At 36.6% G+C, this 144,179-nt stretch overlaps 2 protein-coding genes across 3 annotated transcripts; both read left to right on the top strand.

The window, feature by feature from the left end:
• Positions 1–5,551: 5,551 nt before the first annotated feature.
• LOC147410750 (uncharacterized) lies at positions 5,552–11,607 on the top strand. The gene is made up of 2 exons (XM_086439792.1): positions 5,552–5,764; positions 10,343–11,607. Exon 2 carries the CDS (start codon positions 10,469–10,471, stop codon positions 10,886–10,888), a length of 420 nt encoding a protein of 139 aa, XP_086295918.1. The 5' UTR covers positions 5,552–5,764; positions 10,343–10,468; the 3' UTR covers positions 10,889–11,607.
• A 45,268-nt stretch (positions 11,608–56,875) lies between these two features.
• LOC147410749 (3'-5' exonuclease domain-containing protein / K homology domain-containing protein / KH domain-containing protein) lies at positions 56,876–112,962 on the top strand. 2 transcript variants are annotated; one of them, XM_086439775.1, is made up of 10 exons: positions 56,876–57,085; positions 58,805–58,980; positions 73,599–73,730; positions 73,823–73,873; positions 74,515–74,611; positions 92,383–92,429; positions 99,851–100,067; positions 112,210–112,339; positions 112,410–112,452; positions 112,547–112,962. In XM_086439775.1, the coding sequence occupies exons 1-10, from the start codon at positions 57,034–57,036 to the stop codon at positions 112,622–112,624; spliced, it is 1,023 nt and encodes a 340-aa protein (XP_086295901.1). In that variant the 5' UTR covers positions 56,876–57,033; the 3' UTR covers positions 112,625–112,962. The 2 variants fall into 2 exon arrangements, with proteins under 2 accessions (XP_086295901.1, XP_086295909.1); XM_086439783.1 differs by having other exon boundaries at positions 56,877–57,079.
• The last annotated feature ends 31,217 nt before the right edge of the window (positions 112,963–144,179 follow it).

Raw genomic sequence — 144,179 nt, 5'->3', positions numbered from 1 at the left:
TCCATCGAAATCGAGTCCACGACCCATGTCTACTCAAACTGGGTCCACGACCCGTGTCCACTCAAACAGGGACCACGACCTGTATCCATTCAATATGGGTCCACGACCTATATCCATTCAAAATGGGTCCATGACCCATATCCATCTTAGATTGGGTCCACGACCCATATCCGATTTCGAATCAATTCTATAATCCATCAGTGATCTAACAAAGATGACAACCAATAAAACAACTAAAATGAATTCAATCTTTTTCCAATAAAATATTATTTCTAAAAAAAAGACTTAAAAGCACTAATTTCAGTCATTGATCAAAGTTGGTGCCTAGAACGATCATGCCCTATTGATACGAGGGAGATAGACTACGTTTATTCAAGAAAATGATGTGATTTATGAGTATCCCGTGTTCCACCTCTTCCTTAGGGATATAACTGGTCGGACTTGATTTCAGATAACTGAATTGGGGACTAACAAAAAATGATGTATTTCCAACTCAACTTGTTTCAGTTAATCTACTTTTACAAAATATCATACTGACTCCGTGTCGATGCCAGCTCCGTACTGATGTAATCTTATTTTTTCAAAATGTTTTACCAACTCCATGCCGATGCCAGCTCTGTGCTGATGAAATTACTTTTTCAAAATATTTTACCGACTCCGTGCTAATGTAATTACATTTTCAAAATGTTTTATCGACTCCATGTCAATGCTAGCTCCGCGCTGATTTAATCTTTTTTTTTTCAAAATGACTTACTGACTACACATCAATACTAGCTCCATATTGATGAAATTACTTTTCCAAAATATTTTACCGACTTCGTGCTGATGTAATTCTTTTTTCCAAAATATTTTACCAACTCCATGTCGATGCCAACTCCGTATTGGGGTAATTCTTTTTTCAAAATATTTTACCGACTCCGTGTCTAAGCCAGATCCATGTTGATGAATCTACTTTTTCAAAACCTTTTTACCGACTCTGTGTTGATAACATCTCCGCGCTGATGCAACTCTCTCTTCAAAATATTTTATCGACTTCATGTCGATGCCAGCTCGTGCTGATGAAATTACTTTTTCAAAATGTTTTACCGACTCCGGGTCGATGCCAGTTTCATGCTAATGAAATTTTCTTTTCAAAATGTTTTACCGACTCTGTATCGATGCTAACTCCGTGCTGATGTAATTACTTTTTCAAAATGTTTTTACCGACTCTATGTCGATGCCAGCTCCGTGCTGATGAAATTCCCTTTTCAAAATATTTTGCCAACTCCGTGTTGATACCAGTTCTGTGCTGATGAAATTCTTTTCAAAACCCAGTTCCGTGCTGATGTAATCATTTTCAAAAACACACAATCCAGCTCCGTGCTGATGCCAACTCTGTGTTGATGCCGGCTCTGCGTTGAGAAAATCATTTTCCTTTAAAATTCGTTTACTTATAATAAATAACTTGATTCGCCCTAATAAAAATATCATGCATTTTATTTGTGTAAACAAGATAGTAACGCTTAGTCTTCTGTACCCACAGGTGGCCAAACAAAAGAAATACCAACAGTCAAAGGTACCTTCATACTTCCTTAGATCATCAATCGTTACCATGAGTACTTCAGAAGTAGCTGCCTACAGCGGCCAAAACATCAGAGGTTGATACAAGGATAGCAGTAGTATTGAAAACAATTGACAGGCAAGAAAAGATATTGAGTGTCATGTTTGCCAACGCTAGTATCATACAGGCCCAGACAATACAGCACCATGCATCAGGATCAAATCAGGACTTACCTGAACAACCTCCACAAAGGCCACTGACCACACTGCGCCCACAATGCCGGAATGCCAACGTCTCCCACTCTATATTCTACAGAATCGACCACCCCCTGTGGTCATTCCTGATGACGAGTGCGAGTATAAGACCACGGAGGCCAAAAGTGCAACAGACGAAAATATGGCCCAATAAATTGAGTCCCTTCAGGAGGAAATGAGGATAATGAAAGGCCTCAACATCATGAGTGGAACTCGGTTCAAGGACCTCTGTTTCTACCCCAACACTCAACTACCGGTCAAGTTCAAATATCTGGAATTCGAAAAGTACAATGGAGTGGGGTGTCTGCTGTCGCATCTGAAACTATATTATGGGTCTATGTGCCAATATGGCGAAGATGGCAGGCTACTAGTGCAGTTGTTTCAGAGAAGCTTAACGAGGCCGGCCCTCAAATGGTTATCTGGGTTGGACCATATGTTCATTAAGAATTGGCAGGACTTAGCTTAAATGTTCTGACACAATTATCGGTTCAATACAGATGTGGGGCTAGGTCGAAATGATATGGCTAAAATGATGAGAAAATAGAAAGAAACGGTAAAAGAGTACGTCTAGAGGTGGCAAGAGTCTACTTTACAAGTAAGCCCTGCGATGATTGAATAAGAGATGAACACCACGTTTATCTCAACATTAGGGCACACCTTTTATACTCATTTGGTGGGACACACTACAGGCACCTTCTCAAACCTTGTACAAGTAGCAGATCGGATCGAGGATGGGATCCGAATCGATCTGATATTTGACTTCACAAGCCTAGGGGCAACAGTAGAGATTCCTTCATAGAGAAAGCTAGTGCTTGTAGGAAAGAAAAGAAAAGAAACACAGGTTAACAATGTACAACCAAACCGACCCTTATCCCGGCACCAGCACCGAGACCTCAGGCTCCGTCAACTTCTTAGGCTCCGGCATCTCTACCAGTCTGGACCCTTGCACCTTAGATCCCATTTCGAGCAAACCTTCCACCAGTTGCACAACAGGCACCACAGTATGGATAGGGCCAACAAACACGGCCTAACAGGGTTAACAGGGTATTCACCAAGTTGTTAATGGCACTATCAAAGTTATTCCCAATCTTACTTAGGGGAGAATATCGCACAAAATGGCCATCGAACCCAAAAGCCGCAAAGGGATCAGGGTACAACCCTAATTTGTTCTTTGATTTCCATATGGGTACACCAGAGCACTCTACGGACTAGTGCTAGAACCTCAAGCATCAAGTACAAAACTTGATAAACAAGAAAACTCTCATATGGGATGGACCGACAAATCCAACTCAACAACAAAACATCAACCAGAATCCCCTACCTACCCATAATGGAAGGGAAAGCGGGCATGTTGTAAACGCCATTCTAAGATAGGAACATAAATTTAGTCCATCAGCCTTAATAACTCTCGCTGGATCAAAAATCAGGATCTATCTAGCAAAAGAAATAGAGATACCAACAGTTCACACCATCAACCAGTACACAACCAATTCACCTCGAAACTTGCAATCGCCACTTAGAATGGCTGACCTCACCATCCATCCCACTCATCAAGATATTACTACCCGACCACCTCTCATCATACCCTATACATCGCCAAGTCCCTAGAATACAACTCGACCCCCCTTCATATACCTTACACTTCATCCTTACGACCATTACTCATCATTCCCTACACTTTCCCAATCCCTCAAGTACCTCCTCCCACCATTATGTAGACACCCCATTTTTGCATCCGCCTGACTTGGCGATCCGTCACCCGGTTGCTGTGGATTCCTAATGATGAGCGCAAAGAACTCGAAAGTTTGTGAGAAGTTTCCTTCCAATTCCTTCTGCCTTCTAATTTTATTCTATTCTTTTTCTTTGCCACGCGACATAGAATTACGCACGCTTAGGATCGCTACACCATACGCTCAACTTAGCAAGCACGTACACTTAGGCTCGCTACACATTTGGACAACTTAGAGACCTCGCTACGCTAGGAAAACATGACCTCGAAACTTAGAAATAATCACGTTGCGATTGAAAGAAACTTCACGCCAAAATTCACCCAAATGGATAAAAATTGAAAAAATGACGAAAATACCCCTCATGAATTTCGGACCTCCAAAAAGTCTCGAAAGTACCTTCATTGTACTCAGAATAGGATTTTGAGTCTAACGGTACCCAAATCGATGAAATTGGAGAAATTTATGAAAAAATTGAAAAATGGCCAAAATGCCCCTCGACCTCCAAACCCAACTTAGAGATCTCGATCCTTAGAAAAATATAATAAAAATTAAAATTAAACAATTAAAACTTAAATTTTAATTCAAAATTAAACAATTAAAATCTAAGTCACAATTTAAACAATTAATTTGAAAACTTTAAACCGAAATTTAATCAACCCATTACGTTTAAATAAAAATCCAAGCAATCGATAATACTTAAATCAACTCTAATTGGCCAATCAACATGTAAATTAAAAGCGATCAACCAACCAAAGATAAAATTGACTAATCGACATTCAAATCAACTAATCAACTTGAAATTAAAATCCAAATCAACAATTCAAATTTGAACAATTAAAAAGTAAAACTCAAATTAAAATTAAACAATTAAGATTAAATATTTAAAATTAAACAATTAAAATTTAAATCAACATTCAATCCAGAAGTTAATTAACCCATCAAATTAATTAAAATCAAACCAAAATTAAAAATTAACCCAAACCATCAACCAAAATTAAAAATCGAAATTTAATCTACCAATGTGCCACGTGTTGTGAAGCGTGGGATCATGATCCCATTCCTTCTAAACTTTAAAAGAGAGATATTCTCTATTGGTTCGATCAAAGAAAGAAGCAAATAAAATAAAAAAAGAAAAGAAAAGAAAAGAAATTGGATACAAGCATAAAAAAGGAAAGAAAGAGAAAGTTGAAAAGAAAAAAAGAAAAATAGAAAGTTAATTCTATAAAAAGAGAATCCAATGTTCTCTTGAGAGGAGGCTGATATTTTGAAAGGAAGAAGAGGGCTGACGTTTTTTTGGACAGCAATCAAGGAAATAATAGAGAGAAAAAAGTAAAGAAAAAGGAGAAATAAAAAAGAGAGGAAAGGGATTCCACTGACTTCCTCTTCTCCAATCACCATAGCCCATTGCTACCCTTTCTTCTTCCCAAAAAATCTGCATACCATAGTCCATTGCTGCCCCCTTCTTCTTCCCAAAAAATCTGCAACACTACAGCCCCCAAAGTCCCTCCAACAGCACCCCCTTTGCTGTCCCATTCACGACCTTCCTTTCTTGGACTGTTGGCAGCCCCATTACAGCCCCCATCTCAACCTTCTTCCACGTTTTCCATTAACCTTGCTGCCCCAAAAACCAGCAACCTCACCACCATTAAAAACGCCCCATCATCACCTTCTCCAACAGCCCCAACGGCAGCCCCAAACACCCCCTCTCTCAGCCCTCTTCTTCTTCGTCATAACAGTCCCCATTAACGCCCAGCTACCTCCATTAACAGCCTCCATTAACAGTCCCCATTAACGCCCAGCTACCTCCATTAACAGCCTCCATTAACAGTCCCCATTAACGCCCAGCTACCTCCATTAACAGCCTCCATTACAGCCATTAACAGCCACCTCATTCTCCTCTTGATTTCCTAGCCAAGACACCACCTCCGTTTCCTCTCACAGTCCAATCGTCACCTGTACTCGAAGCAGCCATCTCCACCTCTCGATTCAGTTGTGAGGGACTTCATCTCTCTTTTCGAACTTGATCCTCCACTGTCTTCATCTCTTCCTTGCATCTCAGCACGTGCATCAACTTCGTACAACCATGCATTCATAGGTCGAATGAATCGCACATTATTCTAAGGAGAACCCATAGCAGTCCCAACTATCGTCCATCACAACCTCATCTTGAATTCTTTGGCATCTCACGATATTTCAAGGCTTTTGAAGGGATCCAAGCCTCCAACGTTATTCGATTGCAGGTAAGTTTTTTATTTATTCTCAATTTCATAGTTTTTTTATTCATTATTAAATCGACTCACTGTTTTTTTTTTATGTGCATAGAAGTTTAATATCGATTTTTGAATAATGTGCATGTGAGTCAACTCACTGATTTATATGTGTGTGGGATTTCCTAAAATCATTTTTTTTTATAAAGTTGTCACGTGAGTCAACTCACTGATTTGTAGGTGTGTGGGAGTTTCAAAAATCATTTTTTTTAAGTGGCCACATTGAATTAACCCACTGATTTCTATATACATTGGAATGTGAAATTTTGAGTTTTAATAAAGTTGTCATGTGAGTCAACTCACTGATTTGTATGTGTGTGGAAATTTCAAAAATCATTTTGTTGAATAAAGTTGTCATGTGAGTCGACCCACTGATTTGCATGTACATTGGAATTCTAAAATCACCTTTTTTAATAAAATTGGCATTGAGTTGACTCACAGATTTTTATGTACATGAAAACTTAAAATTGTTTTTTTTAACAAAACAAGCACGAGTCAACTCATTGATCTCTATGTATATGGGAATTACTTCATCAATCAATGATTAACATTTTCCACGTGTCCCTTTTTTAAAGGAAAATTTAGGTATATGTGTGAGCGGTTGATTCACTAATTTACCCCATGTCCCTAATGTTTTGATTGTTGAAGCGCCGACTTGTTGATCCACCATGTGTTCTAATTTGAAAACTTGCTTGTTCACAATTCCCATTTTTGGTAAGATTCATTTTTGGAATATTCTAATTTTGGAAATTTTGTCATTTTCTAATTTGGGAAATCCAGTATTGATATTTCTCTAATTTGGAAACCTTTGTATAAATTTCTAATTAGAAACTCATTATTTGGGAAATTCCTAATTTGGGAAATTTATTTCTAATTTGAGAAATTCTCATATCTTCATAAACTCCCAATTTAGAAAATTTCGAATTTTAATCTAGATATTCTATGAGTTACCAAATTAGAAATTTCATGTTCTCGATTTCCTAATTTAGAAAATTTTCATAAATTCCTATTTTAGTTTAATCAGAAAATCGTTGTATATTGGGATTTGAGATGGAAATGTTGCCACGTGGACTTTGGAGCATAGATCAGGATCAAGGCTTTTTCAAATATTGCCATTTTATACGAAATTCGAGAAATCACGTGAGATTTGGTACAATATTGGCTTTGAGATTCGTTTAGCACACTCAATATAATTTGATGATGATGGTGATGATGATTGGACCATAATCTTGACTTTAGTCTCTACCCGTTGACCGTAGGATAGTTTGGATCGTAGTAGAGACCGATCACTTCGATCGGGCGGGTTCGGTGCCTAACACCTTCCGAAACCCGTAATCTGACCCCTTACCCATTTATCTGATCCGTGGACCGACCCGATCCGTTTTGGAGTTATTCTTGGTTCCTAGACCTAAACTAGGTGGCGACTCCTTATTCCCTAAAAGTCCCCAATTTACCAATCGGACCCCTATCCCCAATTTGGTGGAAAACGGGTCGAGGCGATTTCAGTGGCGACTCCGCTGGGGATTTTAGGGTCAACTTGACCCGATCCAAGACTATCATTAGGTTGACCTTTTGCTCGAGTCAACCCAGTTGACTCAATGAGACTCTCAGATTAGGTTAGTGTAGACACCCCAATTTGCACGAACCCATAGGAAAATCCAAATTTTCTCGAATTAATTTCGATTTAGAACTCAAGTTCTTCGACGGACCCACATTGCTATTTTGCATCATTTTCATGCATACATGCATCATCTCATATCATTGCATGCCCATGCCTTGTCCCTAATCCACTTAAACCTATGCCCATCACCCAAATCCAAATCCATATCCCAAATCCAAATCCAAGTCCATGTCCTAACCCAAAACCAAGTCCATCCTAAGCCCAAACCAAAGTCCACATCCCTAACCAAAAATCAAGTCCATCCTAAGCCCAAATCCAAGTCCATATCCCAAACCCAAACCCAAGTCCATTCTCTCACCCCTTATATGATGACACATGTTGATACCTCATAAGCCCCCAATACCCAATGCATCATCTAATTGGAGGGTCAACTTTCCCTTTGTGAAAACTCAAGAATGCCCTTATCAAAAGGTTTAGTCAAACCAAAAAGGTTGTTTGGTCTTTGGTAATAATCCATAAAGGTGAGGGAACTTCCCATTATACCCTCAAAAGGTGGAAATCTTCAAGTACATACATGGAGTTCTCCCATTGGTCCATTTCAAAATTATACTTCTACCCTTACTTTATTTGTTATTTACAAATGAACCAAAGTCTACTTTTCACCTACCACTTCACCTTTACACATGCCATCCTCCTATTCACCCTCCTAAATGTGCTTTTGTTTTCCCATTGGTCCATTTCAAAACTACACTTCCACCCTTGCTTTATGAGTTATTTACAAATAAACCAAGATCTACTTTTTACCTACCACTCCACCTTTACACATGTCACTCCCCCATTCATCCTCCCAAAAGTACTTTTGTTCTCTCACCTCTATTTATCAAAAAACCAAGGATCAAAGCATGCTTTTAGGGTTTCTTCACAAATGTCATCTTTACCCTCATACAAATGGAAAATCCAAAAAGAAATAACCTAAATCTCATGTCCATGTTCTTTATTTTTAGGGTTGGACCACTTTATCCCCAAAAGTTCTCCAAAAACTCTATAAATACCCTCATTTCCTATAAACAACTCATGCTCTCAAGCCCCCCATCTCTCAACCTAAAACTCTACTCAAATTTCTACTCACTCTCTCATCTTCTAAACTTCAACTCAACCCTCAACCATCTCATTCATCTCTCAAGTCTACTCTTCAAGGTTCAAGTTCATTAAGGGACAAGGTAGGGTTTAACATGTAGTCTATCTATTTCAAAGCTTGCATCTTCTTCTTCTAACCTTCTACTTTATTTTATCTTTTAGAAATCCTTTAGGATGTAATGCACACCCTCTCCCATCCCCGGTAGATTGGACTAATGTTCGATCGAAAGGATGGGGGTTGAAGCCCTTTTCATCACAATCTCATGCATCATCTTGTACACAATGCACACACTCACTTATGCATGGCAATGATGAAGAAATGTGTCACCCTCTTGATGGGGTGAAACACTAAGTTTCTAGCCATGCATACATACATCATGGTTTGTGACTTCAAGGGAACTCCATTATGGAGTCTCTCTAAGAGTTCAAACCAACATTCATTTCATAAATTTAATGTGATTATATGGGTCATTCTCTTCCATAGAATGTCCCTAATGTCACATTGAAATCAAAATCCTTTTTTTAGGGAACATTCCACTTAATGCACACACCACTCTTACCATACATTCTCATGCATTTTAATATTTGTTTTCTTAAGTTTTTTACAAAATAAAATGGCCAAGCAGGTAACCACCTTTGGTGGAGAGGATGGGGTGCCTAACACCTTCCCCATCCTCTAACCGGACCTCCTTACCTAGATCTTAGGTAGACTGTGCCATTTCCAACATATGAGAGTCACTACAATGTCATGAAAAAAATGGTTTTCAAAAGAATCAATCCGGGTGCCCATTCACACCCATTTCAAAAAAGAATGGTGGCGACTCCAAACAATGTAGTATTGAAGTTCATTGTGAACATTTCATGTCTACAGTTAGATTTTGTCCTTTTTTTCATTGGGATGTAATTGGATGTAATCAATTATTATATCTGTTGTGATTGGTTTGATGATGGGATGAATGTGATTTGTATGATTGGATATTCGCGAAAACGCCCCGGGCGCACCTTGTCCCTTCGCACCCACTCACGAGCATGCATATACATATTTGCATCACGACATACCCCTATAAATCCCGTAGCCGGATCCAAGCTAACCCTGTCCTTCGGGACACGGGGGATGACAGTGAACGCTACAACTTCAGTACAGTACCTTCGGGTATATTAAACTGGAGCACCACGTACTGCTTGACCAAGTGAAACTGGGATAGTATATCGGTGCTCTGGGCTGAAGTAACCTAAGCTTTGTCCTAACCTAGCCTCAATCATATAGTGAGCTTAGAACCTTCAACTTAAGTGCGGTCCTATTAGGCCACGACTCGAATCGACCATGAGTGCTCCCGGGTTGCTCCATTTAATCTAACTAAAAGGTAAGTGGGCGGATCGATCCACACCGTTCAAATTAAACCCGCAATATCGATCCAACCCAATTGATAAAATGTACCAATCAATTTGAACCAATTAAACCAGTTGGCCCAGTTGGCAAATGGATCTAACCGAACAACTTCAAACCGGTTGGACCAATTGGTTTTCTTTAGGTTTAAACATCCAACCTAACTCATACCGAAGATATGCAATCAGGAGGTCAAACTAACTAGCCTGACCCAAGGTTCAACCCCAACCAGGGGTAGACCCATAATTAACTTCTTTCACCCTTATGGTCTTTATAGACTTATAATGCATTTGGACTTAATGTTTACAACCGGACTTGGGCTAATTTATGTCAAATTCCTTTTTATCATGTGGTTAAGAATCCAACCTTTCGAGTCAATAGTTGATCCTGATTTACTTCTAATTAGGTGATAATTGCTCCTAGGCGTTCTAAACCAACTGTGCCACTTTGGGTCCGTGAAAAAAGTCGTCTCACCAGAGTACCTTTGTCAAGCCCAGATAGTCAATACTCTCCACAGGAAGAAACAAGTACAATGGATGAAGCAACACTCCGTCAGATTTTGGACTCCTTTCAAGCACAAATTATTGCTTCTGTCCAGACACAAATTGAGGCCCTGAAGACTGAAAAGAAAAAAGATAAAGTTGTAGAACCTCAAGCCGTGTTTGACCTGGTTGAAGATTTTGAAGATGATCAAGTACCCTTTGACCCTGTGTTAGCTCATCGAATAACTCAGGTGGAAGCCGCATTGAAGAATATCAAGGACCCTGACGACCTCGCGCTTGGATTAGGGGCAATGACATTATTCCCTACAGTCCGTCTGCCAGAAAAGTTCACAATGCCAGATATGGATAAATTTGATGGGACTGGATGCCCTAGAACCCACTTGAAAATATATGTCGGTATCATGCAGTCTCAGGGTCTGAGTGAAGAACAGATGGCCCAACTTTTTTAGAGAACCCTTACAGGTCCTGCCTTACGCTGGTTAATGTCACTGGACTCGTCTAGGGTAAGAACATGGCACCAATTGATGAAAGAGTTCATTGGTCGATATTATTTTAACACGGATATTGAACTCACAAGAAGAGATCTAGAAACGACTAAGCAGAAGCCTGGGGAAACCTTCACAGAATTCATTGCTCGATGGAGAGCTAAAGCCGCTCAGTTATGGGACCGACCTCAAGAAAAAGAGCAAGTTAAGATCATCCTCAGGAATCTTACCCCCAGTTACGCCAAGTACTTGATGCCTCAATACTTGCCTACCTTTCAATCTCTCCTTGAAGCCGGAAACCAAGTTGAGGATGCCTATTCTTCGGGACTCTTTGGCAACTCGTCTGAGTCAAAATCGAAACACTTCAAACCTAGTACAAATTCCTTGCAAGTGGCCCACACCTCTTTTGCTCTAGCTCCTCAAGCCAGTCAATCCTCACAAGCCAAGCCTAGGAGACAATTCTCCAATCTCGGGATGTCCCTTAGTGTTGCCTATCAAAAATTAATGAAAAGGGGACTGTTGACACCGTTACACAACCCAAGCCGTTGCCTAACCCTCTCCCTCCAAACTTGGACAATGGGCAATTCTGTGAATTCCATCAGATGCCTGGCCACGTTCTTGATAGGTGCATTACCCTCCGCCATGCTATCCAAGACCTTATCGAACAAGGGAAAGTTACCATACCTGCTCCCTACCACCTACGCACCCTAATGTCAAAACTAACCTTGCCTACTTTTCAAAATCAACCTCCTCCTGCTCTGAACCTAATATCCATATCCAAACCTGAATCAGTTGACCCAGTTTCTTTTATCTGCTTGATTGATCTTGATAGTGCATCTTTATCATGCCAAAATGGGTCCATCTGCCCTGAGACAGTGACAGAATTGAAAAGTAAAGAGAGTATGGAAGCAATGGGTTACCCAACATCAAAAAAGCTTAAATCAGAACGTGAAGGTATGGCAAAAATGGACGAGCCTGAATCATCCCTTGTGAAGATATCCAAAGTGGCATAGACCCCAGCGTTGTACCTTTCCATTGAGAGTTATATCCCTTTTTGAGTTTTTGCTTAAGTGTTAGTTGCGTCAGTCTTTAAATTCAATTGGTCAGTTCTATCGTATTAGGATTTATTATTTTGTCAAGTTTGTTGGTCCACGTTTTTCTTTTCCAATAAGTAAATAAGCTTTTGATTATCATGCGTGCAATAATAATGTGAACATAAAATCTAACAAGAAGAATGACTCAGAGCTCACTAATTGAACTTGATAAATATTGGAATAGGAGAGTACACTCAAGAAGTGCAAACTGATACTACATTATCCTCAAAAGAATAGGAGAAAATGATGAACTCATTTAAGAAATTCTACAGTATTCTCACAGATGCCTTATGAGGATATGTTAAATGCGAACACCATTTTACCTTTCATCAGAACGGATTGCACCAAAATGGATCAGCATCAAAACCAAAGATCATCAAGAATGATGTAATTGAAATCGTCGACAAAGATGCTAAGATTTGCAAGAAGGAATCCCTCATAAAAGATAAAGGATTTTCTCGGAGTTCTAGAAGAAGTGAACAGTCGAATGCGGAAAACTTAATCATATTTTACAAAAGAAGATTGAAAGCGGTTTATTCTCAAAAGAAGATCTCGCTCGACAAAGTAATCAAGTCATTGAGTTCCTAGAACTTTGACCAGATCAAGTAACTTTCACTAAAGGAGGCCTTCGTTGGCCGAACCATTTTCTTATCTTACCAAGAAAAATGTAACCTTCTTTAGCCCCTTGCAACCTTAAAAAAAGAATTCAGTAGCCTCTTCTTTCTAAACCACACCAACTAACCTTAGGAGGGAAATCTTGTATGAACTACGCTTTGACCTGATCCCAAGAGAGAAAAGAAATATTTGGGGTACGTAGGCAACCTGAGAAGTTACTTCAGGCCCGGTCACAACAAAAAAATATATAATATACATTCTCTTAAGGAAAATGTCATCGAAAGGGAAAACCCCCTATTGAAATGTGCAAAAGAAAATAATACCAACAAGGGGCATTAGAAAAAAGAATTGAAGGAAAAGAAAAGAAATCCAAACTAGGGGCATTGAAAAAAAGAAAAAGAAAAAATGATGACAAAAAATGCCTAACTAGGGGCATCAGAAAGAGAGAGCTTCAAAAGAATTGATGAAAGAAGAAGAATGTCATACTAGGGGCATTTTGGGAAGTTGAGCCTTATACCTTTTCTTTCTAAACCATGTCCTAAGCCCACCTACTAAGTCCTCCTGAATGCTAATTGATTTGGTTAAGGTCCAGGGAATCATAGGTTGTCAAGTTGAGTATCTGAGATCATCAAAAAGAAAGAAGCTCACTAAGTTGAAAACCCGAAAGGGCGACTTAGGCAAAAGTTAGGGCATAACAAAAAAAAAGCAAGCCTACTAGGTTGAAAACCTGAACATGCGACCTAGGCAAAAATCAAGGCATCTTCAGAAAAAGAAAAAATAAAGCCCGCTAGATTGAAAACCTGAAGAGGCGACTTAGGCAAAAATTAGGGCATCATCAAATGGAAGGGAAGATTCTATCGAGAAAGAAAATTCAGAAGAAAAGCTTACCCAGAAGCTGGAGAATGTAGAAAATCGTTTAAGCCAGAACATCCATTTTTCAGTTGAGAGCTCACATTTGACGAGGACAATGTTGAAGTTGAAGAAACTCAGAAGCCTTTCTTTTGAACATTGCAAGATCGTTAGTAGTGTCTGCTAATGGAAAATGTAGAATCATTGATCACTTTAAAGAGGAAGATCTTATATTCCAATATTTATCAAAGTCCAGCTCAAGCATTTTTTTAAAAAGAAATTCGAAAGAGAATGATCATTTTCTTATTACACATATGATAATCTCAAGAGTCTTGAATTTAAAGAAATGTCGATTCTTCTGTCTGTCATTTATTGGAGTCCGTAGTTCCTTTTCCATACTTTTCAAATGTAATCCAGTCCATCAGTTTCACAGTCAAGTTTCAGATGTAAGCCAACCTGGAAACTAGGGGCATTTTTTAGAATAACTTCGATTCTAAAATTTGTATTCTTGATCCCATGATCAAAAGGAAAAATCTTATTCAAAAGCTTAAAAGTCCGGCGAAGCCCAATCACAATTATGAATCCAGATGCATAATAAGCCAATAAAAGGTCAATCTCTCAATCGTTGAGCTCGATAATACCGAATCTTTAATTGATCCAAGCCCGAGAAGCGTGGCTCCATTGAGTTCGAGTCCGAGAAACGAGACTCCAACTTCTTTGAATCGTAGAATGAGTTAACAGGATTGTTTAAGTTCCTGCGAACCTCAGCCCGAGAAGCGTGGCTCCAACCAGTTTGAGTCCGAGAAACGAGACTCTAATCGTTTTTGAATCATAAAATGATTTAACAGGATTGTTTAAGCTCCTACAAACCTTGGCCCGAGAAGCATGGCTCCAACAATTTGAGTCCGATAAGCGAGGCTCCAATTGTGACAGGATTGTTTAAGTTCCTGTGAACCTTAGCCAGAGTCCGAAAAACGAGACTCTAGCTTTGTTTGAATCATAGAATGAATTAACAGGATTGTTTAAGTTCCTGAAAACCAATCTTTTTGAATCATAGAATGAGTAGGATTTTTTAAGCTCCTACAAACCTTTGCCCGAGAAGCGTGGCTTCAGTAGTTTCGAGTCCGAGAAACGAGATTTCAACTTTGACAGGATTGTTTAAGTTCTTGTAAACCTTAGCCAAAGTTCGAGAAACAGGACTCCAGCTTTATTTGAATCATAGAATAAATTAACGGGATTGTTTAAGTTCCTGTAAACCTCAGTGCGAGTCCGAGAAACGAGACTCCAACCATTTGAAATAGGATTTGTTTTCCTCCAAACCTCAACTCGAAAAGCGTGACTCCAATAAGCTTGAGTCTGATGAGTGAGACTCAAATTTTTTCAAACTCTGAAAAAGAATCTCGATAGGATTTAATGAAGTTCCTAGATCACTTGATTCTGATTTTAATTATCTCGTTGTTCAGATTTGCCATAATTTAATATCATACGAGTGTTTTCATTGCATATGTGCATTTCAATCTGAATCATTGTCGTCAGCGAGAGAAGATCTACAGGACCTGACATTTGTTGTTATCGATGAGAGATTAATCTCAATGATCCGATAGACTATTCTGTGAGCATCACAACATTGCACACACGTGCACTTTTGCATAAGTCAAGGAGAATTTTTCACAATTCGAGGATTTGACATTTTCAATCCAGGGAGAACTTACCTTCAAGGATCTGGACACCCCGACGAACCACCAAATCAAGCTGCAAAAATGAAATGTCATTGACTTTGGCATTCGGATGTCGCACTATCTACCAAAATAGATTTGCCATCTAGTTTGCTTCTACCCTCTGCCAAAGAGGGGCATCTGTAGACACCCCATTTTTGCATCCGCCTGACTTGGCGATCCGTCACCCGGTTGCTGTGGATTCCTAATGATGAGCGCAAAGAACTCGAAAGTTTGTGAGAAGTTTCCTTCCAATTCCTTCTGCTTCTTCTAATTTATTCTATTCTTTTTCTTTGCCACGCGACATAGAATTACGCACGCTTAGGATCGCTACACCATACGCTCAACTTAGCAAGCACGTACACTTAGGCTCGCTACACATTTGGACAACTTAGAGACCTCGCTACGCTAGGAAAACATGACCTCGAAACTTAGAAATAATCACGTTGCGATTGAAAGAAACTTCACGCCAAAATTCACCCAAATGGATAAAAATTGAAAAAATGACGAAAATACCCCTCATGAATTTCGGACCTCCAAAAAGTCTCGAAAGTACCTTCATTGTACTCAGAATAGGATTTTGAGTCTAACGGTACCCAAATCGATGAAATTGGAGAAATTTATGAAAAAATTGAAAAATGGCCAAAATGCCCCTCTCGACCCCAAACCCAACTTAGAGATCTCGATCCTTAGAAAATATAATAAAAATTAAAAATTAAACAATTAAAACTTAAATTTTAATTCAAAATTAAACAATTAAAATCTAAGTCACAATTTAAACAATTAATTTGAAAACTTTAAACCGAAATTTAATCAACCCATTAACGTTTAAATAAAAATCCAAGCAATCGATAATACTTAAATCAAACTCTAATTGGCCAATCAACATGTAAATTAAAAGCGATCAACCAACCAAAGATAAAATTGACTAATCGACATTCAAATCAACTAATCAACTTGAAATTAAAATCCAAATCAACAATTCAAATTTGAACAATTAAAAAAGTAAAACTCAAATTAAAAATTAAACAATTAAGATTAAATATTTAAAATTAAACAATTAAAATTTAAATCAACATTCAATCCAGAAGTTAATTAACCCATCAAATTAATTAAAATCAAACAAAATTAAAAATTAACCCAAACCATCAACCAAAATTAAAAATCGAAATTTAATCTACCAATGTGCCACGTGTTGTGAAGCGTGGGATCATGATCCCATTCCTTCTAAACTTTAAAAGAGAGATATTCTCTATTGGTTCGATCAAAGAAAGAAGCAAATAAAATAAAATAAAGAAAAGAAAAGAAAAGAAATTGGATACAAGCATCAAAAAGGAAAGAAAGAGAAAGTTGAAAAGAAAAAAGAAAAATAGAAAGTTAATTCTATAAAAAGAGAATCCAATGTTCTCTTGAGAGGAGGCTGATATTTTGAAAGGAAGAAGAGGGCTGACGTTTTTTTGGACAGCAATCAAGGAAATAATAGAGAGAAAAAAGTAAAGAAAAAGGAGAAATAAAAAAGAGAGGAAAGGGATTCCACTGACTTCATCTTCTCCAATCACCATAGCCCATTGCTACCCTTTCTTCTTCCCAAAAAAATCTGCATACCATAGTCCATTGCTGCCCCCTTCTTCTTCCCAAAAAATCTGCAACACTACAGCCCCCAAAGTCCCTCCAACAGCACCCCCTTTGCTGTCCCATTCACGACCTTCCTTTCTTGGACTGTTGGCAGCCCCATTACAGCCCCCATCTCAAACCTTCTTCCACGTTTTCCATTAACCTTGCTGCCCCAAAAACCAGCAACCTCACCACCATTAAAAACGCCCCATCATCACCTTCTCCAACAGCCCCAACGGCAGCCCCAAACACCCCCTCTCTCAGCCCTCTTCTTCTTCGTCATAACAGTCCCCATTAACAGCCTCCATTAACAGTCCCCATTAACGCCCAGCTACCTCCATTAACAGCCTCCATTAACAGTCCCCATTAACGCCCAGCTACCTCCATTAACAGCCACCTCATTCTCCTCTTGATTTCCTAGCCAAGACACCACCTCCGTTTCCTCTCACAGTCCAATCGTCACCTGTACTCGAAGCAGCCATCTCCACCTCTCGATTCAGTTGTGAGGGACTTCATCTCTCTTTTCGAACTTGATCCTCCACTGTCTTCATCTCTTCCTTGCATCTCAGCACGTGCATCAACTTCGTACAACCATGCATTCATAGGTCGAATGAATCGCACATTATTCTAAGGAGAACCCATAGCAGTCCCAACTATCGTCCATCACAACCTCATCTTGAATTCTTTGGCATCTCACGATATTTCAAGGCTTTTGAAGGGATCCAAGCCTCCAACGTTATTCGATTGAAGGTAAGTTTTTTATTTATTCTCAATTTCATAGTTTTTTTATTCATTATTAAATCGACTCACTGTTTTTTTTTTATGTGCATAGAAGTTTAATATCGATTTTTGAATAATGTGCATGTGAGTCAACTCACTGATTTATATGTGTGTGGGATTTCCTAAAATCATTTTTTTTATAAAGTTGTCACGTGAGTCAACTCACTGATTTGTAGGTGTGTGGGAGTTTCAAAAATCATTTTTTTTAAGTGGCCACATTGAATTAACCCACTGATTTCTATATACATTGGAATGTGAAATTTTGAGTTTTAATAAAGTTGTCATGTGAGTCAACTCACTGATTTGTATGTGTGGAAATTTCAAAAATCATTTTGTTGAATAAAGTTGTCATGTGAGTCGACCCACTGATTTGCATGTACATTGGAATTCTAAAATCACCTTTTTTAATAAAATTGGCATTGAGTTGACTCACAGATTTTTATGTACATGAAAACTTAAAATTGTTTTTTTTAACAAAACAAGCACGAGTCAACTCATTGATCTCTATGTATATGGGAATTACTTCATCAATCATGATTAACATTTTCCACGTGTCCCTTTTTTAAAGGAAAATTTAGGTATATGTGTGAGCGGTTGATTCACTAATTTACCCCATGTCCCTAATGTTTTGATTGTTGAAGAGCCGACTTGTTGATCCACCATGTGTTCTAATTTGAAAACTTGCTTGTTCACAATTCCCATTTTTGGTAAGATTCATTTTTGGAATATTCTAATTTTGGAAATTTTGTCATTTTCTAATTTGGGAAATCCAGTATTGATATTTCTCTAATTTGGAAACCTTTGTATAAATTTCTAATTAGAAACTCATTATTTGGGAAATTCCTAATTTGGGAAATTTATTTCTAATTTGAGAAATTCTCATATCTTCATAAACTCCCAATTTAGAAAATTTCGAATTTTAATCTAGATATTCTATGAGTTACCAAATTAGAAATTTCATGTTCTCGATTTCCTAATTTAGAAAATTTTCATAAATTCCTATTTTAGTTTAATCAGAAAATCGTTGTATATTGGGATTTGAGATGGAAATGTTGCCACGTGGACTTTGGAGCATAGATCAGGATCAAGGCTTTTTCAAATATTGCCATTTTATACGAAATTCGAGAAATCACGTGAGATTTGGTACAATATTGGCTTTGAGATTCGTTTAGCACACTCAATATAATTTGATGATGATGGTGATGATGATTGGACCATAATCTTGACTTTAGTCTCTACCCGTTGACCGTAGGATAGTTTGGATCGTAGTAGAGACCGATCACTTCGATCGGGCGGGTTCGGTGCCTAACACCTTCCGAAACCCGTAATCTGACCCCTTACCCATTTATCTGATCCGTGGACCGACCCGATCCGTTTTGGAGTTATTCTTGGTTCCTAGACCTAAACTAGGTGGCGACTCCTTATTCCCTAAAAGTCCCCAATTTACCAATCGGACCCCTATCCCCAATTTGGTGGAAAACGGGTCGAGGCGATTTCACATTACCACCTCCAAATTACCGCCACCACCCTTCACCCTCAATATAAAATCAGATCCACCTCCAATAATCATATGTTCACCAAAACCACTTCCATATAACTCTAACCAAGAGGTCCCATGAAGCTACGAGACAATCATCACCATATCCGTAGGGGTCGATACAATGAAAAAGGCAATGGTGACCGACATTAGTCACATGACAATGACAGAAAAATATCAAAGAATGCCAATAAAAGGGGTTAACATTAGGGAAGAGACGAAAAATAGAAAAAGGAACGACAGATGATGAAGAGAAAAGGAAAGTAAAAGGGAAAAATAAGGTAGATGACAAAGAAGGGAAGAAAGGGGAAGTGATAGATAAGGAAGCAGCAGACTTCATTAAGCTCATTCGCAAGAGTGAGCATCAAGAAGTATTATTGAAATTCTTGGGAAAGTCACATGTACCTGCAACTACCTCACCAACACAATTAGAGTAGACAGTTGTTCAGATCATGGCCCATAATCCTATCATCTTCACAGAAAATGATTTCATACCAGAAGGACAGGGACACGTGGAACCGTTAAATATGATGGTCATGTGCAAGGGTATGATGGTTGCTAGAGTACTGATTGATAATGGTTCAACCCTCAATGTCTGTCCTCTTGAAACTTTTTGAAAGCTCAATGCTGATTGATCGCATGTCAAACCTAACAATAAAGTTGTCTAAGGCTTTAATAGTTCAAGAAATGACGCTTTGGGAGAGGTAGATTTACCGATCACTATAGGAACCTACACCTTCGAGGTAACATTTGAGGTCATGAAGATACCGACAACCTTTAACTTAGTGCTAGGCAAGCCATGAATCCATATCACTGGAGCAGTGCCTTCCTTTTTGCACTAGAGAGTCAAGTTTATCATGGGGTAGAGGATGATTTTCGTCTTAGCAAAAAACCTGATACCGACTAGGAGAGCTCTGAACGTGTCATTTATTGATATAAAAATGACCAAGGACAAGGTACTATACCACTCCTATCAATTTGTTATCGTTAATCATGTTGAAAAGGGGAAGGAAAAGGTAAAAGTAGAGTTATCAAAAGCAAATATGATGGTTGGCCAGATTATGAAGAAGGCAGGTTACCATCCCGGGCAAGGGCTAGGATTGGGAAGAAAAAGGAAAATCACATCAATCGAAGCAAAGAAGCACACTCCTTATTTCGATTTGGGGTTCAAGCCTACGAAAAAGGATATATCAGATATGAACAACAAAAAGAGAGAACTTCGACTAGCAAGAAAACAAAACCGTGAATCAAATGTTTGGAATCTAGGCAAGGTTCCTCACATTAGCATCAACTTTCCAAAATCTCAAGTCAAACCCGACAGTCTATCAGAACAATTGCCGACAAAGCTAGCTAGAAAGTAGAAAACAATAAGTATCAAACCCAAACACATTCAAGAAGACTCAGTTGTTGAGTCTCGACCATCCTTCATGAAAGGCATTAATACCCTATTCAATAGGGATTCCAACGAAAGTCTATCAGAAATAACCCAAGAGCCTGTAGAAGTATAATTCACTATGAACAAGGGAAAAGAATCACCTTTCCCTATCAACATCGACTGGGCATCAGTCGTCATCCCACAAGCTTAGGGGGACTATGCCCAACTCTAACAAAAATCAACCGAAGGTAATGACCATCTCCAAACCATCAAAAAACCCACTCTTATCTCACCCGCCCCCTCAGAAAAGGATAAGTCTTAAACAACTGGGAAGAATTCTCTCTAACCCTTGAGGTTGTTGAGGCCTCCAAAAAAATGCCATTAGACAAATCCAATTTGCCCGAGGATCATAACGAGCCCTCGTCCTCGGGTAGAAACTATTTTGAGGACTCCCTATCTTTACTAATGATTTTGCATGATTGTTCTTCTTATTTCAAATATCGAGAAAACAAAAAAAAATGAATATTTCTCAAAAATAAAAAAAATCTCAAAAGACAAAAAATCAAAAATATTTCAAAATTACAAAAAGTAGATATTTTCTAAAAATCAAAAAATGAGTTTTCAAAGTATTTGTCTCGATCAAATGAGTACCCAGATAAAATGGAATTTGAAAGGGACAACTATGATTTTGATCTTGACCTCGACTTTAACCTCATGGGGATCAAAGAAGAGTCTGAGGACGAAATGAAGTACCTACCCAAAGAAATCAAAGACTTGGTAGAATGTTACGTGAAAAGTGTTTAGTCAAACATTGAGGATACAGATTCAATCAATCTCAGTACCAAAAAAGACCCATAAATCGTCAAGATCGGAACCTTACTAATACAACAGCAAAAGAAGAAATGGTCGGACTCTTATATAACTATTAAGACGTCTTTACATGGTCATACAGAGATATGACTAGGTTAGATACTGATTTTATTATCCACAAACTACCAATTACTCCGCGAAGCAAGCAGATCAAGCAGAAGTTGAGAAGACTAACCAAAATGAACCCTCAAGGTCTAAAATAAGGTCATGAAATAGTTCAAAGTAAGGTTCCTCGCAGTTTCTACGTACCCCGAATGGCTAGCTAACGACGTCCTAGTGCCTAAGAAAGATGGAAAGGTACGGATGCATGTTGATTACCGAGACTTGAACAACACCAGTCATAAGGATGATTTCCCACTACCACACATCGACACTCTAATCGATAGTACAGCAGGACACGGCATTTTTTCGTTTATGGACGGCTTCTTAGGTTATAATCAAATAAAAATGGAAGAAGAAGACCAGGAAAAAACCGCATTCATCATACCATGGGGCACTTTCCATTGCAAAGTCATGCCATTCAGGTTAAAGAACGTAGGGGCAACCTATCAACAGGCAATGACCACATTATTCCACGACATGATTCATAACGAAATGAAGGTATATGTGGACAACATGATCGCTAAGTATGGTATAGAAGAAGTCCATCTGGTAAATCTAAAAAAAATGTTCGACAGGCTAAAAAAGTACAGTTTAAGGCTCAACCCGACAAAGTGTGTATTCCGGGCAACTTCGAGCAAACTACTGGGATTCATCGTTAACAAAAGAAGTATCAAGATAGATCCGATAAAGACAAAATATATCCTCGAAATGAAAGCACCTATTTAGAAAAATATGTTCGAGTATTCTTGAGGAAAATACAATATATCAGCCGGTTCATTGCTCAACTTACGCCTATTTGTGAGCCAGTCTTCAAGTTACTCAGAAAGGATGCGCCAAATAAATGGAATAAAGACTATCAGGAGGCATTTGACAAGATCAAGCAATATCTACTCAATCCACCGATCTTGGTCCCTCCTACGTTGGGGCAACCTCTACTTATGTATAGGATGTGTGCTAAGACAACACAATGAATCAGGACGAAAGAAACAGACTATCTTTTATCTCAATAAGAAATTTAGTAATTATGAAACGAAATATTCGACGGTGGAGAAGACTTGCTGTTGTAGACACCGCATTTTCGCACTTGCCTAATTAATCAACTCGTCAACCTGATTGCGACGATTCCCAATGATAGATGTTTATTCCAATGCTTTATTTGTTACTAGATATGTTACAGAAATTCAGATGAGGTATCTCAAACTAATAAAACTATAAAAACCACACTACACTAGAAAAATATAATCCCAAAAACATAGAAATCATCATTTCACAGATAAAAAGAAGTTTTATGACAAAAATCACTAAAAATGATCAAATTATCAAAATACCCCTAACATCAAAACATCCTTAGAACCCCCTTACACTTAGGAAAATCCATTCGAATACATAAAATAATAAAATCAAATCAAATAATCATTTTGTCAATTTTTACCAAATTCGATAAAATTATGAAAATACCCCTCTAAGGGTTGACAATCATTTCACGTCAAAAAATTTCATAAATAACACAAATCAATAATCCTATTGAATTCCTTATGAAAAATCAATTCCAAAATATCCCGGAACATCGAAAACTGACTTGAAACGCAAAAGTTCTCTTCGGGGGCAAAACGATAATTTTTTAATTTTTAAAATTTTTAATTTTAAAATTAATAAATAAAATATTAATTAACGTAAAATAAAATCTTAATAAAATTAATTTAAAAATCTAAACCAAGTCAATCTCATAAAACTTAAGTCAAAACCTTAATCTAAAGAAACCAAGTCAATCTTATAAAACTTAAGTCAAAACCCTAATCTAAATAAACCAAATCAATCTCATAAGACTTAAGTCAAAACCCTAATTAAAATCTTAACCAAGTCAATTTCATAAGACTTAACTCAAAATCCTAATTAAAATCCTAAAGGAACCAAGTCAATCTCATAAGATTTAAGTCAAAACCCTAATCTAAAAAGACCAAGTCAATCTCATAAAACTGAAGTCAAAACTCTAATTAAAATCTTAAAAGAAATCTGATCAAACACTAACTCTACCCAAAAAACTTTATAAATAGAGAGCCTTCACAACCTAATTTGGTAGGTCAAAGAAAACCCTAGAAAAAGTAGGTCAAAAAGTCACCCTATCATTCCCAAAATCCTGATTTTGAAGTCCTCACCCCTTACCTATCATCCAAACCCTAACTTTTATAAAAAAGACTCAAAACTCCCCAAAAACCACCTAGAAACCCATCACAATACTAGAAAAAACTCATATCTAAGGAGGAGATACTTCATTTTGGATATCCGAAGCAGATCTGGTGATAGAACAAAGCAAGGAGAATTTATATGAGAAGTTGTTCTACCATATCTGAGGGAACAAGTCGTTGTGATCGTCACATGTATAATTTCTTTGTCTTTTTATTTATTTTAAATCTTTAGTAATGTAATATTCTTGAGAATCAGTAGAGACCCGCGTTTGCCGGACGAGGTTGGTGCCTAACACCTTCTAACCCCATAACGTGATCCCCGGACTTAGTATCATTTGTAGATTAGTTGTTTTACTTGTTTTGAGTCAATGCTCAGTTCTTATACCGTAATAACTAAGTGGCGACTCCCAAACCTCAATCATGAGTTCCTGTTTGAGTTCAAGGCTGAGACTAGAAAGTTAGGAGATCTTCTAAGACAGCTACAATAGTTTGAGTTCCTGTTGTTGCACTTTCTCTTGGAGCTCCGTTAGCTTTGCTTCTCTCATTTGCATTCTCTCTTTGTAATTGGCCAACTCTAGTTGAAGAACGCTTTGTAGATTTGTCAGCTTCCTGTTAGAGGCCTTCAAGACTAAGTTGGCCTAGGAGAATTAGGCCAGATTAGTCTACATCTCCTTTTTAGCCTTCCAGGAAAATAGATTAGAAGATGTCAACTCAGTTTGAAGTGTAATTATTTTTTCTTCCTGTTCCCTGGACAGGGTGGCCGCCTGGTTCTCAACCTCACGCCACTTTAGGAAGGCCAAGGCCCCATAAACGTGAGCTTACTAGACAAAAAGAGTAATATGAGTATGCGGAAATTGTGAGATGGATAACAGAATAGAAGGGGCAGTAGATACCTTATAAAGGCCATAGGCGAAGCGACCGAATCCCAGGTCAGCAATATCCCAGTTCATGGGAAAGATAGACTAGGAGAGTAGGAAAGTAGCAGTTACTAGGTTTTTTACCCCGCAACCTTTATTGTAGACGTGACAGGGGGCCAAAAAATGTTGCCCTCGTTCCAATCCCGGAAGAAGACCCCGCGTTCCATCCAAACATGAGCAACCTCCTCTAGAGGAGTCTTGCGAAGAGGAGGGTCGTCATGCTTGGACTCCTCAAACTCTTCCTAACTAGTCAGTACTTCTTCCATGGTTGAAAATCAGGAATAAGATTGTCCACCCTAGTAGTGGCAAAACTCTGCCCTGCTTGCATCTAGATCTCTCCAGAAACAACAACAGCACTAGTAGTAGCATCAGTAGCAACTGTAGTAAAAACAAAATTAGAAATAGTAGTAGGGGCAGCAAGCTTCCCAAGCACCACAGCCAACTAGCCAACCTCTCTAGAAAGATTGGAACCACAAGAAGTCTGGCTCCTCTTCTTTCTCCATTTTTTGGCTAGGAAAATGGGATGAGTAGCATTAATGGCAAAGGAACGTGAAAGTGAGAACTCCGAAAGGTTGATATCCATCACGTCGAAGGAGCTTAGCAGAATCCCAGGAGGAGGAGAGCGCCACTCAGAATGGATAAAATGTCACGAGTGCTCAACAAAGGGAGGAATCAGATGATTGGGATCTCGTCGTCGTGGAGGGGGCCAAATAGAAATAGAGTCAAGGCAAGAGGGTTTAAGGTCGTCCACGGCACGTCCAGCTCAGTTAAAAGGAGATCTTCATGAAAGTGGCTACAAAACGTAACCTAGGAGATCTTCCACTACCGCCTTCTTCACAACCCTGGTTCAGAGATCCACTGCCACTAGCCTCCGATCTTCGGATGCTTTGCGTTGTTCCTTCTTAGCCCCCGCAGCCACCAAAATAGAGGAATATGTTAAAGAAACAAAAAAGTCGTTAAGAAAGCAAAACAAACTCTAGGCAGGATAAGAAGTAGAACACAACCAACAGCCTCTAGATAGTATTACCTTGGAAGGTCTGATGGACTCTGAATCCCATATAAGGAGTGTTAGGAGCAAACTACCAGTCTCTAGAAACGTAAAAGGGGTTCTTGTGCCACCCCTTGTCAGAACTAGGGAGAGAGGGAATCAGGGCCACCACTGTACTCTTAGAGGACAACGAGTAGTATCCTAACCGTTGGGGGATGGCCTTTAGATTTTACCGAGAAATAAAGGTATTGGAGGTAATGTCCATCTTCTCCGCAGCTTCCACCAGACAATAGAAGTTCCCAGACATTTGGCCAAGAACCTAGTTTATCTTACTTTAGTGCATCTCTGAGGAAAACTAAGGCCAGCCTTAATTTAGTCGGCATAAACAAAGATTTTCCCTTGGCGAGGGGTATCAGAGTCCCCACCCATGCGGATGTCCACAGAGGTGGGAATGTACAGACTCCGCCAAAGTTGGGATACATTAACAGCCATAACGAAAACAAAAATGTAGAAGAAAATAGACCAAGGAAGAGAAGATTACTTCGGTGTGAAGGAAGTAACGGTAGCAACAAAGTAGAAAAGAAAACAGAAAAATTCTTCATAGAAAGTACAGTGACAAGTGTGCAGGATTCCAGCACAGTAGCAAACGAAGAATGCACTAAGTTCTCAATTTATAGAAAAAAGGAAGATGAGCACATACGCCCGAAGAGACATCTTGAGTCCAGTTAAAACATCACAAGATTGGGGGTAGTGCGAAAGGCATCAGGACACGTGGACAGGCACAGATGAAATCAAAAGGCCAATCAGAGAGCAGACTTGTGTCTCGAGGAGATGAAGAGACCTCGCGCCTGCTCGAAAGGGGATAATTATATAGGAAAATAACTATGCATTAATCTAAGTCGTACACATGTCATAATTGACTAAGTGGTACCAGGCGCAGAACAATTTACGGGGCGCAGCCCTGCCAGTAGGGCAGGTCAAAGTCAAAACCTTCCTAGCTTGGCTGGCAGAGCAGCACAGGAATAAGCCTGACCAAGCCTGCCAAGTAGGGTAGGCCAGGTCGTAATGAGCCCAATTAGATCTATCAAGCAAGGTAGGTCAGGTCATACTATAACCGTAAAACTGTTGTGTACATGCCAATCCCGAAGATCCCGGAGTGGATCTTTGTAGATAAGCATTTTCGAACCAGAGGATCTTGATTAGATAAACACACAAAATTAGCAAGGATTCCATGATTATAGCCTATAGAGGGGGAAACCCTAGAAAGGGCTAGGGAGGATAAATAGCACAGTAAGTATTATTGGAGGGGATCCGGTTAGGGAAATTAAAGTCTAACACGTGAAGGAGACTAATGGACTATTGATCTGCTTCTCTAACTTAAGTGTCGTAGTGGTTTTGGCAGGTATCATGCCACCACGAAGAGGGAGGTGTTAGGAACGACTTCAAATCAGTGCGGTTGGGTCCATCGTAGTCGTACATCGGATTCCAACTACACAGTTTCTATGATTAAACGTATTTTTCTAAGAAAATATTATATAACTAGGGGGTAGAAGGGAAGGCATCCTACCTTGGGCTATTTTCAACGGTTAATCGAAGATAAAGATCACCTCTGATAGATCACAAAGATTTTCCTCCGATGAAAATCAAAGTTTTTAGTGTCTACGCGAAACCTTCGACAAGATCAACAATTCCTTGCGGCAAAGCTCGGATCGTTCTCGATTGGTGTAGATTTGAGTTGCAAAGATTGAGGAAAAATAAGGCTAAATTTTTTTTTGGAGAGAAGAATAAGAAAAGTCATATTTTTCTTTAGTTTTCTAATATTTATACTTAAGTGGGGACGTAAATGTCATTTCGGGAATTATTTTTCCTGAATGCCGATTCAAACATTTTTATACTCTATTTCGGATGATTTTTTGACATGAACCTAATAGTGAGATCGATTTCCTCAAATTATGTCTCTAAATTAATATTTTACCTATTAGGTAAAAGTTGACATAAAACTCGAGGATTAGATAACTTTTTCGTTCGACTTATAATTAATACATGCTTATAGGCTAGAGATATTTTTCAATCATTCTAAATCTATTGGTGAAGTTAATTTACCTCAAATATTTAAAATTAAAGATCCATACTTTTAAATCAATGTAAAAATCTAAAATAATTTTCTCGAGATACGTATTGAAAATTTCAGGTCATTACAGTGATCCCACACATCCCCCTTATATCTTGTAATGGACTTCCCTTACTTTTGATTGGTTAAAGAAATTAGTTAAGACAATTAGTAATTCGATTTGTGATGGGTTTAATTGATCCAAAATTACTTAAGTGGTTGACTCATTAGTCGAATTAACAAAATTTGCATTTTGATGATTTAAAAAAAAAATCAATCAAATAGTATTTTAAAAATTGACCGAATAATGGATTCATTCGTTCAACAATTTAAATTCATTCTTGATTGATGATATGATCGATTGGCTTTTATTAGTCGTTAGTGAATGATTTAAGATGATGATTTTAATTTGATTAAAAGAATCTATGATTGATTTTCAAAATCGGTTGGTTGATTTAGTAGTTTCGATGGAATTAATCCAAGTTTTAATTTTGATTTAATATTTCAACCTTCGGATTGCGGCATTGAACTCGATCATTTCATGTGATAATTGATGTTATTCTATAGGATGGAATTTGTTATTTTATGTTAAAATTTATTGTGATTCAAGGGGTATCATTCCACATAGTAGAAATTGTCATTTTATGTGAGAAAATTCGTTAGTTTATGTAGAAAAAATTATTATTTTATATGAGAAATTTTGTCATGTCATGTGAAAAAAGTTAGTTTTCCTAAGCGTGAGATTTTTAAATTTTCTCGATATATGTGAAGATTGTTGAAATTTTATTTTTAGTCACGTTTTCTTAGGAATCGAGATTTCTAAGTAAAAGTCGAACGTATTTTGCTCATTTTTACAATTCTTCGTAGATTTTTCTGTTTTCATCAATTTTAGTCTCGTTAGACTCAAAATCATATTCCGATAGTAATAACACTAGTTTCAAGGCATTCCGGGGGTCGTGTATTTTTGTTATTTTGTTAATTTTCTAAATTTTGACGAACGATTTCATTTGATCGCAATATAACTTTTTCTAAGTTCAAATGTTGCATTTCCTAGTGTTGCAAGGTCTCTAGGTTATTGTATGCTTAATTTCTAAAGTGACTATAAATATACGATCTTAAACGTGCATAATTGATATGTTATTCGTTTTAATGAGAGAATGGAGTAGGACTAAGAAAGAGTTTCTTATAAGCTTTCGGCTCTTTTCACATATTATGTATTCATCATTAGGGATCATAACAATTGGGTGACAAGTTGTTGAATCAGGCAATAACAAAAATGGGGTGTCTACAACAAGATACTCATTTTATAACCCGGCTACATAATCCTTCTAAAAGTCACAACATGAAAACTCGATTAGAAGTTTGTACTTATAAACTCAACTTTATCTTGCAACTAAACTACATCTTCCTATCTCACCTCCTATCGATTATGAACCAACTTGTTTATCTCAAGTCTTCAAATTACCTCAATGACAAAATGCAATGGTTATCGAGTTTAATGTACTTATTCATAATGGTTCTTGGATATTCTCACCTCCACCTACCCATTGTAACCATTGAGCATCATAAAGCTTGTTTAGTGGCCAAAGGTTACAATCAAGAAGAAGGCGTGTGTCAATTACACTAACTCATTTAGTCTGGTTGTCAAAGCTACCATGATTAGTACAATCATTTTTTTTTTAAGTTTCAAAAGGTTGGCCTATGCACCAATTGGATGTCCACAATGCGTTCCTTCATGGTTATCTAATGGAAGAAGTTCATATGGCTTAACCTTCGAGCTTTGTTGACGACCACTAGTTGAGCACATTTCTTCTTGAGATTGGCTTTATAGGATCCAAAATGGACACCTCCCTCTCATCTACAACAATATAAGATTATTATTTATTTTCTAATTTATGTAGATGACATTTTTGTCACTAGCAATCAGCCATTAATGCTCTCTCATCTTCTCTCACGCCTTAGCCAAGAATTTGCTATAAAAGATTTGGGACAATTATACTTTTTCTTGGGTATTGATCCTTCATCTTTCACAACAAAAGTATATTACTGATATTCTCAAACATACCAAGATGGATGGTGCGAAACTTGTACCCATGCATGTTTTTTCAACTTTAAAATTATCACGACACACTAACAAAATCATGGTAAATCCAATACTCTATCAAATCACAATCGGCGTTCTCCAATATGCCACGCTTACAAGTCCTGATATTTACTTTGTGATCAACAAGGCTTGTCAATTTATGCAACACCCTAATGAGGACCATTGAACTCTTGTTAAACGAATTCTTTATTACCTCAAACATATTATCACTCACGGCCTTCATGTTAATCGTTCATCATTTCTTCACCTTGAGGCTTTCTCTGATGTTGATTGGGCTGGTTGCTCTAATGATTGCAAATGATAAGGAGGATATGTTATTTATTTGGGCAACAATCTCATCTCTTGGCAATATTGCAAGCAATCAATGAAAGCGCCCTCGATCCGCGGGGTGCGCGGATTCGCTTTTGACCTTTGAGGTTTGGGAGTCGCCACCTAGTTATTACGGTCTAGGAATCGAATACTGACTTTAAAAAGGAAAATACTACTAATCTACAAAAGAAAAATATGGGTCCAGGGATCACGTTACAAGGTTGGAAGGTGTTAGGCACCAACCCCGCCCGACAAACACCGGTCTCTACTAATTCCTAAATAAAACTACATTGCTAACAAGACCTAAATAATAATAAATAAAATAAAATCCGAATGCAACGGTTTTGTTCCCTCAGATCTGATAGAACAACTCCTTGTACAGTATTCCTCGTTTCGTTCTGTTATCGGATCTAATTTCTGATCTACAAGTTGAGGTATCTTCTTCTTGAATCTGTGAGTTTTCTGATTTTTTTTTATGGATTCTAAGGTATTTTAGAAGGGTTTTTGGGTGCTTTTTGGGTGCTTTTTGAGCTTAAAGTTAGGGTATGGATATTAGGTAAGAAGTTAAGGCTTCAAAATTAAGGTTTTGGGGAAGTTGGGGAGGCTTCCTACCTAATTTTTGTAGGGTTTCTTTTTTGATACGAAAATAGGTTGTATGGACCCCTATTTATAGATTTTTTTTAATGCTTGTTTTTATAGAATTAGTGTTTAATTAGAATTGTTTTAGGTAGAGTTATATTTTAATTAGAATTGTTTAAAATAGAGTTATTATTTAATTAGAATTCTATTAGGGTTTTGAATTTTAGTCTCACTTAATTGACTTTAAGATTTTGACTTTAGTCTTACTTGATTAAATATAAGATTTTGACTTTAGTCTTACTTGATTAACTTTAAGATTTTGACTTTAGTCTTACTTGATTGACTTTAATTTTAATTTTAATTAGGATTTTCAATTTACATTAATTAATATTTTAATTATTAATTTCAGAATTTTTAATTATTAAAATTGTAAAATTACCGTTTTACCCTCGGAGATGACTTTTTGCGTTTTAAGTCATTTTTTAATGTTCCAGGATGTTTTGGAATTGATTTTTCGTAAGGAATTCAATGAGAATATTGGTTTTTGTCATTTATGAAATTTTTTGTGCGAAATGGTCTTGAACTTTATGAGGGGCATTTTAGTAATTTTATTGAATTTTGTGAAAATTGACAAAATGGTTTATTTGATTTCGATTTGTTGTTTTATGTGTTTGAAAGGGTTTTCCTAAGCGTGATGTAGGCTCTAGGGATGTTTTGAAATTAGGGGTATTTTGATAATTTGGTAATTTTTTAGTGATTTTTATCGTAAAGCTTCTTTTTGTTTGAAAAAATAATGATTTCTATGTTTTTAGAATTATATTTTCCTAGCGTAGTGTGGTTTCTACAGTTTTGTTAGTTTGAGATACCTCATCTGAATTTTTGAAACATATCTAGTAACAAATAAAGTATTGAAATAATCATCTATCATTGGGAACCATTGCAATCGGGTTGACGAGTTGATTAATCAGGCAAGTGCAAAAATGGGGTGTCTACAACCAACAATCGCTCATCCAATATCGAAAGTAAATATCGTGTTCTTGCATGGATTGCCATTGAACGCACCTTGCCACAGTCCCTTTTTCGAGAACTTGGTATTTTCCTTTCACGTTCACCAACTATGTCAGGGCCACCTACTTATCAACAAACCCAATCTTCCATGCTCGAACTAAACATGTTGAAGTAGATTTCCATTTTTTTCGGGACAAAGTAGTGAAAGGCGATCTCTAAGTTCATTTTATTTCTACAAAATATCAACTCGATGACATCTTAGCTAAGGGCTTCTCATCGTCCAAATCTTATCTTCTTCATAACAAACTCACCATCACAGTAATGCCATTGAGTTTGAAGGAGCATTATAGGGGAAAGTGACAGATTCAATCACTACAAGATTTAGTCAACAACAAATCACCCCATTGTTAGGAAATCCTTAGCATATGAAATCTATTTGATTTCAAATCTTTGTAATTATGGAAAGTTTCTTATTATTAGCTAAATTGTAACTGAACACAATATTATGAGTAGATTCACTCCAGACTAGCAAAGTGTACAAAAGAATACTTTCAAATAAAGATTTGGCGCATCTTCAATTTCTAAGTCTTGAAGTCTTATTATCCTAGCATTGTGAAGTTTGTAGGTTATCAAAACGTGTAGCGATCCTAAGCATGTATAGTTGCTAATTGAGTGTAAAATGACGATGATCCTAAGCATACATAATTTCTAAGTCGAGCTTGCCGAGAAAAGTAAATAGAATTATAGAAAATACTAGAGACTCTAAGGACTAAGAAGGAATTGGTAAAATTAAAAAAAGGCCTCTCACAAGCTTTCAGCTCTTCGCATGTATTATACGTTCATCATTAGGGATCCACAACTAGGGGACGGGTTGTAAAACCAAGCGGACATAAAATGGGGTGTCTATAACCCCTTATGTTTTCCCATGTAACGCCTTTAAAATACTAACACAAATCCCAACGTCAAATCTCGAGGTGTTGGTGGCGTCTCGAAATTTTGACATGATTCCTCTATTTATTTTAGCATTCCAATGCACTCAAAAACCTAATGAAAATAAATATAATATCTGCATATAAATATACCTAAACAAAATAAGATAACAACAGAAGCCAAATGTACATAGAGCAATAGAATGCAGATCAGAGTGTGGAGATGTAACAATATACAAGATTTACAAAATAATACACTCCCTCTAACATGAACCTAACACTCTAACTCAAAATCTATATACATCTTGAATGAATTGACTTCTAGTGAGTGTATCCCTAATGCTCATCAGGTAACAAACTCTGGTCATCTATATGACTAATCAGATGCTCCTTACTTGCCAGCTATACACCCGTCACGACAACTACAGGCTTTGAAAATTAAAAAAATGGAAAAGAAAGGGTGAGTAACCATGGTTACCTAGTAGGTAAATAAACAATTCTGACTAATAACCTCTCCTAGCATGAATAAGCAAGTATTCTCAATCATTTTAATACATGCACAATTTTATAGGATAAACTACGATTAACTAGTACATATAGCCCGGGGTAAGTAACTAAACATTTTAAAAGATTTACATTACATTAATCATCAGTACTCTATAACATTTTCTTTTTATATAATTTTAATTTACAACATTGAAACAGTAAACATGTTTTTCATTTTATAATTCAAAATAAAGCAACAGATACATAATACATAATGGTGGAGTAATGAAATTAGAGAGTTGGGATTCTACGACTAAATTACTCTCAGTCGGGACATAATGTTCTAATAATAAAGTATTAGTTCCTGATTTTGTAGTTGGTCGATGCATAACCACATTTGCGAGACCATTTTTCTAGTTCAAACTAGTTGTTTGATGTGACTATAAGCAATGGGTCTCTTTTCGATATGTCAAAACGTTCGACTTCTCTAGATTGTTAATGATCACTAACTAATCATCTCCATTTATGCCTATCAGGCGTGCATGTGATTCCCATTATACAACTACATTCATGTACGATCAGTTTTACATTACAAGTTCACTAGTAAATATAGAGAGGAATGAATTCGAATTCCAGTTGTGAGTCCACTCTCATGCGTGTCCCATATCACATATGAACTTAGTTGTCCCTATCGTACAGCTTAGGAATATATGTATATATATCATTTTTGTTTGAAAACAAATAAGAAATTAATATTATAAGATTGAAAATGGATATCCAGTTTCCTACCATGCAACAGTGGCCCACCAACCTAAAATAAATAACAGAATAGAAAATAAATTGTGCTTTGCGCTGTAGAAAGGAAATAAACGTGCAACCACAATTAATTACCCTAGATATTCGTTCATCAACCCACACACAATACAACAATGTAAAATGTAGACATCACCTATCGGATGTGATTATGAAATTTTATCGTTTCATCCATTTTTCCCTTCTTTCATATATTTTCATTTCTTTATTTTTTTAACATAATATTTATTTTTCAAACTTTCAAATTCATTTTAATCATTCAACCGAAAAATTATTAAAATTTAGTCAAAATGAGGTCCCAACAATTGCATAGGATCAACTTGTTAAAATTGTGAAAAATTGATCAAAATTTGGCTAAGTATCAAAAATGTGATTTTTCAAAGTTCTTTAAATTAAAAATGGATTTTTGAAAATGAAATTCTTGAATACAATATTTGATATCATGTAATTTTTATGGTTTATTTAAAACCACGAGTTTTCAATTCGTATCTCGAGAAAAAATAAATAATGAAATTTTGAGAAAATCTTGAAAGTAGAACTTAGGATAAAATTGTAGGATTTTGTTCTGGTCATTTTTAATAAAATCTGACCTCACCATTGGATTCAAAATGGTCAGAAAACATACTTTAACCTGTAAGTACGCTCAAATGCAAGTTCGAACAAAAAAGTTACAAAATCCTCGATTACCGAGTCAGACTAGCTAAAATAATGACTCTTTGCTAGAGCAAGAATTGTTAAAATTTGATCATACTATTTAAATTTTTGTTAGAGATATAATATATAGAAATTGACTACACCATTAGATCCGAAATGAAAAATTAAATAAAATAGAATATTCATTCATCACTTTTGGAGTCCGGACGATCAAGTTATCGTCAAACGAAACAATAGGCAAAATACCGAAATTGTCCCAAAATTTTATGTAAACAAATTTTTTAAATTTTTTTACTATTCATCTTCATTTTAAACAACCAAAAACCAGCCAATGTTTTAAAAAAAATATATTTTTTCTTTGACTTTCAAACCCAGATCCGTCGTAAATGGGGCGTCGTTGACTTCTACTGTAAAAGGGAAAAAGGTCCGCAGCCTCGACATTTACAAAACTCATCCAACTTCTTCACATTTCCTCTTCTCTTTCGCCTTATATCATCAAAAATCAGTCGTATATCTATAGATATATAAATACGAGTGTTTCGTAACTTCAACTTCGGATTTCGCCTGTTTCGGGGTCAAACCGTCCTCCATCGCAGAAGGGAGAAGGACGACAGTGTCGAGATCTTCGAAACCACCTAGTCAAATAAAAAAATCAACTGCCTCGAAGTTTGATCCACCTCTATTTTCATGTTGATCGTCTAGATTTTCATGCACATACTTCAATCCTTTCGCACAGAGATAGTAAGGAACTCTCAATTTCTATTAGTAATGTGTTTCCAAAAATATAGAATTTGTAATACCCCGAGTTTCTAATTCATATATCGAGAAAATCAAGTATTCAAATCTCAAGAAAATCTTTTGATAGAAGAAGATAAAATACCCATATTCTATTCAGTTCATTTTTAATGAAATCTAAATTCATCATTGAACTTAAAATGGTCGAAAAACATATTTTAACCTTTGAATACGTTCGAATTCGAGTTCGGACGAAAAAGTTATAAAATTCTCGAATTTCATATTAAGTAGGATCCAAAATAGTAAATTTGTGCTAGAGAGAGAATTTGTAAAATCTGAGTACACCATTAGATCCATAACGAATAATTATAGAGAATGGATTATTTATTCGTCAAATTTCAAGTTTGGGAAGTCAAGTTATCGTCGAAAGTAGAAACAATGTGAAAATACCAAATTTGCCCTCAAGTTTAAAATCAAAAGAAAATCTTGATTTCTTATTCTTCACTTTTTTTTCTCTTTAATAACCCCAAGCCCTAGCTCTTAGAGAACCAAGGGTTTCCACCCTTTTTTCCTTCTAGATTCTTCGACATTGAGTGACCATTGGACCTCGACAACAAAGAAGGAGTTGAAGACGACGTCGAGCTCTACAAGCTCACGGTCTTTGAACCTAACTTCTTTTTCGTTCTCTTCGTTTCTCACTAAAAATTAGCAAGTGGGTTTTGACTCATCCTACTCGAGGGTTCATTTACTTGGGAAAGGATTGTTCTTCATCATAAGAAGGAGATGAGTGTTGTCTCTAAAAATAACGCAACCACCCGAACATCTCGCATTCAAGCTCACCAATTTCGACCTTCGCGCCATTTTTTGCATCCGATCAACCGTCAAAAAGTATATAGGTAGGATGCCTTCCCTTCTATCCTCAAGTTTTATGATATTTTCCATAAAACATAGATTTAACCATTGATGTTATTCTCCTTTAAGGATGTATTAAAGAATCGACAAAGTTCACACAGTTTCAATTGAGTTAAGCACGATTTTATATTTTTATCGAGTTGATTTCCATGTTAAAAATAGGGATTTGACATATTTTTATCATCCTTTAACATTAGATTCATGGGTGGGCTGAAGGTGTTGAAGATGGAAGAAAAATCCAAATTTCGCGAATGTGTTAAGTACTGTCGGTAGGAACTGTCGGTTCCACCAATACTTGTCAAAGGCCATTCTATCGGTTTCACCGACAGCCACCAACGAAACAGTTTGATCAAAACTGTTCTGGTTTTTAGGTTGTCTTCCTCATGCCTTACACATGTTTCTCCACCCTTCATTTCATTAAAAACATTTAAGTAAATGTCCTCTTTAATTTTTTACTTTCCATTTACTTTAAGTTTTTTAATGAAATTAAAGTTTTACCCCCCATTTTGGAATAATGGGAATGGTTTCAAGATCCAAAACTCAAAAGATCAAAATTCGATCTTTAGTTTCAAGAAAAAATGTAAATTTTGACATTTTCATCCGATTTTGAAAATGCGATATCTTTAATTTTACTTCGAATCAAGTAATAAAAATTATATGTTATCGAGGGTTTTCACATGCAAAAATCCATTTTAAATTTCGACAACTTTGAAAAAACACTTTTTCCAACACTTAGCCAATTTTTGACAGCTTTTTCAGCTTTCTCGTCGTATGATTTATCGCGTTTTCTGAACTTTTCTACTCAACGAAAATCATCGAATGGAATTGGTTGGTGGTCTATGGTTTTCAAACAACTTTAGAAACGAAGATACATTGATAGATATGTAGGAAGTTAAACGTTTGATTTACCGATTGATTGATTGATGGATGGAGAGAACGTATGTTCTCGACTGATTGTTGGGACAGTGCCTCCAGTCTACGTAGTGGCTACACCATGTAAACCATGATAGATAGATAGATGGATGAAATTGTTGATGGATAAAAATGACAAATGGTTATCATCGGAGAATACTACCAGACTTTGTTTGTACTTTCGATAGAAAGAAACTGGTATACTATATACAAAACAAACTAGTTTGTTTACCAGAAAAGAGTCGTGGAAAAACCTACAAAGAGTGATTCGTTGTTGTATATCTGGAAATGGCGGGTCAATCTAGGATTAACACTAGATGTCTTATGCTCTATGGTAGTATGGGATACCTTAGAACATATCACAGCTTCTGAGATCCGGGAATTTCTCCTACTTCTTTCCTGAAAAATGTTGTGTGTAAAGGCGGTATCTGTATAGTGTAGAGGTAGGCGAAGTTCACATGCATTGCCTCTTGATAGGCTTCGACGCGAGGGGTCTCCTAGGCTAGTTAGTAATCACTATTAGTCTATAATCATCAATCGGTCGACCTTACCGTTAGTTGAACTTAGTATTAGGTTCTTAGTCAACGACTAATCTAAGCTGGATAAATGGTCAACCAATCGTGGTATGTTAGACCAGCCACATAATCAGATTATAACGATGAGATTCCACGTCGGATTTAAAGTTTGGAATATCGATTTTGCCATAGCCGAAGCGATTATATCGGCGTGATCCTTTGCTCTCTTAGTGACTACATCGTCGTGTTCGTATTATGTATTTTTCTTTCTTTTGTGATGTTGATAGATGTTTTTCACTTGAAAAAGGTATATGTTACTTCAAACGATAGAAATGATAAATTGAAATTATTATAACTATTTACTAAGTATGCTTAGACATTTCTCGTATATTACATTGTGAAATAAAATCTGCATTATTTAACTATTTAGATAATTACTCGTGCATGTATGACTCGTTGTTAGAACGGCGTTCATCCTGTTGAGTAACATTCCCTTATTACTCACCTTATCCTTCACCCCTTTCAGATTATCCAACTTCTGAGAAGCCTACTTATGAGGAACCATTCGAGGAGATTCTCGTAGAAGGTTATGTCGATAATCTGCAACCTTCCTCAATTTGAAGATTATTTTAGGGACTCAGATACAATGTGTTACTTTTACATTGTGGGAAATGATGTATTTATTTTTGGAAAGTTGTATTTTGGGATATGGTGGATGTTGAAGATATTTTTGGATGATGATTTTGACTTTTAGTTCTGCTACTCTGATTTGTAGTATTTTAGTATAGTTTCCGCTGCATTTATCTTTATCTATTAGTATCATTATTCTTGTTTGATTATCAGGTTGTGTGTATGTCTATCTCACAACTCGAGATTATGACTAAGGAATCCTCGAGATTCATGTTTAGATTTCGGGGTGTGACAGATTTCAATTGGTTATTTCAAATTCACGTCAGAACTTGCATATTTGATATGTTTAATTGTATTTTATAATAAATTATACGTGAGTAGGATATTTCACTAAGTTATTTCCATCACTTGGGTCCTATGCATCGCTCGGACCCCGTTTTGATCTAAGTTTTGTATTTTTTCAATGTTATTGAAAAAATATAAATTTCATTGTTGAAAAAATGATTTAATATTCAGTGAACTCACATTGAGTTGATGAATATCATAAATTGAATATATTTTTTTAAAGATTGAGAACTACAAAAATTAAAAAAAAAATTGGATGAAATTGTAAAATGTCAAAATCACACCCGAGGGGTGATATCTGCATTTTACATTCGAAAAGATGGGATGTCACACCCTGTGCACGTGCCAAACTAGGCAAGTGATCAGTTGGGATAGCGGTGTGGTAGTAGTACTACACATGGCAGGCTCCATAAGCTGACACGTGGTTGCGGGTAGGAAATACTGCTAAGGAATGAAGTCTGCATTTTACATTGTAATGTTGTGTGTAGGTTGGTGAAGGGATATTTAGGGATAATGTTACTGGTTGCATGTTTATTTACTTTTTGTTAGCGCGAGGCGCTATTTACTTTTTGTTAGCGCGAGGCGCTATTTACTTTTCCGTTCTGTTATTTATTTTAGGCCGGATGACCACAATTGCATGGTAGGAAACTGGATATCTATTATCAACCTTGTATTGTTAATTTCTCTTTAGTTTTCAAATGAAAATAATATATATATATTGTGGGTTGTTAAATAGTCTGTGAATGCCTGAAGGGATAGTGCGTCATATCATCCGGAGTGGTGTACTATCATGAGATGGTCGGTAGGGACCACCAAGCTCATACGTGGTATGAGACGCGTATGAGACTAGAGTCACAACTGGAATCCGGGTTTATTCTTCTCTATCTTTACTAGTGAACTTGTAATGTATAGGTGATCGTATATGAATGAATTACATATTTGTGAATCACATGCACGCCTAATAGGCATAGATGAAGATGATTAGTCAGTGATCACTAACAATCTATATTAGTCAAACGTTCTAACACATCGAAAAGAGACCCATTACTTACGGTCACGTCAAATGGCCAGCCTGAGCTGGATAAATGGTCAACCAAGCGTGGTAAGTGCAGCGACCGGCCACAAAATCAGAACTAAAAGCTAGTAAGGAATTGTAACATCATGTCCTGACTGGGAGCGATCTAGTCGTGAATCCCAACTCTCTAATTCCACTACTCCACCATTGTGTATTATGTATTTGTTGCCTTATTTTGATATATAAAATGAAATGCATATTTAATGTTTTCATTTAGTCAATTAGATTTGTATAAAAAGAAAATGTTATAGTGAGTACTACTGATTAATGTAATGTGAGTTTTAAAATGTTTAATTGCTCATCCCTATCTATATGTACTAGTTAATCGTAGTTTTTTCTGTAAAACTTTGCATATATTAAAATGATTTAGTATAGTTATTCGTTCATGTTAGGAGAGATTATTGGTAGAAATTGTTTATTTCCCTACTGGGTAACCATTGTTACTCACCCTTTCCTTTATCATTTTTTTTAGTTTCAGATCCGGAGCTTGGCGTGACAGGTGTAGAACACTAGTGAGGACTATCTGGTAGGTTAGATAGACGACCAGAGTCCGTTACCTGGTGAATACTAGGGTTATATCCCCTAGTGGTGTCAGTTCGTCTAGAAGTATTATGGATTCTATATTGAGTGTTAGTGTAGACACCCCATTTTTGCACTCGCCTGATTAATCAACTCGTCAATCCGATTGCAATGATTTCCAATGATGGATGTGTATTCCATTGCTTTATTTTGTTACCAGATGTGTTTCAGAAATCCGGATGAGGTATCTCGAACTGACAAAACCTTAGAAACCACGCTACGCTAGGAAAATACGACCCTAGAAACATAGAAATCATCATCTTGCAGACCAAAAAGAAACTTCACGATAAAAATCACTAAAAAATTATCAAATTACCAAATTACCAAAATACCCCTAACCTCAAAACAACCCTAGAGCCTACGTTACGCTTAGGAAAACTCTTTCGAACACATAAAATAACAAATCGGAACCAAATAAATCATTTCACCAATTTTAACAGAATTTGACAAAATTACAAAAATGCCCCTCATAAAGTTCACAATCATTTCACATAAAAATTTTCATAAATGACACAAACCAACATTCTCATTGAATTCCTTACAAAAAATCGATTCTAAAACATCCTAGAACATTAAAAATCGACTTGAAACGTGAAAAGTCCTCTCCGGGGGCAAAATGGTAATTTCACAATTTTCATAATTAAAAAATTCGAAATTAATAAATAAAATATTAAATAATTAAATTGAAACATTGATGAAATTAATTTAAAATTTTGAACCTAAAAAATCGATCAATCGGACTTTCGGGTAAAATTGTTGAGGGTTCGTGTGATATTTCTTTAAGGACCCCTCCATTTGAGGGTCCAAAGAATTAAAGAAATAATGGAAGGGGGTTCTCCAAAATTTAAATTCAATCAAGCAAGACTGTAGTCAAAGTATTAAAGTCAATCAAGTGAGACTAAAGTCAAAATTAAAGTCAATTAAGCAAGACTGAAGTCAAAATATTAAAACTCAATCAATTAAGACTAAAGTCAAAACATTAAAAGTCAATCAAATAAGACCAAAAGTCATAATAGAATTCTAATTAAATAATAACTCTATCTAATAGAGTTCTAACTTAAAAATAATTCTACCTAAAACAATTCTAATTAAAACACAATTCTACCTAAAACAATTTTAACTAAAACACAACTCTAATTAAAAGATCTCTAATTAAACACTAACTCTATCCAAATCAACCTTAAAAAAATTCTATAAATAGAGGTGCTCACACCCTATTTTCGTATCAAATGATAAATCCTAAGAGAAGTAGGTCTAGAAGCTCCCCTAGCCCCCCATAAACCCTAGTTTTGGAGCCCCAACTCCTTACCTAACATCCCTCCTTCAATTTTAGTCTAGAAAACACCTAAAATCCCTCCAAAAACACCCCCAAATCCGCAACAAACTTGAAGAGTTCAGATCCAAAAACAAGGAGATACCTTGATCTAGGAGATCCGAAGTCAAATCCGGAGACATAACGAAGCAAGGGAGTACAGTACAAGGAGCTATTTTTGTCAGATCTGAGGGAACAAAATCCTTGCTATCGGAAAAGTATGTAATTTTTTTATTTTTATCTAGGTTTTTAACAATGTGATATATTTGGGAAGTTAGTAGAGACCGGCTTTGGCCGAGCGGGGTTGGTGCCTAACACCTTCCAACCCCGTAACATGATCCCCGAATTCAGATTTTTTGTGGTAGATTACTTCTTTTTATCCATGTTAGAGTCAGTTTGGTTCCTAGACCACAATAACTAGGTGGCGACTCCCAAACCTCAAGGGTCAAAAGTGGATCCACGCACCCCGCGGGTTGAGGGTGCTTTCAGTGGCGACTCCGCTGGGGACTATTGAGGATCAAACTTGAAAAACCCCAAGTATGGGAGCATTGCCAAGATGACCTAGATTTTTTTATTATTTAGTTGAATTTATTTTATTTATTTTTTTTATTTATTTATTTTTTGTCTTGATTGTAGATGATTTTGGGTATTGCATTTTTTTTTCAATTAAGATCACTTTTTGATGACCCCTAAATAATGAAAGATTCAAATTGACCTATGAAAATGATGGAATGATGAAGGTTGGATAGAAATATTAAAATATTTTTAGGGAATATTCTAGTGAGAATTAAGTCTGGGAGCTGCTTAATAAAACATAGATCTCGTCGAGTAGATTAATTTAGAATCTAAGTTCACTCAATTTCGTTATCGGAAGCCTCAGATATCATCGATGCAAGTTCAATCTGTAAATCTGGAATTATTTCTGAATGAAAGTTGGGACAGTAATGTTAAAACTTTTTTACAGAATATTTTAGTGAGAATTAAGTTTGGGAACCTGTTAATAAAACGTAGATCTCATCGAATAGATTAATTTAGAACTTGAGTTCACTCAATTTCGTTATCGGAAGCCTTAGATATCATCGATGCAAGTTCAATCTGTAAATCTGGAATTATTTCTGAATGAAATTGGGACAGCAACGTTAAAACGTTTTTACAGAACATTCTGATGAGAACTAAGTCTGGACACCTATTAATAAAATGTAGATCTCATCGAGTAGATTAATTTAGAACTTGAGTTCACTCGATTTCGTTATCGGAAGCCTTAGATATCATCGATGCAAGTTCAGATTGTATTTTCCTAATTCACAGAAAATCTGAATTTATCTAATGTTGGCACAATTAATGTTCTTAAGAGTGAGCTCATCTCAACCATTGTCATTCTATCATCAATGTAACACCTATTGGAATCTCGATTTATTTTGGATCACCCAAAAGTGATCATTGATTGGACCTTAAAAATTATAAAAATTATGCCTATTGATATGTTTGTTTGATCATTATCATATGCCATATTTATTGATTAATTTACCATGATCTTGCTTGAAATACATGATTGATGTTGATCGTAATGTTAATGTGCTTTTGTGATGGGAATAATGTGATCTTAATTGAATATTCATATGATTTGAATGATTTTGATTTTGATTAAATGTATGATTGGTTTGATTGGATCCATGGGCCCATTTGTTTGAAAAAGGTCCCGGGCACACCCCACCCTGTTTTGCACACACCACATGCACGTTTACTGTTTTACTCACTTACACGTCCCATTTAGCCAACGTGGCACTAGTGCGTGGTCTGGTCTCTTCGGAGATGTGACGTCATTCATGAAACCCACAACTCCAGTCACGTACCTTAGGGTATATCAAACTGGGGGCATCAATACCATCTGATCAGGTGATTCTGAGAAGTATGTTGATGCACCCAGGCTGGAGCGACCTGAGCCTTTGACCTATTGTAAGTCACACAGTCACATGTCCCGATTGCCAACGTAGTACTAGTACATGGTCGGTCCCCTCATGGGATGCCAAACCATTTATGAAAGCTACAACTCTTGACTCGTACCCGTAGGTATAAAAGATAGTCTAAGTATATCAATTGCACTTCTTGGTCAAAATCGGTGCCTAAGCAAGATCTTGCCCCGCTGTACCCTACTGTATGAGGGGGATAGACTACGTCTATTCTAGACGAGATGTATTTAAGTGGGCCCTTGCTCAGCATTGTGCGCCACCTCTCAACTAGAGATCAAACTGGCTGTTTTTGACTTCAGAGAAGTGAATTGAGGTTTTAGATTATCACCTATACGGTATATCAAACCAACTCATCACGTATCGAAATGCATTGCACGTAGTAAGCTTAGAGTCTAGAAACCTTCCCAGTAGGTCACGACTCGAACTTATCGTGGGTGTTCCCAGGTTGTTTATTGAATGAATGCATGTGATTGATGAATGTATGTGAGTGATGTGAATGATGAGATCAAGAATGTATGGTTGTCCTCAATGATAAAAAATTTTCTTTTTGAAAATTAAAATGGGTGCACCGACCCAACAAAGAATCCATTTTTTCCAATAATTTATAATGACCCAGTCCATCTCGATCCAATAATCATGATGGGTCGGGCCATTTAGATCAAAATGGAAATCAAATTCTTTTCTAAATTCAGGTTTCAACCCATTTTTAAAGAAGAGAAATGGTTTACAAAAGGAAAGTATTTTCTAGAAGAAATGTTCTCTAAAAAATATATATATATTTTCCAGAAAAAGTGTTTTCCATAAGAACAAGATTTTTCAAAAAAAAAAATGTTTTCTAGAAGAAAAGAGAATAAAGGAAAAATGATTTACAAATAATATATTCAATAAAATCTCAGGATTCTTTAAAATGTTATCAATGGGTTAATATCGAAATTGACTAAATCTACCTTTGATGGGGTCATATAGGATTATCATTGCACCCAAACTCAAGCGTCCACCTCCTAGTTGGAGTCGTAAGTCCAGTCGGTTAGAAAGAACCACAGTACCAAGTCAACAAGCAGAGATGGCTTCAGAATCTGAGCTCACAGAGATCCGTAAGATCTTGGCAGCCTTTGCCAATGATATCAACAATATAAAAGGCAAAGTGGAAATGTTAGAACAGACCTCGGAATCAACGGGAATTCCCCTAGATGACCTAAAGGGGAAAAAGGTTGAAGAGAAACGTCCACGTGAAGTCTTCGAGCTCGATGGAAATGAAGAGTATGTTGATGAGAATCCGGTATTATCTAATAGAATGTCTCAATTGGAGTCAGCGATGAAAAGTATAAAGGGTATTGATGAAATTGCAGCAGGCATTGAAGCTTTAAATCGCATCCCTAGAATCCATTTGCCAGAGAAGTTTGTGATGCCTGAAATGGACAAGTTCAGTGGGACAGGGTGTGCAAAAAGACATCTTAAGGTGTATGTTACCAACATGTGCACTATGGGGCTCAGCGATGAACAAATGACATTGTTGTTCCAAAGAACTCTATCGGGATCAGCACTACGTTGGTTAATGTCTCAAGATCCAGTTACTGTGGGTACATGGGAAAACATGTCAAAGGCCTTCTGGCATCAGTATAAATACAGTACTGAGATTGAGACCTCAAGAAAGGATTTGGAAGCAACTAAACAGAAAAATGGGGAGACATTCACTGATTTCATTGGTCGTTGGAGGGCCAAGGCTGCACAAATGTGGGATAGACCTTCAGAGAAAGAACAAGTGGCTATTATCTTAAAAAAGCTCTCGCAAGGGTATGCCCGACATCTAGTTTCCCAATACCTTCCTACATTCGAGTCTCTATTGCAAGCTGGTAGCCAATTGGAAGATGCTTTCGCTTCCGGAATCCTTTCCAATCCTTTTGACAACAAGTTCAAAAAGTCTTTTACCAATTCTAAGTCTAGTACTGATCACGCCTATGTAGCCAATACGTCTACTACACCCGTCCAATCTACTATCTTGCCTAGTAACCAAGTTAACCCTAATCAACCTCGACCGCGTAGGAAATTCACTAATCTTGGGATGCCTTTGAGCATTGTCCTTCAAAAACTATTAAGTAAAGGGCTCATTGCACCTCTCCAACCTCGACCTTTATGATGAGTGTCTCCAAACACTCAATTATAAGCACATTTTCCGGATATTTATCTTGATTTTTGTACCTATTTCTCTATATTAGGATAATAATCATGATAAGCCTCAAACCACCACGTTGCATGTTAATTAGGCTTAATTATATATAAATAATTTCATTTACTAGATAAATCTAATTACGTGTGTCTTGTGCAGAAAATCAACAATTTGGAATCAAAATCTCAAGGCAAAAGCATTTGGGCCCACTTTGGAATGCCCTAACACTTTGGAATGCCCTAATCCTTTGGAATGCCCTAATCCTTAACTCATATTCTCCTCTTTTGTCTTTTTGTGCAAAGAAAAGTGGAGTCTACTTTTAGACTCTTCTACACACATTTTTCTCTATAAATAGAGCCTTCATTTCTAGAGAAAGGGTCCCATCTTGGTTCTCTTATCCAAGACTCCTTTAATCTAAGGCTCTTTGCCTATTCTCTTATTTTTTGTATTTTCATTTTCTAGTTATTTTATTTTGGTTAACTAGTCTTGTAAGAAGTAGAAGAAGAAGAAGTTGTAATTTTCTCCATGAAATGAAGAAAAGTTATTTCATCTCTTGTCTTCCCTCTCTTGCAATGACATTAGGCTAAGTTCCCCTCCATTGGAGAGTGGAAAAGCCTAGAGCAAGTTCTTGTGTTATTTCTAATTTTATGCCTTTCTTTTATTTAAAATGCTTATGAATTCTCTTTAAGTTTCTTGCACATTTTATTCTTAATATAGATACTTTATGCTTAGATTAGATCAAGATAAAGTATGCTTAAATTAGATAATTTGTAGTAAGAAGTTCTCAAGAAATTCTACTTTGTTTTTGTTTCTTTATTTCATTTTAATTGCAAAACTTTCCGATCTAAGGAGCTAACACCAAGCCCTTATGATTGAGTTATAAAAAGGCTAGAGACTAGAAATTGCTCATTAACATGTTTTAGGTAGATCCACCTCCAATGGTGTTTTAATTCATAAGTTTACTTGCTTTTAATTTCATTTACTTTAGTTTATTTTCTAGCAATTTTACATCTTCTTATAAGTTCAAAAATACAAAGAAAAACAGTTTTAATTCCTTTTAGTTAATTTGAATTTTATCTTCTTAGCTTAGCTCTATTCCTCCTTTCTCTTGGGTTCGATCCCCTACTTGCCCCACAAGTAAGGTACAACTAAGATTATTATTAACTCCGGTGAGAAGAACAACGATAGTCTCATCACTTTACCAAATCCACTCCCCACTTCTCACAATCCCAACCTATTTTGTGAGTTTCACCAAAATCCTGGTCATCTTACTGATCGTTGTGTCGCTCTTCGTCATACAGTTCAAGACCTCATCGACGTCAAAAAAATTACTGTCCCTGCCCCTGAGCAACCGAACGTTACTACCAACCGTTTACCCAGTTACCAACCTCCTCAGACTTTGAACATGGTATCCAATACTCAATTCTTGTTTGACCCAATCCTTCTCATCCGATCAGTCAATCATAAACCTCCTAGCCCTCCTTTTACCAAAGTGACGGTCCCTAATGAGGTTTTCACCACCAAATGCAGTCTTGGCCAAGAGAGAAGAAGTAAGTCTGAAGAATGCAAAGAATCTAAAGAAGAAAACTCAGTCTAACCGCTTGGAAATAGTTTCTCGAATTCTCAGTCTGTAATCAAGCCCGTTGTGGGTAATTGTCTTTAGTTGTTTATGAGTCTTGAGTCCGGTTCTTTCTATCAAGTTAGTAATCAAATCTGTCTTTTTATTTCTTATTTTGTTCTAGTCAAGTTAGTTTGTTGAGTCTGCAATGGTGTCAGTCGTCCCATCTAAATTTAATTGAATAAAGAAAATTTTTGAATACCTTGAGCGCATTAACGAGTTAACTAATAACTGGCTTCAAAGAGAAATTCCTCTAATAAGGAACCCCCTCTTGAATGAGAAGATAAATGTCTTGCTCGAGGAACTAAAGGTCATTGACCTCGGAACAAAAATAATTCTCAAGAAATTCATATTGGAAGTAACTTATCCCTAGAGGATCACAAAGAGATGATGAATTTATTTAGAAAATTCAAAAGACTTGCTTACATGGTCCTATGAGGATATGTCAGTTAAATTTGGAGTGTTGTTCAACATGAAATATATACCCATCCTATGAGAACACCATAAATACAAACCAGAATTGACTAACATAGTCAGAGGAGGGATTATAAAATGTATCAGTGCTGGAATTTTAAAATCGATGGAATAGTTTAAGCAGCCAGTAAAAATCTCAAGACAATCATCGTGAAAATGTGTCAATCACATATCACACCGGGATTGGCAAGAAAAGTTACCATTCACATTATGGACATATTACACTTCAGTACAGTCTTCTACTAGAGTCACTCTAGTATGATATGGAAGCAATCTTACCGGTTAAAAGGGAAAATCATGTATCTCAAGGTCTTGATAGAAGTTAATTGTTAGAAACAGATTGGGTCTGTCAATGGAGAGGAGTCACTTGCATGTTTGACAAGAAAGTCAAAGTTCATCACTTATAAGTCAAAGATCTAAGCATCAGACTACCCAAAATTTTTTTTGAGTATTCTTCTCGATCATAAAAAGTTTGAACTCAATTGGAGAGATTCAATCATCAAGGAAATATTATCTGGAAAAACTGTTAGACTTCAAGATCATGATGGAATCGAATTACCAGAATCAATTCTCTTATTATTACCCAGTTCAATATATCCTTTCTCAACCCTTTTGCAGCCTTTTCAAAAAGAAAAAAATTATGCTTTCTTCTTTCTTAGCCCGATCACCTAACCTAAGGGAGGGAAAAATATTCGAACTACGTTTTGGTCTGATCCCAAAATTCTAGGGTACGTAGGCAACCTGAGAAGTTACTTCAGGCCCGACCATATCAAAAAAATAAAAATAGATTCCCCGACAAAGAAAAAATCTAAAAAAAAAATTCAAAAGAAAAAAATTGTCAAAGTGGGGAAGAAAATTCAAGGAAAAAGAAAATAATTTAAAAGGAAATGTCATACAAGGGGCATTTGGGTTTTTGAGCCTCAAAATCCCTTTCTTTTTATACCTAGTCCGAAGCTTACCCATGAAAGTCCTCCTAAGTACCATGCGAGAAGTCAAGGAAGATAGCAAAGCATGATCAGACAGCAACTCCAGAAGTTCAGAAGGGAAGAAGAAGAAAAAAATCTGCTAAGTTGAAAACCCAAAAAGGGCTGCTTAGGCAAAAATTAAGGTAAGCTCGCAAGGTTGAAGATCTAAAAGGATGACCTTGGCAACAATCAAAGCAAGGAAAAAAGAAAAAATTGTAAGCTCGCTAAATCGAAAACCTAAAAAGGCGATCTAGGCAAAAGCTAGAGCATGCTCGCTAGATTGAAAACCTGGATAAGCAATCTAGGTAAAACTTAGAGCTATCAAAAAATAAAAGAAAATCTCCGTTGAGTTGAGAAGCTGAAAAGGTAGCCCGAGCCGAAATATCAGAAGTCCGAATGATCAAGTTTCAATACCCAGTTTGAACCAAATATAGACTCAGTGGATACAAGTATCTCGTCTATGATTGATCTGAAGAGTTTCATATTCCTAGGCGAACCGATGGGGAGAAGAACAAATTCAATGATGAATTTCAGAAAGAAATATTTTGTTCCAATTTCTTTGAGCCTGACTCAAAATCTTCAATATAAAAAGTCAAAATTAAAAGTTAAACCTTTATTGCGCTTGCGGTAATCAAGGATTTCAAATTTTCATAACAAGGGCACTTCCTTTTTCTAAAGAGTACAGTTTTCCCCCTTACACTAGGGGCATTTATTTTCAAATTATATTCGATTATCCCCAGTGCAATGTTCCTTGTCAAACTAAGGGCATTTTTGTTCTGATGCCTGGTCAATTTCAACCCCAAAGGATAAGTTTAACTTTGAATTAAAGGTTACCCTCTTGATAGCAATTTTGAAAACTCCTCAGATTCAAAGAGAGTTAAAATATTTACCAGCCCTTCATAAAATCCAACTTTTTATTAAAAAAAAAAAAATTCAAATGCGAGGTTAATCCCCCGTTTGTTCCCTCAAAGCTTAGTTTATTACTCTTTCACTCCGAGTAGGTAGAGTAGAACTTCCAAAAAAAAAATTAGTTCATTACTCTTTCACCCTGGACAAGTAGAGTAGGACTCCCAAAATAATTAGTTCATTACTCTTTCACTCCGAGTAGGTAGAGTAGAACTTCCCAAAATAATTAATTCATTACTCTTTCACCCTAGGCAGGTAAAGTAGGATTCCCAAAACAATTAGTTCATTACTCTTTCACTCCAAGTAGGTAGAGTAGAACTTCCCAAAATAATTAGTTCATTACTTTTTCACCCTGGGCAAGTAGAGTAGGACTCTCAAAAAGCTTGGTTCATTACCCTTTCACTCCGAGTAGGTAGAGAGTAGAACTTCCAAAAAAAAATAGTTCATTACTCTTTCACCCTGGGTAGGTAGAGTAGGACTCCTAAAAAATTAGTTCATTACTCTTTCACTCCGAGTAGGTAGAGTAGAACTTCCCAAAAAAATTAGTTCATTACTCTTTCACCCTGGGCAAGTAGAGTAGGACTTCTAAAAAGCTTAGTTCATTACTCTTTCACTCCGGGTAGGTAGAGTAGAACTTCCCAAAAAAAATTTAATTCATTACTCTTTCACTCCGAGTAGGTAGAGTAGAGCAGAACTTTCCAAAAAAAAAATTAGTTCATTACTCTTTCACCCTGGGCAGGTAGAGTAGGACTTCTAAAAAATTAGTTCATTACTCTTTCACTCTCGGCAGGTAGAGTAGGACTTCTAAAAAGCTTAGTTCATTACTCTCACTCCGAGTAGGTAGAGTAGAACTTCCAAAAAAAAAAAAAAAATAGTTCATTACTCTTTCACTCCAGGTAGGTAGAGTAGAACTTCCCAAAAAAAAATTAGTGCATTACTCTTTCACTCTAAGTAGGTAGAATAAAACTCTAAAAAAAAATATAAATTTATTACTCTTTCACCTAGAGTAGGTAGAGTAGGACATTTAACTTTCTCCCAACTTTTGCTCAGATTTGTCTCAAATATCATTCAAATTTTCTCGAGTTTTGTTTTACTCAGACTTTACTCAATTTCACACAGTGCACACACTTGCACTTTTTAGTCAGGGAGAATTCTCTAAAATTTAAGGATCTGACATTGTCAGTGAGAGCTCTCGCTCAAGGACCTGACAATCTTTTAATTCGGGGAGAGCTTTACCCTCAAGGATCCGAACACCCCGACGAATTGTTAAATCAGGCTGTAAAATGAACTGTCACTAGTTTTGGCATTCAGATATCGCACTATCTACCAAAATAGATTTGCTATCTAGTTTGCTTCAACCCTCTGCCAAAGAGGGACATCTGTAGACACCCCAATTTTGCACTCGCTTGATTAATCAACTCGTCAATCCGATTGCAATGATTCCCAATGATGGATGTGTATTCCATTGGTTTATTTTGTTACCAGATGTGTTTCAGAAATCCGGATGAGGTATCTCGAACTGACAAAACCTTAGAAACCACGCTACGCTAGGAAAATACGACCCTAGAAACATAGAAATCATCATCTTGCAGACCAAAAAGAAACTTCACAATAAAAATCACTAAAAAATTACCAAATTATCAAATTACCAAAATACCCCTAACCTCAAAACAACCCTAGAGCCTACGTTACGCTTAGGAAAACTCTCTCGAACACATAAAATAACAAATCGGAACCAAATAAATTATTTCACCAATTTTAACAGAATTTGACAAAATTACAAAAATGCCCCTCATAAAGTTCACAATCATTTCACATAAAAATTTTCATAAATGACACAAACCAACATTCTCATTGAATTCCTTACAAAAAACCGATTCTAAAACATCCTAGAACATTAAAAACCGACTTGAAACGTGAAAAGTCCTCTCCGGGGGCAAAATGGTAATTTCACAATTTTCATAATTAAAAAATTCGAAATTAATAAATAAAATATTAAATAATTAAATTGAAACATTGATGAAATTAATTTAAAATTTTGAACCTAAAAAATCGATCAATCGGACTTTCGGGTAAAATTGTTGAGGGTTCGTGGGATATTTCTTTAAGGACCCTTCCATTTGGGGGTCCAAAGAATTAAAGAAATAATGGAAGGGGGTTCTCCAAAATTTAAATTCAATCAAGCAAGACTGTAGTCAAAGTATTAAAGTCAATCAAGTGAGACTAAAGTCAAAATTAAAGTCAATTAAGCAAGACTGAAGTCAAAATATTAAAACTCAATCAATTAAGACTAAAGTCAAAACATTAAAAGTCAATCAAATAAGACCAAAAGTCATAATAGAATTCTAATTAAATAATAACTCTATCTAATAGAGTTCTAACTTAAAAACAATTCTACCTAAAACAATTCTAATTAAAACACAATTCTACCTAAAACAATTTTAACTAAAACACAACTCTAATTAAAAGATCTCTAATTAAACACTAACTCTATCCAAATCAACCTTAAAAAAATTCTATAAATAGAGGTGCTCACACCCTATTTTCGTATCAAATGATAAATCCTAAGAGAAGTAGGTCTAGAAGCTCCCCTAGCCCCCCATAAACCCTAGTTTTGGAGCCCCAACTCCTCCTACCTAACATCCCTCCTTCAATTTTAGTCTAGAAAACACCTAAAATCCCTCCAAAACAACCCCCAAATCCGCAACAAACTTGAAGAGTTCAGATCCAAAAACAAGGAGATACCTTGATCTAGGAGATCCGAAGTCAAATCCGGAGACATAACGAAGCAAGGGAGTACAGTACAAGGAGCTATTTTTGTCAGATCTGAGGGAACAAAATCCTTGCTATCGGAAAGGTATGTAATTTTTTTATTTTTATCTAGGTTTTTAGCAATGTGATATATTTGGGAAGTTAGTAGAGACCGGCTTTGGTCGGGCGGGGTTGGTGCCTAACACCTTCCAACCCCGTAACATGATCCCCGAATTCAGATTTTTTGTGATAGATTAATTCTTTTTATCCATGTTAGAGTCAGTTTGGTTCCTAGACCACAATAACTAGGTGGCGACTCCCAAACCTCAAGGGTCAAAAGCGGATCCGCGCACCCCGCGGGCCGAGGGCGCTTTCAGTTAGGACTTTTGTTAGAGTGAGAAATTTTTGTATAATCTTATATTTTATTTATCCTTCCGTACTCTAATCTATCGTACGTTATTAGATGTATATAGGCTTTCGCTAGTATTATATTTTGTATGTATATATGCAGGATAATGTATGTCATCTATCAGATGCATGTTGAACGCCTTGGAATGCTAATATAAACAGAGGAGACCATGCCGAAATTTCGAGGTGCCACCTTGTGCCTCGAGATCTGACATGAAGCTTTGTGTTAGCGTTTGGCAGGGCGCCATAGTTTAATTCAAAATAACGCAAAAGATATTTAGTTTTGAAAATTGACGAAAACGTCAAAATTTATGTTTTATTCTTGGAACCAAAAATTAGATTTTGATCTTTTGAGATTTTGATTTTGAAACCATTTCCATTATTTCCAAATAGGGGGTAAAATTTTAATTTAATAAAAGAACTTAATGTTTTTAATATTTTTACTTAAATGTTTTAATGAAATAAAGGGGTGAAAAAATACATATAAGTGGTAGGGAGAATTCAACAAAAAGAAAAATTCATTTTCTACCAAAAACATTTTTTGATAACGGCGTTACCGTTAGGCACTAGTAAAAAATTGTAGGTTGCGCGAAAATTTGATTTTTCAATCAAAATTTTGAGGTTTCTCCTCAGTTATTCGAATCCATTATCCCACTTATATATAATTGTTAAAATGCAATAAGAAAACACATCAAACATGAAGGTCTTGACATGAATTTTAAATAAACGAAAAGATATTCTATGATTTTAAAACACAATACAAGTTTTCTTAAAATCCTAGATGAAGTTATCGCAATCTACGATTACCAATAGGAATTAAAAGTCCTCTACCAAAGTTTGTGATTGTCGAAAGTGATGAGCTAGCATGGAAGTTGAGGATTGACAATACAGAATTCAAGGTTAGATGGACTTGGGTGCAAAATAAACGAATTGGTTGTGAAGTTCTCAATGACAGTATTCCCTTCTTTCTACAATGAAGAACGACTCTTCCGTTAAATAGAAGAAACCTCGAGTAGAGTGTGTTGAAACCCACTCACTGATTTTTGATAAGAGACAAAGAGAAAAGAAGAGAAACTAGAATCAAAGATGGTGAGAATATAGAGCTTGTCGACACCGACAACTTTCTCTTCTTCGTCGAGGCTCAATAATGACTTGATCGCGACAGGTCTTGATGAAAATGTGTTGGAAACCCTTGGGTTGAGAGTCGATTGGGTTTGGGTTGTTTGGAAAGAAGATAACTGAAATATAAAAAAAATGATTTATTCTTTTATATAAAGGCTGGAGGGGCATACTTGGTATTTTTAATTTATTTCTATTGTTGATAGTATTTCGATTTTTCAAATTCGAAAATCAATGAATGAATACTCTATTCTATATAATTTTTTATTACGGACCTAATTGTGCAAGCGGATTTTACTAATTTTCGTTTTAACGAAAATTCACCTTTTTAGGTCTCGTTCGGCATAAAATCGAGGATTTTGTAACTTCTTTGTCTAAACTCGAATTTGAGCATGCTTATAGGCTAAAATAAATTTTTCGGCCATTTTGAATCCAATGGCAATGTCAAATTTTGTTAAAAATGAACATAATAAAATTCGATTGTTTTACCCTAAGTCATTCTTTAAGATTTTTCTTAAAATTTCACTATTTGAATTCCTCAAGATACGAATTAAAAAATCGGGGTATTACATCCCAAATATTAGAAATATCATCTTATATTTTAAAATTGATGACATGCATCCTTTGATCTCAATCATCTAAATAAATTAAGGGGAAAATACTCAAATGCCCTCATATTTAATTTTTAGCTGAAAACCTATATTTTTCTTCTTCAAAACCAATCATATTCAAGATCTTCAACCTCCAAGACAACTTTAATTTATCAACCTTATTTTCATCCATCATTTTCTATCTTACCTCCTTTTATAAAACATCCTAGATTTTTCTATCCAAAATTTCATTATTTTATACTTACTCAAAAATTGTATCTTGCCTTGAGACTTGAATGTTAAAGACTTGAAGTAGATACAATCTTAATATAGATGATGAAGGTTAAAATTTTTATCTAAAGAGAACAAAGATGATTGATTTGGACAAGAAAATTTTGGATTTTTGATTAGAGGTTAAGATGAGGGCATTTAAGTCTTTTTCCCTTAGTTTATTTAAAATACTAAAGTCAAGAACATAAGGGTATGTCTAAATCACCCAAAAAATAAATATAAAAACAATAGCCTTTACACTAAGAGAGAAAGCCTCCAAAATTTTTCATCTTGAAATTGTAAGAGAGAGAGAGCATTGACTTCCAAATCATTTTTTTATAGATTTTTTTCCTTAGAAAATTGGTTCCCCTCTTTCTTTGGGATTCAAGCCCTTTTTATAGAAAAAATTTGAGAGAAATAAGGGGGTGAGTATTGACTAGAAAGAATAGGGGATGGCTGTTGACTTAGGAGGTTGAGAGGATTAGGGAGAGTTGGTTTCAGATTTGAATTTGAATTTGAATTCAAATTCAAATTTCAATTTTGAGTTGGTTTAGGTTTGGATTTGGATTTCGGGTTTGAGTTTTGGATTCGGGCTTGGATTCGTGTATTGTGCAATTTTGGGGTGTTTACACTTAGGTTTTTCAACAATAATTACAATCATTTATGATAATTTTTCATCATTTATTTAAAAAAGAAGAACAAAATTGAGATTATATTTTTTTTTACAGTGTTGAGCTCATCACTTTTTATTGTCTAAGTTCGACATTTTTTTATTGTTGAATTCAAACAATTTAAAAAAAAATGTTGAACTCGACAATAAAAAGTGGTGAGTTTGACGTCAGTAGAACCAACATGTTTTTTTTTTTTTTTTTCCGAGTTTTTTCAACTAAAATACATAGAAATATTGACTAAAAACTTGACATAATGACTTGTGTAGATGATTTCACATAAAAATACCATCTTTGATCGATTTTCATCGACAAGCAAAGCAAAAAAAAATTAAAAAAATCTGAACTTTTTTACACATGTCTTCAAAATACTTAAAAATGACTCATTCTTTCTTCTCAAATTTTTTTCATCAGAATGTAGTCCTTGAAACTCAATTGAAATATCGAAAATCCAATTTTTTTTTTACGAGAATGATGAGTTTGTATGGTTAGGGCAGTTTCAACATTTCAATTATGAGAAATGTGGGCAGTAGGATTGAGCAACTGATTAGAAAGAAAAATTTTACTAAGTGGACTATTAAAAGAAATCCAAAACTTGTCAACTAATAAGAAAGAAATCCCTCCTCCAACGTCCTTTAAGTAATTTTTTAAAAAAGAAAAAATTGGTCACGAACAAGTCAATGTGTTGGATGATTCAGTTTGACTATTATTAATCTTATTAGTCTCCTGGTCACTAATAAGATTAGGACATATATTCTTTGTTTCGGAAAACCATCTCTTCTTATGATATTCTCGTCTCGTTCACGAACGATATACAAATGACTCATCTCGATTTCAATTCTCAAGTGATTTTTAAAAGAGAAATTTACCTGACAGACCCAACCCACCAAACCTCATTTTATTAAGTTTGTTATCGAGCAAACCTAGGAGTGGGATCCACGTTATAAAATTCAAATTTGTGGGATTAATTTGTTATTTAACATACCTTAGAGTGGATTCTAACCACATCAATTTGTATTATATAAAAACATGATCTGATGTCACGGGGTTGTAAATGACAAAATTTTAAGAACTTAAAAAAATAAATGAAAAATTAGTTAATTTACAATATTGAATTTTAGTTTTAAATTTGGAAGTTCGGTAATCATCCATTTCAACACCTAAGATCAAGCTCAAAAAACTTTTTTTTAATGTTCTTATTTGATTATGACTTTTTTACATGAAATTGGGAAGGATGTGTTGTTGGATTGCTCATTTGATAATCCATGTGGGCTAATGATCCTTAGTAAGATTTGAAATCTTACTAAGATGATCATAGTAGTCTAATTAATAAAGTGAGGTTTGCTCATGTAACCAACTTTATAAAGTAAGGGAGATTTGTAATAGAATTTTGATGATAAAATTGCAACAGATCGGTCTGCCCGGTAAATCTCTCTTGTTAAAATATAGATCGGAATGAATCGCCCGAGTAGGTCCAATTGTTATTGATTTTTAGAATTTCTCTTCTTCATTCAACTTAACAAAACAACAGGGTATGAGGGTTCAGTGAGACTCATGGCCGCGGAAGCATCGACAGAGGTTGAAAGCACAAATTCCATCCGTAAGGGTTTGTCTTAAATATCGTCTTTCCCATCTTTTGTTATTGTTGATCTTTTTTCTAGTTTCTTTCCCCTTTTTGGATTCAATCATTTGATTTCTTTCTTTCTTTCTTTCTTCCGCCCCGGTTTTTTTTTTTTTTGGGTGTTGATCGGTACTATGGGTTAGGAATTCTTCAAGAATTAGATCGATTTATCTGTAATCGATGGTGACCATGATTCCACTCCGCCCTTAGAAACAACCTTGTTGTCAAGGTTGGAAATCATGAAAATTTTCATATGTTTTTCTTTTCTAGGTAAAAAAGAAGATCCATTTATTATATGGAAAGGGAAAAAAGCAGCAAAAGATAAAAGAATAAGGAAATCAAAAAACAAGATAATGACTGAAGGTCTACGTGTGCCGTCTTTACGCACAATCTCCCACCTGAGCATGAAATCCTCAGAAAATAAACATTGAAAAGCACTGATAATTTGCATCAAAAGAAGATGGGGCGTAACTTGTTATTGAAGACATCATAGATATATTGTTCCTTCTCCTCAAAGAATCCACTACTCCTCTCCTTCTAAAATCATATTGTAAATGTGTCAAACTCTATATGTTAAGACCCAAACCAATGCTCCAAAAATATCTAGGCGTCATTGGTATCAGAGCGGATAGCTTGGTATCTAGGCATCACGACTGACGCCCTAAACTTTCCATTCCATCAATGCCTAGGTATTTTTGGAGCAATGGTTTGGGTCTTAACATTTGGTATCAAAGCCGATAGCTTATAATATTCATTGTCCTTGATAATTTTTTTGTAATCTCAGAACCATCATTTTAGTTAGTTCATAGCCCTGCATCAATGACCATCTTTCGAAGATTGTCATGATCCACACTTAATCTCCAAATGATTTTCCAACCAAGGCTGAATTCATCTCTCATATTGTTCAAAAACTTTACCGCCATCTTTTCCAGAGAGTAGATGGTTCACCAATTAACCTGTTTGAATTTACAAGGTGTAGTGAATTGCTCCTAGGTATGTGGCTTGTTGCCGTTTACCTTCTCATTTTAAAGGTTACTAGTGTTACTGCATCAGGGTTGTTGGGTTTTCTCTCTCCTTTCAGTTTTTGTACTTCCTTTTTGGTCACCTCGACCAAGTTTTATACATTGCATGTAGCTATCAAAAAAAAAAAAAAAAAAAAAAAATTCTTCTGTTTGTCTATGTGTGAACATCTAAGTGTAATATATCTTTCAGTTTATATTTTTTATATATTTTTTAATTTGGTCTAAGCCTTAACTAATTCTTGAAGCTTAATTATCTTAAATATCACACGTAGAGCCTCTATGAACCTTTCCCACGTCATCCAACCCATTGTTTGGTCCATTCATTGATACCATTGGAGGTCTCCTTCTCAGAATCAAATGAAGCAATTCCATAGTAGCCTTTAGGATACTGTAGTTTGGTAGAAAGTGAAAAATTGTTCAATATAGGTCCAATTTGCTGGATCAAAGTGTTGGAACTCAATCCCTGTTAACCGTGAACAGACTACTCGTTATTTACTTTACGGGTATTTGCTCTGGTCATCCCATTTGTTTTCAAGGGGAAATTAAAGAATAAATCCTCCAATTAGATTTTAGAGTTAATTCTCTTAATTTATTATTTATTTGTAAGCTTGATATTGGATGTTGGAGATTTCCTTTTGAACACTTGGTTTTGTTGCTGATGTCTTCTTTATACCATATATAGGTGGCAAAAACCCAGATCATGATGCACAACTATCACTGGTTCCCATCCATGTTGTCACTTATGCATCTCAACTACCATCTGAATTTCTGAAGCCTTCTGCTGAAAGGCATTTGGTCATTGGTTTTGACTGTGAGGGTGTTGACCTTTGTCGATATGGAACTCTTTGTGTTATGCAGGTGAGTTAACTTTTCTCATGTCATTTTCCTTAGAAAATAGACTTTTGTCTTGAAGAACCTCCTACCCTTGGTGTACATGTATTGTTAAGGAGATTTAATAATTCAATGAAATTGCTAAAAAACAAAACCAACATTTTATATTAGATATTTAATGTAAATATATGCATACATTTACAGCTCGATAATGGGCAGGATTGTGATCCAATGTTTTATCAAACATATTTTGTAAACTGGGGTTAGAAGTTTCAGAATGGGCTGATTTTTACTGAGGATGATCTCTATGATGAGGAGATCATCCTCACCAAAAATCAGCTCATTCCAAAACTTCCAAGTTCTAACCATATTAGTAGTGTTTTACAAAAAATGGATGGTCTGTGATTCTTCAACTTGTAAACTAGGGTTAGAAGTTTCAGAATTGGCTGATTTTTGATGAGGATGATCTCCTCACAATAGAGATCATCCTCACAAAAAATCAGCCATTGTATATATATATATATATCTTTGGCTCTATCGAACATACAGGGAATTGGAGGTAGCATTCCACCGATGTCAAGTCATGGACCGGTTCCTCCAGCCCTTTTTCTATGTGTTGGTGTTCTATATGACCGACATAAGACTCGACTTGCTAGATATTACGGGGGTTCAGTGAGCACCATGCCGAATCTCTCTACCATTTCCTTCTCTTCCACTTTGGCCAATATGAGTTCACCTGGTACTAGCAGCTTTATCGGGGAATTTCCCATCTCAGTAGGAGCTTTCCAAAGAAATAGCTTAGTAGCCACATTAGCAGCGCTTGGGATGATTTTAGGCGCGGCGTATTCCCTTTGGCATATGTATATATATATGTGTGTGTGTGTGTGTGTGAAGATCCATTAACACCTAAGAATGACTCATCAAAAAATCACATGATCCCAACCTTTTAAATGCAAAATCCAATGGTTGAGATTTATCCTTGGGATAGGTATCCTTGAGATTTGTGTTATCAGGATACTCATAAATCTCAACCATTGAATTTTGTGTTTAAAGGGTTGGGATAAAATGTTTTTTTCATGAGTTATTCTTAGGAGTCAACAGATCCCAGCCCATATATATATATATGTTGTCTTCGGGGGACATCTACAAGTGACAACTATTTTTACATTGCTCGGAGGCCATCCATTTTAGAAGATCCAATGACATCTGGTGGTGTTGTAGAAACCATTGAAAAAATGGACAGTATCCGGGTGGTTGTGTAAAAATTGTTGTCATTTTTAGATGTCTCCCAAACGTGTCCTTATATATGCGTGGCGTTCGGCTCACAATCTTACGTTCACAAAACGCTGCCAAAACGTTTGTTCTATATGGCTTAGAAATTTCGGATAGGGCTGATTTTTTGTGAGGATGGTCTCTATGGTGAGGAGACCATCCTCACCAAAAATTGTGAAAGGTTTTCCAAGGCCAATTGGGTATATAAGATGCAAAGTTCTGCAATTACGATATTTTTCAATAGGCTGTTGTAATTAAGTTTAGGGATATGAAGTATGTTAAGAGTGGTGATTGAGTCTATGATAGATTTGGAGGAAGAGATTAATGGTATAGGCGTTTATGGTTTCAGAAGGACTTGATAGGTTTCTTTATTGGGGTTAGAGAATTCTTGACTGGTTCTTGATTGATTCTTTATAGATTTTTGATTGACTCAAATAAAAAAATAATAGAAAAAAAGAGAATAAGATTAAAAAAGAATAAATTGATAGGTTTATCTTGGACTCACCCCATTGATTTTCATTACAACACCAAGTTGAATGTACCAACATTCAAATAAGAAACCAAAAAATTATGTAAATTTTATTTTAAAAGCTCTTCTAAAATAACATATAGTCTTTAAATACCTAAACACAACCGTACCCTTGACTAAAAGATAAATTAAAAAAATACTCTAATTTTCCATAGCTTTATCTCTCTTAAATTTTCAACCCTTGTAAACTTAATAAAAAACATACTGAAGTTACCAACCTAACCACAAGCGTCTATATGAAGATCATGGACTAATAAAACATGAAAATTTGTCAAAAAAACATGAAAATAAATCCAAAATAAACGTCCCAAAATAGAAAATAAAATAAATCCTAAGCATTCTAACATTATAAATAGATGTTGGCCGTTCTAATTCATCCAACAAGTCCTTGATCTAAACGCAGACCACATAAATTTTCTAATTTGGAGTCTTCACAAGAGATTGCACATGGGGTCTTTAAGTCCTCTCTTTAGCCATCGCTGATTCACAAAGAAAGGTTTCCTCATCCTATGATAATACTTTAGGGGTGATGAACTGATGTCCCTATCACTAAGTGTCTGGGCCATGCACAAGTCTAGGTCTATGGATGACCCATATTTACAAGCTTAGTAACAAAAGACGACATTTGTTTTTGGAAAAAAGGTGTTTAAAATGAGCCTTGCACCTTTGACGATTAAAACAATAAAAAAACACGACTTTTTGAAAAAGTCACTATTTTTTTGTTGTTGAAAAATTCATATTCCCCCCCCCCCCTCGAAAAAAACCAAACACTTTGTTTTTCTTAATGTGGGATTTGATGATAATGTCTTGATGTTATGATTTTTCATTTTATTCAATAGTTTATTATTTTTAACAAATGATATATTGATGAGTAAATTATTATTATTATTTTTTGCATCGTAACATGTATAATTGTGTTTGAGAACATGCTATATGGGAAATATAAAATAAATATCTTATGCATTATTAGATATATACATTTTTCATAATTTGTAAAATATTATTTATATTTGATGTCTCATCGTTTTCCCCGTTTTCTTTGTTTTTTTTCTGAAGTTTTCCCTTGTTTTATACACGTACTCCAACTTTGTGACTACGTCTACAAGACTACCCTTGGTTAAAGCCTGCACGGATGGATTCCCAAACCTAGAACCTTACATGACCTGACTAAGCCAACCTTGAACCCTACAGTTCATTCCCATCATTGAATCTTATTGTTAGACATCTTGTTGACTAGAATTATTGCTACTTAACACTATGCATATTTCTTTGTTTTCAATATTGGAATCCCAAGTCACTCATATAAACCTTAGCTATCACGCCCCGAAATCCCAACACGAATCCCGAGGACTCCTTAGTCAGAATCTCGAAGTGTGAGGTAAACAAATACACAACCTGATAGAACAACCACAAGCAATAATGTTTATGGAAAAAGAAATACACGTAACGGAACAATAATTGACTAACATCTATATAAGATTCTAGTAAGCGGAAGCAATCGTCAAACACTGATATAAGTCATAATCCTCAACTCATAATACATTAGATTACAAAAATTTCTAAACTAACATGTTTCTTATTTATAAGCAAAAACCGCTAGGATCCTCTACTAATCTTCAAAGAGATGACGACGGCAGGACATCAACCTGATCCTCCTCAGGGACCTTCTCAAAAGACTCCTTAAAGAATGGTTCCTTAGAAGTCGAAAAATCTGTAAGGGGAAGGATAGGGTGAGTAACAAGGGAATGTTACTCAGTAAGATGAATATCGTTCTAATAGAGAGTCATACATGCATGAGTAATCATTTGAACAGTTAAATAATGCAAGTTTTTCATAATGTAATACACGATAAATGTCTAAGCATACTCAGTAAACAATTATATTAATTTCAATCTATCATTTCTATTATTTAAAGTAACCTATGCATCTTTCAAATAAAAAAATCTATTAAACATTACAAAATAAGGAAAAAATACATAATAAAAACACGACTGTGTAGTCGATAAGAGAGCAGAGGAACACGTCGATATAATCGCTTCAGCTAAGGCAATTCATTATTCCAGACTTCCAATCCGACGTGGAATCCCATCGTTATAATCTGATTTTGTGGCTGATCTAACATACCACAGTTGGATGACTATTTATCCAGCTTAGACTGGCCGTTGACTAAGAACCCAATATTGAGTTCAACTAACGGTGAGGTCGACCGTTTGACGATTACAGACAAACAATGATCACTAACTAGTCCAGGAGACCCTTTGTGGTCGAAGCCTATCAAGAGGCAATGCATGTGAACCCTGCCTACCTTTACATTATACAGAGACCACTTTTACATACAATGTTCCCCAGGAAATAAGTAGGAGAAATTCCCGGATCTCATAAGCTGTAATATGCTCTAAGGTATCCCATACTGCCGAAGAGCATATGACATCTAGCGCTATCCTAGATTGACTCGTCGTTTCCAGATACACAACAATGCGTCATTCTATGGATTTTCTACGAATCTTTTCTAGTAAACAAAATAATTTATTTTGTATATATTATATCATTTCTTTTAATCGAAAATACAAACAAGGTCTGGTAGTGTCCTCCAGTGACAATCATCTGTCATTTCCATTCATCAATCATCCCATTCCTCTATCTATCAATCATGTTTTACGTGGCATGGCCACTACGTAGTAATGGAGGCACTGTCCCATCAATCAGTCGAGAACATACGTTCTCTCTATCCATCCATCAATCAACTCGATCAATCTATCATCTAATTTCCTACATATCTATTAAAATAATTTCACCTTTAAAGTAATTCGAAACTCATAAGGCATCAACCAATTTCATTCGATTGCTTTGATTGAGTCGAAAGACTTGGAAAACACGATAAAACCATAAGACGTAAAAGTTAGAAATCTGTGAAAATTTGGCTAAGTGTTGAAAAAAATGATTTTTCAAAGTTGTTGAAATTGAAAACGGGTTTTTGTACATGAAATTCCTCGACAACATGTGAAATACCATATAATTTTTATTATTTAATTCAAATGAACGCTTAAGATATCGCATTTTGAAAAATTGGGCGAAAATGTTGAATTTTACGTTTTGTTCTTGAAATAAAAAATCAAATTTTGATACGATGAGATTTGGATCTTAAAACCATTCCCAACGTTTCGAAATGGGATGTAAAACCTTAATTTTATTAAATAACTTAAAGTAATTGGAAATTACTTAAATGTTTTTAATGAAATAAATGTAGGAAATGGGTATACATATTATATAGAAGCAACATAAAAAAAATTGGAAATAAACTCAACATTTGGATTTTTTTTCCAAATTGCTGATTTTTCGTCGAAACTTTATTAAAATTGATCCAAATCTTATACTACTCATAAAATGCATAAAATACATCAAATGAACAAAAATAAATAAAAAATAACCATGCAACCATGATCCAATACATTCAAATATGTATAAATGTAATGAAACAATCGATCTATCAAAAATCGCATGGATTTTTTATGAAATTATTGCATGACTAGAAGGTAGAAGGGAAGGCAACCTACTTCGGATTCTTCTTTACGTTTCAACGGAGTCTAAGGATCACCTCTGACCGATCTCAGAGATTTTCCTCCGACAAAAATCAACTTTTCTAGCGTCCACGCATAACCCTCGACGAGAGGAAAAACTTTCCATTTTGCGGCAAAGCTTGGATCATTCTCGTTTGGTGTAGATCTGAGTTGCAAATCTTGAGGAAAAAAGGGTTTAGTTTTGTTTGGAGAGGAGAATAAGAAAAATCAGATTTTTCTAATTAGGGACTGATATTTATACCTTAAGTTGGGACGTACGCGTCATTTCGTGAATTGTTTTTCTCGAATGCCGATTTGGACATTTTTATATTCTATTTTGGGTGATTTTTTGACATGAATTTAATGGTATGATCGGATTCTTCAAATTATATCTTTAAAGTATCGTTTACCAATTTGGTAATTACTTGATGTGAAACTCAAGGATTTAATAACTTTTTCGATCGACTTCTGATTAAGTCGTACTTATAGGATAAAGTATGTTTCTCGACCCTTCTGAATCTATTGATGAAATTAATTTTCCTCAAATATTGGAAATTAAGGATCCATACTTTTGAATCAACGTAAAAACTTAAATTTCTTTCATCGAGATACATATTAAGATTTTCAGGTCATTACATCCTCCCCACCTTAATAAGAAATTTTTCCTTGAAATTAAACCTACTTCAATGTAAGAAAAATTCTGGAAATTGAGTACGCATCTTCGTTTTTTCTCCCAAGTCGCTTCCTCGACATTGTGATGTCTCCAAAGCACCTTAACCAACTTAATAACTCGTGACTTCAACATTTTCTCCTTACGGGAAAAAATCTGTTCTGACTCTTCTTCATACGATATGTCTTCCTTTAGATTCAAGGACTGCCAATCAATAACGTGGGATGAGTCCGGTTCATACTCTCTCAACATCGATATATGAAATATATTAGGAATCCTTTCTAACTGAGCGGGTAAAGTCAACTTGTATGCAACTGTGCCAACTTTGTTTATGATCTCAAACGGTCCTACATACCTCGGCTTTAGTTTACCCTTAATCCCAAACCTATTGATTCCTCTTCTAGAAGAAATCTTCAAGAATACAAAATCACCGACCACGGACTCTAACGGTCGTTGACGATGATCTGCATAACTTTTTTGCCTGCTCTGTGCTACCCGCTACCTTTGTTGAACTGTCTTAATTTTCTCAGTAGTCTCCGAGACGATGTCGGGTCTTAATAGAATACTATTCTCGACTTCTACTTAACAATTTGGCGATTTGCACAGTCTGCCATATAATGCTTCAAATGGTGCCATGCCTATATTAGATTGGTAACTATTGTTATAGGCAAATTCAGCTATTGCCAAGTGATTCTTCCAGTTACCTCCAAAATCTAGTACACAAGCCCTCAATATGTCTTCCAATATCTGAATAATACGTTCTAATTGCCCATCAGTCTGTAGGTGGAGTGCTGTACTCATCTTCAGCTTCGTACCAAATGCAACTTGAAAATTCTGCCAGAATTGAGGTGTAAAACGTGGATCCCTATCAGATGCAATAGAAACTGGGCCTCTATGTAACTTCACAATCTCTGAGTCATAAATCCTGCTCAGCTTATACATAGTGTAGGTCATCTTAATAGGTAGAAAATGAGTAGATTTAGTAAGTCTATCTACAATCACCCATACAACATCAATTCCATCACTGGCCTTTGGCAACCCATTAACAAAATCCATAGTCACGTGCTCCCATTTTCATTCCGGAATAGGAAGTGGTCGCAACAACCCTGCAGGTCTCATATGCTCAGCCTTTATTTGTTGACATGTCATACAACGACTCACATATTGGGCAATATGTTTTTTCATCCCTGACCACCAAAAATTTCTCTTCATATCTAGATACAACTTGGTACTCCCTAGATGAATAGAAAAAAATGTGACTTATGGCTTTATCCATTATGTTCTTTCTCAACAAAACGTTGCGAAGAACCCAAAGTCTATTTTGGAATCTTATGCTGCCATCATCATGAATTCTCCAACTCTGATCACTAAAATCCTTGGCTTTCTGTTGATAATCTTCCAATTCTATATATGTCTTTAGGGCTTCAATAACTTTCTCAATGATCTGGGGTTGTATTCTCATCTGGGTTACATAGGATTTCTACTCATCTGTTTCTGAGGGAATATTGAATGTGTAATCAGTTGCAGTTTCTAGCATTTTCCATTCCTCAATCCTTATGTGAGCAAACACCCTATCTTTCCTATGGCTTAAAGTATCTGTTACTACATTAGTTTTACCAGGATGGTAATGCAACGTGAAGTCGTAATCCTTCAGGTACTCCATCCATCGCCTTTGCCTCATGTTCAAATATTTCTGTGAGAACAAATACTTGAGGTTCTTGTGATCTGAATACACTTCGAAGGTTTCCCCATACAAATAGTATCTCAAAACCTTGAGTGCGTCCACTATAACCGCTAATTCTAAATCATGAGTCGGATAGTTCTTCTCATGGGTCTTCAACTGTCTCGATGCGTAGACAATTACTCGATTATCCTGCATCAATACACACCTAAGTCCCATATGAGAAGCATCGACATAAATGACATTTTTCTCCTGGCTTAGGGACTATCAAAACGGGTGCTGTGGTTAGTCGAGTCTTCAACTCTTGGAACGCTGTTTCACAGCTATCGGTCCATCCATTCAAATTTGACCCCTTTCTGAGTTAACTTCGTTAATGACGAAGCTATCTTGGAGAAGCCTTCTACAAACCTACGGTAATATCCTGCAAATCAAAGAAAACTCCTGATCTCAGTAACTGTAGTCGGCCTTTGCCAGTTCATGATCGTTTCTATCTTCGACAAGTCCATAGATATCCCATTCTTGAAAATTACATGACCCATGAATTTTACTTCATCTAACCAGAATTCACACTTGGAGAATTTCGCATACAGCTTCTCCTTGAGCAATCTGTGGAGTGTGATATTTAAATGGTCCTCATGCTCAAATTCTATTTTCGAATAAATCAAAATAACGTCAATGAAGATGATAATGAAGACATTCAGGAAATCCCAAAATACTTGTTGCATGAGATCCATAAACATTGCAGGTGCATTAGTCAGACTGAACGGCATTACTAGGTATTCAAAGTGCCCTAACCGTGATCTGAATGTTGTCTTCGAGATATTTTCCTCTTTGATCCTCAACTGATGATACTTCGATCTTAGAGAAGTATTTTGCACCTCTCAATTGATCAAATAGATCATCAATCCTGGGAAGTGGGTACTTGTTCTTTATAGTCGCTTGCTTCAGTTTTCGATAGTCAATGCATAACCTCATTACACATTCTTCTTTTTCACGAACAAAATTGGAGCACCCCAAGGCGAGCTGTTCGGATGAATGAAATCCAAACCTGTCAACTCTTACAATTGACTTTTCAACTCATTCATTTCTGCTGAGGCCATCCGATAAGGTGGAATCGATATGGGTCTAGTTCTTGGAATGAGTTCGATTGAGAAGTCAATATTCCTGATTGGGGGTAACCTAGGTAACTCTTCCGGAAAGACATTGGGATAATCACACACTACTCGTATTGACTCTATCTTTAGTGATTCTTCGTTTACCTCACTAACGGTAGCATTCATGTTATACATCCTACCTAAATCAGCACCATTCCGAGATGGTTCTATCATTCAGATTACACAGTTCCGAAATCCCTTAAACTTGAATTCTGGTTGTCCCGACACATTAAACTTAATTGTCTTCGCATAACAATCTATAACTGCATGGTATGCTGCTAACCAATTCATTCCTAGAAAGATGTCGAAATCCCAAAGTTCTAAGACTATCAAATCCAGTTCAAATGAACCATCTCCTATCTTGAAAACACACGCATTACATTCACGATGTGGCATTGTTTTGTTTCTCAGGAGAGTCATCAATGAAAGTGTCTTATTGGTGTCTGTTGTAGAGAGTTCTAACTTTTCTATCATGCCAGACGATACAAATGAATGTATGGAACCCGAATCAATTAATACATGTGCTAAACAGTTGTATAACATGATTATACCTTCCACGACATCCTTTAAAGCTGTAGCGTCGGCCTGCGTCATAGCATAGACCCTAGCCTGGGTCATCGAATCATGGGTCTTCTGGGGGATCTTGGGGCACTGTTTCCTCAAATGTCCAGTTCGCCATACTTGTGACATCTGATCGCCTCCCTACTAGTTTGACCCATAGGTGCCCTCTATGACAGTAGTGGGGGTCTAGTATTCTGAACCTGAGGCCTCGAAGTTTGTCCCTGGCTTCTAGTCATCTAACTCTGTGATCGAGTAGTTTGACCCCTGCCCTGTACTGGTACTGTTGTCCTCTACGGGTACTGGCCTGTAGATACTGGGGGTCGAAAACTACTCTGACCCTGTGGTTGATTGACCTACTGTTGTTCTAAACTACTGGGCCTATAAATCATCTGTCTTTTAGTCGGTGGGGGTACCTCATCCTAGTACTCTGCTCATGGATGACCTCATCTGCCCTCTCTAGCTTTTGGGCTCTCGTGACTACTTCGGAGTAGCTAATAACCTCGAAGGCTGGCATCCTACTCTTGAAGGTGATTTTCAACCCTCTAACAAACTTCTCGACTTTCATTTGGTTGGTGGAAATTAGTTTGGGAGCATAACGAGCCAATTGGGTAAAGCGGGACTCATACTGGTCCACAGACATGCTACCCTGTGTTAACCTATCAAACTCCATCCTCTTTCTGTCCTTGGAGCTAGCGGGAACATATTTCTCTAGGAACGTTCTTTGAAAGATTTTCCAATTGTTTTGAATCTCCGGTTGGTTGTCTTTCATCGAAGTCCACCAATGTGCTGTACCCCTCTGAAGCATGAAAGAGGCACACAAGATCTTCTAGGTGTCTAAACACTTCATAGTGCACAAGTATTTATCAGACTTCTATAACCATCCTTCCGCCATAGTGGGGTCTGCAGCTCCATCAAAGTTGGGTGGCCTCATAACCCGATATTCCCTTAGAAGAACACCTGCATGACCCTGATATGGTGGTCACACCAACTGAACATGTCTCGGTATCTGTGTTGGTGGGGGTATACGCTGATTAAGTGTGGAGTCAGGAGTGTGATCTGGAGCAGCCTCAGGTATATGTGCACCCAACTGGTTCTGGCCTCCTATCATCTCGGTTAACTGTCTCATCAAGACCGCCTGATCCTCAAGCATTTTCATCTACTTTTCTTGTATTCTTTCCTGGTTCTGGGACATCGCAGTTGTGGCTTGCATCATCAATTCCATTTCTGTTGGTTGTATAGCCTCCGATGTCCTTGCATCTGTGGGTTGGGACTTTTTGTTTGGCCTACCTCTGCCAGCCATCTAATAAAACTTGTAATTTAAACAATCTTTATAATTTCTCCAAATCCAAAAAACATTTCATCAAATTTTAGGCAGAGTACTAATTACACATCAAGCATTTATGCAATCAAACATATTTCATTTAATGCTACTTAGTCCATTAATTCCTTAAATAACTATTGTCTCGTACTTTATATCTTTAAGAAATTTCCTATTATTCATGATCCTATCTCCAATGCAGATTCTAATAGACTTCTAGACATAGAAGAGCTCTCGTCCCATTCGGAACTAATATTGAGTTCTGATGCTAAGTTGTCACGCCCTAAAATCTCAACACGAATCCCGAGGACTTCTCAGTCAGAATCTCGAGGTGTGAGGTAAACAAACACACAACCTGATAGAACAACCACAAGCAATAATGCTTATGGAAAAAGAAATACATGCAGCGGAACAACAATTGACTAACATCTATATAAGATTTTAGAGTAAGCGGACGCAATCGCCAAACACTGATATAAGTCAAAATCCTCAATCTCATAATACTTCAGATTACAAAAATTTCTAAACTAACATGTTTCTTATATATAAGCAAAAACCTCTAGGATCCTCTACTAATCCTCAAAGAGACAGCGGCGGCAAGACATTAACCTGATCTTCCTCAGGGACCTCTTCAAAGAACGGCTCCTCAGAAGCTAAAAAATCTGTAAGAGGAAGGATAGGGTGAGTAACAAAGGAATATTACTCACCAGGATGAACACCGTTTCAACAACGAGTCATACATGTACGAGTAATCATTTGAACAGTTAAATAATGCAAGTTTTTCATAATATAACATACGATAAATGTCTAAGCATACTCAGTAGACAGTTATAGTAATTTCTATCATTTAAAGTAACCTATGCATCTTTCAAATAAAAACATCTATCAACATTACAAAGTAAGGAAAAGATACATAATAAGAACACGGCGGTATAGTTGATAAAAGAACAGAGGAACACGCCGATATAACCGCCTCGGCTAAGGTAATTCGTTATACTAAACTTCCAATCCGACGTGGAATCCCATCGTTATAATCTGATTTTGTGGCCGGTCTAGCATACCACAGTTGGATGATCATTTATCCGGCTCAGACTGGCTGTTGACCAAGAATCCAATACCGAGTTCAACTAACGGTGAGGTCGACCGTTTGACGACTACAGACTAATAGTGATCACTAACTAGCCCAGGAGACCCTTCGCGTTGAAGCCTATCAAGAGGCAATGCATGTGAACTCCGCCTATTTCTACACTATACAGAGACCGTCTTTACGTACAACGTTTCCTAGGAAATAAGTATGAGAAATTCCCGGATCTCATAAGCTGTAATATGCTATAAGGTATCCCATATTACCGAAGAGCATATGGCATTTAGCGCTACCTTAGATTGACTCGTCGCTTCCGGATATACAGCAATGCGTCACTCTTTATGGGTTTTCTATAAATCTTTTCTAGTAAACAAAATAGTTTATTTTGTATGTAGTATATCATTTCTTTTAATCGAAAATACAAACAAGGTCTGGTAGTGCCCTCTAATGACAATCATCTGTTATTTCCATTCATCAATCATCCCATCCCTTTATCTATCTATCATGTTTTACATGGCATGGCCACTACGTATAACTGGAGGCACTGTCCCATCAATCAGTCGAGAATATACGTTCTCTCTATCCATTCATCAATCAACTTGATCAATCTATCATCTAGATCAATCTATCAACTAATTTCCTATATATCTATTAAAGTAATTTCACCTTTAAAGTAATTCGAAACTCATAAGGCATCAATCAATTTCATTCAATGGCTTTGATTGAGTCGCAAGATTTGAAAAACAAGATAAAATCATAAGACGTAAAAGCTGGAAATCTGTGAAAATTTGGCCAAGTGTTGAAAAATTCAAAGTTGTCGAAATTAAAAAGGGGTTTTTGTACATGAAAGCCCTTGACAACATGAGAAACACTATATAATTTTTATTACTTAATTCAAAGGAACGTTAAGATATCCCGTTTTGAAAAATCAGGTGAAAACGTCGAATTTTACGTTTTGTTCTTGAAACCAAAAATCACTTTGATATGATGAGATTTGGATCTTACAACCTTTCCCAACGTTTCGAAATAGGGGGTAAAACCTTAATTTCATTAAAGAACTTAAAGTAATTGGAAATTACTTAAATGTTTTTAATGAAATAAAGGTAGGAAATGTGTATACATACTATATGGAAACAAAAAAAAAAAAAAAAATTGAAACTAAACTTAACATTTGGAAATTTTTTTTTTCCGAATTACTAATTTTTCGTTGAAACTTGACCAAAATTGATCCAAACCTTATGTTACTCACAAAAAGCATAAAATACATCAAATTAACTAAAATAAATAAAAAATAACCATGTAAACATGATTTAATACGTTCAAATATGTATAAATGTAATGAAACAATCAATCTATCGAAAATCGCATGGATTTTCTATGAAATTATTACATGACTAGAAGGTAGAAGGGAAGGTAACCTACTTCGGGCTATTCTCTATAGTTTAACGGAGTCTAAGGATCACCTCCGACTGATCTCAAAGATTTTCCTCTGATGAAAATCGACGTTTCTAGCTTCCATGCGTAACCCTCGACGAGAGGAACAACTTTCCTTTTTGCGGCAAAGCTCGGATCATTCTAGTTTGGCGTAGGTCTGAGTTGCAAATCTCGAGGAAAAAAGATTTAGTTTTGTTTGGATAGGAGAATAAGAAAAATCATATTTTTCTAATTAGGGACTGATATTTATAACTTATAAGTTGGGACGTACGCGTCATTTCGGGAATGATTTTTTCCAAATGTCGATTTGGACATTCTTATGTTCTATTTCGGATGATTTTTCGATGTAAATCTAATGGTATGATCGGATTCCTCAAATTATATCTTTAAAGTGTTGTTTACCAATTTGGTAATTATTTGATGCGAAACTTGAGGCTTTAGTAATTTTTTCGATCGACTTTTGATTAAGTCATGCTTACAGGCTAAAGTATGTTTCTCGACCCTTCTAAATCTATTGGTGAAGTTAATTTTCTTCAAATATTGAAAATTAAGGATCCATACTTTTGAATCAACGTAAAAAACTTAAAATTCTTTCCTTGAGATACATATTAAGATTTTCAGGTCATTACATTAACAATGATTTTAGATTGCTTTAGTTGTAACTCAGGGCAAAAAAATACACAACAATTTTGAATTGATTTTCACTTTTTGTGGCTTATATTCATAGTACTTTCATATGGTAAGAAGGTTGTAAGTACTATAACATCAAATTGTCCTGAGTACATCATCAAAGCTTGATGAGAATATAAAAGAAAAGATTAGTTCCCTTTGATTATACTGTATGCAAAGTTAACTGGACAATTTCTCTTTTTCTATCTTGGTAGTCCGTGGCCTTTTCTAGTAGGGAAATGATCCTTTGGTCATCGTCTCCCTTTGTTGTTTATTGGGTCTTATAGGAGGAGCGAAATGGCCATGTTTTTTATGGGAAGGAGTATGTTCAACATGACATTATTACTAGTATCCTTGGGCTCATGTTCTTTTTGGGCAAGCAACTTGAGTACTTTTAAGGGAATATGTTTCAAAGATTTTCTTTTCAATTGGGAGATTGCTTGTAATGGTGATCATGCTTCAGGGAGTGAGCCTGTCTTTGGGTTTTTCCCGTCTTTATTATATATTATACGTACAGAAACAGAGGTACTTATGTTTTTGTTGGTGGCAAAATTCAAGAACCAAAATTCACCTATTACGTGGCTATATAGATAGTCCTATTGTATTTTGATCTTTTACCATCTTTCGCATGTGTTTCAGTTGCACCATTCACATTATTTAGTTGTATGCTTATACCTCTCTCTGAGTTTCTCATTTTGGTAATTGATATTTGGCAGCTTGCCTTTCCAGATGCCATATATCTGGTTGATGTTATTCAAGGTGGGGAGATGCTTATGAAAGCCTGTAAGCCTGCTCTTGAGTCTAGTTACGTCACAAAAGTCATTCATGACTGCAAACGTGATAGTGAGGTCTATGATTGATTTTAGTTACTCCCAGTGTTGTGTTTTTTATTAAGAATATATTACACGTTCTGACATTCATGATCATTATTATTGTGTAGGCTCTGTATTTTCAATTTGGCATCAAATTGCACAACGTTGTAGATACCCAGGTGAGCCTCAAGTAATTTTTTTAAATTTTTTTTTATTATCAATATTCAAATGTGAATTAATATGATTTTATTTAGTTGGGATTAAGTTATATATGGTTTATTTTAATCGCATGAAAATGTAATGAGGTCTGAGTTTTGCTGAGGAATGAGGATCTCCTTATCATGGAGATCCTCACAAAAAATCAACTTGTCCTGAACTTCTCATCCTATCAAAAGTCGATTAGAGGTTGAAACATTTTGGACCGTTCATTTTACCATAAACTTTGTCAACATTTGGTAGGCTTAGTTCATTGTCCGAGGGAAACTGGAACAGTATAGAATACATCAGTCTCTTTAGATATTAGGGTTGATTAGAAACCAAGTTTCCATGCCAAATACATTCAAGCACACAGCTTCATCTTGCAACTTACGCCCTGTATTCTAATCTTAGAGTAATTAATTTCATCCAACTGTGAAGCAGTTGTATAGTCAGCCAATATTTGTAGTGCCAGCCTCAAGGTTTAATATATTCTTCATCATTCTTTAATTCATGGAACTTCCCTAAATTTAAAACGAGAAAAGTATGTAGTTTTATAGTGAGTGATAATAGGAATCGTAATTCTCTTGATTTTCTGATAGTGTCCATGCTGTTTTCCATGCAGATTGCATATTCTCTTATAGAGGAGCAAGAAGGAAGGATAAGGTCACCGGATGACTATATTTCTTTTGTTGGCCTCCTTGCAGATCCACGTTATTGTGGTAAAGTGTCTTTCACACTGTGCCGGTTTTTGTTGTAATTGTGATCACGAAACTCTGCCATCAATGAGCTTTGTCATAAAATTTTTAGAAAATCCTATATCGATGTTGTTAATTTTAGGCTGCATTAGTTTTATCTAATTAATCTTTCTTCTTTTTTACCTATTAAATGCTTCAGATTTCATCTTTTTGTTGTAGTAGCTTACTTTGTAATTAACATCATTTGGTAGATCTTAAGATTAATGTTCATAGTTATATTAAATGTCGCTGATAAAACTATTTGTAATTAAAGGTGAAAATATACAGAATTAAGATTGTCGGGAAGGGTTTGTATCCCAACTCCAATAAAATTACGATGAACATAAAACGATAAACAGCAAGAAGTGCCATTTAGCTAAGTAGTAAGATGTGTGGAAATTTGTTCCCACATCCTAAGTTCAAATCCCTTGGAACCCATACTTCTTATGCTAACCACTAACCCATCTTACCTATCAAAAAAAAAAAAAAAATGGTAACCAACATCAGAACAAAAGAAAGAGAACAATAACAACACTTTTTTTTTACGCGTTCATCATGAAATCAAGGAGTATGTTTCCGGGCCAATTCATTAGTATATTCTGCTTACAACAATCTCTCTTCACCACCCTTAACTTATATTTTTTGGTCTTCCTATTCTCTACATTCATTTCTCTTTAAATAGAACAAAAATACTATCCTTTCAATTCCAGCATTCCTTATACACGGTAACTACTCAAGTGTCCTTTCAATTTTAGATTATCTTCATAATCAGATAAATCCTACTCTTTTTAATCATGCCATGTAGCTGATCTCGATTAAACAAGATTTTTACCACTCCCATAGAGCTTCCTCTCAGTGGGGGAGCACATGTGCTTGTGGTCCACCGCCAATAAGATTATTTTGTTTTATCATTTATCAGAGACAAGTGTGAACGCTCATTATGGGGATACGATTCGTCAAAATATGACCGCTATGAGATTTGTCAAAATGTGATTGTACCCTAGTATTGATCAAAATACGACTGAATATGTAAGGTTTTTCAACAGGCAATAGAATCCTCAAGGCTTGTCAAAATGCGACCAAATTCATATGGTTTCTAACTTAAGCTCAACTCAATCTGAGTTGACTCCATTTTACTTGATTGAGGGTGGAATTTTGGTTTGGTTCCAACTTCTCCTCTTTTGTTATCGACATTCTACCAGCCTTCTTGGTATTTTTGTGAGCCCTTAGTTCAACAGCTGTCTTGATAATTGTGGGTAGTTTACTCTTTAAAATAATACTTATAGAAAACAACAATTACAAAAACATAAATTCATTTGCAGGAAAATAAGCCTCCAGATGGGATCTGATGTAGGACATCTATAATTCTTTTTTTTTGGCTAAGTAAGAACAGAATATATTAAACTACGGAGAGATTACAAAGGGCAAGCCCTTAATTTACAATTCTGAATTGGGGAAGCTCCATCTTATCACCCATCACACACTGTTCGACAACTGAAGGGACGAAAATTTGGACCATTTTTCGATTTGTGTGGACATCTACAATTCTAGTTAGAGAGTATTAGGTAATTTCCTAATTCTAATAGGATTGGTTTCTATTTCTTAATTATAGCATGATTTGTTTTTAGTTTCTAATTCTGATACATGATCGTGAATGTTACCCGAGGATGATAAATATGAGATTAGACTGAATTAACATAAGCAATGCAAATATAAATCATCATACATTCTTGGAAATGCTAGAGAATCCAAGTGATAATTAAAATAGTCCTAAGGTTTGTCACAATTCCACAGTAATAGCTATTCAAGTACTAATAATAGGTTCCAATGGAAGACAAGACTTCCTCTGGCCTAGGGTTTCAATTAGGTGTTCAAAAATAGATTTAGAAGCTCAATTTCAACCAAATAAATAGTGTTGATTTGTTGGGCAACAAGTTAATAGGGTTTGAGAAGTTGTAGGCTAAAAAAATGGAAGGTGATTAGGTTTTTGGGTGGTAAGGAATGATGTGGTTCGAGTAGGGAAGGGTTAGGTTGGATTTTTATGGGTATTAGGGTTATGTTTCAACGGATGAAAGAATTTTAATGGGGTTTTGGGTTATAAAATGGATTGGCTAGGGTTTATGGATGTTTTAGAGGTTTAAAACATAAATTTAAGAGAGAAATAAGATGTTAAGAAAATGGTAAATACCTACCTCGATAGAGAAAATAATAGAGAAAGTGACTATAGAGGGTTGGGGTGGATACCAATAGCCTCTGAAGGAAGACCGTTAGAGCCAAATATGGGGAAAGTTGGAATGGTTGGGAAAGTGGGGAGGTCAAGTCCTCTTATGGGTGTAGCGTTTGGAAAGGAATTATGAAAGTTAGGTCGGATTTCAAAAAGTGGGTGCGGTTTAGAGTGGGAAAGGGTGATAGGGTACGGTCTTGGGAGGATCACCTTGTGGGGACTCAACTCTTTGTTGTACTTTTCACCGTCTTTATAATCTCTCATTAAAAAAAGGGACGCTATGTGCTAGTCTCTTGAACCTCAAGGGAAACGAATCCGTTTGGGACTTGGGCTTTAGAAGGGATTTCAATGACTGGGAGATGCAAGGCCTATAAGATCTTACAACTCAACTTGATCAAGTGAATTGGGTGAATACGAAAGGTGACGCAAGGGAATGGATCCGTACTAACCACTCTATTTCAGTGAAAATTGAGAGATAATTAATCATTAATTAATTAGTCCTAATTAGGCTTTTAAAGGTTACATAATCTAAAAATAGAGGAAAAGACTAAAAAGGACACTACTTATTTTAACACTCCCCCTCAAGTTGGTGCGTGGATATCAACCACGCCCAAGTTGGACAAAACACCTTCAAAGGTGATTTTACTAATACCTTTAGTAATCACATCGGCAAGTTGTTGAGATGTAGGAACAAAGGGAGTACAAATCTGTCCAGAAACAATCTTTTCTCTAATGAAATGACGATCAACTTCGATATGCTTAGTTCTATCATGCTGAACCGGATTTGCGGCTATGTTAATAGCTGATTTATTATCGTAATATAGTAAGAATGGGATTGGTATAGGAAGACACAGGTCAGCTAATAAGATCTTGAGCCACAACAACTCACACTCCAAGTGTCATAGCTTTGTATTTTGACTCAGCACTCGATCGAGAAATCACATCCTGCTTCTTACTGCGCCAAGTTACCACCAACTTTAGTACAATACCCAGAAGTAGAACGTCTATCAGTCATTAAACCAGCATAATCTGCATCTGTCCATGCCTCAACATGAAAATGACCATGATTACTGAACAAAATACTTCGACCAGGACATCCCTTAAGATATCTAAGAATACGATAGACTGTAGTAAGATGGGATGTTCGAGGCGAGTGCATAAATTGACTTACAACACTAACAACATACGTAATATCTGGGCGAGTCATAGACAAATAAATCAATTTTCCCACAAGTCGCTGATACTGCCTAATATCCGACACACACTCCCCCTCATAATCAGCCAACCTGTGATTCTGCTCTATAGGAGTATCAGCGAGACGAGAACCAAGTTGCCCTGAGTCACTGAGTAGATCAAGGACATACTTTCGCTGAGAAATAAATATACTGGATTGAGACCGCGCAACCTCAATACCCAGAAAATAACGAAGATGCCCAAGGTCCTTAATCTCAAATTGACGGCCCAAGTAAGTTTTGACCTCAGAAATACCATGATCATCATCTCCAGTAAGAACAATATCATCAACATAAAACAATTAGAGCGACAGTTTTACCCTGGAAGTGACGCAAGAAAAGGGTGTGATCAGCAGAACTCTGATGGAAGTCAAATTGATGCATGGCCTTAGTAAAACGCTCAGACCATGCACGAGGAGACTGCTTCAAGCCATAAAGAGAACGACGAAGACGACAAATATGTGTAGGAGAAGTAGATGTAAGAAACCCAGGAGGTTGGACTATATAAACCTCTTCCTGAAGATCACCATTGAGAAACGTATTCTTGACATCTAACTGATAGAGAGGCCAGCTTCTGATAGCGGCAATAGAAAGAAGAACGCGAATGGTGGTCATTTTGGCAACTGGAGCAAAAGACTCCTGATAATCAATCCCATAAGTCTGAGCATAACCTTTGGCCACCAAACGGGCCTTATAACGAGCGATAGAACCATCCGGATTATGCTTAAGTGTGAAAACCCAGCGACAACCCACAGCTTTCCTTCTAGGAGGGAGAGGAACAAGTTCCCAAGTCTGAATCTTTTCAAAAGCCTTTAACTCATCAATCATAGCTATTCGCCACTTAGGATTGACAATAACATCTGCAACAGTTGTAGGAAGAGAAACATCGGAAACAGAGGCAAGAAAACTCCGATAGGAGGGTGAGAGTGTAGAATCAGACACATAATTAGAAATATGATAAGTACAATTGCGCTTACCCTTACGAGTGAAAATAGGACGATCATCACAAGGAACAGAAGGAGGCGAATCTGGAGGCAAGGAGACGAGCTGGTTTGACATAGAAGTGATGGTAGTATCGCATGGACGCCGAGAGTAAACCTGCAAAGGAGGGGGTGACGAATTGACAAGGAGTGGAGAGAGAGAAACTGGTAAGGGAAGAGGAAAGGAAAAATGGAGGGGATCATCTGATGAGTCTAGGGGAAACCACTTAGAGTGAGTGCTAACGGACCCATTGTAATATGGGGTATGCTTAAAGAAGGAAACATCCCGAGAAATGAAACGTCGTCGAGAAGAAGGGTGGTAACACCGGTAGCCTTTCTGGGTAGAGGAATAACCCAGAAAAATACATTTGACAGCCTTAGGGTCAAGTTTAGTACGGGTTTGGTCAAGAATTTGAACAAAACATACGCACCCAAACACAGGCGGAGAAAGGGAAAACAGGGGACGATCCTAAGTTGAGAAAGGGACGTGGCAAACTGAAGAACTCGAGAAGGGGTTTGATTAATAAGGTAAACAGCAGTAAGAACGACATCGGCCCAATAAGATTGTGGCACGTTCATACCAATAGAGATGACACGAGCTAACTCTAAAATATGACGATTTTTCCTTCTGAACGACCATTCTGTTGAGGAGTCTTAACATTGGACATTTGATGCTCAATGTCAGAATCTAAATAAAGTTTTAAGACCTCACTATAGGTGTACTCAGTACCATGATCAGAACAGAAAGTCTTGATGGTACGACCAAACTGGGTATGAACCATAGCAAGAAATTGTTTAAAGATTCCACAAACTTCACTCTTGTGTTTCATAAGATAGACCTAAGTGGTACGACTGTGGTCATCAATGAATAAGATAAAATAACGAAAATCGAGAGTGGATGGGACCGGGGAAGGACCTTACACATCAGAATGAACTAGGTCAAATATAGTAAGTGCAGTAGTATTCATACTAACAGGATAAGAAGAACGCACATGTTTAGCTAATTGGCACGTTTCACAAGAAAAATCAAGTAAATTGTTATTATTAAATAAAGTAGGGAACATGTGTTTCAAATATCCAAAAGAAATATGGCCTAAACGTGAGTGCCAACGCATTACAAGAGTCTTATTAGATTGACTACTACTACTAATCTGGGAAGCAGAATGGGTGCTAGGTAAAGCGGGTACGTCCAAAAAATACAGTCCATTCACTTCACGTCCAGTGCCAATCGTCCTCTTCAACCCTAGATCCTGAAAGACACAATGAGAGGGATAAAAAATTATACTGCAATTCAAATTTTTGTTTATGCTACTAACAGATATTAGATTAGTAGTGAGTTGAGGAACATGCAGTGTATTAGTCAAGGATAAAGAAGATGTAACAGGAAAATGACCTTGACCAGCTATAGAAGACAAATAACCATCAACAAGGCGAACCTTGCGATGACCAGAATAAACACTATAAGTTGTAAATAGAGAGGACGTACTGGCCATATTATCGGAGGCACCAGAATCAATGATCCATGGTGAGGAAGTGGTGAAAACACTGTGTGCAGATGCAGACGTACCTGAGTGAGCGAATGTAGAGACCGGCTGAGATGAAGTCTCCATCTGATTGAAGAATTTCTTGAACTTGTCAAGCTCAGCCTGGGATAGAGATACTAAATCTGATGAGGAAGTATTAACTGAGGGAGGTGCTGTATCAGTAGTCGACTGAGAAACTACATGAACTGAAGATCATTGAGACTGTTGACGTTGCTGATTAGGACGACCATGAAGTGCATAACATCGAGCCTTCACATGACCCAACTTTCCACAATGATCACACTTATGTCGTTGACGGGTAGGCATAGACCCACTGGGGGGTTGCGGAGAAGATAGATGAGTAAGCATAGCAGAGTGATCTCTTGAAGAATGAGGTAGGACAGCTGCGTGACGACTCTCATCAGCCAAGACATACGAATATGCGGTTGTAGGGATGGAAAATGATCCATACCCAATAAATGAACTCTCGCATACTTAAACTCATCCCGCAGACCAACTAGAAATTGAAAAACCCGATTCTTATCCAGAATCGATGAATATAATGTCTCATCAAGAGGGTCCTTCTAGGCATAGGACGAGGAATAGAAGGTCAGCTCTTCCCACCAAGCACGTAGCTGTGATATGTAGGTGGTAACTGAGGAGTTGCCTTGTGAAAGACGAGAAATCTCACGTTCGAAGTTGAAAATTCTGACGTTGTTCTGACTTTGCGAGTAAATGCTCTTTGCGGAATCCCATATCTGTTTTGCTGTCAAGGAGAATATAAAACCAGCTGCAATGTGTGGTTGCATAGAAGTGACCAGCCAAGAACGGACCATAGAATCATTAGCAAACCAATGTGAGTAAGAACTGTTTGTCTGTGCAGGTTGTTTGTCCGCCCCTGTGAGGTAACCAATCTTCCCTTTTCCACCAATGAACATTTCAACTGACCGTGCCCAAAGGAGATAATTCGGACCATCTAATTTTACTGTAGTAATTTGAATACCTGGAAAGTCGGTTGAGTGAAAAGGAGGACCACTCGATCCATTACTATTACCAGTGATCGAGGAAGAAGATGTCTTAGAGGCCATCAAATAATCCGAGTACTTTGGTTGGACGAGAGTTCAAGTAAAAAATGAGGACATGGCTCCCTAGGATAAAGTGACCGCAGTACCCTAAAGGTAACAATACACGATCAAAAGAGCCGTGAGAGCTGATTAAATACTATTGTGGGTTATCCGAGCAATCATTCTCGCAAGCGTAGAGACTCAAGGAGTAATATTGCTGTTAGAACGGCCCCAAACACACCTTGCTGTAATCACTGGCCTCCGTAGGTATTCAAAACACCTGCTGCCACTCTCATATAAACACCAAAACTTATAACAGCCAATTTGCTGTGTCGTATAGGGTAGGGCAGTCACCTACTGATGTTAGCTGTTGAAAACTAGTCTCCTGCTGTGATAAAAACTAAGTAGATAGTTACCCACTACTATAGCACAAGACAGAGCATCGCTTGTTGTGATCGAAACAACCCAGATATCACCTACTAGAGACGTACAAGGCAGAGCAGCCACCTAATGGTGTCGCCTGCTCTAGATCAATCACCTACTATAATTGCAAGGCTCAAACAGCCACCTATTAGCGTCGTACGAGGCAAAGCAGCCACCCACTGTGGTCGCAGGAGTTAGAGAGAACTCTTTTGGGTGTCGCAAGGCTTAAACAAGGCTTACTTTAGGTGTCGTAAATCTGAAATAGCATTACTGCTGTGTATACAGCCTGATTGCAGGCTATGAACATGAGTTAACTTCCTATCGCATGATGCGATTAGGATGTATTGTGATGGAGAACCCCTGTAGGGGTGATATGAATTAAAAAAACGAGAAGTTTAGGTGTTGTTTTAACAATGAATTGATCGATGAAGTTTGTTGCAGAAGAAGTTCGATGGAGGGAGAGAAGGAGGCTCTGATACCAAGTGAAAATTGAGAGAAATACTTAATCATTAATAATTAGCCCTAATTAGGCTTTTAAATGTTACATAATCTAAAAATAGAGGAAAAGACTAAAAAGGACACTACTTATTTTAACAATTTCACTGTGAGTTCCTTCGCTTCAGGTATGGCCATCCCTACCAACTCTATTGTACAATTCCCTTTTAAGTCATTTGGGGTTCAAAAGCTCCCTCAAAAGTTCATTTTCTTACTTGGGTCGCATGTCATAATAGATTAACTACTCTTGATTTCCTTATCAAACGAGGCTTTGTGACCATGAATTGTTGCTTCTTTTGTTATTCAAATAGAGAATCTGTTGCCATATCTTGATTCATTGTGATTTCTCTCATCTCATTTGGTCTCACTTTTTCCAACTTTTTAAAGCATATTGGGTCAACCCAAAGTTGACTTTTCGCCATGTTTCAAGGTTGGGATTCTACCTTGTTTTCGGGGAGAAAGAAAATCCTTTGGAAATTGCTTCCTTTTGCAATGACCTGGGGGCTTTGGTTGGAAAGAAATAAGAGGATATTCAAAGGGATTGCTCTTTCTTTTAGAGATATTGTGCTCGATGTGTTAGGGCTGTTTTTTTTTTGGTGTGAACTTTACCCCGATTGCAAAGGGGTTTTCTTCGAGGAATTTTCTATCTATGGGATTCCTTGTGTAATAGTTGAGCCCTTGTTTGTGGATTGGTCATCTCGACCGATCGTCGTACTTTTCCTCCTTTAACGAACTTTTAATTATAAAAAAAAAGGAATGTTATCTTGAACTCACTCCAAAACGGCCTCACACCACCCCATTAATGAGAATATCAAAGTTCCAATATTAATTTTATTTATCATTCCATAAATTACAGCAGTAAGCAAGTATTTATAATGTTCTTTAGACTCTAAATCTAATCTCAACCATCCAACTAATATAATAAGATCCAATGGTTGTAAACAAAACTTAAAACAACTTAAATAAAATAAAATCATAAATACCATCTATGTTCTAATCCCGTAACTTTATTTCCCATGAATTTTCAGCCTATGAAAAGTCATTAAAAAATCATTATAAGTTACCAAACTGCCCCTAAACATCTATACTAACGTCATAGGCTAATAAAACATGAAAATAACACCAAATACTCATCCTAAACACTAAATTAGGCTCTCTTAAACATAAACTGAAAAAAAAAACATGAAATATGATGACTCAATGAGAAGTATCCATCAAATGGTGTTTGTCCATAAATTTCATGTCCACGTTCTGTCTATCCTAGACTCTGAATGTCTTTTCCTCTCGGTTGAGAAGAGCTTGCCTTCGGTGAGATAAAATTATGTGGTACCTCTCCAATATATCTGGATCAATCTATTGTAATTTGTTTTTGTAATCCATGTGCTATCCGAATTCGGTCTGTTTCTCTACTTGACAAGGTATTTTTGATAACCTCCATGTCTGGTGGAGACAACTTGGTGATCCAAGATATTATTTATTTTTTCGCTCATGCGAGGTAAAATAACTACTGAAGGTAAAGGTTGTGAAAATTGGGATGGTATGTATTTTGGATCAAGTGAGGCTCAAGGGCTAAATCAATGGTACGTCTAGCTTGATCAGGTGAAATTGGGATTGTTTGTGTAGGATCAAAGGTATGGCTCGGGTGAGGATTACTAGGTAAAGTTGTTGGGCCATGAAAAAGAACCAAGTCCTCCACATCGAAGGTCTGACTAATCCCCATGTCTGTCGGAAGATCAAATTGAGACCAAGTCATTTGAGTATTTTGAATGGGCCAACATTGTAGGCATGTAACTTCTTCACAACTCCTTGTGGGATTTGCTCAGGCTTTATGCGAACAATTACTGAATCACCTACTTGAAATTTTTTATACCTACGATGTGCATCAACAAATAATTTATATTGTGCATTGCTCATCGTAATTTTTTTTGATCTTATTCATGAGTGTGACGTGCAAATGACTCTGCTGACTCAGAAGGCCTATGTGATACTGTCATGGATATAAGATCTACAGGGTTCCTAGGTTTATAACCATGTGCTACTTCAAATGGACTCGTGCCTGTGGTCCTATTAGTGGAATTATTTTATGCAAACTCAACTATGGACAATAATGAATCCCATGATCTAACATGTTCTCCTACTAAACACTTCAATAATTTCCTAGACTCCTATTGACAACCTCAGTTTTACCATCCGTTTGTGGGTGGTATGCCGATGAAAATTGGAGCCTGATGCTCATCATGTGCCACAATGTCTTCTAAAACTAACTCATGAATCTAACATCTCGGTCAGAAACTATGGTCTTAGGCAACCCATGTAAACGAACTACCTCCTCAAAGAAAATCCTTGCCATGTTAGACGCATCGGAGGTCTTAGAACAAGCAATGAAGTGGGCCATTTTCGAGAAACGGTCCACTACCACAAATATTGAATTGTGCTTCCAAATAGTCTTTGGGAGGCCTAACATGAAATCCATGCTGATGTCTTGCCACAGCGAATGTGGCATTAGCAAAGGAGTATACACACCCATGTTTTGTCTTACATTGCGCAATAATCTCATGGTGCAAGACGATGAGGGAAAAAGGGGAAATTTGGGGTTAGGAAATTTTGTTTAGGATTGGGTTAAGGATTTGGGTAAACCTAAAAGTAAAATAATTTAATTATGACCTTTTACAAGTATGACCACAATCCCAATAGGAAGGAAGTGATTAATGATTAAGGGTTAAGGGTTAAGATTTGGAAAAAAGATTAATGAAATAAGGGTTAAAGAAAATGGGGAAGGATTAATGGTAAAATAAAATGGGTTTTAAGAGATCAAGAATTTAAGAATTCAAGAATCAAGAATAACAAGGTGTAAAAGAAAATCAAGAAAAGATGATTCTTGATGGATTCAAGAATTCAAGATTTCAAGAAAAAAAAAACAAAAGAATAAAAAAGATTAGAAGAAAATAATATTATATTGGACTTACTCCAAAATGGTCTCACACCACATCTATTGTTGGGAAGATCAAGCTTAAGCTTTCTTTTTATTCATCATTCTTTTTTTAATAAAAACAAACCCTAATACAATCTATATAAAGAAAATAAATCTAAGAGTCCTAATAAAATTAAAACACCAAACAAATAACTTTATTTTCATAACTTTATCTCATAATTATCTCATAATTTTTCAACCCTAATAAACTTAAATAAAGGACAAACTAAAATTACTAAACTACCCATAAATATTGTACTAAGATCATAGGCCAATAAAGCATAAAAATAAGTCCCAAAAACATAAAATTAAGTCACAAAACATAAATCTAAATAAAAACTAAAATCTCGAAAATTTGATGTCCCCATCAATTTCTCCTCGGTTGGGAAGATTTCGCCATTGGCGAAATAAAATAATGGTAATTCCCCAACAAATGAAGTTTTTGTAGTCCATGTGGAATATGATCCTGGCTTGCTTCTCGATCAATGAATCCTAGGGTCGGGTCTTTCACTTTAATTCATCACAACTTTGAGTCTTCAATCAACCTCTTCCTAGATGTTGACATTATCGAACCAAATTTGAACTCTCATTTTTTGACAAGAATCATAGCTGGCATAACTCAATGATTTATTCAAAACATTATCTACCTTTTCTTTTTCATGGCATAAAATCGGTGTTAAGATCAAAGGATGTAATAGCTCCACAATTTCCTGTGTCAATTGTTTAGATTATTTAGACTTGGATTCTTTTTCAAGAACCAATAATGATGTTTCACACTCGTCAATCTCACTCTCGCTTAAATCAGGCTCATAGATTTCTTCCTCGATTTCTTCATTACTCGCCTTGAGTTTAGGTGCGTGGACTTTCATCACATTTGCTTTATTATCCCTATTTGAGAACTCTGATCTAAAGTGTCTAAAATGATTGCACTTGGAGCACAAGTTTTGTTTTCTAAGCTCATACCATGGATCACTTAATTGCCTGTGCTCTTTGATTTCCTTTATAATTTGGTCATAAACAATAAGAAAATATGCTCAAGAGTAGCGCGTTCGACATAGTTCTGACAACATATTTTCAGCTCTTCTGAGAATGTCTCTATTGAGTTCATTTCCCTTCAACACGATCTGTTACTTTGTTGTCTTAACATATTTTTTTCCCAATTACGACAATTTCAATAGGAAGATGAAACAAGTTAAAGAATGGTTGAAGGTATTTACTTATTGCCCCTAAATATTATACTAAGACCATGGGCTAATAAAACATCAAAATACGCAAAAAAAAAACATAAAATTGAAGTCCTAAAACAGAAATCTAAATGAAAACTAAAATTTTAGAGATTTGATGTCCCCATCATCTTAGCTACATCTCACTTGAGACTTGGCCAAGAGAATCGATTCTCAACAATAACAATAGTTTTGTCCCGGCCAAAATGACCGGCTACTCCACATGCATAGATTTCCCAAACTAGAAAGTCTCGTAAGGATGTGTGGGGAACACAATACCTCGGAACAAAAATCCATCTTGTAAGACAAACTCCCTCATAGTCACAAATTCGGAGCACGAGTTTAAAATGGCAAGGGAAAACTTAAAAAAAAAAACGTTGAAAACGAAAAAAAAGCGAGGAAAATAAAAGATAAAAAATATATATTACATGTTATGAAAAATATATATCTAATGTAAATTCATAAACTCAAGTTATTATCATCAAATCCCATATTTTTACATTTATGAATCATCAAATTCACTTATATATCAAATCACACATTAAAAACAATGAAAGTGTTTAATATTTTATTTCCTGTGAAAAAACGGAAAAAGGGAATAAAATGATGATTTTTGTTACAAATGAAAAATCACATTTTTTAATTGTCAGAGATGCAAGACGTATTTTTTTCCTAAAAAAACGTTGTTTTTTGTTACTATGTCTATTACTCCTTATCTGATCTCCTAAGATTGACGCATATAAGTACTCCCTCAAATCCGGACACGTGGGATAATCATCTCTAATTTGTTCAAACTCAGTTACTTTTACATTCATGGAATGTAGTAGTGCAACCTTGCGGTTCAGTGCATTCGCAGGTGTTGTAGGGTAAAAAGGTGACTCGTCATATTTTGTATGTATTTAGGGTGGATTTGTAATTTTGAGGTTGATTTGTAATTTTAATAGAAATTATTGGGGTAATTTGTAAGATTTGGGAGTAAAGATGGCATTTGTAATTTTCTCATTATTTTGTAAAGAAGGGGGTTCATGTAATTTGAAAAATGAGGGAGTTAATTATAATTTCTAAATACTTTAATTCTTTAAATAGAGGAGAAAGTTTTAGAAAAGAGGGTGGAACTTGAGTTGCTAGGGATTTTCGATTTTGAAAGAGGAGTTCCCTCACCATGAGAGAGAACTCCAATTGATGGAGAAACTTCAAAATCTGTAAATGTTTTTTCACTTTCTTTTTATTGTCCTAATTATTGTTCTCAAAGTTCCAATTTTCTTAGTTTTCTTGCAATTTCTTCTTATTTTTTTTTGTTATTCAAATAAAACTTGATCTAACCACTTCATTATGTTGAGATTGGATCCTTGATCCATTATCTTCATGATGGGAACAAGAGGATGAACTTAAGCTCATTGTTTCCCTCAATCTGCCCCAAATCGATTTGTTGCCTCGAAATGTCCCGAATCGGATTGAAATTTTGGAGGGAGAACAACATGTTTATTATCAATTCCCGCCTTGTGCTTAAGTACAAATGTGTACTCTTGAAGAAACTCAACTTACTTTACATGTCTTGAGTTTAATTTCTTCTAGAAGTTGAGGTATCTCAAAGCCTTGTGATTTGAGAACAAAATGAACTCTTGTGGCTATAGATACTGTCTCCAATATCTCAAGGATTGGACTACTGCATAGAATTCTTTGTCATAGGTGGAGTATTATTGTTTTGCATCATTTAGTTCTCGCTAAAGTATGCAATTGAGTGATTTTCCTAGGTCATTACTCCACCAATACTTACCATTGAAGCATCACAGGCTACTTGAAAGACTTTTGAAAAGTCGAGGAGCCGCATGATAGTAGCTTCAGTCATCCTTGACTTGATCTCCTTAAATGCCTTGGTTGCGGCATTCGTCTATTTGAATTCCCCTTTGCGTATGCAATCTGAAATGAGGGACATAATGGAACTGAATCCTTTGATGAACCGCCAATAAAATGTAGTTAGACCATGAAAGCTATGAATCTCATGAATGTTTTGTGGTTCATGCCATTCCACTATGGCTTTGAATTTCTCGGGATCTGCAAACATCCCGTCAGAGGAAACTATGAAACCTAAGAAGATGACTTGATTGGACATGAATGAACAATTTTTGCGGTTAACATAGAGTTGTTCTTTCCTAAGAACACTGCAGACTTGTCTCAAATGGTCTAGGTGTTGTTCCTGAGAGTGGCTGTAAATCAAAGTAAACCACTAGGAACTTACTCACAAAAGGCCTCAACACCTATGTCATAACTCTCATAAAGGTGTTCAGGGCTTTAGTTAACCCAAAGGGCATGACTAGCCACTCGTACAAACCATCCTTCGTTTTGAATGCAGTTTTCCACTCATCCCCTAGGCGGATGCGAAATTGATTGTAGCCACTTTTAAGATTTATGTTCGAAAAGATAGTAACACCTACCATCATGTCCAACATATCGTCAAGCCTTGAGTTTGGAAACCTATACTTGATAGTGATCTTGTTAATTGCTCTACTATCCACACGCATTAGCCAATAACCATCCTTTTTAAGTGTGAGGATGGCACGCACAACATTGTTATCAGTGCCAGTTATTTTTATTTAGTTCCTTTGATTTATGTTTATCTATGTTCATGTCCTTTTCTGTCTTTTCCTATTTATCATGTAACTTTTAAATATGTTAGAAGAAGAAATAAACAATATACTTTTCTAGAATTTCTTCTTCTCTTCTTTTTCTCCATCAACCCTAGATCGATTTCTACATGATATTAGAGCTTTGGTGACGATGGAGAAGATTGAAGGGAGTTCCACAACACCTAGGAGTTCGATCGATACTTTTCTGCAGCCCTAGGGCTGTCACAAGCCACCTAGCAGCCCTAAGGCTGTCGCCAGCCACCCAACAGCCATTTGGGGCTGTCACCAGCCATCCAGCAGCCTCCTAGGTGCTGCTGCACATCAGCAGCCACTCTCCTAGGGCTGTTGCTCCAGTCCAGCCACCTCTAGGGGCTGTTGCACATCACCCAACAACCTCCTAGGTGCTGCTGCACATCAAAAACCACCTTCCAAGGGCTGTCGCACCACTCCAGCAACCTCTAGGGGCTGTCGCACATCATCCAGCCACTTCTAGGACTGCCTCCAGTCACCTAGGGTTGCTCCAAGTCACCTAGGGGTTTTGTAGATCTCCATCGGGTAACTCTTCACACTTGATTTGCTATTACAGACTATTTTACGGTTGTAATAGCCTTCAAGGTGAGTCAGAATTTTTTGTTAATGTGGACATAGACTCAAATCTTATGTCGTACTTGGTTCGTTAGTGTTTCCGTGTAATCTCTCGTGTGATATGGAATTTTTGTGAATAGTTTCTTTTTTTTCGAAGTCATGTCAGAAGTAACATCAGGAAAGTCTACCAATGGAGGGTTTGGATCCTCGGAAGTCAGAGATGAAAATCCAAACCTCCAAATCACCACAGTCAAATTCGATAGCACAAACTAGACCTGGAGTGGGCATAATCTATGAAACTAGCTATCCATGGAAGATGGAAGGTGGGCTATTTGAATGGGAAAGAGAGACAATCTAATATCTCAAATCCTAAGTATGAATAATGGGATGCTGAGAATGTTTTGGTTATGCCTTGATTGTTGCATTGACTCGTATTAATAGAGGATATCTTTTCTTGAAGACCATACAACAAATTTGAGAATCTGTGACTCAAACTTATTCTTAGGCTTAGAATAGTACTATAATCTATCAGTTGGAACAAAATATATCACATCTCAAACAAGGGGAGAAGACATTGTCCAGTTACTTTTTTGAATTGCGTAGCATGTGGGAAGAGCTCGATCACTATTTACCCTTCAATTAGGATCAAAGTTCTATTTATGTCGGTTATGAGTTTCTGAAATTTTGTAATAAAAATGGCGTGCATGAGTGACATCCTTGTGTTCTTAGTGCTGATTGAAGCCTCTCAAGTGTTTAATCGTGTTTGAACCTTTTTGGGTGTTTACTTATGACCAACCTTTTTAGGTTTATGCTCATGTATCATCCCTTGAGTTCAAGATATTTTGTAAATTCATTCAAAACCTGTTGGGTGTGCATTCATACGTCATCCTTGTTATTCAAGATGTTTTCATAATATGACTGAGTCTTTTCATGCGTTTAATACGAAACCACAATTTTGCATTTCATGTACAAGCCTCAAGTTTTGGGACTTCTTGATCTTGTATTTGACTGTTTCACATACTGATTTGGCATTGACTTAGTGCAATTCAATACTCAAATAGTAAGGGATGTTTCTTGAATATAATTTTTGGGTTAGATATATGCTAGGCTACTCCCATGAGTTTCACTTAATATCGACTCGGGCATCATGGTCTGTATGGAATAGCTTCAAATATCAATTTATTGGCGCAACTCTTGAATTTGACTGTTACATGGGTCCATTTATCATGTGGCATAGTTCGACACTATTGGTTCATAGTCTTATCAATTGAATAGTTCAAACTATCTTGGGTCCATTTTATCAAAAGATGTAGTGGTCCATATGGAAAATGGGCCCTAACTCGGATCTTGATAATGATCTCATATTTAGTTGGTGTCGATTCCATTTTCTTGACAATTAGGTAGTAGTCTGAGGGATGAAAATACTTACTCAAATAACTCCATTGAGTTTCTTACCTGACTCGATGCATTTTCGATCTGGCTTAATTGACCTACTAGGTTTACTCGGCTAATAAGTTCTTACTAATATTGGAATAAAAAACTTGAATGTGGTGCAATGAATAAAAAAATGCCTATTCCATGAAGCATGGGATAACAATCTTAAGGGTGTGTTTGATAGCACATGGAAAATAGGGTGGAAAATTTCCATGGAAAATATCATTTTTCATGTGTTTGATTTGTTTTTGGAATGGAAAATGGTTTTACACCCTCTAAAAAATCCAGCAAAAAATGGATTTTATTTTCCCACCTATATCCATGAGTACAAATGCAAAAATGAAATCTACTTCTAAATCAAAACCCTAATCTCCTCTCTTCTTCTTCCCTGCCACCACCACCACCATAGGCATGACTGTCACCCTTCCTATCGTAGGCCAGCTCCCTCCCTTCTTTCTCTCTCTTTCTCACCTTCATCTTCCTCTTCTTCCTCCCTTTGCTTTTGCCTCATTTCTCGTTTTTTCTTAATTTTCTTCCCCGCCTCCTTCCGCCCAACCCTCTCTCCCTCTCTTCTTTTTCTTCAATGTAATTAATTATAATACACATCTTACTCATAAGTCATATCTGTGGTTATGAAGTATAGCCACCAGCTTGTCTAATTGCCAACTTGTGACTCGTCTTCCCTTAGTTTGTGTATAGAAGTATTTCATGGAATTGTTCCTCTTTCATCAAATTTTTGGGTGTCCTTGGTTTATTTATTTGTTGGAACATATTTTAACTTTATTGTGGCATTGTTCTTTATCATTATGTGTTGATTGTTCTGCCTTGATGCTTTTTCGTCGCCATGGATACACAAAAGATTGGTTGAGGACCAATATCTTGACTTCATGTTTTTGTGCCCCTCATTTATTTTTGATAGGTTGTGTGTGCTCCATATTGCTTTTTTGATTTTTCATTTTGAGGATGTGAATGTAGGTATATCATATCTCGAGAAGGAAGAAGTGCGTGTCCTCCTTAGACAGGTTTGTTTAACATTCTTTAGATTATTATTCCATAGTGATAATTTGCTCAGACTATAGGATCTTTCAATAGAAAACTAATAATTGATGCTGAACACAATCCTATAAGAACAAATTATTAATCTTTCATTCTAGACACTAGCTAATGTATTTTAGCAGTAGACATCATCGTCAAAGCCTTATCCCAAAATTTTTGGGTTGGCTTGACGAATCTTGTTCCTCCATTCAATTTTGCTTAAAGCCATGTGTCATCTCATAATTCTAGTTTGTTAATCTCTGCTATCTTTTTTGTTCTTGTTTTTTGATACCTTGGGTATTTGGGCCTCAAAGAGCTCCCGACTAATACCATGAGGCACGCATGTCACCCCTTCCACATGTATCAATTGTACTTGAGATATATCCCAGGGGTTGGGAATTGTTAATATTTGCTATTACTACCTCAATCCACATTCTTTTTTTTTCTTTTTTCTTTTCTCTCTTTAGAAACTTTAACTTGCTAATTCGTTTTAAGTAAGGGTGTAATGAGTTTTCGTTTCATGTGACCTAATCATTTTATCATCTTTGCCACCCTTCATTAACAATTGGAGCCACTACTACATCTTCCCTTAGTTTATTTCTTTTGGGGGCTACTACATTTTCTTGAATGCGCTTATTTCTAGTTTTTCATTCATCCATCTTAGCATCCTAATGTATGCATGCTCATTTATTCACATATTGTTTCTTGATTGCCCAAAATTCAGCTCCATGAGGCATGGCTGGTCTTATAAAATTTTCCTTTTAGGGTATGTTTGATTGCACATGGAAAATAGGGTGGAAAATCAATTTTCATGGAAAATGACATTTTCAAGTGTTTGATTGCACATGGAAATGGAAATTCATTTTCCACCTCAACCAAAAAGTCCACCAAAACATGGATTTTACTTTCCCACCATATGGGTGGGAAAGTGAAATCCACCTAAATTTTCCATCCCTAATTCTTCTACACTCGTATCTTTTTCTTCCCTACCACCACCACCACCATCACAATAACCTTGTTGTCGTCATCATCTTCGTCACTGTCACTATCGTCGTTGTCGTCATCGTCATCACCATCTCCGACCACTTTTTCTCTCTCTCTCATCTCCTCCTCCGCCGCCACCACCACCACCATGCTCTCCCCTCATCTTCCTCATCATCTTACCTCCGTCGCCACTGTCGTCACCGCCACCACCACTGCCACTACCACGACATCTTCCCCCCTCCCTCCTCCCTCTTCCTCCTCATCTTCTTCTTCCTCTTCCCCTCCTCTCATCTTTTTTCTCTTCCTCCTTCTCTCCTTCTTCTTCTTCTATTTCCCCATATAATTTTTCCATGATTTTATCCAAGTATAATCAAACAATAGAATTTGATTTTCCAACCCTACCTATTTTCCACCACTATGGAATTCAAATTCCATGGAAAGTCACTTTCCATTTAATCAAACATACCCTTAGTTTGATTGGAGGCTTCATGGCACTCCATAGGCACACCTCTACTTCAACTATATAGCTCTAATTCTATGGGCAACATCTTCCTCAATTTCTCAATCCTTTTGGATAAATGAACCAAGTGGACGAAGTTGCTTCAGGATATTTTTGGCCCATCAAGTTTTACTAGCCTTTACTTTCCATAGCACTCCATATCCTTTGTCTTGGTTCTACTTATTTTATAGCCATGGGACTCCAAAATACCTCTATAGATTTCTTATTTGATATGTAGACCCTGCCTAATACATTATTGAAGGAGATATCATATGCCTCAAGTAAGTGAATAAGAAGTGCCTAGTGGTTAGCCATGTTAATAAATTAATAAATCATATTATTTTATTTTATCTTTTATTTTTTAATTTTATGAAGCTAATATCATCGCATATTCCGTATAACATGGAGATATATATCTTGATTAGTGATGAACAATGAGGAACTCTATTGTTTACCTAATGTTCCTCTCTGGTGATTGTTGTAGTGCTTATATATGAAAAAATGGCTAGAGAATTTCACTGAGGGGACTGCGATGCCCTAGCCCATGCAATCATAAAATCATAAACCCTCTACGAATCGTGCCCTGATGCTTGTATGCAACTCACTATCATAGTGTTTGAAGGGTTCCCAAACCTACCACAATATCCTTAGGTCATTGGCCAAGTATAAGAGGCATCTAGTATCACATTGTGCACTCAGCCAAGCGATCGTGCCACCATCACTCATTACATGTATATATATAGACCGCTTCCCTGTAACGGTGCTATCATGCCGTGTAAGGATAGGCAACTCAGCCTAGGAGCATTGAGCTTCCAGCAGTTAAGGACACCCGATCTGTGAAGTTTTACAATAGCCATCTGTCCATTGGAACCCAACATAGGTCATAAACATGTAGGGAAACTATAAACCTTGCCACCAATGTATTTCTACTTAGTAAAACATAATATTTCTATTTCCAAGGCTCACTCACACTTTAGCCTTTAAAATGCTGGTTGGTCTCACCTTGCTATGTTTTGTACACTAGTCTTTTTATGCAGTTAATGTGACATGATCTGATAACTATGAAACCCACATCTTCTTAATGCCAAGATGTCAAGCCATTAAATGCTTGTATGCACATGTAACAAAAAACTGTGGATCTTCATTTCCACACCTACTTGGGCTGACCAAAATGGAGGTGACATTAAAATTTATACGTCGATCATACTTCAGTCCCATTTGACCTACTTTCAATTTTAAGGTCCAGCTTTTACCATTCCAAAATCAATCCCAAAATTCTGCATTGTGACAGTCTAATATCAATGCCTAAAATATTGCCAAACCACTTTCCATGGCCCATATATCTTTTAAAACTAGCATCCTTGATGATATAGTGCCGTGGCCCGTTGGATTCATGACGAAATTTTACAAATGTTGTTTGGAAGCAATAAAGCAGGATTTACTTATAGTTAATATAGAATTGCAGGAAGAAGGTTTTGCATTTTTGTTGTTCTAACCCTAGAAAGGATGAGCAGAAGTCATATCCGATTATAGGCTGATCAGTTTGTGAATAATTCCTATAAAATAATTGCTAAGATTTTGGCGAATTGGGTGGAAGAGATTCTTTCAGATATCATTAGTTAGGAGCTGGGTGTTTGTCAAGGGAGGCATATTATAGCTAATATTTCATCGCAAACGAGTAAGAAAATCCAGGGATTGTATTTAAGATAGACATGGAAAAAGCATGTGACTGTAAATTTGGATTTTCTGGATTATCTGTTTGAGAGAATTGGGTTTGGAGAGTCTCCCCACCTGGGACTTTACTTGATATGCTTGTTTGTGGTGGGCTAACTCCCCTGGAAAAGAAGGAGCTTGGGCGCAACAAGGCCATTTCCGGTTCTTTGCAACCGATCTCGTGATGGCATTTGGATAAATCAACCGAGGTTGATGTGGTCTGACGGGTCTCTTGTCCTGGGCAGCTTGAACAAAATGAGGTGAAGGGCGTATATGTTTGCATTAGTCCAACTTTCAAAGGGGGTGGGGACACTCTGTCGCATAAAAAAAAGAAATTAGGGGTTGAAAGTATTTAGAGACATTGAATAGGAAATGTGTATTTACAACCACTTTTTCGATTTGAGAACATGTGGTTGTTACACCATGCCCTCCATGATAGGGTAGCGAAATAGTGGAAATCCTCTTTCACTAGAAGACCATGATATTGTTTCAGAATTAAGTTGAAGTCTTTAAAAGAAAAGATAAAAGAGTAGGGGATGCTGATCTCTATCTTTCGTAAGAGTGAAGAGTAAGACAAGGGGTGGTTGAATTCTATAAAAACAAAATATACTCCGAAGAAATTATAATTCGATCAAGCCTGGATAACCTAGGCTTTGAATTTATCTTAGTGGAACAACATGCTTGGCTTGAGAGGCCATTTGAGGTTGATGAAGTAATGCCAAATGATTATTGTTATAAATGGTGAGAAAGCCCCGACTAAATGGTTTCTCTGGTGATGTTCTTAAGAATAAAATCCTAAAATGCTGTATTGTTCAGTAAAAGAGTGAGACAATTAGGTTCATGGAAGGTTAAATATTTGACCAAAGGGGAAGATAATTCTAACCAAAAGCACCCTAACAAGTATTCGATATATTTTTGATCCTTATTATCGATACCTCGGAGTATGAAATAGGGCTGTCAATGGATATTAATCTGTTTGAATAAGGGTATATTCGAATTTGAGAAAAATAATTTGACATCCGAATTCGAATCTGACGGATATTCTAATACGACATTTGAATTCAAATTTGATCATTTTATCAGATATGTGATAATATCTGATTCGACCAAGAGGAAATCAGCTTTGAATACTATTAAAAAATCGAGGGTTACATTTGCAGGCTACAAATAAGAGAAAATCGAAGCTTTCTTTATTCAAATATGGAAAAATTGATTGTTCAAAAGGGGTTCTTGCCAAGAAAAATCGAACTTGAAGATTACGAGAAAAATTGAGGGTTTAGAGAGAGAGAGAGAGAGAGAGAGAGATGCTTACTTGAATAATGGATGGAGAAAATGTTGCCGGAGAAACTGTCATCGCTTACTTGAATAATGGATGGAGAAAATGTTGCCGGAGAAACTGTCATCGGAGGAGATGAAGGGGTTCCCTCTTCTCACCTCTTGCAAAACGTAAGTCGATGAAGGGGTTCAATGGTTCACGATTGTTTTTGCTCCTGTGAGACAAAAACTTTAAAAGGAATTGAAGAGATTTATTTATATTTATTAATAAATACATATTCGATACTTTATTAAATATTGATATTGATTTGGATTGAATATTATGGGTTGGTTCAGATATACTATTATCTGAGTCCGTATCCAAAATATATTTGAATATTGAAAATTATCCGAATTCGAAAATATCTGATTCTTTGTTTACGGATTCGAATTCAGATTCAGATTTTGACTATCCCTTAATAGTCCTAGCGTGGAACATCGCTTGGACAAGCTAATAAAGGATCTCCTATAAAACGATACAGATGACATGCATAATTTCCTTTTAGTAAATTGGGAACTGATATGTACTCCCGTAGAAAATTGACAATCCTGGGTTTAAGGAGGTGAGATTTATGAATGAGGCTTTATTGGAAAAATGGCTACGGAGATTTGACAATGATAAAGATAACATGTGAAAGTGAATTATTAAGGCTAAATATGGGACCAAGAATTTTGGGTGGGAAAGCGATGAGGTGAGCTCATCCTTTTGGTGTGACACATGGAATGGAATTTCAAAAATCTTGCAAAGTTCTGAGAGGATAGCATTTTGACGTGGTGAGATAATTGGTATGGGGCCTCATTCGTTGCAATCTCCATCATTATTTGTCATATCTAATGAAAGAAACTTGTCAATCTTCAATCTAGGACTCAAATTTTGTGGGATCGTTGTTTCAAGAGAGGTGTCAATGATTAGGAGGTTCAGGATATCAGAAGTCTCATTAACTGTATATCCTAAGTCTCCATCGAGCCTTTTGCGGAGGATAGAATATGGTGGGTTTGTAGTTGTGCTATGATATTCCAGTTAGATCATTTTATCGATTGCTTAAGCCAGTATCTTCCTCATAATTTCCAGATCCTGCTATTTCGGCTCCAAAGGTATCTTATAAGGGTTCTTTCTTTATTTGCCTAACAGCTTTGGGTAGGAATCTAGCACTGAATACTCTAATTGCTTGTGGCATCACTGTACTAGATTTTAATTTCATGTGCAATGCAAATGGAGAATGAATAATTGGCGTACTCAAGCTTTTATGTATTGAGAAAGAATATTGTTGTCTTTAATGATATGTTGGGCTGTTTGAAGGGAAAAAGAAATAGTAGAGCATTTGAGAGGACGGAACACTCATTGCTAAAAGTGATAATTTCGTTAGGGTTCCTATATTTAAAGAAGAGTTTAAAGTTTTTGTTTTTTTTGTTTTTTTTGTTTTTTTTTAATTTTTTAAATATTTTAATAGTTTTAATTTTAATTCTAAGTTTTTATATAGGACTCTATCTCTATGTGTTGGTTTTCATAGTTTAGGGGGCTATCTGTGATGGATTTTGTAGTACGGAGGCTATCTTAGCCTTCTCTTTCAATTTTCTTATGTAAAAATCCACTGTACCTATAAAGAAAAGGTCTGATTTGTTCTTTAGGAGTGTCATGGAGTTAATGTTAAGTGATCACCACCCAAGCAATGGAACAGTGGTTCACCGGCCTAGGTGTGCAGCACGCCAGGGTTGTGAGATTGTCCCCATCAGCGACTTGCCCGATATGCTTGTTTGTGGTGGCAGGGTGTATCAACAGGGATTAGTCCTACTTCCAAAGTGGGTGAGGGCACCCTGTTGCATAAAAAAAACTAGGTGATCAATTTTCTTATTTTATTTTTTGGGTTTATTGTGATGGCTAAAGCTTTGCTGAGGATGATATTAAGAGTTCAAAGCATCAAATTCTGATAGTTAGAAGGGTTTAGGATGAAAGAAAGGTTTTGAAATACGGATGATATCCTCTTACTTATGGAGAAATCAGTAGAGGGGAAGGTAGGTCAGAGTTGTTTAGTTTTTTTTTTTGAATTAATATTTGGGTTGTCCATCAATTTTTTCAAAAAGTAAATTAGTTGGGGTAGGAGTTAATGGAGATTTGGATTGTACGGCATGGGTTTTGAAATATAATGTGGGAGGTCTGTCGATGACTTCTTTAGGGATGCCAACAGGTACGAAGTACAAATCTAAAGTGATTTTGGACCTGGTTATTGAAAAATCAAACGAAGGTTGGTAGTTGGTAAACTAGATATCGCTCGAAAGGTATGGTTGAAAAGTTGTCCTCCAGTATTCAGGTGTATTTCATTTCTTTGGTCCCCATGCTAATGGTGGTGGTGGTGAGGCACATTGAGAGGATTAAGTTGTTCAATGATAGGGAGTTTGTAAATGAATTATATGAATTCAGTCATTCTAAGTAAATGCTTATAGAAGTGTGGAGATCATTGTAGAAAGGTCTGAGAACGACAGGTTCGGTTGGGGGCACTAAAAGGAGTACATGTTTTATGGGTGTTGAATGTTGAAAGGAATCCAAAATACTGAGACTGAGTTTGCTAGGGGAGTTGGCTTTAAGTTGGTGATGGAAGTAGGAATCGTTTTTGTGAGGATGGGTGGAGGGGAAAGGGCCACTAAAGTTCCAATGCAGCCAAGTCCATGTTTCTATTCTCCCAATTTGTAATTCTGGATTCTTCCTTTGCCCAATGATTTGTGCTGTAAAACTCTCTTGAAATTATCTTTCTTCGCTAGGGGTGCTGTTTGGAAAAAATCTCATTCCGTTTTGAGTTATAATCGTTAGTTTTAATAATTTTTTTTTCATTAAAGTAGTTGGCGTTATCTACCAATTATTATGTGCTGCGGATTGATGTATATCGTAATCTTCTTTTTCAGGATCCTGAATTTTGGACATATAGACCTTTATCTGAACAGATGATCCGTGCAGCTGCAGATGATGTCCGTTTTCTCCTCTACATCTACCATAAGATGATGGGAAAATTGAATGAAAAATCCTTATGGCTTCTTGCAGTTCGTGGTGCACTCTACTGTCGATGTTTCTGCATCAATGACATTGAGTATGCGGATTGGCCTCCTATCCCCCCTATTCCAGGTCTTCATATTTTTGAATGAGTATGGTAATTGTAGTGCTGCTAAACATCCAGCGTTCATATTTTTAGGCTATGCAGCAAGGATTCACTTCATTTTTGAGAAAAAAATATTTGTGGACACATGCTGACATTTCAAACAAATCTTAATTTATTCAAATGTTTTTTTTTTTTTTTTTTGTATGTAAAGATAGATTTTATTAAAGGGGGTTGATGTGACCAACCCCCCCCACAAAAAAAAAAAAAAAAAAAACAGTACAGACACAGAAAAAACAGCCCTCAAGGGGACTACTCTATGTTTAGATTACAAACCCTCTTCCATCTGACAACAAAATCTTCGAAGAAGATGCCCCTAAATTCTTTACGGAGCTTACACGCCAAGACCGATAAAACCACTTCTTGACCAGAGTTCTCCTTATTATCAAATACTCAAGCATTTATCTCCTTCCACAAACTTCAGCGATGATTTGTTCAACTGTTTTATAGTTATATACCATTCTCCACCAATGGAAAACAGTGTAAGATGTGTTGGTATATCGGGTGTGTGTATGTGGGTTTCAATGTCATGTGCATGCTCATGCTCTTATGACATTGTTTTAAGGTATATATTGATGCCACAAGTTGGTTAAAGGGTAAAAGAGGGGTATTATTGAAAGTGGGGTACAAGAGAAAAGATAGTAAAATTGAAGGGATATTTTGAAAAAAGTGAGAAGGAAGGAGAGGAATGATAATAAAGTTGAAGGGGTGAAAAGAAAAAGACAATAAAGTGAGTAGGGTTGACCTCTCAAAACTGAAGTTGGATGAGACTTTTCTCTCCCCTTAAACTCTAGCAAAGTGGGCCCTACAGTTTTGTTTTATTATATATATCTATATTTATATTTATATTTATATAATAAAACAGAATTGTAGGGCCCATAGTTGTCATATTTTGTAGGGGATAAACCTCCAATCAACTACATTTTTGTGGGATAAACTTGTCTTCAAGATATAGTTTTGTGGGGCCTATTTTATTTCCTTTACTCTTCACCCCCTCTAATTTTACTATATTTCCTCTTTTACCTCTTTTACCCACTTGATTGTTTTTCATCTTTTATCCCCTTTAACCTCAATTTATTTTAATAATACACCTCCAACTTTATTTTTTTCCCACTTTTACCCCCTTAACCGTTGTAGGTGACTTGAAAATGATGGATAAGGATCCCTTCTAATCTCTATTCCTCCCCTATTTATAGGGGGCTTTGCCAATTATACAACGTTAGCTGGCAATGCATTACAGGATGAAAATTGGATCCACATCGACGCTACCTGGCTGGTAGCACAGTTGGCATCATTTCATTGGCCTCATCGTCTTCTTGTTAGTCGCCACGTCTCATGTCCTTGTGTCAATCGCCTATTAGGCATTCCTTAACATTTTCCGTTGCTTTCATCTACGCTAGCTGTCTTTTTTTGTCTCATTCCCAACGGCCAAGGTCTCGTTCTCGTTCTCAGTAGACACATGCCTATCGTTCTTGACCCAATATGATGTGAGCGAAATCGGCCACATGTTCGCCATCTTATTTTTTCGAAGACTGATCGCCGTATGATGTTTGACCTTTTGAAATGTCAACCTTTGGCTCCTCTTCTTAATAGGTCGCCATGTGGTGCCTTAATAGGTTTGATTGATTGACTCCCTTTTCCTTTTAGCCTAATACATTTAGTCCCCCTTCATGTCTGAGGCGATAGCATCAGTACATGCATTAGCACCTCTTAGGGTTTGAAAAACTTCGGTGATATTTGACTTGGTGTCATTAATGTGCTACTTTGAAGCGACAATCAATTATTTTCCTCAGTTTCCCATTACCATGATTGTAATTATTAGCCGTCGAAGTTATTATGGTGTACTGCATTTGAATACGGTAGTAGCTCTCGTTTCTTGTGTGTAGCACAAATGGCTGTCATCCTTGCGTGGTATTTATTGCCCTCGTAATTGGTGTCCTCTCCTTTAAAAGGAGAAGGGGTTAGTTTTGGCCACTTTTTACTCAGGATTTTTCTTACAACCTCTCATTTCTCTTCAAGATCTTTCTTGTGATTTTCTTTGTTAAACTCTTGTGATGGCAGTAAAAGGAAAGCCCTTGCAAACATTGAAAGATAACCAAAAGAACGCCAAGCCAAGAGTGCTACAGCTAAAGTGTCTTTGAAGCGTCCCAAAGTCCTGCCTTTCATAGAGGATAATTTCATTTAAGAAACCATTGAGGTTCACTACCCTCTGGCCCCTTAGGATTATGAGTGGACTTTTTTGTGGCTTGATGGGGAGGGCGACAGATACGCAAATCCCGACGACACTTTCAGATTCCCTCTGGAGAGGGGCGTTGTGTCACCTTCGGGCATCAAGTTTGATGGCCATAATTCTCCTTTTGATGCTTGGGTTGAATGGTTTGGGGAAACAATGCTAGATTTGGCCGTCGTTAGTAAATTAAAAGCCGTGGGAATTTATGACGCCATGTGTATCTCCACATGATTGAATATCGAGAAAGATGTCGCTAGCCTTGTGGGTCTCACTAGTCGCTGCCTTGCTGGTGCAGTGACACTCATACTTCCATTTTTGCATGGGGCGAGCTGACACACTTGAAGATGTTTTTGTATTGATGGGTCCTCCTATTATCACGGTGATTGGGAAGGCAAATCTAGCCCTTTATGTCCAAGAACTTGTCATTAAGGATCTACTCATAGTGGCGCAGTCCGCTCAAAGGTTAACCCTGATCCTTCTGTAGATCCTTGGACTAAGTTGACTTGTTCAAAGTAGGTGAATTTCGCAGGATGGGTCAATTTATCAAAGGCAATGGTCATAGGTCATCTCATAACTTAGAAGCTTTGATAGCATACTAGTTATCTTGGCACGTTATAAAGTGCGAATAACATGGAAACATCAACCATTCTTGTTCCCATTGGCCATCAAGCTTGCGGCGAGATCCACCCACCCTAGCTATCACTTGGATCTTGTTAGCCAGGAGATAATGTCTTAGTTTTGGGATGCATAGACTAAAGTGAGGTAGTCCTTTTCGACTGTTGGTATCGCAATTTTGTGCCACGCAAAATATGACTCACATAGTATATTGGCCGTTCTCCGCCTTCTGGATCTTCCTGACAAACTAGGACTCCAATAGCTTCCTCTATAAACGCTTGGTAAATGATGAGAAGTCTATCAAATGTAGGTGGGATGAGTATGGGTACTCTACTCATGGCCCATTTTACTTCTTCAAAAGCAACTTGGTGAGAGCTTGTCCATTCGAATCTCACATTCTTCGATAATAATGCTACCAGAGGTGTTGTAGACTATGCCATCCCTGGGTTGCAACACCTTATGTACGATATTTTGCCCAAGAAACACTTTACTTGTTTGACTGTTTTCGGCGCCGTTAATGACATGATAGCCTCAACCCTTGATGACTTAATGCTAATCCCTCTCTGTTGTACTACGAAACCTAGAAAGTTTCCTGTCCATGTGAAGACGTTTTTAAATTCTTGCAACAAACTCAAAATTATGCTTTTTTCCTGGACGGTCAAATCCTTGCTAATTAACAAAAGGTGATTGAGCGTATCATCACTCAAGTAAATTGTTTCCAATTCATTGGAGGCAACTTTGACTAAAGTGAAAACGATTGGCTCGGATGTTTGTCATCGACGTTTATTTCTTCGTTGTCGTTGGAGGGAGTAGCTGGCTCCCTCCGAGAAGGCATCATAAATGATAAGCCATTCTTTTGTCGGGTAGCAGGACTTTGGTAATTCGTGCTCCAATCCTATCTTTTACGGACGACGATTGTTCTTGCTTGCGATGTCTTTCGCAAGCGGGTTCAATCTGAGGTAAGGTATAGGTATTTGGCTCTTGAACCCGACCCATATAACAACAATAACAATAACAATAACAACAACAACACAATAACAATAACAACAACAACAACAACAATAATAATAATAATAATAATAATAATAATAATAATAATAATAAAACACAGCTGTAGGGCCCACTTTTCTGGGGGACAAACTTCCATCTAACTAGGATAATCATCCCATTCAACATCAATTTTTCTGGGGCCCACTTTATTTTCTTTCCTCTTCACCCCCTTTAACTTAACTTATTTCCTCTTTTTAACACTTTATTGTTCTTCATCTTTTACCCTTTAACCTCAATTTTTTTTAATAATGCTCCCAACTTTATGATCATTATTTTTTTGCTTTTACCCTATTAATCCAAAAGAGGATGCACGTGCCATAGTGTGAAGGCCATGCACTACGACACCTAGAGTTAGGTGTAGCTCGCCCTAAAGTCACCTGGGAGGACCCATGTAAATCTATGTAAGGCTCACATATGAAGTCATATTAGTCCTGTGCCAAGGCATATCTGTTAGCTTAGTGACATTATTGTAATAAAAAAGTAAAGAGTATGATCGGCCTCTACTTTTGATGTTTCCTTTTGAAAACCTAGGAAAGACTTAGCGTGTTCTTTGTAGGAAGGGTGGCTTTGGTCCCAGTCCCCGACCTACACCCACGTTCACTTTGAGCCCTCGCCTAAGCTATGTGGCGTCCCGCGTGTACTAGATCACTAATTGCTTGTAACACACCTTATTTGTTTTTGTAATACTTTGTATAATTGCTTACTACATCAACAAAGTTGCTTCCGGGTTTTGCCTCGTGTTGCTTCCGTTCTTTTGTATTGCTAGCTACATTTTGTGTGTGACATAATATTTGAGAGGCTTGCTTGCAGGCTATCACCCCAAGGGCTGCACGACCTCTCTTCGAAAGAACACGGTCGTGACAGTTGGTAAGAAAGTATCAGAGCCCAGTTGATATCAGAGACAAGTTGGTATTCATGTCCCACGCTCTTCCCTAGTTCCATTTAGTTCACACGAACAATGGCAAGAGGAGAGAAAAGCACAGCGGACCAACCCGCGCCAACTCCACCATCCCTACGTACAAACAAGGAACGTATAAAACTACTCAAAGATCAAATGGCCTGATTATTGGGTCTCGTTGATGGTATTACTCAACTAGGTAATCACCAAGACACGTTGGGTAACGAAACTGTGACCCTCAGTGCTAAATTGATTAACCATGGGGAAGATACTCAAGGATCCCTAACAAACCTCTAGAAACAGATCACGGAGCTCACTACCAAGGTAGGTTTCCTGGTAAGAGCCGTTTGTAACAAACGGCCTACCGGTGGTGAAGCTCCTCCCTCGTGCATGCAAGTCCCCGAGCCGTGTGCCTTTAGTGGTGCTCGTGATGCGAAAGAGCTCGACAATTTCCTGTTCGTTATGGAGCAGTACTTCCGTGCCGCTTGTCCGGATTTAGAAGAGGTAAAGGTCACCACGGCTTCTATGTATCTCACAGGTGATGCCAAACTATGGTGGCGTACCAAGTATGTTGAGATGGAAAATGACCAATGTTCCATCGATACATGGGATGACCTCAAACGAGAGTTGAAAAATCAGTTCTCACCAGAGAATGTGGAGTTCATTGTTCGCAGAAAATTGAGTCAACTCCGCTAGACAGGCACCGTGCATGACTATGTTAAGCAATTTTCCACCTTGATGCTTGATATTTGTGACATGTCTGAGAAGGACAAGCTATTTTCATTCCTAGAAGGGTTTAAGCCTTTGGGTTCAGACTGAACTCCAAAGGCAACGTGCGAAAGATCTTACGTCTGCTATTGCCACAACTGAGAGGTTGATGGATTATACTCCCATGGATAGGGGCAAAAAGAAGGTACACCCTCAATCGAATGGGTACTCCTTGTAGCATGAGCACACCCAAAGGTAAGAATGGAGGACAGACGCAGTTCTAATCAGGGATCCCAGCGGGATTCCTCCCCTTCGAAGAACACAAGTGCCGCGTCTAACAATCACTGCAACTAGCTTAAATGCATTTTGTGTGGTGGACCTCATAAGACATTAAGGGCCCGTGTGGATACATGAGTCAGAAGTACTTAGAACATAAATATTTTCATAAGTACTTTTTGAAGTACTGTCTGGAGTAGGTGGATAACTGTTGTGTGTTTGGATGTAGGTTCTGAAAAGTATTGTCAGAAGTACTTTTGATAGAGTTTTGTGTTTGGAAACTATTTTGGATTCTGTTAAAATGATTAAAATGCCTTTATAAGTATCAATTACTATTTTTAACATTATTACTCAACAAATTATTCTTCAAAAGAAATAAAAGTTATTGTTTTTATCCATAAAAATTAATATAAACACCTAACAATTATAAACAAATAGAAGATATTGTGAGCAAATATATACAACCACTAAAAATATGAAGAAGCTTTCACCACATCAATAGATAGTAAATTTGTGTGTAATTGTTCACATCAATCTTGCAATAAGAAAATTTCAACCATGGTTGGAATGCTCATGGATAAATCATTGAGTGAGCAATTGGGGGAGGTAGAAATCCAAATTCAAATGCTACATTAAAAGGCTACCACTATATCAATGGATAATAATAAAATATTATTTAATTGCATTTTTGAGGATATGCTTGTAATTTTCAAAATTTATGAGGGGCATACTTGTCCCAAATGCTACACCAAAAAGCTACCACCACATCAATGGATAGTAATATAGTATTACTGCAATTGCATTTTTTAGGGGTATGCTTGTAATTTTCAAAATTTATGAGGGGTATACTTGTCGCAAATGTTACACCAAAAGACTACCACCATATCAATGGATAGTAATATAATATTATTCCAATTGCCTTTTTGAGGATAGGTATGTAATTTTCAAAATTTATGAGGGGCATACTTGTCCCAATCCAGTCATTTTAACAATGTTTTGTGGCTCCGTGTAAGAGTAGTTTAGAGAAGTAGCACCATCGGCACTCCGTGAAAAAGCACTAAAATGACTTCACAGTAAAGTAGTTCTTTCCAGGAGTTATTTATACAAACACCTTTAAAGTGCTTCTGACTCCCCGCAAAAGTCAGAAGTACTTAGAAAAGTCAATCCACACAGACCCTAAATTGCTCACAACGACCCAAGTTGAACACGTTATTAGCCTCCCAGAATGACCTAGTCACAAGAGTACAAGTGGGCGAGATGATGACAAGTCTCCTCACATGGGAGCCATGCATTTGTTGAATGCACTCAAACAGACCTCTAAGACTCATAGCCATTAATGAAAGGGTCTGATGTATGTGGACATCGAATTGGTGGTAAGTACATCCAGGCAATGGTTGATATAGGAGCGATACACAACTTCATTTTCCCTGTAGAGGCAAAACGCCTCAATATTCAGCTCGAGAAAGATTTTAGCTGCATGAAAGCTGTTAACTCCCAGGCCATTCCGATCCAAGGGTCGGCCAAAGCCGTGTCCATCAAGATAGTGACATGGAGGGGTAAGCTCGACTTGTTCGCAATTCCACCCGATGAATTCAGAGTCATCATTGAGATGGACTTCTTGCGATAAAATAGAGCTGTTCCAATGCCATTCGCCAACACACTGGGCATGTTAGGTGAATGCCCAAGATTTATTCCCGTGTCCACAAGCAACGAAGAGGGAAAGATGATCTCAGCCCTTCAGTTGAAGAAAGGAGAGCAAACTTACATTACTACTCTACGAGTTGAACCTGATGATCAGGACCATAGTTCAACTCCCACTCCGGTTCGACAAGTATTGAGAGAATTTGATGATGTAATGTTGAATGAGCTTCCTAAGGCCTTATCGCCGTGTAGGCCGATTGACCATCAGATTGAACTAGTACCTGGTATCACACCTCCTGCGAGGGGGCCTTACAAGATGAATCCTCCGGAACTAGTTGAGCTACGCAAACAACTTGATGGACTTCTAGAGTCTGGGTTTATCAGACCTTCCAAGGTACCTTATGGGGTGCCTATTTTGTTCTAGAAGAAGCATGATGGATCATTGCGACTTTGTGTTGACTATCGAGCGTTGAACAAAGTCATTGTCAAGAACAAGTATCCTATCCCACTGATTGCCTACTTATTTGATCAACTTGGGACAGTCAAGTACTTTTCGAAGTTGGATTTGAGATCAAGTTACTATCAAGTTTGGGTTGCAAAAGGATATGAGTTGAAAACTACCTGTTCTACTAGGTATGGTGCCTATGAGTTCTTAGTCATGCCCTTCGGCCTAAGCAATGCACCTGCCATGTTTTGCACTTTGATGAACGACCTCTTCAGGCAGTACCTTGACAAGTTTGTTGCGGTATATCTTTATGATATTGTGGTGTATAGCTCTATTATCGAAGAACACGTTTAGCATTTATGCAAGGTATTCCAAGTGCTTCGCGACAATCAGTTGTATGTCAAGCTAGAAAAGTGTTCACTTGCTGAAGAACATTAATGTTTCTTGGCCATACTATGGGCAGTGGACAGATTCAGATGGATATGGAGAAAGTGTGAGCTATTAATGAATGGAAAACCCCCTTAACCATCTTAAAACTTGGGTTATTCCTCGGTCTTGTGAACTATTATCGACATTTCGTCCAAAGGTATTCCAAACGTGCCATGCCTCTCACAGACCTACTAAAGAAAGATCGTACTTGGTTTTGGTCAGACCAGTGCCATGAAGCGTTTGAAGACCTCAAGCTTGCTGTCATGCAAGATCTTGTCTTAGCTCTACCCGACATCACCAAGCCGTTTGAAGTTTAGACTGATACATCTGACTTTGCTATTGGTAGAGTGTTGTTACAAGATGGGCATCCACTTGCTTATGAAAGTCGTAAGCTCAATGATACCGAGAGATGTTATACCGCCCAAGAGAAAGAGTTGTTAGCCGTCATCCATTGCTTGAGAATTTAGAGACATTATCTACTGGGATCACAGGTTCAGGTGAAGACTGATAATGTGGCCATAAGCCATTTCTTGACTCAGAAGAAGTTGACCTCAAAACAAGCTCGTTGGTAAGAGTTCCTCGTAGAGTTTGACTTAGCCTTGGAATATAAGTCAGGGAAGATCAATAGCGTGGCCGATGCCTTGAGTCGTAAAGTAGAGCTAGTAGCCCTTCAGTGTCATGTTTCTCAAGTCACCAGTACTTTACAGAAGAGAATTCAGAATGGTTTGAATAGTGATCCCCAAGCAAAGGCCATACTCGATATGGTGAAGAAGGGGAAAACACATCGTTTCTTCCTCAGGGATGGATTGTAATATACTACTAAAAGCCACTTATATGTTCCACGGGTGGATAGGCTAAGACGGGAAATCATAAGTGTCACGACACTCCATGGGTTGGCCATCCAGGCTGGCGTCGCACGTTGGCTCTTTTAGAACGAGGATACTACTGGCCGAACATTTGAGATGATGTGTTGGACTATGTAAAGACCTGTCTCATTTGCCAGCAAGACAAGATCGAACGAGACAACCTATTGGGTTGCTTGAACTTCTTCCAGTTCCTCAAAGGCCTTGGGAAAGCATCTTTATGGACTGTCTCAGGTTTACTGAAAGTTGCAGAGCATGGTTCCATCCTAGTGATTGTGGATTGTTTCTCTAAATACACCACGTTTATCCTGGCATCGACACATTACTCAGCAGAAGAAGCACGTACTTATTTCTCAAGCATGTCATCAAATATTGGGGTGTGCCCAAAATATTATCAGTGATAGAGATGTAAGATTCATAAGGAAGTTTTGGACCGAACTATTCGACCAGTGGGCATCTTCAAACAAATGGGCAAACGGAGCGATTCAATGTCATGTTGGAAGAGTACTTAAGGCATTTTGTCAATGCCAATCATAAGGATTGGGCGAATCTTCTTGATGTCGCGTAGTTTTGTTTCAACCTTCAGAAGAGCTCTTTCTCCAACAAGAGTCCTTTTGAACTTAGTACTGGCCAACAACCTTTAACACCTTACACTATTATTTCAAGTTATTAGGAACAGTGTCCAAGGATGTACAGGTTTACTAAGCTTTGGCAAGACAACAATGAAATGCCAGGTCTTACCTTGAAAAAATCGTCCAAGCGAATGAAGAAATGGGTTGATGAACGTCGTTGACCGAGTTTAACGAGCACACAAAGGCCTAATACAACATTTTGAAGGTCCAATGCTCATCTTCTTTCAAGTTGGCAAAGTCTCCTACAAGTTGAAGTTACCGCATTGATTACGCAACATTCACCCTATATTCCATGCCAACTGTCTCAAGCCATTCCATGCAGATCCAGCATGCAACATTCCAATACGTACACCTTCTCATTCAACAATTCAGCCAGAGCGTGTTGTCGACAAGGTTCTCGCAAAGTGTCAAGTTAATAGTAATTCAAGCAAGTAACAACAGATGGAGTACTTTGTCAAGTAGAAGAACATGCCAGAATGTGAAGCTACTTGGGATAGTGCAGAGAACTTACTACCATTCAAGCAAAAGATTGAAGAGTTTCTCAGGGACAATGCGACGAAGACGTCTATAGAATAGGTGGGGGAGATTGTGAAGGCCATGCATTACGACACCTAGAGTTAAGTGTAGCTCGCCTCGGAGTCACCCGGGAACACCCATGTAAATCTATATGAGGCTCACATATGAAGCCATATTAGCCCCGTGCTAGGGCATATCTGTTAGCTTAGTGGCATTATTGTAATAAAAGAGTAAAGAGTATGATCGGCCTCTACTTTTGATGTTTCCTTCTAGAAACCTAGGAAAGATAAGAGCGTATTGTTTGTAAGAAGGGTGTCTTTGGTCCCAATCCCTAGCCTACACCCACGTTGACTTTGAGCCCTTGCCCAATCTATGTGGCGTCCCGCGTGTACTAGATCACAAGTTGTTTGTAACACACCTTATTTGCTTTTGTAACGTGTTACTTCATGTAATTGCTTACTACATCAACAAAGTTGCTTCTGGGCTTTACCTTGTGTTTCCCCCGTTCTTTTGTATTGCTAGATACGTTTTGTGTGAGATATTTTTGACAGGCTTGCTTGTGGGCTATCACTCCAAGTGCCGCACGACCTCTCTTCGAAAGAACATGGCCGTGACACGTAGGCATGGGCGAACTCTAGTGTATATATCTTTTTTCTTTTCAAAATTTACAACATTTATTTCGGATGAGTAAACATGTCCAAGACTCCTGCTTGGATGCCATGTTCAAAAAATCCCCATCTAGAAGAGATCGTTGTCATCAAAGCCTTATCCCAAAAGTTTGGGTCCGACTCAATGAATCTTGTTTCCTCCATTTAGTTGAAAGCCATTTCTTGTGTTACGTTCATATGAGCTATCACTTCCTCAGTAGACATCCTTTTTGGTCTTCTTTCACTCTTGTAGAACCTTCAACTTGCATGTTTCTTCTAATTGGGACTTTAAATAGTTTTTGTTTTCCAACCAAATCATTTCAATCGATTTTCCCGTAGTTTTCCTCCTATTGGGGCTATTACATTTTCAATCTTGCATTCATGCTAAAGTTCAATTCCATAAAACACAGTTGGTCTTACCGTTGTGTTATAAATTTTCTTTTTAATTTGACTGGATGTGTTGACTATATAGCTTGCCAGACGCACATCTTTATTTTAACCATCTAACGAAAATTCTTGGGTAAATTACAATTGACACGCTAAAGTTTGGCATAATTCACTTCGACCCCGTAACATTTTGACAATTGCACTTACCTCCTCTTTCACAGACGGTGTAAAAGTTCAGATGTTATTTTACTATTTTACCCTCGCATTTTATCTTTTTTTTTTTTAAAATACAAAAGAATTAAAATTTGAAATTATAAAAATGTGGGTCTAAGCATTGACAAGTACATCCATTTTTTTACAAGGATAGTTTTATTTATAAAATGGAATAACATTTTAAAAAGGATAAAATGGTCTTTATAAATTGTAAAATTCATTATTTAACTGTCTGGCTAACGAGAAGTAGACAAAAGGGTATAAATGAACCCGTTAGATAACTATATAGGAGGTAAGTGTGATTGTTGAAACATTAGGGGATCAACATGAAATTATGCCAAACCATAGTGGCTGAAAGTGTAATTTATCCAAAATCTTTTTACAATTTCCGTAATCCCTCAATCCTTACAAATGATATATTACCAAGATATTGAAATTTGTTGCTCTATGGTGTTTCCTAGCCATCAATTTTCATTACTAAAGTTTCATTCCATCTACTCTTATCTTGGATCTCTCTGAGGAGGAATGAATTTCACTTTTAACTTGGTTTTCTTGTGGCAGATAACGTAATTGCAGGAGGGAATGTGCCTGAGGAGGAGATATTATCAGTGTTAATCGTTCCTCCAGGCAAAATGGGATGTGTCATAGGAAGAAGAGGAGCTTCTATCTTGTCAATCAAAGAATCCTGCAAGTAAGTAATCTCTCATTCATTAATTTGATTTCAAATTGCAGTCTTTCGATAATTTAAATGCATGTTACAGTGCGGAAATTCTCATTGGAGGCGCTAAGGGACCACCTGACAAGGTTAGTTCACTAAATCTTACAGAAGCTTAAATGAATAAATTTACATATAATCTTCTGTACACAATCTGATCCTGAAATGTGTGGTATGATGTAGGTATTCATCATAGGACCTGTGAAGCAAGTGAGAAAAGCAGAAGCCATGCTAAGAGGACGGATGTTGGACATATATTAAGACCCTCATCCCTGCTGTTAACCTGACTGACTTTGAACTTACAGTTTCCAGAACATGTACTTGTTTCCCTTTTGGGGAAGTATCTTGTATATATTATGCGTGAGCTTGCTTTCTGATTATATTTTCACCACCCTCCCCTATGACCTTTAGCCCCGTGTGTGTGTAATAAACTTGATGGGTTACTCGGTGAGCTATTTCTATATTCTCTATTCCAGTGTTTGTGTTTCGATTGTAGCTTGTAAACTCTGTTTGGCAGCAACAATTTTTTTTTACTTGTCCCGAATACGATTTGAGTTTTCCTTGATCATGTGGTGGAAACCCTTAGTCAGATTGACTTCCATGCTGTTTGTCACAATTTTTCAATGAGTTGCGATAAAATTGACTCAGTAAAAGCTACATGTTTTTCACTTGCTTGATGTGGCATGTTCACAGAACCATAGATCTTATTCTTCAGGATACACAAGGAAAAAATTTGTGGTTATGTTTACATGCCACATCCAGAGAGTGAAAAGTAAGTGGCTTTTACCAGTCTGGTCTATCATTGGATTTTTTCAATATTGCTATACATTGCCTTCGCAAATAATCTTTGAAAGAATCAAAGGAATTTATCTTTTTCTCTTTAGTTCTGTTTTAACCAAGAGTAAATTCCCAATAATTTCGAAACTTTTAAGTATTTTCAAAGTGTTGCTAGTGTTGACAAAGTTATCATGTAACGTTGATAATTTGATAACAGTATGTGATAGTTGTGTCAACATATGTAACACTTTCGGTAATTATTTGGGAATTTATCCTTTAATCAAAGCATAGTTCTTTCAAATATAGTTTAATACTTTGATACACATGTTTTATAGGTGGAGTTTTGATGGTCTGAAGTGAACTAAACCATCAAACATTTTTTTCCTTGAGCTAATCCAAATATTTTTCACACAAAATAAGGAATGGAAAATGTTTGAACTTCGAACCTCAAAAATACCCTTCTCATGCTTTTAATTATTTATTTATTACCGAAGAACTAGATCTAACGTATAGTTTAAACCGATTCTTATGCTTGCTACTCAAGATTTCATCTAGTCTTTCTTGAAGAATCAAATTTTATTTGTCGAAGTCATCTAGTTTCTTAACATAGTTCACATGTCAACCACATAAGCTTTGTACTCAAGTCCAACTTTCACCCCCATTGCCCCTAAACCAGCCCCCAGTAAAATGCAAACGAAATCTTAAAAAATACGAGCTCAAAAAAATCTATTTTTCTTAAAAAACACTGAAATAAATTTGTACTAGTTAGAGAGAGAGAAGTGAGATTAAGGGTGACAATCTTAACATGACCCATGAACAATATGAAATTAATGGGTTGAGGTCAAGCGTAAATGGGTTTGGGTCATAATAGTGTGTGCAAGGTGACGATGGATCGAACAAAGAGGGACATGGGGTTGAAGATGGATTCAACTGAAGTCATGGTCTCCTATGGCTTGAGAAAGCTCCAAGGTGTGTTGGAGGCTTGGGAGCAACGTTTCTGAAGGTTTGTTAAAAAGCCCAAGTGAAGCCAAAGCTTCAAAATATATAAAAAACACTTGGGTAACGACTACTTGTCAGTGGTACTAATAGAGAGCAAATACAACACAAATATGGTTGTTGCACATTATCAGTGGCATCGACAAAAACTGTGTAAATTGCCTAGAAAGGTAGTTTTCTATCAGTGCTAGGGGTGTATCCAGTGTTGTTGACAACAGAAAAAGCTAGTTATTTTGGCTAATTTTTGGTGATGTTCTAGAACACTCAAAACTTGAGAGATTTGGCCAAAATAAGTACGGTGATTGTGTAGCACCCCATTTTTGCACTCGCTCGATTTCTCAACTCGTCAACTCAATTGTAATGATTCCCAATTATGGATATTTTTAAGGTTTTTGTTCATCGCTAGACATATTTCCAAAGCTCAGAAATATACTCGCTAGGAAAATGTGATTTGAAACATAGAAATCATCATTTTGGGACTAAAAGAAGTTTTATGAGAAAAATTGTTAAAAAGTTACAAAATTATCAAAATACCCTTAACGCCAAAACACCCCTAGATCATATATTACATTTATGAAGACCCTTTTGAACACACAAAATGAATAAATTATTTTGCCAATTTTCACAAAAATTATCAATTATCAAAATGCCCTCTCGTGGGGCTCGCACCTATTTCACGCAAAAAATTCATAAATGATACAAATCAATATTATCATTGAATTCCTTATGAAAAATTAATTCCAAAACATTAAAAAATATAAAAAAAACAACCTCCCAATGTAAAAATATCTTTTGGAGGGCAAAATGATAATTTTTCAACCCTAAAATTCAAAAAACTTGAAACCAATAATTAAAAATTTTATTTAACGTATTGTGGAATCAATAAATCGAATTAATTTGTTTTAAAAAATAAACACAATTAACTAAACTCATGGGTTCAATTTCAAGTGATGGTCCATTTATTTAAGTGCCCCCCCTCCCCCCCCCCCCCCCCTCCTCCAATATTTAATTAAATAACCCTCTACCTGGGTCTCAAAGAATTTAAGATAATTAAATAAACCTTCCACTAAAGGTTTTTTAAAAAGTTAAAAATTTAATTCTAGGAAACAAAATCCAAATAAAAAATAACTTGAAGATTAGTTAGAGTCTATTCAAAAGAGACCTAATCTAACTCTAATCTTATAAAAAATTTGTATTAAAAGGCATTTCTACCACCAAATCTTGGAGGTATTTAGAAATCCTAGAGGAAATAGGATAAAACTCCTCAGAACATTCCTAAAATCCTAGATCTGAAACCCTAACTCAATACCTAACCCTCAAACCTTGATTTTCAACCTAAAAAATACTTATGAATCTTAAAAATACCCAGAAATGTCAAAAACATTCAGATCTATTAAAAGAAGTTTCATCTTCAAGTTTGAAAGTAGACCTAGGAGAGGATACAGACCAAGAAATTTCACATGTGGAACATTCACCATCAATTTTTTAGAAAAATAATTGCCGCAATCACACAGGTAAAACAGGTAATTTTCTTATATTTATTATAGATTTAAGTCGTTTTTGCAATGAAAATATTTTAAGAATAGTAGAGACCGACTTTCGCCATATAAGATTGGTGCCTAACACCTCCAATCCCTTAACATGATCTCCGTACCCATAATCTTTTCGTAGATTTTGCTTTATCTTGTTTATAGTCTATTTTTGGTTTCTAGACTATAAAATTTGATGGTGACTCCAAAAATTGGATCCACATCCACGGATTGAGGGTGCTTTTAGTGGCGATTCCACTAAGAATAATTTGAGGATCAAACTCCAAATTCTTAAAGATTGTATTTAAATCTTTTTTGCTTTGCTTTAACTACTTTTGTGTGGATGATTGTGTTGGAGTGCCTTTCTTCGTTTATTTTTATTTAATTTTGACATAGTGATTTGGATTTTTTTTATTTTATATTTTCACGATTTTTGTTTTCACAAGGTTCATTTTTCAGTGACCCAAAACAACCTAAGATTTGAGGGTCAAGTTTTTGAGGTTGTAATCCACATAAAAATGAATGGGGTGGGGTTGGTTGTTGGTCAAAAGTAGATTAGAAAGGAGGAGAAATTGGGTGTTCATAGCCACTGCAGCCAAGAAGGAAAGCAAAATAACCGAGAGACAACAAAGAAGAGGAGAGACAATGAGCGGGGTGTGGGTTCATTTATCATGTGTGTAGTGGCAGCAAAAGAAAAGGGATTTGTTTGGTGTCTGCAGACACGTGAAGATAGAACGTGCTAAGGGATCAGATTCAGCGGTTTCACAAAGTGTTTGCCAAAAAAAAAATAAAGGGCTGGGTTGATATAGGTTGAAAAAAATTTGAGAAAAGGACGAAAGAGTTTACATGGCAGACTCTTGTTGCAATTTATATTATTAAAACTTCTTTGCATTGTAAGTTTATTAGTCAAACAAACATGGGACAATGACTGGGAAGGATTCTTTATTGGGAATATGTATCGAATAGTCTCTAATAAAGGATATGGATCATTTAAGTTCCGTCTAATAAAATATTAATCAATTAAGGTGTTTTTGAAGATTTTTTTAAAAGAAAAATACTTGAAATACTCTTTTAACAATTTTATAAAGTGGTTTGACTCCTTTTAACTAAAAAACTTGATCAATTTATTTGATTATTGATATTTCTATAAAAAATAAAAATTATATATTTTTATTTATTAAAAATCATTCATAAATTCGATATAATTTTATTTGACTCCTTTAAGTTGACTTGCTAATTTTTGAATTGAATCAAATCGTGAGCATTTAAGTCGAGTTTTAAAATTATGTTTTAATTATTGAAAATTATTTATATATTCTAATAAATCTAACATACACAGATCAAATCAACTTGATGATGATGATCATACCCATCTTCATTATAATCTATGTGAGTTAAAGACTAAAAATTTTCGAAAGAAAAAATAAGGATTTTTTTTTTCATTGTTTGATAAGATATGACCATAGTCAAGGAGTTTGTAATTAATTTTAAAATATAGGAGTATCTCAAACATTCACAAATAAACACGTTTATTTAAATCTACAAAATCATTAAAAGGGTAATTACGGTATTTTCGTTTTAAAAGTCCTTTTTAGACTAATATTTGATAAAAAGAGCACTAAAGAGTTCATTTTTTTTTAGAAGGGATTTTTTGGTACATATTTTCAAAAAATAGATCTTTGCTGTAATTGTCCCAACAAACTTTCCTTGGGACTCGCATCTTTTTTTTTTAGTTATGACAATATGACTTGCCAGGTGGTATACTCAAATTACTCTATGACGTGACAAGTTTGGGTATTGTAGATTTGTATGCTTCGGGATATATGATTGCACTTTCCCATAAAAATTGTATCATGAGAGAATTATATATCCTGAGGCGTACAAATTTACGATTCTTAAACTTGTCCATGTCATGGAGTCATTTGAGTATGCCACTAGCTAGTCATATTATCATATTATTAGGATTTTTTTTTTTTTTTTTTTACATTTATCAATTTTGATGGGTCCCACATCACTTTTTAAAAAGAGTCCTGATAATATGACTTGTTAAGCGGCATACTCAAATGACTCCATGACGTAGACAAGTTCGGGTACCCTGATTTGTATGCCTTGGGATACACGATTGCACTTCCCCATAAAAAGTGTATCCCAAGGCATACAGATCTACTATTCCCAAATTTATCCACGTCGTGGAGTCATTTGAGTATGCCACTTGAAGAATCATATTATCACGACTCTTTTAAAAAAAAGAAACAAACTTGCAAACTTTCTGTATAATCGTTGGTCAAACTTTTATCAATTTTGTTGGTCAAGCAATTAGTACCTCTATCTTTATACTGTTTCTCAACAAAATCTAGGAGGAGGTGATATAGGAAATTTTCACCTCAAGCTGAATTAAAAGAAAAAATCACTTTCCTTACGTGCTAAAGGAAATTTTCCATGGTGCATGCATCATTTTGTGGCATTTAGTGGGTAAGGCTAGCCTTAACCCAACAATTCGTGGATTTCAAAAGAAAGGTTAGCCTTACTAACTTAGTAAAGTTTCTCTGTTATTAAGGGTCTTTGACCTCACCATGTGGCAACCAAATATGTGATCCAATGCCATAGGCTTGTGAAGGACGAAATTCGAAGAGCGTTGAAAAAATTCAAGAAAAATAAATAAATAAATATATTTTTAATTTTGGGATTTCATAGCCACCAATATTCAAAACCCTTAGATCTAACTCACAAAAAAAAAGTTTTGATTTTTTACTTTTTGATTCAAACTTTTTCCATCAAATCTAAAAAGATTATGGTGTTGTAGGCTAAAGTGACTTAAGCTTTGTCTTAACTTAGCCCGAATCATGTTGTGAGCTTAGAAATCCAAACCTAGGTATGGTCCCATTAAGTCATGACCCAAATCGACTATGGGTGTTCCCAGGTTGCTTTATTCAATCCAACGATAGGTAAGTGGGTAGATTAGTCCACACTGTTCAAATTGAACTTGCAATATCAGTTCAACCCAATCAACCTAATTGATGAAATATATCAATCAAGCCTAATTAAATCAATTGGCCCAACTAAAAAAGGATCTAATCGATAAATTCTAAAATAGTTGGACCAATTGACTTAACCTTTTTTTCAATCCATTAGATCAGACTGATTCTAATTCAAACTAGTTAACCCAACGAGGCATATGGATAAAAAATCCATATCAAACATTTTATTCCAACCATCCAATTTCACTCGTTTTAATTACATGAATTGAATTTGTTAGCTATTTCATCGATCTAGGTTGTAAACTGATTTAATTTCACCATTCAATGTCATTAGAGGATTTTGGGCAATCAATCAAAAAGTGATCATGGACCAAATCTTTGTCAATGTAGTAGAGTTCATAATCATTTTTTGATCTCAAGGCATTTCAAATAACATCTAAAGGGTTTTCATTTATATCAGATAGTCATTGTTCCTAGAAGGCCCAAATTCAAACCATCGTGGACTCATCCAAATGACCATTTTATCATATTATCATTAACGAGTACGAATCATCAATCATGAGCTAAGATGGATGAATCAGAAGCATCTGAGTTCCATCAATTCATGGTACTGTGATGGCTAACTTAGTCAAGTTAAAGGCAAGGAATCTTCCAATCATTCAAGACAACCAAAAACATTCTCAAGATCAGAATAATGAAGTTTGTCATCCTATTCCAATTAATCTGAACAATCAAACCAATCATTGGGTCTGGGACAATCAGATACCTCTTCAAAATAATCAAGCTTATCATCAAGGCCCAATTAATTTAAGCGGGGGAGACGAAGAATAACCTAAACCCCAACAATCTCAAACTAACCTAGCTTTGGTATAGAGGATCGCTAAAGTCGAAGTTGCATTGGAGTGTGAAGGGAGTCAACAACTTGACATTCCAACTGGAACATGAGTTTATTTTCTTGAGCACGTCTTCTTGATAAGTTTGTTATAACAGACACAACAAGTTTAATGGAATAGGTTGCCCAAGAACACATTTGAAGGTCTACGTAACATGCATATCTTGGATCTAAACAATGCTCAAATGGCCCAATTATTTCAAAGGACTCTCACTAGGTTTGCATTGCATTGGTTAATGTCTCTGGATTCATCACAGATCATGTCATGGGATGTGTAGACATGAAAATGTTCATCCTTGAACCTCAATGATACGTTGTTTGGAGTCGCTACCATTCTTTTTTGGAAATGGGTGTGAATGGACACTTAAATCAATTTTTTGAAAACCATTTTCCCATGGCATTGTAATGACTCTCATTCATGAAAAACGTATAGTCTACCTAAGATCTAGGTAAGGGGATTCGATTAGAGAATGGGGAAGGTGTTAAGCACCCCATTTTCTCCACCTAAGTTGGTTACCTTTAGATTTGGCCATTTTAGAAAAGATTAACATAATAAGGAAAATTCATGAGATGGAGGAAGTGGGTGTGTACACATGGTAAATATGTTCATATTTGAAAGAGAATCTAATGTTAGTGTTGATATGAGGAATATCTTATGGAAGAGGATATCCTATGAAACCAACACATTTTTGTATGAGTTGAAATGTTGGTTTAGGATTTTAGAGAAGTTCCATGAATGGAGTTCCTTTAGATCCATAACCTTAATGCATGTATGCTTAGTTAGAAACTTAGTGTTTTATTCATCATAACCAAGCATGTGTGGTGTGTGTGCATAGTATACATTATGATCTATGAGATAAGATGGGTTTAAAAAAGATTTCAACCTCTATCCTTTCAACCAAACCGCCTCAAGCATTCCATGCCCAAGTTTGAGGTTCAATCTACTCGGGATGAAGGATGGTTCTCCATTACATCCTAAAGCTTCTAAAAAAAGAAAAGAGAGGGATAAAAGAAGAAGATGCAATAGTTAAAATAAAATAAAATAAGACCTAATCTACACCCACCTTGTCCCTTTGGAAGTTTTGAATAAACTTGAGCTTTGAGAGAAGAACTTGAAAGTTGAATGATGTAGTTGGGGGTTGAGGAGTTGAAGGTTGAGAAATGAGAGAATGAGTATGGATTTTGGTAGAGTTTTTGGTTGAGAGATGGGAAGCTTGAGAGCATGAATTGTTCATAGAAAATGAAGGTATTTATAGAGTTTTTTTAGAGCTTTTAGGGATAAAGTGGTCCAACCCTAAAAATAAAGAGAATGGACATGAGATTTAAGTTATTTCTTTTTGGATTTTTCATTTGTGTGAGGGTAAAGATGACATTTGTGAAGAAACTTAAAAAACATTCTTTGATCATTGATTTTTTAGTAAATAGAGGTGAGATAACAAAAAGTATTTTGATCGATTGTATCTTTGTGTAGAAATTGCAGAGATTTAGAAATTAAAAGATGGACTTTGGCTAAGTCGAATTCGTTCCATAGAGACAGTTGGAATTCAAATACTCACTCGGTTAAAAACCAAAATAGAGTTTTAAAACAGATTCTTTAAAAACAAAACAGATTTGTTGCACAAATAAAATGAAAATTAAATTGCAATTAGAATTAAAACAGAAACTAGAGGTTGAAGATAAAAGAAATGGAGATTAGAGAGTTCAATATAGCCTTCACAAACCATCCATAATGTAGATTAATTCTGAATCTAACTCAATCCATATAGCAAGTCATTGCTCATGGATCAGAAAGTGGAGCCATTAAATCATTGAAAGTAATCAAAACCTATTCATGAAAATACTGATTTAATTAAGATTGCTTAACCTATATTTCAATTTTTCACAGAGCATAGCCATTCTTGAACTTATCTAAGTAATGGCTATCAAAGCTTGAATCATAAATGTAAGCTAAGTGATCTAATCAAAAGAGAATTTACAGAATGATAAACAAGACAAGCAAGAATAATGAATTTAAAATTACATTGAATGGATGGACTTGCTCTGGCATTATTGAAATCTCTAAGGAGATTCTAGCCACTCATTGCAAGGATTATAGTTGCAGAAAATAATAAAAGAAAAGAGAAGATGGGTGAAGAAGATGAAGATGCAACTTGGTTCCTTCTTGAATGCATCTCCAAAAGAGTTCTAATAAGAAATAAAGGATGAAATCACTCTTGTTGTTTTCACTACAATCAAAAGCTCTCTCTTAAAAAAGAAAATTACAGAGAATTAAAGAAAGAACATGAAAAATTACAGAAGAAGAGAAGGCCCCTTCTCTTAAATCAACCCTCCAATTTATAGCATTCGTAATCGGGTCATTAGGTTGACTTTTTAGATGATTTGCTTCGAAAGACCTTACAACCACCGAAGTGTCTAAAACATCTTGTGCAAATCTCGAGGAAAAATTCCTCGAGATCACCGCAGAGCACTAGAGCCAAACCGCGGCGTGGTGACGTGGCAAGTTTTGTTGCTCATTTTCGGTCACTTTTCTCCTTTTTGCACGCACATTGTAACCGACTTTGTTAATCGTGATAAAACTTCCACATGCGCTTTATTTATCTGCAATTAGTAATAATATCTCATTAGCTCTATTAATTTGGATAAATAACTTAATGTTGCAATTATTTATGGGAACTAACATTTATATGATGATAATCTTAGTGTAATTACAGTCCCAAAATCGAATAATTGGGACCTTATCACACCCCCAAACCTCAATTTTGCTAGTCCCGAGCAAAATTTAAATCTAAACAACTCCTCTTTCGTGAGGTTTCCGACTGCATTTAGCTTATGCAGTAAGCCCTTGAACTCCTAGGTTACCCCTAGTGGACGAGTTTGACTCGTGAGGGTTTGTAGTGAAAGAATATACCCACAAAATTCTAATATTTTAAAAGATAACAACTTCAAAATTACTAAATATAATGTCATCACACCAACTTTCAAAAATCCAGTCAAAGGTCTATTTGAGCAGATATTCTTTTTATTCCTCATTTTTAGAAATATCTTGAGTGTGTGCACAAATTTTTCTGATTGTAAAATAGATTTTTCGGAACAAGATTTTCCTTCTTAACTGCTAAGATGGTTGGGTCTGCCTAAATTCTAACTTGAAACTGAGCCTCCTGTTTGGGATTGTGAGAAGTATGGATGTTCACTTTAATACCTCTAAGGGGTTTATCTGTGATATTCCAGTGTACTCACGTTTTTACTATTGACGGCTTTCACCCTACTGGACTATTTGGTCCAATTGGACTCTTTTCACTTTTGTGCTTTTTCAGCTCTAACCTACTTATTTTGATTTGATCTTATTCACATCTATCTGCTTTTCTTTTCAACTTTTTCATGCTTTATCATTTTTTCGATATTCTTTTTCAAAAAGCAGGTAGCCTGTAACACCCCGAATTTTCAACTCGTATCTCGAAGAAGTCAAATGGTGATATTTTGAGAAAAATACCGAAGAAGAAAATTAGAGTAAAATACTCATATATTATTCCGATCATTTTTAATGAAAACCAACTCCATCATTAGGTTCAAAATGATTGAAATGTATACTTTAGCCTGTAAGCAAGTTCGAATTCGAGTTCGGATGAAAAAGTTATAAAATCCTCGAATTTCGCATTAAGTGGGACCCAAAATAGTGAAATTTTCTTAGAGCGAGAATCAGAAAAATTAGACAATACCATTGGGTCCGCAACGAAAAATTAATCGAAATGGAATATTCATTTGTCATTTTTCGAGTTCGAATGGTTAAGATTTGGTCGAAATTAGAAATATATAAAAATGTCAAAAATGCCCTCAGCCCTCTTATAAAAGAAAGTTTACTTTCTTTTATTTCATTTCACTTCTTCATTCTTTTCTAAAGAACTCAACTCAGCCACTTCTCCAAACCTAGGGTTTGAACATTTCCCATCAAGATCTATCGCAAGCGAGTCCGAGTTGAACCTCGACGAAGAAGGCAAAGTCGTCGGCGTTGTCGAGTTCCACGTGCTCACCCCATTTAACCCTCATTTTCTTTTCGTTCTCTTGTTCTCCCACAAAAATCAGCAAGTGGGTTTGTTTACAACCACTTGGAATCTCATCCAAATCGTAAGAGAGTTGTTGTTTGTGGTTAGAAAGGGGAAGAACGCTTCCATCGAGAGTTTTGCAACCAAACCGATTCGTTTGGCATTCAAGTTCCACCAAATTCGATGTTCCGGACCGTCACTCCTTTGTTTCAAGCTAGCTCATCATGTCCAACAACCACAATCACGTAAGGGACTTTCGATTCTTATTAATAACCGTAGATTTCGGAAAAATTGCATTTAGGGATCTTTCGAAACTTTTGTATGTTTTAAATTTATAGAATGTCGCTTAATTTACTTCAAATTCATGCTAGAAATAGTGATGTTTGATGTGTTTTATCGTAGTTTAAATGTTTAATTCGTGGGTGGGTTAGTAGAATCGAAAAGGAGTGAAAAACTCGAAGAAACAAAGAAGAAAAATAAAAAAAATTCACAAAACCGAAGTTTCTGTCAGTGCTACCGTGAGCCGCCGTGCTCCAGGCACGGTGCTACCGTGTGCTACCGTGAAAATCAAAAAGTGCCCGAAAATTTTTTTTGATATTTTTTTTGGATTCCTCATGCTTTTAACATGCCAAATCGACTATTTATGGCCCCGTAACTCCCTCAAATGAAGTGGGAAAAAAATAAACAAATTTTTATCACGATGGGAATGTTTTAAGTATTCGCGTGATATCTTTTGCATTTCTTTAAATTAGGTTACAAAATTACATACCTTTTCTTATATTATCGAGGGCCTTCATTTACAAAAATCCATTTCTAATTTTGACAACTTTGAAAAATCGAGTTTCCGACACTTAGCCAAATTTTCACCGATTTTTCCAATTTTTGCAATTTGCCTTCGCATACCTAGTGGGACCCTATTTTAATAAAAATTGGATAGATTTTTGATCGAATGATCAAAGTATATTTGTAAGCTTGAAAAATAAATATTGATTTGAAAAGTCGAGAAGTAAAAATACGGTAGAATGGGAGAAGGATGAATCGGTAAAATGTCAGAGTCACACCCGAGGGGTGATGTTTGCATTTTACGTTGTATGTTGTATGTAGGTTGGTGAAAGGATATCTAGGTTATTGATGAAAGGGTTGCATGTTTATTTAAATTTATGTTGGCGTAGAGGCTCCGAGTATTGTTGTTTATTTTAGGCCGGGTGGCCACAGTTGCATGGTAGGAACTGGATATCCATTCTCAACCCTGTTCTGTTAATTTCTCTTTTGTTTTAAATGAAAACCAATATATATGTAGCTATTTTGTGAGCTGTTAAAGGGTCTGTGAATGCCTGAAGGGATAGTGCGTCACATCATCCGGAGGGATGTACTATCCTGGGTTGTACGGTAGGGACCACCAAGCTCATACGTGGTATGGGACACGTATGAGAATGGAGTCACAACTGGAATCCGGGTCCATTCCTTTCTTATCTTTACCAGTGAACTTGTATTGTAAAGGTGGTCGTATACGAGTGGAGTGTCATTTGGGAATCACATGCACGCCTGATAGGCATAGACGAAGATGATTAGTCAGTGATCACTAACAATCTAGTAGTAGTCGAACGTTCTGACACATCGAAAAGAGACCCATTGCTTACGGTCACGTCAAACGGCCCGCCTGAGCCGGATAAATGGTCACCAGTGTGGTAAGAGCAGCGACCGGCCACAAAATCAGGAACTAAAAGCCAGATTTATGTTGTAACATCATGTCCCGACTGGGAGCGATCCAGTCGTGAATCCCAACTCTTTAATTCCAATACTCCACCAATTGTACTATGTATCTGTTGTTATATTTCGAAGTATAAACTGAAAATCATGTCTACTGTTTCAATATTGTCAACTATATTTGCATAAGTTGAAAAATGTATAGTGAGTACTGATGATTGATGTGATGTAAACTTTTAAACTGTTTAGCTGCTTATCCCTGGCTATATGTACCAGTTAATCGTATTTTCTCTTGTAAAACTTTGCATATATTAAACTGTTCAGCATGCTTACTCGATCATGTTTAGGGGAGGTTATTAGTAGGAATTGGTTGTGGACTTACTGGGTAACCAACGTTACTCACCCTTTCCTTCCTATTTTTTTTAGTTTCAGCACTTGCAGTCACCGAGACAGGCGCAGAGTCGTTAAGTGAGGAGTATCTGGTCGATCAGATTGACGATCAGAGTCTATTGCTTGGTGAGCATTAGAGCTACACCCTAGAGATGTTAGTTTCGTCGAAGATGTGTAGATTTTGGAGTTGAGTGTTAGGCTTATGTTAGAGTGAGAGTACTTTTTGAAATCCTGTATATTGTTAAACTTCCGCACTCTGATATACTCTTGTATTAGTTATTTTCAGTCTTCCGCTGTTATTTTCGTATTACCTTTCTTTATGGTCAGAATTTGTGGTATATTAGATTTGATGTTTTCGAGTTCCGTAGAACACTAACATAAACAGAGAGAGCCATGCCCAAATTTTGAGGTGCCACCTAGTATGCTATCCCCCACCCCCAAACCTAAATTCAACATTGTTCTCAATGATTAAAGAGTATGAGTTTAGAATACACCTGAAAACAAATTTCATTACGTCGTAAAAGTTGTGGGTACAACCAAAATAAGTGTTTCGCCTTCGATGTAAAAGCTAAAAACACACACATAGAGTTTAAGTACAGAAAATACGACAACCAAACATACAATCCTACTTAACACACACCAGCACACACTGCCTACAACCAAACTATCTACTCAGAATCAGAACTAGGTGCAGCCCTAGCACGAACACGTGCATGCTTCTCCTTGTTATATGCCAATAACTGACGTTGCTGCTCAATGATGATCTATTGATCATCCTTAATGGCTTTCTGGCCTTCTTGAATTTTTTTGTAGCGTGAGTTGACCTTTTTCAAGCCTTTGAAAATTTTAGAGAAAGCCGTACGGTGGCATTTTTGAGGCACTTGAGCGAGCCAAGTATCATCATCAAAATCTGGACTTGGAGTACGAGTTTCCTCCTGTGCAGCCTTATCGAATTCTTTTCCTGCTCTTCCATACCCATGTGGACTATCATGTTCTTGTTCCTGCATAAAGTCTGGGTTCCATAAATCTTGGACACAAGTTTTGAATGCTTTGCTTCCCAAAAATTCTTTGATCCAGATGAAGTGCCCTTGTGGTACTAAATCAGCAAGAAAAACGCCTAGACGGTGTTGGAGGAGGCGGCAAACCAAGCGAGAAAGGATTAATGATCGGTGTTTGTTAGATAAGGTATCGATGAGAGATTCCAAAAGAAAACAGTTCATGCAAAACGTGGGATCTCTTGTTTGGATGGCATGAAGGAAGTACACGTGTTTGTTGTACAACAAAGTAGAGTTCTGAGTGCCAAGGATATTATTGGCGAGCCAACGCCAACACATATATTGGTTTTCGAAAAGTATACTCGACTTAAATGCACCATCTTCGATATGAATAATAGTGGCCGGAAGGCCTAAACATGTAAAATAATAATCGAAAGTGTAGAGTGGCATTCACGTACTCGACTCAACTAGAGGAATTCTAAGAACTACTTCAATGTCGGATCCGTCGATGGTAAATTGATACCATTAAATTTGACTTTGATGGATGGAATTGAAGGGGAAGCGGAGATGAATGAATGATAAAATGTACGAACGGCCTCCTCGTTGAATTGTTCATTACCATTATAGAGGAGGGGGCCCCATCCACGCCGAACAATTTCATCACCGAACCAAGTTTCGGGAACACCTTCGTAGGCAGGAGCTATTGCCGATTCAGGGAAAATTGAGTGTGTTCTTCGTGCCATCAAAACAATGAGGAGGAAGTGTAGAGTGTGCTCAAAAAATTTGAGCTTGATCGGCCTCAAGATGACTGCGACGCAGTCAAGGCTAGCCGCGGTGCGGTAACATGGCAGCGGAGTGGGGTGAAACTCTGGCGGCGCGGTCGTTTGGTGATGGTGATCACTTTGATGATTTTTACAATTTTTTTGAATTTTGTTGATGGGGTAAAGAAGAAAAAAATGGAAGAAAGAAGAAAAATGGAAATGGAGGCTAGAGTGATGGAGAAGAAGAGAAAGAGATGGAGAGAGAAAAATGTTGTAGGGTTTAAATGGTATCCAAAATTTTCTAGGAAAATAAATTTTCCTTCATGGAAAATCCTTGGAAAATAAATTTTCCTTCATGGAAAATCCTTGGAAAATAAATTTTCCAAGAAATTTTTTGAAAGAAAATATTCTTTTCTAGGAAACTATCTTGTAAGTGATAAGTTTTTAAATTTGCTAGGAAAATAAATTTTCCAGGAAATTTTTTGGAAAGAAAATAATTTTTTCGAGAAAATTTCTTGCAAGAAAGTTTAAACTTTTTATACTTGTTAAACCCTTCAAAAGTGAGAAAAATTGAGGGAAAGAAGGTGAAAGAAGAATTTTCAGAATATTTACAAAAATCAAGGGTTGCCTCCCGACGCAACACTAAGTTTAATGTCTTCAACCAGACATGGAACTGGAGCTAATCCCGGTACACAGGATTACTCAAAAACGAGTCTTTTTCTTGAGAATTGGGGAAATGCTAAAATGGCTTCAGTCTTTGGCTATTGACTTGAAAAATATTTCCATTGGCTAGATTGAATACCTTGATATTTCCATAAGGATGAATATTGTGGACCAAAAAGGGTCCAGTCTAGCGGGATTTCAATTTTCCTGGGAACAAATGAAGGCGAGAGTTATAAAGGAGCACTCTCTGCCCTACGTGGAAAGATTTTCTCTGGATGTGCTTATCATGCCAGACTCTCGTTCGATCTTTGTATAGCTTTGCATTATCGTAAGCATCGTTCCTTAATTCTTCCAACTCAGTGAGTTGGAACTTTCTAAGCTCTCCGGCCTTCGTTAGATCAAAATTTAAATGTTTGATTGCCCAATAAACTCGATGCTCGAGTTCGACTGGAAGATGACAGGCTCTATCGAAGACTAATAGATAAGGGGACATTCCTATAGGAGTTTTGAATTCTGTTCTGTAGGCCCATAAGGCATCAGATAATCGTAAAGACCAATTTTTTTGAGTCGGATTGACAGTTTTTTCAAGAATGGTTTTGACTTCACGATTAGAAATTTCAACCTGTCCACTAGTTTGTGGGTGATACGGGGTGGCTATCTTATGAGTGATGGAATACTTGCGCATTAAGCTTTCGAAAACTCGATTACAGAAATGTTTCCCTCCATCATCGATGATCGCTCGAGGAGTACCAAATCGGGAAAACACGGTGTTTTTGAGGAATTGAACAACAATTTTATGATCATTGGTATGATAAGCTATGGCTTCAACCCATTTCGACACGTAGTCGGCTACGACTAAAATGTATTGGAATCCGTGTGAAATGGGGAAGGGACCCATGAAGTCAATGCCCCAAACATCGAAGATTTCGATGATCAAGATTGGTTATTGGGGCATTTCATTTCTTCGACTGATTTTCCCTAGACGTTGACATCTATCATACGATTTAGCAAAGAGATGAGCGTCACGAAAGATTGTGGGCTAATAAAAATCACATTGTAAGATTTTGACAGCTGTTTCTTTCCTCCAAAATGCCCACCACAAACGTGATTGTGGCAGAACTCGAGAATACCATTTTGTTCTCTCTCAGCAACATACTGACGAATTATCTGGTCTGGATAGTATTTAACGGATCATCCCAGAAGAACCATTTGGTTTGGGCAAGGAAGCGCAGGCGATTTTGTTTACTCTAAGAAGTGGAAGTTTGTCCTGTCACCAGGTAGTTGACAATGTCAGCATACCAAGGTGTGTCAGAATTCGAAATTGCCATGATTTGCTCGTTAGGAAAATTTTCAAAAATTAAGAGAGAGTTAGATAGAGTTTCAACTACTAGCCTAGATAGGTGGTCTGCAACCACATTCTCGCATCTTTTTTTGTCTCGAATTTCAAGATCAAACTCTTGAAGAAGAAGGATCCATCGTATCAACCTCGCCTTCGCATCCTTCTTAGCAAGAAGGTATTTCAGCGCTGCATGGTCAGTAAAAATGACTATTTCGGATCCTATGAGGTAGGAACGAAATTTATCTAAGACAAAAACTACTGCTAGTAGTTCTTTCTCAGTGGTGGAATAATTGAGCTTGGCATCATTTAGCGTCTTGCTGGCATACTGAATGACATGGGAGAGTTTTTCAACTCGTTGTCCCAATACAGCACCTACAGCGTAATCGGATGCATCACATATCACCTCAAATGGGAGATCCCAATTGGGTGGTTGGATAATAGGTGCTGAGGTCAACTCAGTTTTTAGTTTCTCAAAGACTGATAAGCAGGCGGAAGAAAACTCGAAAGTGGTGTCTTTGGCTAACAGCTCATTCATGGGTTTTGAAAATTTTCCAAAGTTTTTGATCAACCTTCTGTAAAACCCTGCGTGCCCCAGGAATGAACAAATTTCTTTTACAGTTCTAGGTGGAGATAGATTTGTGATAAGATCGACTTTAGCTTTATCTACCTCAATTCCTTTTTGGGAAATAATGTCCTAGAACTATCCCAGAGGTAACCATAAAGTGACACTTCTCCTAATTTAGCACAAGGTGCTTCTCTCGACATCTTTTTAAGACTAACTTCAAACGTTCCAAGTAGTCGTCAAAACTCGACCCGAATACAGAAAAATCATCCATGAAGACTTCAAGAAAGTCTTCGACCATATCAGAGAATATACTTAACATGCACCTTTGAAAGGTGGCATGAGCATTACATAGCCCAAAAGGCATGCGTTGATAGGCGAAGGTCCCAAATGGACGGGTAAACATTATTTTTTCTTGGTCTTTAGGAGCAATTGGGATCTGGTTGTATCTCGAATATCCATCAAGAAAATAATAATAAGCATGACCAGCTAAACGTTCAAGCATCTGATCGATGAATGGGAGAGGGAAGTGATCTTTACGTGTTATCGTATTCAGCTTCTGGTAGTTTATACAAACTCTCCATCCAGTTTGGACACAAATAGGTATAAGTTCATTATCCTGATTGATCACAACTGTGACACCTGATTTCTTGGGGACAACCTGAACTGGACTAACCCATGTACTATCAGAGATGGGATATATAATACCCGTATCTAAAAGTTTGATGACCTCACCTCGGACTACTTCTTGTAACACCGGATTGAGTCGCCTTTGTGGTTCTCTCGATGGTTTGAAATTTCTTCAAGATGAACTGATGCATGACCACAGGACTAATGCCTTTAATATCAGTTATGGTCCAACCAATAGCTTCTCGATTTTCGTGCAGAATGTCAAGTAATTGATTTTCTTGTGATTTTTCCAAAGTAGGGGAGATAATGACAGGAAAGGTTCAACATTACCCAGAAATGTGTAATTCAGCGCATCAGGCAATTACTTTAACTCAAGCTTTGAAATTTTTTCAACTATTGGGGATGACGAGTGAGTGGGGAGACTCTGAACTTTTGGTTGCCAATCCGTCATAGGTATAGATTCAAGAAGAGAGTTCACCTCCTTGATGGATTTCTCAGTATCGAACTCAAAGCTGAATTGGCCAAAATACTCTTTTAGCGGATCATTGTTCTCCGCTTCTTCAAAAGTGCTACTGATCAGGGTGTCGATCATGTTGACTTCTTCCAAATCATCCATGTCACTAGATTGAAACTTATTTTGGAAGACATTCATTTTGACCTTCATGTCCCCAAATGCTAGGGTCATAATACCATTACGACACTTGATAACTGCATCGGAAATGGCTAAGAAAGGTCTTCCCAAGATGATTGGAACATGAGAATTTGGATTAATGATAGGTTCAGTGTCAAGAACTATGAAATTAGCAAGAAAGTAGAAATCATTCATCTTGATGATCACATCCTCCACTATTCCCTTCAGAATCTTCACCGATCTATCTGCTAGACTAAGAGTAATATCCGTAGGTTTAAGTTCACCTAAACCTAATTACTGGTAGACTGAGAAATGAAAAAGATTCACACTAGCCCCAAGATCTAATAGACATTTCTCAATCATCGTATTTTTGATGTGCACAGAAATTGTAGGATAGCCTGGGTCCTTGAATTTTGGAACAATTGTCTGCTGAATCAGACAGGAAGACTGGGCTGTCATCACAGCCTCTCTTGGCACAGGAGTTTTTTGCTTCACTGTGGTAAGATCTTTGAGAAATTTGGCATATGAGGGAATTTGACGAATTGCATCAAGGAAGGAAATATTGATTTGAACATTTTTGAATACTTCTAAAATTACTTCTAATTGTTTTCCCTTTTTTATCTATGAGTCTATGAGGGAACGGGGCTTTGGAAACGATTACTCGACTCTCGAGAGAAGAAGGTGTTTCCTTGTACCGGTCTTCTTTTTCTGTGAAAGGTGCACTAGAGGTTGTTTATTTGGTTAGAACATCCTCAGGCATTTCAACTTTATTGTCCACTAATTTACCAGATCGTAAGGTGTGGACGGCTTGAACAGAATTGGAGGGACCTGTTTGATTATTGATTTCATACTGTTCTCTTGGAACAGTTCCTGCTAGATTAGGCACAGTTTGACTGGAAAATTGGCTTTTGTTTTTCTCTCCTATGGATGAAGCTAACTGATCCATCTGAATTTCTAAATTTTTAATTGCCTGTGCAGTGACCTGGTTGGTCTGAGACTGGCTTTGGGTAGTCTGAATTTATTGCTGTATGAGTTGCTGTTGTTGCTTTAATATCTCAGTCATCATTGATTCCAATGCTGAGTTTGTTTGAGCAACAGGAGGAGAGTAATTTATCATAAGGTCGACAACGATCGCCCGTTGATCAAAATTTTGAGGTGAAGAGTAAGATGGTTGTGGAACCAAAGATAGGTTCGCACTAGAATGAGTTTGACGACTGAAATTTTTCTGAAACCCTAGAGGACCTCCCGGTTGGATAGGTTCACTTTATCGATATGAGAAGTTAGGGTGAAACCTATTATCGGGATGGTACTTCTAACTACAGGAGTTAGGAGTGGGTTTCCTATACGTGCTGTAATTTCCAACAACATTGGCTTGCTTTGATTGCGAGGTAGTCAAGGTAGGACAATTCTCCGTAGAATGACTAAAGTTCTCACACAGCTGACATGATGAAAATGTCTCTGTGGAGACTTGCAGAATTGGAGTGGCTTCTTGGAAGTTGGATTTGATATTAAAAGCGTCAAATTTTTTGTTGAGACTCTGTAAGCTACTCACAAGGCTAGTCATGACATTCTTGAGATCGGGATCGGACTTAACCTTGTACATGCCTGACTTCTTGGCTCATAAATCTCCTCTATCGAAATCTCCTACGTTTGTACTTCAATTTCGAGCATTCTTAGCTAATTTGACTAAGAATTCATATGCTTGATTGGGAGTTTGATTCATGAATTTACCCTGATGCATAGATTCGAGAAGAATATGCTGGGCTGTTGGGAAACCTTGATAAAAGAAATTCACTAGTTGGGTTTTATCTATCCCATGATACGGACACTTGACAAGGTCATTGAACCTTTCCCAAGTCTGGGAGAACTCTTCATCCGATCTTCCCTTGAAGTTCCGAATAGCATTTTTGAATTGTTCCGTCTTTGCCATTGGGAAGAATTTGTCCATGAACTTTCTCGACAACTCATCCCACGTAATGATAGAGTCGAAGGCCAAGGAGTTTAACCAAGCCACAGCATAGTCTTCGAAAGAGAGAGAGGGAATAACCTAAGCTTGATATTTTCATCGTCAAGGTAACCATTTTTAAGTGTCTGGCATAAGGTCAAGAATTTATTGAGGTGATTGTACGGTTGTTCACTCTTGAAACCGTGGAATTTGGGCAGTATATTGATAGTGTCTGCTTTTATTTCAAATTGTGCTACATTTGCGACAGGTAAAACTATACACGAAGGAGGGTTGGCAGTAATAGGTGCGACAACTCATTGAGTGTTCGTTGATCCTCATGGATGTGATGAGGTGGAAGTGGATGTGAATCCATTTCTGGGACTGGTGGAGTGAGAACAGTGTTGGTTTCTCATCTAACCTTAGGTAGTGGATGAGACCTTGTGATTTCTGGATCAAATACAATTGAATTTTTCTGGGATCTCCTACCTAAATACACTACATAATTGTACACAATAGGAGGGATAAATTCACACGTGAGAACTGGGTGCCTATAACTAGATAGCTCCTAACTAGTTCAAAGGATTAATCAAAGCATCCAACCCAAATCTCTGAAATCGGAACAACTAGTTTAATCCCCAGGGGAGAGGTAGCGCACAATGCTTGAGCAAGGGCACTCTTAGATCACCTCTCGTCTGGAATAGACGTGTGTCTATCCCCCGAATACACGTAGTACTATGAGGCAGGATTGCGCTTAGGCACTGTTTACGATCAAGAAGTGTAGTTGGTGCAACTTTTGATTAACTTTGCTTAATGAGCTCGATGGAACCTAAAGTCCAGTCTAACCAAATTTTAATTAATTAAATGGCGGTGAATTCAATTTTCTTAGAAGGGCAAGAGATCGGTGATGAAATTCGATTCTTATATTATGGTGCCATCCTCGTAAGGGTGCCCTTATTACTATGTGCGAATCCAAGGTATATAAATTAGTCACTCAAAATCAATACAAAAACTCACTAGCACGAGATGCGTGAGTGTTTCGAAATTTTACCTCCCGTTCTAGACGGGGGATGATCGAGTTGAGTCGATTCGGGCCACCAACACCAAATTTGGTGTACGAACTCGAGGGACTGAGACAGTTTCGTCCCATTATCGTCTGTCCCTAAATCTATTACAATCCGAGCCCTCTCGGATGAAATTAAAATTTAATAAAAATTCAAGTTCCTAATACAATTTGGTTTCTAAAAAATAAAAATAAATTGAAAAGAAATTTGGAATTTGCTGATCTTCTTGGTGAGGGAACCAATTCAGTGGATAAAAGTTCCACGTGTCACCTTTCTTCAACTTCCGTCGACTTCCGTTGAGTCCTTTACCTGAAAATAATAAAATTATTCCAATTAGAATGCTAAAATAAAAACCAATATGCCCATTACCATGTTCATGATGTCAGAAACTTGTTCAACAAAATTCAGCAAAAAATATTACCACGTTATTGCGGAGCACTAGGGGGCTACCGCTGAGAGGTGAAATTTTGACAAAAATCGAATTTTCAAATTGGAATTGGTTTCTGATATCTTGAGGATTGTAATGAATTTTTTTTAAAATTTTTTTCTGTTTGTTTGGCTTCTGTTTCAAGTAAAACAAGTTTCGGTTCTATTTCGAAAACTGTTTCAGACTTCTTTCCGAATTGAAAATGAATCAACTCGCTATCCCCGGCATCGGCGCCATTTTGATCAATTGTATCTTTGTGTAGAAATTGCAGAGATTTAGAAATTAAAAAATGGACTTTGGGTAAGTCGAATTCGTTCCACAGAGACAGTTGGGATTCAAATGCTCACTCGGTTAAAAACCAAAATAGAGTTTTAAAACAGATTCTTTAAAAACAAAACAGATTTGTTGCACAAATAAAATGAAAATTAACTTACAATTGGAATTAAAACAGAAACCAGAGGTTGAAGATAAAAGAAAGGGAGATTAGAGAGTTCAATGTAGCATTCACAAACCATCTATAATGTAGATTAATTCTGAATCTAACTCAATCCATATAGCAAGTCACATGGATTGAAAAGTGGAGCCATTAAATCATCGAAAGTAATCAAAAGCTATTCATGAAAATACTGATTTAATTAATATTGTTTAACCTATACTTCAATTCTTCATAGAGCATAGCCATTCTTGAACTTATCTAAGTAATGGCTATCAAAACTTGAATCATAAATGTAAGTTAAGTGATATAATCAAAAGAGAATTTACAGAATGATAAACAAGACAAGTAAGGATAATGAATTTAAAACTACATTGAATGGATGGACTTTGTCTGGCATTATTGAACTTTTTAAGGAGATTCTAGCCACTCATTGCAATGATTATAGTTGTAGAAAATAATAAAAGAAAAAAGAAGATGGGTGAAGAAGATGAAGAACTTGGTTCTTTCTTGAATGGATCTCCAAAAGAGTTAGAATAGCATTGGATTTTGTTTATGGATAATGGGTTAAGGTCTTGGGGTGACTTGGCTTGATTGGGATATGGACTTTGTTTATGGACTTGGGTTAGGGTATGGGTGATGGATATGGATTTAAAGTGGATTAGAGATAAGGTTGAGCATGCAAAACTATATGACAATATGTATATATGCATGTATGCATGGGAATGATACCAAGTCGCAATTGAAATCAATTTAAGAAAATTTGGATTTTTCTAAAGTGGTTCGTGCAAATTGGGGTGTCTACAGGTTGACATGGCGAAAAAGTTTCGTGAGCAATATAGATAAAATACTGATATCAACTTATTACGAAGGGACCTAAAGATCATTAAGTAGAAGTTTGGAGAATCATTCACTAAATTCATAACTCACTGGAGAGCTAAGGCTGCCCAATTATGGGAATGCCTTCGAAAAATGAACAAGTCAAGATAATACTTAAGAACCTTACTCTAGGTTATGCCCAACATTTGGTCGCTCAGTACTTCTTGACTTTTCAAGCCCTTCTGAAAGTTGGAAGTCAACTTGAAGATGTCTTATTTTCTGGCCAGCTTCATAATCTGTCTGATTACAAGCCTAAGAGACCTTTTAACAACTCCATGCCAAGTGTTAATGCCCTTCAAATAGCCAATAATTTAGTTTTGCCTTTCCAATAGTCTACTCCGACCCTCGTTCAACAATCATACAATCCTTAGTTTGCCCAAGCTAAGTCATGGAAACAGTTTGCTAACCTTGGCATGATGCTTACTATTGTATTCCAGAAGTTATTGAAAAAGGGTCTCATTACCCCCCTCCAACCAAAGCCATTACTTGACTCAGTCCCTAAGAGTCATAACATCAATGACTTTTGTGAGTTTCATCAAAATACTGGTCACGACACTAACAAGTGTTTTATGCTTCACCATGTTATCCAGAATCTCATTGACCAAAAGAAGGTTATCATCACTCCCCCCATACCTCCTAATGTCGCCACCAATTCATTACTCACTTACCACAAACAACCACTGTCAACCCTGAACATGATATGCTTCAATGATACTAATTTGGACCCAGTCAACCTCATCCATCCCATTCCGTCAAATTCAAAAAAACCCAATAAAGACATCCTGATCTTTTCCAAGAGTTCTAATACCATAACAGAAGTGAATGAGGTAATCAACACGATTTCTCTTAGCTCTGATTTCAAAAATAGACTACTATCAGCTTACTACACATCATTTGGTGACCTGATTGGACATTCTATCGAGTCTAACCCAGGATCTATGAGTTCTAATAGTACGACTCCTTTATTAGTAGCTAAGGATCATCACATCTGCCAAACATGCAAGTCAGAAGAGTGCTCGAATGGATTGTCCTATTGTTCTGATTGCATGCAAGGGGCAAGACATCAATATTGCATAAATGGAAATGTTAACTTTGACGAGGTTGTTCATTGGAGATGCAAGGATTGTCAGGACATGGTGGAGATCCAGTCTACAGAGATCTCAGGCTCAGGCTCAAGCTAAGAAGTATAGTGCAAAAGATAGTCGTAGTTGAGTTAGTCCCCTTTTGTTTTCAGAGTCAATAAATAGGCACTCTTGTGTTTTTACATTTCCTTTCGAGTCTAGTTCTTTATCAGTTTGCTTAAAATAGTCATTGTTTATTTAGTTAGCTTTTCATTTCAGTTATCTTTAGATAGTCGAGTTAGTTTTACATTTTCAGTTCTTGCCTTTAAGTCTTCTTTTGCAGCACTTAATGAATAAATCTTTTTATTACCATGTGTGCAATGAGTCAACAACCAAATCATGCTCAAATTAAGAAATGAATTGATGAATATTAGATTGAAAGATAATATTGAGAAATGCAAAGTGGAATAAACCTAAACCTAGAGGAACATAAGGAAATAATAAACTTGCTTAGAAAGTTCAAAATTATTTTTACATGGCCTTATGGGAACATGTTTAGTGTAAGCATTGACTTGTCCACTATCGTGTCTTTTTGCTTCCAAATGCACAATGAATTAAATAAAAGGTCTATCAAACTAGATTAAAAGGTTTCCTCGATAACGGTGACGGAATATCTGTAAGGGACCACCAATGTGATATCGAAAAGTGGTTAACCCTCGAAGTTATGATCTTTGACAATTGATCACTACTCTAGATCTCAAGATTAGATATCATATTCGCAAAGATATCAAGATCATTGTTGGGATTGATTTGAAAAGGTTTTCTTACATCCTTTCAGTTTACTGCACTTCATCATACTACATTCATGGTTGATAAAGAATAGAGAATCCAACAATCATGGATACTAATGAAAGGTTAACCATTATGAGCATAGTAGCTCGACATTTGCGAAGAACTCAGCCTTGCCAAGGAGAAGCAACTTTGAGAGTTACATTATGTTCAAATCTATTTAATAAAAGTGGAAACACAAGAATTAGGGACTTCAACTATTCACCTAAAAGAAATCTTTACCAATGAAGAAGTCAAACTTTGAGACTCCAATGGAATCAAGTTGATAGTGTCAACCAACTTGGAATAGATCAATCAGTACTGCACCTAAGGAAGCCATCTTTTACCCTACCAATATCCTTTACTACCTTGATCAAATTAAAATCACTTGTCATCCCGTTGTAGCTTGTGAAGATTCAAATAACCTTTTTTTTTTTTTCAAACAACACCAACCAACCTAGGAGAGGATAAGTGTAATATCGAACTACATTTTGGCTAATCCTGAAGTAAATTGGGGTATGTAGGCAACTTGAGAAGTTATTTCAGGCCCGATCACTTAAAAAAAATATTCTCCAAAAGAAAAATGTTAAAAAAAGAGGTGTCCCTTAATGAAAAGTCTCCCATCAAAGGTTAGAAGAAAATGAAATAAGAATGCCAAACTAGGGGAATTTTGAAAAGAAAATTGATAAAAAAAGAAGAAGAAGAAATAATGATGCCAAACTAAAGGCATCTTTGGGATCTCAAGCCTTATACCCTTCCGTTCTGAATCTTGTCCTAAGCTCACTTATGAAAGTCCTCTTGCGGTGTGAGATAGTCAAAGGATGTTTGAATCATCACTAAGACGAGTCTCTCATAAAAGAAAATCATAAGTCCACTAGGTTGAAAATCTGAAAGGATGACCTAGGAAAAAGTTAGGGTAGAAAAAAATCAAAAGATCACTAAATAAAAAACCCGAAAGAGGGACTTAGCAAAAAATGAGGGTAGATAAAAAATGGAAGCATGCTAAGTTGAAAACTTGATAGGGTAGCTTAGACAAAAGTTAGGGCATTTAAAACCTAACAGCGGAATTAAAATTATCTCTAGAGTGACGGCAAGCGATCTCCAACAAAAGAATTTTCTCAGAATGGACGATATCAGAGCCTAAGATTTCAAAAACTCAGAAGTCATGTAATCTCATTTGAGGATAATCAAGGCATGTTTATCCATGACCAATGAACTGAAAGGAAAGGATTGGACCTAAGAAAATTTTCAAAAAGGAAAATCTTTTGATTATACTATTTTTCAATTCTATTTGACTTAAACTTTTAAAAATTAATTGCTAACATAATGCACAAAGGGTAATCATAAGATCTTACTTATTTACCTTCATAGGTCGACTCTCAAAGTCTTAAAATTTGTTTGTCTCTGCTTGTTCTTGTGTGTCTTAGTAGCTTCATGGACAATCATTCTACCATCAATATTGCCCTATACCAGTGGCATTATTTTTTTTGGAAAAAACCTTCTCTTTGGTCCTTAAGTCGACTCATCGATCTTTGTTAAATAGTACGAGTCGAAACCCTCACTGACTACTATAAACACCCCATTTTTGCATCTGTCTAATTCGACAATTCGTCACCCGGTTACCGTGAATTCCTAATGATGATCGCAAAGAACTCGAAGACTTGTGAGTACTATCCCTGATCCCTTCCATTTCCATTCTTTTCATTTTCCCAGCTCGTTACGACTTGACATAGAAATTTACGCACGCTTAGGATCGCCACACGTTACACCAGATTTAGCAAGCACGTATGCTTAGGTTCGCTACACAGTTCGATAACCTAGAGACCTCGCCACGCTAGGAAAATACGACTTTGAAACATAGAAATAATCACGTTGGGAATAAAAGAAAGCTCACGCCAGAATTCATAAAATCCACAAAAATCGATAAAATGACGAAAATACCCCTCATAAATTTTGGACCTCCGAAAGACCTCGAAAGGACCTCCATTGCACTCAGAACATGATTTCGAGTCTAACGGGACCCAAACCAACGAAAACAGAGAAATTTAAGAAAAATCATAAAAATGATCGAAATGCCCCTCAACCTCCAAATTCAACTTAGAAATCCCAATCCCTAGGAAAATGTAATAAAAATCAAAATCCAGTTAAAAATCTAATCTATTAAAAAATAAAACTCAAATTAAAAATTAAACAATTCAAATTAAAATCAAATGGGAATCAAACTAAAAATTTAATAAAAAGAAAATCCAAGATTAAAAAATTAAACTCAAGTTAAAAATCAAAATTCAATGAAAATTAAAAATTAAAAATGACTCAACCGATTTAAATTTCATCAAAATTAAATTAAAAATCAAAGTCAAAATTAACTGATCAAAATCAAATTAAAAATTGAAAACCAACCAACTAATAAATCGAAGCCCAACTAAATTAACAAATTCCAAATCCAACTCAATCGAGCGACAAAATGAAATCAAAAATCAAATGGCCAATTAACAATTAAAACTCAAATTAAAAATTAAAATCAAATTAAATTTTTAGCCAAACTCAAAATAAAAACTAATCAATTAAAAAACTTAAATTTAAAAAATTAATCAACAAACAAAAATCAAAACAAAAATTAACCAAATGGATAAAATCAAAATCAAACCGACCAACCGTAACTCGACAACTCGAGACTATAGTGGTACGAGTAGCGTGGGAACGTTACTCCTCATTCTCCCCCAAAAGAAACGTTTGAAAATGGAAAGGACGTGTGAAAATCAAACAAAGAGAAAAAAAATTAGCAAGTTTTTTTTATAAAGAGGTTGAATGAACTTCTTCTTTGGCTGGGTAGACGTCTTCTTCTCTTCTCCTTCGGCTCTCTCTCGTTTCTCACTCATGCACATCTTCTTCTTTTCCTCCTCCATTGACTGCTCATTCTACAGCAGCAGTCCCATTGCAGCACAACCATCCTTTCAACTTGTGGCTGCTGCAGTCATCTGCCCACAGACATCAAGTCCATCAGCTCCTTTAATCCTGCCACTTTGCCGCCCAGTCCCCTGTTCAACTCGTTTTTGTTGCATCTTAGACAGCTTTCTCTCACCTTTAACTCCTTCTGTCCCCTTCTCTTTCTTGTGTTCTATTGGATAGTAATCAAGAAGAAGAAGAAAGGAAAACAGAAACGTCCCTGCTGCAGCCACATTTTTGTTGCAACTTCATCCTCTTCGAGTCCTTGCTGCCCAGCCAATCTTTGTCAACTTCACCACGCCCAGACCTTCATCCCTCTCACTTCTCTCTCTCTCTCACGTCCCCCTTTGCTGCTCCAACGTTTTTCCAGCCACTCTCCTTCCTTCTTCATCTTCTGCAACACAGCCTCCCTGCTACACTTCATCCCCTCTAACACCATCCTTACAACGTCTTCTTGCTGCCTAGTTTCTTCTTTAGCAATCTCTCTAACAGCAACATAACGCCCAGCCCTGCTGCACCCATCTTTAAGCCCTCATCTCTCTCTCACGTCCTCACAGCGGCAAACGCTCACAAGCATTCGGGTGATACCTGAAAGAACCCACTCACTGTCCCTGTCCAATAGGTATATATATATATATATATATATATATTTTTTTTTTGTTCTCGTTTTCTCCTTGTTCTTCACGACACATTTTTTATGTATTAATAGAATTAGGAAGATATCGTCTAGGTAATTTTTATTTTTTATTTTTCATCTTTGCATATCGGTGGGATTAGAGTTTTTTTTATTATTTTTATGACAGTAGGATTAGGGGAATATTTTGTTTGTGTGCTTTCTTTTTATTTATTTTTTAGGTTTTATTCATTCTTGCGTATTGATAAGATTAGGAATTTTTTTTTACTCTTTTCTATGTCTTATTTATTCCATGCACATTGATAGGATTAGGAAGATAGTTTTATGCTTCTTTTTTGTTTATTTTTATTTTTTATTTTTTATCTCTACATGTTAACAATATTAGAAGTTTAAAAAAACAAATATTACGATCATTGTGCTCGATTGGATTGGTACGATTTATGATGATGTTCAAGATCCTCGCATTATTTTAAGGCTATTCCATGTGGTTAGGGTATTTCTTGACTTGATAAACATGTATGTCGTTGAATAATAGTTGTTTTGGAAGAATCGAAAATCATGAATGCATGCTCGTTGGATTATATTGAGAATTGGTTGAATGTGGGTTTTTCTTGCAAATTTGAAAATTTTATGCAATGATATGTGTCAATCTCCAATTTGGTAAGAGTGATAACCTGAATTCTTTGTTTTTGGTAAATTTTCAATTTGGTGATTCTTGGCAAATCCATAACTTTTCAATTTGGGAATTCATTTTCATACAATTCTCTTTTTAGAAATTATTTGTAGGTTATTGGAAAATTCATATTTGGAAACCTTCTAATAGGAGGTTGCATAATTTTCTATTTTGGGAAATACACATACTTATAAATTTTCATTTTAGGAATTTCATATTTTATCAATTTTCTAATTTAGAAGGTTCTGCATCCTTATATTTAGAAGGTTTACATTCATGGAAAATTTGGAGTTTCTAATTCAGAAATTTACATTTTTTGAAATTTTTTATTGTGAAAAATGTATCTTTTGAAATTTCTAATTTGGGAATTCAACACATATTTTTTTTGAATTTTAATTTGGAAAACTTCAGATTCCAACTTGGAGGTCCTAAGCTCTAATTTGACAATTTCTATTTTGGATAGTTTGAGAAATACTTGCAGGTGAAAATTTTTAATTGATTTTAGATCATGGAGCTAATCAGGGCTTTTTCAAACCCTTCCATATTTTATAGAATTCAAAGAATGATCATGTAATAATTGGGACAATTTTAGCCCTAGGATTTGTTTGGCAAACCCAGCATAAATTGATGATGATGATTGGACTATGACCTTGACTGTAGTCTTTGCATGTTGATCATAGGATGATTTTAGATCGTAGTAGAGACTGATCATGTTGATCGGGCGGGTTCGGTGCCCAACACCTTCCGAAACCCGTAATCTGACCCCTTACCCATATTTTTGATTCGTGGACCGATCCATATCCGTTTGGAGTTATTTATGATTCCTAGAGCTAAACTAGGTTGCGACTCCCTTATTTCAAAATCCCCCATTTAATAAATCGGACCCCTATCCATTATTTAGTGAAGAAGGGTCGAGGCGATTTCAATCACTTCCTTTGGAACAAATAAGGATTTTCCTGAAGCCTAGACTCACATCTCTCCTTGGTATAAGCAATCTGACATAATCTAAGAGAGAATGATAAGAGTTGGATTTGTCCCCTTCTAAGTTGAACAATCAATCAGAAAGGCCCTTGCCTAAAATCTGGTGACATTAAAATGGAAACTTTGACTAGGTTACATACCTCTTGTGCATTCAAGTCAACCTAGACTGCATTCAAAATCAAGTCATTTCAAATTCAATCATTTTCAAACTCATTAATGTGAGACTTGTATGACATCCAACTACTTTTCAAAAATTTTGGTATGAATCCTCTATGGTATCTGTTTATTTTCTAAATCAAACTCGTTGGTGTGAAACCTCCACATCGTCCAACTTTTCAAAAAATTGGTATGAATCCTCTATGGTTTCCATTTATTTTCTAAATCCAAACTTGTTGGTACGAGTCCTCTATGACATCGAACTTTTAAAAAAAAAATTGGTATGAATCTTGAATGGTTTCCATTTATCTTCTAAATCCAAAAACGTTGGTGTGAGACCTCTAGGTCTCAAATCACTTTTCAAACTTTTGAAAATTTTGGTATGAATCTTCTATGGTTTCCAAATATTTGCAAAACCTGTTGGTGTGAGACCTCTAGGTGTCAAACCACTTTTCAAACTTTCAACATTTTGTTGTGAACCCTTATGGTTTCCAAATATTTTCAAAACCCGTTGGTGTGAGACCTCTAGGCATCCAACTACTTTTCAAACTTAAAAAAAAAATTAGGTTGAATTCCTTATGGTTTCCAATTATTTTTAAAATCCGAAAAGATTGTTGTGAGGCCCTTGGCACCCAATCATTTTCAAAACTCGTTGGTTTGAGTCTCCTGGCATCCAACAATTTTTCAAAATTCCAAATCTTGTGCCCATCAAGCCGTACACATAACACACACTTACACACATCTGCATTTGTTCCAAATTAATCGTGTCATCGCATGCATTCGTTGCACATGGGTACAATTTGCCAGTTTTATCGATGTTTATCCGAATTGTTAGTGAGAGCTCATGCTTAAGGACCTGACATTCTTTAATTAAGAAGAGTTTACGATCAAGGATCTTATCG

This window comes from Akebia trifoliata, chromosome 1, assembly GCF_017979445.1.
Source record: "Akebia trifoliata isolate Shusen 1 chromosome 1, ASM1797944v1, whole genome shotgun sequence".
NCBI classification, from domain to species: domain Eukaryota; kingdom Viridiplantae; phylum Streptophyta; class Magnoliopsida; order Ranunculales; family Lardizabalaceae; genus Akebia; species Akebia trifoliata.
Note: the sequence above shows the minus strand (reverse complement) of the source record. Positions and strands in the feature narration are given on the sequence as shown.

What these genes read in the sequence shown, in the direction of transcription:
- LOC147410750 (XM_086439792.1), top strand. Translation starts at nt 10,469, where the DNA reads ATGGATGAAGCAACACTCCGTCAGATTTTGGACTCCTTTCAAGCACAA.
- LOC147410749 (XM_086439775.1), top strand. Translation starts at nt 57,034, where the DNA reads ATGGCCGCGGAAGCATCGACAGAGGTTGAAAGCACAAATTCCATCCGT. An exon ending in GAACTCTTTGTGTTATGCAG is followed by an intron (nt 58,981 to 73,598) that starts GTGAGTTAACTT and finishes GATATTTGGCAG; the next exon opens with CTTGCCTTTCCAGATGCCAT. An exon ending in ACTGCAAACGTGATAGTGAG is followed by an intron (nt 73,731 to 73,822) that starts GTCTATGATTGA and finishes ATTATTGTGTAG; the next exon opens with GCTCTGTATTTTCAATTTGG.